Source organism: Panthera onca, chromosome B2, assembly GCF_046562875.1.
Source record: "Panthera onca isolate mPanOnc1 chromosome B2, mPanOnc1 haplotype 2, whole genome shotgun sequence".
In the NCBI taxonomy this organism is placed as follows: domain Eukaryota; kingdom Metazoa; phylum Chordata; class Mammalia; order Carnivora; family Felidae; genus Panthera; species Panthera onca.
Window position 1 is genome coordinate 82,563,570 of NC_138343.1, and position 144,179 is coordinate 82,707,748.

The following is a 144,179-nucleotide window of genomic DNA, read 5'->3' on the forward strand; positions in this document are numbered from 1 at the left end:
GGTAGACTCATACCCACCATTTTTGGAGGCTTTAGGCCTCTGATATCCCTCTTAACAAATAGCCATTATTTATACAAAACCAGACAAACAAACATGTACCTCAACATACCAGCAGTAACCAAAAGATGTCACTGCAGACTGGCCAAGAAAAGACTGTGTGCACCGCTAGGAATTCCTGCTGTGGACTAAATCAGCCAACTCCAAGCAGGGACACTACAGGCTGGAAATGGGGAGGGGACCAACCAGCAAACCCCAGTAAATGGGGATGGTGGACTGGAACTGGAGAAGTTATTCCAATGTGGAATTGCAGATTAAACCACAGGCTAAGGACTGGCAACCTCCAGTTGCCAGTTAGAACCTCCAGTCAGTCTAAACTAACCTGTTAACCCTGGACTAGAAGGCCAAGAAGATCAGTAGCTCAAATACAAAAGGAATGGAGCTCAAACCTAGAGTGACTTACCGATGGCCCTCAGAAATGGCAAGAAAGACAATGAACTCAGAAGAGTTCACAGGGTGCCACACCTGTTTCTTGTCCCCAAATGCTGTCAGAAGTTTACTTCAAATCTTACCACTGCCACCAAATCTGTTAAAAAACAAAATTCAAGTGATTTTGAAGATCTGATTGGCTTTATTAAGTGATTAATGAATCCAGCAGCACCCCATCTAGCAAGTAGAAGGGAGCCGTAGGGAGCTGTACAAAATGGAAACTTTTTCCAGGAAGAAGAGTAGGGCAGGAAAGTTATTAGCAGAAGAAAAGGATTATTCTAGACAAGGCCTCTTTCCTTTAAAGGGAAGAACAGATGATCTTTTCAGGCAGATTACTTCATCTTACTTTGGTAGAAGGAGAGGGCCCATGTGACAGATTACCTCACTGGTGCTGATCAGAAAATTCTTGACTGAAGAATTAAGACATATTTCTGGGGGTGGTTGAAACTGCAATTGCATTAAGGTGTTAAGCCCTGAGTTGGTGACTCAGCCTAAGTGATGTCATTTGGGGCCTGTGATTTTCAACAACTCAATCATTAATATAAGGAAAACAGTTATTATCTGAATCGCTGCTGTGTATCTGTACTACTTTCTATATTATCTTTAGTATAAAGCAAACGACATGTGATAAGTGTTGTAAAGTGATTAAATTTCTGACAGAAAGTGGCCCAAGGCTTTAATCTTCAGTTTTAAAAAAAAACATTCTTTGTGGGTGCCTGGGTGGTTCAGTTGGTTAAGCGTCCGACTTCGGCTCAGGTCATGATCATGCGGTTTGTGGGTTTGAGCCCTGCGTTGGGCTGTGTGCTGACAGCTCAGAGCCTGGAGCCCGCTTCGGATTCTGTGTCTCCATCTCTCTGCCCCTCCCCCACTTGCCCTCTGTCTCTCTCTCTCTCTCTATCAAAAATAAACATTAAAAAAAATAAAAAAACACATTCTTCAGCTTAGTCAATAATATCTGCTACCTAGAATTTAAAGGTTAAGCTTGATCACTCTAAATTGTAATGCATAGTATTGGCAATAGAAGTCAGAAAATTTTGAATTGCATAAACTTATTTTTAGTTTCACAAATCCTAAAAAATAGGAGAAATTTGCATTCAAGGAGATATTTCATCTTCAGTAGCATTTTGGTCTTTAAGCATTTAAATAATTTTAGCATAATGTGTCACATTTGTCCAAGTAGAAGGTAAGTCAAACCTTCATTATCTCATTTATCTCTGGGACAAAAATAAACAAAAATTTTAAATTAATCTTAAAAAGTTGATGGTACCACAGCTTCTATCAAAGTATTTCATTGGAAATTAATCATAGATGAACAGAAAGGGCATAAATAACTTTTCTAATTTATCCCTAATTTTTTGTATGGTTATTCATGTGCTCTGAAACATATACGTAAAACAAGTACAAAAGAATTATTAAGTGGTCATTTTTACTGACACAATTTAATAAGTTAACTGTTTTAGAGGAAAATATCAACTGTAGGCTTAATTAATATGGCTTAGGGTCAAATGTTAAGTTACGTCCTTTAATTTCATGACTTACGACAGTAACAAACTATGTATAAATGTTTAATATCAATGCTGACATTTTCCCTTACTGAGTGTTCTCTGTTGTTTTTGGCAGTCTGTGTCAGTCCCTAGTTTGATTGGTAGAGCATTAGTTTACTCCTTGTCATTAGGTTTCTCTACTTTAATTAGTCTTCAAATTAAATGGATTTTATTGCACCTGGAAATAAATAACAGCATATAGCAGTTTTGTCTTAAAATAGATCAAACTGAAGCTATGAACTAGAGACATGTCTTAGAGCCAAACATCTTCTGTTTTGATTGGTTAAATCTATCTGACTTTCTAAATTTGCATGAAATATGCATATGTGTGTGTATGTGTGTGTATATATATATCATAATTAAACTTTTTTTTCAAAATTTTAGTTCTCTTTGGGTGATATTAATAGATCCTTGCTGTATCTGGTAGTTTACTCTTATTTACATGAAACATTTTTCCATATTCATGGGACTAGAATGAAATTAAATTTTGTATTTAAGGGATAAAACAATTTATACACTATACAGCCTTTCAGATTTTCTCTTCATGCCCATTTTTTTCTTGAAGTAATTTTTAATTAATCATTAATGAAGATGTTATAAGAATAGGAATTGATGAAGGAAAAATTAAACAGACTTTAAAGACTATGAGACATTCATCTTTTAAAGGCTGTTACCAGTTCCTTTAATGTGTTGATTTCCTGCTGACCTACTTATTTTACTGTTTTAAATGCTTACATCATATGATAGTTGGTGTTTAACATGGTATTAAGTGTTTAATAATGTAAATGATGCTATGAATATAAAGTACAGCAAGGTAAAGTAATCGCATACTTTAATTGGTCAAGGAAGGAACAATGAAAATCACATTAGACTCTTCTTTTTCTGTACTCACTGTCATAACACAAAATGCATTATAGGAGAAAACAGAAGGATTGATTGATGTCATGTCGCTTACAAACCAGCTTCAAAATGGGTGGTTGATTTGTTTGTTGAAAACAACTTGAACATCTTCTTAGCATTTTAGCTGGGCAGGGGTCAGCATATTCACTAAAATCTGGTTTTTGTAGTCAGCAATTAGAATTGTTAATGATCTTAGCAAAGCAACTTTAGTGACTTGGAAACATGTTACCAGATTGTACCCAGTGAAAGAGAGATTTGGGAAATAAGGAAGGGGAGAAAGCTGAATAGCAATACTTAGAAGTGGCCTCAGAAGACTGGCAGGCATTTAAGCTTTATGTTTATCTAGGAAGAGACATATCAAAAGAGAACTTTTTTAATAGTTATGACAAAAAATTTGAGCACATTTATAAGCAGAAGAAACCACTAGTGACAAAACGGTTTTAGACAATGCAGAGAAAAGGATTATTAGCTAGAGCAAAGTCCCTGAGTATGTAAACCAGAGTGGAAGGGAGCGCACTGGGAGATCATTCGCTTCCAACAGGAGGAGGCAATGCTTCTTTTCACTTTAGAATAAGATTTTGTAAGTCATTTGTTTCCACATCCCTGAATCTACGGACAAGAACGGTTGAGGAAATGGAAAGTCACGACAGTAGGACTCCCCACTGGATAGATGAGAATTTCTTAAAATACATATTGTTTTCATTCTTTAAGAGGAGATTAATTATGTCATAACTGAACTATGCAGCCAGGACTCATAGAGCAAAATCTCCAAATATTTTATGGTTTAAGTTTATGACCTCTTCACACTTCGAATGAACACTTTATATTTTCTTTTGACTCCGTCCAAATGTTATCAAATCAGAATGGGAAAATGAGTTATTCCCTGACATATGAAATGCAAAGAAATTTTTCATATGTTTTTTCAGAAGTATTTTCCTAATACATGTGTTGTAAAATTTTAATTCTCGATGCCTTCCTTTTTAATTTAATTAAATGTTCCTGGAGATGAATGACCCTTTTTTCTTTCAGAAGTCATTTTTGCTCACTACGAAAGCACTCCAGTCTTCCCCCCCAGGCCAATTATGGTTTCAGTTTTTAATAGAATCTCAGCCTATATGGTCTGTATCTTCAGGTTTTAAAAACATTTGTTCATCTCTAATTTTATCTGAAGTGTGTAAGCATGCATGGTCCTATTGCTTGTTTGAAGAAACATTTTGAAGAAACATGAAGCGGCTCTTTAGACACGTTTAGTGCCTATTTTGTGCAATGAGGGAATGCACAGCTCAGACCAATTGCTTTCCATTTATGTTGGATGCAAGAAGAGAACAAGAGAAGTCATAAGAAAATTTTTCTAAGGCAAATTTTATTTCCCCCCTATGGGTTACTTACTAACACGTTCTGTCTGATAAGAACGATTTCGGTATGGGAATAAATAATTAAGTATTCAAGATAAACTCTCTGTGCAGTCAAATTAAAGTTTGTTTCTGATACTATGTAAATGCACTCTCTCTTCCTCCTCCTCCCCTTAGGACAGACAAGAGGATGGCGCAAAGGATATGTGTACCCAAGGATAAAGCATCTGGTCACTGCAGCCTACTCCCTCAGACATCAAGTGGTCTAGATGGTTTAATTGAAACACAAAACATTTGAGTTATTTGAATTTTTAAATACATTTAACCAGACCAAATGGGTTTTATTTTGTCTTAAAGACATTCAGAACAAAATGCAGGTGGGTGTGATTATCAACTTGGATTAAAATTCCAATGGTTTTTGCAGTTAGAACAAAGTATATGTTCTTTTTAACATTAAGTGAAAATTAGGAGATAACTGAGAATAATGAGCAAACTAAAAATTAAAAGAATAGTCTAATGGTAAATACCAACATTAGCATATTCCTCTGTTAGATTGAAAGGCCCAAATCAAATTTTAGATATGGAGTTTACTTCAATTAAAGTTAATATAGAATTAATGGAAAGCAAATTCGTTTGCCTGTTTCATTTTATTCATGGCAACTGTCAACATCTGAAATTTCTTCTTCATTCTATCTGCCTTTAAAATAGATTTTAAAAATCTAGTATGTTGGTGACTAATAATGGCTAATTAAATTAACAGGTGAAAAACTATTAACAGCGTTATTTTCAGAGGTAGATAATTAATGTTATTATTTATTGTGCACTTATTATGTGCCAAGAAATGTCTTAAGCATTCTATACGCATAAATTTATATATTTCTCACAATTACCCTCATGAGGTGAATACTATTATCATCCACATGTTATGGGAGATTTAACAAATGTAAAGAGAGAATAAGTAACTTGCCAAATGCCCCACACTACTAAGTGTGGAGAAAAATTGCATGCTACCTGGGTTTAGGGACCATAGGCGTTGTGATAATTTTGTCTCTCCTGATACAGGGTTGTTTTCTATGTTGCTATAAATATCTGCTGAGAAGGTAGTGTCAGTCTACGATTATTACATATTTTAATAGATGAGCAATAACATCTCATTCCTGGAAGTTTTCATTACGAAAAACATAGGAAAGTTGCTGAGAATAATATTTTATAAAGTTGTTGTTTACTTACCAAAATTTATTTAGATTTAATAGATTCTAAAATCTCTGAGATCCAAAAAAAGTAATAAAAAAAAATTCTGAGATCAGTTCTAGTACCAAGTTGGCATAAGATATCATTCAATGAAACTTTTAGAGTATTACTGGCAAAAGATTTTGAGGCCATATATTTTAATTCCAGCTCTGACAGTTATAATCCTTATTAGATTTGTATGAGCCAGAATCTTTTTCAGCATCTCTGAGATTCATTTTCTTGGTCTTTAAAATGGTTATAATGATGCTTAGGTTATGAAAATCAAAAGGGAAGTAAGCTAATGGAAGCTCAATAAGGTTAGATGTTGTGGCTTCCCTTAGATTCTATATAGTTGGAAAGAGTAAATGGGTTAAAACGCTTGAATATGTACAGTTTATCACATATATTTTCTGAACCTTTCAGTGTATTCAATCAATTGTTGAGCTGTACCACAAAACAGACACACAGTTGTGTACCGGGACATTATGTTGGCAGTATGGAACAAAATAGGCATGGCCTTTATCTTCATGGAGGTTACATTCTGATAGGGAAGAAAGACATTTAATAACTAATTGTAAAAATATATAATTACAGGTTGTGGTACAATTTCGAGGAAAAAAACTAGTTAAATTAGAGAAGACTGAGTTGATGAAACAGAACATTACCCTTCAGGAATAGCATGAAATTCAAATAGCGTTAAAGTCAACTAACTTAAAGAAAACTGGTGTGTCAGAGTGATAATGGCCCCGCAAGAGTGGCCATATTTGGGTTGGAGATCATCCAGGTTTGGCCTTACAGTTCAAGTTAAGGAGTTGAACTCCATTTAAAAGATAATAGGAAGCCAGTGAAGTCTTACACACAGAGTAATGCAAAACTTAATTTATATTTTTACAGTATCACTTGTCTATTCTGTGGATAATGGATTGGAAGAGGTCAAAAATAGAGTAAAGACTAGCTGCAGAAATTTGCAGAATTCCAATGTAAGAGAATATGGTGGCAGGGCTAAGGTAACAGTAATCATGAGGGAACAGTGGACCTATTACAAATATACTTTGGAGGTAGTCTCTGAGGCTTGGTTACAGATGAGCTATATAGGTGAGAGAATGGAAACTGTTAAGAATGCCTCTTCTTAACCTACTGCAAAACAAACAAACAAACAAACACCCTCCCCCCGCCCCAGGAAAAACTAGGTAGGTAGGAAAGCTATTTATGGAAAGAGGGGAGATTAAAGGAAGAACATAAATAAGGAAAGGGGAAAAATTGAACATGTTAATTTTGAGATGTTCAAGAGTAATCCAGATGGATGTCAAATATGTTTTATAAACCTGAAAGTTAGAAAGAATGAGCTGGAGGTAAAATTGTGGAAAATGTTTGGAAATTTTTGGAAAATACTAATTTATCTGTACAAAGTTAGTAAAGCCGTGGAAGTGAAGAGATCATCAAGAGCAGAAGATAGACTGAAAAGTGAAATAGGAACAGACTTGAGCCTTTCTCTGGTTTCTTCCAGAAATTGACTGAGTCAAAGATTTAAGTACAAGTAGTTTATTTGGGAAGAGCTAGGAACACTGGCAGAACAGCATGGAAAGGATACAGGGAAGAGAATGTAGCCAGTACAAGGTGCATTGTTTAAACCAGCTACCACTCTAGAGCTTAATCCCATGGTGCAATTCTTGGAAATTAAGAAAATCACACATTTAAAATTAACCTGTGGAAGGGGCACGAGAACTGGAATCTGTCATTGAGGATAGCTATTCCCACAAAGTGTTAATTACCTAACACTCTCTGTTCCAGATGAGTAAGGGGGCTTTCTTTGTTTCTAAGGAAGTTGGATAAGCAACAAAGGTATCACGAGTGCAGTTTTGGCTCCTGGTGGAAGAGGTATGGGAAATTAGGATTGCCAGATAAAATGCATGCAGTATTCGAAACATACTTTACTAAACATTATTTGTATATTTAACTCGTACTTTTTACTTTGCTTGCTATATCTTTCGACCCTAGTTGAAATGAGCTGAAGGGTTAATGGAAAATGAAAAATTAGTGATACATGAGGAGTCAATATTTGGTGTACATGGAAACAGAGATAGCAGGGGAAGGGACTCCAATTGTTTGTATTTTGGATAGGTCTTACTAAAGCATGTAAAAAATGATAAGGTCAAGAATGGGAAGTAAAAGAAGAGAGCAGGGAGAAAAATAGTATATAGGAAAAACTAGTTCTTTCCTTCATCTGTAGGGAAAGACCCAATTACTCACTACTCTAAGTGCTTCCCAGGTAAGTGTCTTAATATTCACATAGAACACTTCACTTTGGACAACTTCCAGCCACCAAATATATGGAGGCTTTTTTCCCCCCAGCAAGAATTCTCTGTGACAACAGCTGGGTGTCTTTCAATTTAACTCAATTCTGACACTACCTAACTGGACATAGTGTCAGATCCCACAGGTTAAGGGCTCAGCCTCACAAGACTGCCCTGCCCCCAATCCCCACTTCAGAAGCTAGTTGCAAGCCCAGTTTATCACCTGTACTTCTGACCAACTGGCTAAAGATCAGAGGTTCCAATGACCTCCTCCTTGGGTTTGACTAATTTGCTACACAGACTAGAACTTAGGGAAACACTATGTATCAGTTTATTAAAGGATATGATTAGGGTGCCTGTGTGACTCAGTAGGTTAAGCATCTGACTTTGGCTCAGGCCATGACCTTGCATTCGTGAGTTCGAGCTCTGCGTTGGGCTGTGTGCTGACAGCTCAGAGCCTGGAGCCTGCTTCGGATTCTATGTCTCCCTCTATCTCTGCCCTTTACATGCTCATGCTGTTTTTCTCTCTCTCAAAAATAAACTTTAAGAAAAAAAAAAGGATATGACAAAGGATACAGATGAACAGCCAGATGAAGAGACAAACATAAGAGCTTCTGACCCTGTACAGATGGATTGTGTCACCCTCCCCATGTGGATGTGTTCACCAACCTGGAAGCTCCCCAAACCCTACACTATCAGGATTTTATGGAGGCTTCCTCCAGTAGGCATGATTAGTTATTAACTCCATTTCTAGCCCTCTCCCCTCTCTGGAGAATGAGGGATGGAGCTTCTAACCTTGTCTTGGCTTTCAGGTGACTAGCCCCCATCAAGGAGCCATTCAGGAACCCAACCAGAGTCAATTTAACAGAACAAAAGATTCTCCTAGTACTCTTGTTCTCACTTAGGAATTTATAAGAGTTTTGGGAGTCGTGGATAGGTCAAGGACAAAAATTTGAGCAAGAGATGCTTCTAGGGCTCCTTTCACAAAGTAAATTACAAGGGTTTACAAGCTTTGTGCCAGGAACCAGAGGGGTGTGTGTGTGCGCGCAGATACATATATATACATAATATATATACATATATACATAATGTATACATATACATAATATATATACATATATACATAATGTATACATATACATACACATTTTTTGTCTGTATATCACAGGTAGGAAAGAATGGAGGGTATTTGATTCAGTGGATGAGGATGAATTGACTTTGATTGGAAGGGAGACACCTGCATGGTAACATGAAGCAGGAGACAGAAAATTCTTAAATGACGAAAAATATCTGGGGTTTTATTAAGTAAGGAGTCAAAATTTTGGCATAGTGGAAGTATTTTGGAGACAGGGCAGGAACAATGTGTGGTGCAGAGGGGGATGCAAGGCTGTGGGCACATGTCTGATCATCAGAAGGGCTTATACTGTGGGAGGGGAGTAGTTTAAGCAGAAATGGGAGACAGGATGGAGTCAGACTGGAGGGAGACTACAGACATGAGCCTAGTACAGCAGATATGTTTACTTCTAGAATAAAACTTTTGAATAATTATAATTAACAATTTTTCTATAATGGTCTCAATGTGTGTACATACAGACATGCACCCATACACTTGAAGATAGATTAGTTAGGCATAATTGAAATACTTCAGGTTTCTCAAAGTTAAATATTAAACTTGAAGAAAAAAGTGATTAAAATATTGGTAAATGAAATCATTTTTAAATACCTCAAAAATAAACCGTCTTTCTAGAAGTTTTTAAGCTACTGAATGTTTTAGCAATTGTGTGTCTATGCATTCTTCTAATGAGTATATAACTGTGATAGAATTAATTTCTGATTTTGAAATACAGAGCAATAGTTAACGTAAAGCAAGTTAATGGATATAGTTGTGTAATGACCAGTTGAGTAAACCTCTTTGGACACAAAAGAAGAGATCCTACTTACTACCTTGAAACTACAGAGGTATAATCATAGTACTGTGCTTTGGGGTATGATTAATGAGCTCTGTCTTCAGTTGTATTAAGAATTGAGTGAAAGTTTAACTACCAAAGAACACATACATCACTCCAAAAAGAAGCTGTGCTGTGTACAATTCCCTTGGAGATAGAGAATCTTAAGAAAAATAAGCACTGAAAAGTCAATAGTTGGTCCTTCTAGGTAAGTTAGTCAACTAACTATGTAATGAATCACTGAAATTGAAAACTTAGAAACAAATTACAAATATTTGAGTTTTACACATAAAAACAATTTAGTAACCAAATAGTGCACCTTAATCTGAATGCATAAATGGAAAAAAAAAATCCACCAGGAGTTATTCAGGATTTGTAAATATATGAAAGAGATAGACATATGAACATATTTTTTTTTCAAAAAACTAAAAAGAAAATAGAGAATACATGTTAGAACATATCAACCTGTGTTCTTCATTTATTTTTTGTATTTTGAAATATTCACTTCATATTAAGATGCATGATCTTTTAATGCATTTTTTGCCCAAATAGAATACTACTAACAAAAAGTAAAACATTAATCTGGACAAGTATCAAAGTACACTTAACCTAATATCCAGTCAGAATTTTTTTGTCCAGTAAATTGTTTGGAATGATTGATTTTTTTTTTTTTTTTTTACTGGTTCTTCCACCAGATACAACAGCAATAAAACCTATTCAACTGTAATTTTAGTGAATCAGCTCTCTGAAATCATTCTAACTCACAAAATATATAGTGACATCATTTTTTAAAACCTTTATTGTTTGTATACGCCATAAAGTTGTCAGGTGTCAGATACTGCCTCTTGTGATGCTTTCACGGGAAGGTGGCACCTCGTTTTTTCTGTCATTAGTCTTTTGACTTTCACATACCTTTCATCCTCAAAAGCAACTAGAAGCTATAAATAATAAAGGTAATAAAAACATCATATATGACAAATCAGTCTCTTAATTATGTGGCATTGAAACAAAGGTAAGTCATTGATTCATTAAACACACACAACCGAACGCTGATCCAGTTATTGATTCAACAGTGAAACCTTAAGTTTCTAGTTCATGTTGCAACTAAGGGGAAATTCACATGCCAGCTCAACCCTGCTTAGACTGCTATGTACAATCACAGAGTTAAGACTGCAGTACTCACTGTGACTCATTTGCTTTTCTAACTAAGGACTGTATTCATTAACGATTATTTCCTTGAAGTAGCTACATGATTTTTTTTCTATTTTAACTATTACGGTAATTTCAGTTTGGGAGATCCAGAGGATTAGAATGCCAATTACGCTTGGTAATAATTGGCAATAAACTGCCAATTTATTTATTTGCTTCTATAATTTATTTTTCCTCTGTGTTGTTCTCCCATCTTTGTTTTACTTACAGAATTAGGATATTGTAATGTGCTTACTTGAAAAATTTTTATTTGGTTAGATTTCATACAAAAAATAAACATTTGAAATGGGCTCATTTCATTTATTTACTATTAATCCAATGTAAAACCTGTCATAAGAGACATATGTATGGGGAGAGGCAGGTTGTTGACAATAAGGATAATATAGAGAAATTAAATGAACACGAGGAGAAAGGCTTTGTCTTAATGATCTTAGAGATATTTGGTTTAGCTGTGAAGAACTGAGATCAGGATGCTTTTCTGGTTTACAGGAATCACAGTCTTGGTGGGGAGCTTTCTTCAATCCTGAGATGTGGGTGCCATGGTACAAACTCAGTCCTGAAGACATATAGCCATATCAACAAAAATGTTAAAAAGCTCTTTCTCTTGGCACTTTGTGCTCACTTGTAAGTGCTGTCCCTGGCGTAGCTGCTTTTTCCCTGTGGAGTCCATTTCTGTGACTATAACCTGGGAAGTGTCCTCATGTGAGGAGATTTACAATAAGATTTTTGCCAGCTTTATTCTTATTTAGGATGTCATCCAGAAAGTGGTTAATTTTAAACTGTTAGACTCCAACCCAACAACATTTTTATAACATTAGATTTTAGTGCCATGAATTAAAACCATCAGGTGTGTGAAAAAGATTGTAAACATAATATTCAGGATTGAGTTTTGTGTATGTCCCTTTCAATACAATACAAGACGTTGCAGAGATCAAACGGTTGAAGGAATGGTGTTATGAGTAGAGCAGGCACAAAGCACTCAGTATGCTAAACAAATGCCTACACGATAAAATAGACCTATGGGTAGGAGGCTTTCTGGATCATCTGATAGTCGGTTGTGTTAACAGGAGACGCTTTGGTGCTGGGATGCTGATTAAGGCTTCCAGAAACATCATCATAAAGCAAACCATCTTTGCTGACTCAGTTGCTCTCCTACTGTTGGCTTGCAGGCCATGGTAACCCAAAGCCAGGGTCCGTTTATTTCATGGTGTTGGCCAGCACAATACTATAAATCTAAATTTGTTTCCAGCATACAAAAAGTCAGATTTCTTATAACTACCAGAATTCTTATCTTTCCTTGGGAAACCAGAAGCACAGCAACCCTAAGATCACTTTCTTAAATAAAATTATCAACTGGAGCAGATCGTTCAGAAGGAATATTTATTCTCCAGCTCAGCACAGCCTCTATCAAATCCCTGGGGTTTCCCCTACACTGAGGCTGTCAGTTACCTGTATGTATGTGTACTAAAGCCTGGCCCACTTCACTCATTTACATTACGGCTGGCTACCCTTGGCAACGAGATTGACCCCCTTACCATAGTTAGGCAAATCTAGGCTTGTCTGCTGTTACTAGGGCTGCATTCAGGGTTTTACTTCAAGGTCCCTTTTATCCGTCCAGACAAGAAAATGTTTGCTTGCTTTGTCCTGAGGGAATTTTTATGCCATTAGTTACCCTTTCTCCTCTGGGACTATTGTCCAAATGTTTTGTGTCTATCTTAATGTCTTTCATATAATAAAGAACAAGTGAAACAGATGTTTAAGATATATTTTAAATAATCTGAAAAAACTACCAAGCGTTGAGGTTAACATGCTGAGATTCTGAGCACTAGCACCATATGTATGTGAGTCTATGATGCCTGATCTTCATTTCTGTCAAGATCTTATTTTTGTGGCATATCTCAGTGTATTGGGCAACATATATATCAACCACTTCCACTCTTTTTACTGTTCCTCTTTCAAACCTCTTTATTATCTGCCTTAAAACACACACACACACACATACACACACACACACACACACACACACACACACACACACAATGGGTGCCTATGTGGCTCAGTTAAGCGGCCGACGTCAACTCAGGTCATGATCTCGCAGTCTGTGAGTTTGAGCCCCGCTCTGAGCTGCCAGCCTGGAGCCTGCTTCTGATTCTGTGTCTCCCTCTTTCTCTGTTCCTCCCCCACTTGCTCTCTCTCTCTCTCAAAATAATAAACATTAAAATTTCTTTTAAATAAAAAAATAAACACACACAAGGAGTGATGCAATGAACATTAATTTCTGAAAATCCAGAAATTACAAATATTAACATTTAGTCAGATTTAATTTATATTGAGGAATCATTTGATCCCAGTCCAGTCTGATTTCCCTCCCTCTCTCTGAAGAGTCACCAGTATTATTAATTTAATATGTGTCATTCCTTCATATCATGCATATTTTCCAACCACAGTGCTACGAAACTTGAGGTCAACCACAACAAAAAATTTGGAAAGACCACAAATACATTGTTAAAGAACATCCTACTGAAGTATGAATGGATTAAACAGAAAACTAAAGAAGAAATAAAAACTACATGGAAGCAAATGAAAATGAAATCACAACAGTCCAAAACTTTTGGGATGTAGCAAAGGTGGTCATAAGAGGGAAGTATGTAGCAATACAGGCCTACCTCAGGAAGCAAGAAAAATCTCACATGTACAACCTAACCTGACATCTGAATAAGTTAGAAAAGCAACAACAAACGAACCCTAAGCCCAGCAGCAGAAGGGAAATAAAGATTAGAGCAGAAATAAGGGATATAGAAACCAAAACAAATCCATTAGAACAGATCAATGAAACTAGGAACTGGTTCTTTGAAAGAATAAAATTTATAACCCCCTGGCCAGACTTATCAAAAAGAAAATAGCACCCAAATAAATAAAATCACAAATGAGAGAAGAGAGATCACAGCCAACACCACAGACAAGTATAGAGAATATTATGAAAAAATATATATGCCAACAAAATTGGGCAATCTAGAAGAAATGGATAAATTCCTAGAAACATACAAACTACCAAAACTGAAACAGAAAGAAATACAAAATTTGAACAGACCCATAACCAGCAAAGCAATCGGTAATAAGAAATGTCCCCAACAAACAAAAGTCCAGGGCTAGATGGCTTCCCCAGGGAATTCTACCAAACACTTAATGAAGAGTTAATACCTATTCTTCTCAAAGTGTTTCAAAATGAAACAAATTGAGGGAAAACTTCCAAACTCCTACAAGGCCAGCATAATCAAGTGGTATTTATTCCTGGGCTGCAAGTGTGATTCAATATTCACAAATCAATAAATGTGATACACCACCTTAATAAAAGAAAGGATAAGAACCATATGATCCTCTCAATAGATGCAGAAAAAGCACTTGACAAAGTACAGCATTCATTCTTGATAAAAACCAACAAAGTAGGGATAAATGGAACATACCTCAACATCATAAAGGCCATATGTGAGAGACTTACAGCTAATATTATCCTCAGTGGGGAACAACTCAGGTCTTTTACTCTAAGGTCAGGAATAAGACAGGATGTCCACTCTTACCATTGTTAATTAACATAGTAATGGAAGTTCTAACCTCACCAATCAGACAAAAAAATAAAAGGCATCCAATTTGGCAAGGAAGAATTCAGATTTTCACTATTCACAAACGACTTGATACTATAGAAAACCTGAAAGACTCCACTAAGAAAATTGCTAAAACTGATAAAGTCACGGGATATAAAATCAACACACAGAAATCTGTTGCATTTCTATACACCAATAATGAAGCAGCAAAAAGAGAAATAAAGGAATTAATCCCATTTACAATTGCACCAAAAGCCATAAGATACCTAGGAATAAACCTAGCCAACGAGGTAAAAGAGATGTACTCTGAAAACTATAGAACACATATGAAAGAAATTGAAGATAACACAAAGAAATGGGAAAACATCCCATGGTCATGGATCATGGATTGGAAGAACAAATTTTCTTAAAATGTCTATACTACTCAAAGCAATCTACGTATTTCACTCAGTCCCTATCAAAATACCACCAGCATTCTTCACAGAGCTAGAACAAACAATCCTAAAATTTGTATGGAACCGCAAAAGACCTGAACAGTCAAAGCAATCTTGACTAAAAAAAAAAAAAAAATGCTGGAGGCATCACAATTCTGGACTTAAAGCTATATTACAAAGCTATGGTCATCAAAACAGTATGGTACTGGTACAAAAACACACACATAGATTTATGGAACAAATTGAAAACCAGAAATGGACCCACAACTATATGGTCAACTCATCTTTGACAATGCAGGAAAGAATATCCAATAGAAAAAATCTTTTCAAAATATGGTGCTGGGAAAACTGGACAGCAATATGCAAATGAATGAAACTGGACCACTTTCTTACACCATACATGAAAATAAATTCAAAATGGATGAAAACCCTAAATGTGAGACAGGAAACCATAAAAACCTTAGCGGAAAACACAGGCAGCAACCTCTTTGACCTCGGCCTTAGCAACTTTTTACTAGACACATCTTTGGAAGCAAGGGAAATAAAAGCAAAAATGAACTATTGGGACTTCATCAAGTTAAAAAGCTTCTGCACAGTGAAGGAAGCAACCAACAAAACTAAAAGGCAACCTACAGAATAGGAGAAATATTTGCAAATGACATATCTGTGAAACAGTTATTATCCCAAATCTATAAAGAACTTATCAAACTCAACACCAAATAATAATAATAATAATAATAATAATTCAGTTAAAAAATAGAATACATGAATGGATATTTTTCCAAAGACATCCAGATGGCTAACAGACTCATGAAAAGATGATCAAAATCACTAATCATCAGGGAAATACAAATCAAAACTAATGAGATAACACCTCACACCTGTCAGAATGGCTAAAATTAACAACACAGGAAACAACAGATGTCAGAGGGGGTGCAGAGAAAGGGGAAAGCAAAATGGTGCAGCCACTCTTCTGGAAAACAGTATGGAAGTTCCCCAAGAAATTAAAAATAGAGCTGCCTTATAATCCAGCAATTGTGCTACTAGGTATTTACTCAAAGAATACAAAAACCAATATTACACTATATGTTAACTAATGGAAATTTAAATTAAAACTTGAATTATTAGAAAAAAAATGTATCTTTCTAGTGTTTTCAGTTTTTACTATAGAAAAATGTATCATACTGCTGATTTATCAATTTAAATGAATATAAATTTTATATCACATGCATAATTAAGAATTTTTTTCAGAGTCATATTTTCAATTATCCATATTAATATAGACTTGCTTTGTATGTTTATGTTCTGTATAATATCCCATTATATATATATATACACACACACACCTATATATACACACATACATCTACATATATATACACATATATACCCATACATGTACATATACATATACATATATATGTGTGTTTACCCTACTGATAGACTTACAATTTTTCTCAAATGTTGGCTATAACAGTTCTCCCTGGAAAAATATTCTTCCATTCCTTTGTTCCCAATGATTTTGGATCATTTTGAGTACATGCCTTATAAACAGAATGAAACTGAATTATATTTTTAGTGTAATTAGATACACTTTTCCTTAGTAGCTTATTTAAATGTCTTCATTTATTTTGATATCTAACATGTTAATTTCTATCTTCTATTTAGCATATTTGTTTTTCTTTGCCCTCTTTTTCTCCATTCCTAGCTTCGGTTTGATTAAGTATTCTTTTATTCTGTTTTCCCATGTATTGGTTTAAATGTTGTAGTCTTTTTCATTTACCATCAATTTTTTTAAGGTTCATACTTAACAATGAAGTAATCAATATCTTCCTTCTCTCAAATGCTGTAAATATCATTTTCAAATGCTCTCTGAGGTTCCTAACTCTGCCTTTCATATTGTTTCAGAAATTTCATATTTTTAATTCCCCCAACTTAGAACTCTTATAGTCAACATTTAGATAGGTTTATGAACATGATAATATTTGCTTCCTGGATTACTTTGTTTATCATTGTCTCACAGAGAGAAAGACAGAATTTAACATTAAAGACATTCCTGGAAGAACCATTATAGGAACTAATGCTTTTTGGAAAAAAAATAGGAAATAAGAAGTTGCAAGACGGGATGGTGAATGAAGAAATTGTTTAAGGTGGATTCATTTTTTAACTTAAAATTGTTGTTAAAATTTTACTTTTTATTTTATTGGGGTCTTTAGCAAATGTGTCCAGAGCATTTCCTGGCTTTTGAAATTTATTGGGATTGTTTGTGGCTTCTCTGCCACATATCTTGTCTTTCCAGATTCATTCTTAACCTCCTCCCTTCTACTTTCTGTCTCACATGTCTGGCCTTTATGGAATTGCATCAAGGGATTTCTTAGTTTCCTGGCTTCTAGTTGGTTTTGTCCAATGGGAAGCCACAGCAGGGGGATGGAGAAGGAGAGAAGAACAAAAGTGGGGTGTTTATTACCCAGTTACTCTTCTGAGTTTATAACATCTCTCCTCTGCTGTTCTCTTGTGCCTATTGTCTCCAGCCCTGGGTTACCGTGGCCTTCCTTCGGGTCCTACACCCACCTTTGTGAATAGTCACTTTGTAAATAAAGTCTCCTTAAATTATTATAATTTGAATGTGGTATTTACTTCTGTTGGGATAAACATCCAGTAATCCTTTTGGCAGCTTTTTTCAGGTGTGTGGATACAAAGAAAGTGTATTTGTGATAGAACACAAACATCAAAGATGTATAAATAACATTCAACCTTACTAAATTATTCAAATCTTTTGTATCTTTTTATCCATTTAATCTATTATGCTCAAAGACCAGTAGGTCTATGTTTAAATCTCTCTGTACATTTATGTATTTTTCCATTTCTCCTTGAATTTCCAACTGTCTTAAAAATAAACATTACTATGTTTAAATATACAGTCCATATTTATAAATCTTTGTTATGAATATTACTGTTTGACTTTCTCATTTTAATTTCCCATGGCTATGTTATTTATGTATTAATAGTTATATATATATATTTTTCTTCTTTTGACTCACATGCATTTTCCTCTTTAAAATTTAAATTTTAGTTAACATACAGCGCAATATTGGTTTCAGGAGTAGAATTCAGTAATTCATCATTTATATACAACACCCAGTGCTCATCTTAACAAGTGACCTCCTTAATACCTATCACCCAAACTATGGAGAATACCCAAATGTCCATCAACTGATGAATGGATAAAGAAGATATGATATTTTCCCTACCTCTTGACTTTTAAAATCTTGCTTAAATTTGTCTAAGTAACACACAATCTGATATCCTTTTCTTCTTTAACAGTAACAAAACAGACTCATACATATGGCTTCCGTGCTCTGGTACTGTTCTAAGGGTTTTTCTTATTTAAACTAACTGAATCACGGGGCACCTGAGTAGCTCAGTCAATTAAGCCTCTGACTTGTGATTTCAGCTCAGGTCATGATCTCTCAGTGTGTGAGTTCAAGCCCCACGATGGGCTCTGCGCTGACAGTGCAAAGCCTGCTTAGGATTCTCTCTCTCTACCCCTCCACCACTCACGTTGTCTCTGTCTCTCTCAAAATAAGTAAATAAAAACAATTTGTTTAACTAACTTAATCATCAGTATGGCCCTATGGGTTGGTATATTATAATCCCCCTTTTATACGTGAGGAAACTCAAGCCCAGAGTTCTGAAACACTGTCAAACAACAGCAAGGATGACGCTAGGTTTACAGTCTCAGATGATCTGTCTCCAGAGTCTGTGTTCTTAGCCCCATACTATACTGCTGCTCATAATAGCAAACTTAAATCATCTGGTAGCATATCTGACTTATACTAATAATATAGTCTTAGCTTTTTGTTTAGTGAATAAAGACAAAAAAATGATACAGTATTTTACTTCCTGTTATTTAAGATGAGGGATTTGGTGTGTTCTCTCTCTCTCTCTCTCTATCTCGACTATGTGAATTTAATGTGGGCTTATAGTAGCAGAGAATAATTATTATTAATAATATAATGTTAAATATAATATTTAAATATCTTTTTCCAGAGTATTTTGATTTTGCTTTCCTCAATTTTTTCAGTCACAGGTATTTCCTATTACAAAGTATCGATATTTACACTTTTTTAAGTTTATTTATTTATTTTGAGAAAGAGTGAAGACATGAGTGGGGGAGGAACAGAGAGAGAGAGAGGGAGACAGAGAATCCCAAGTAGGCTCTACACCATTGGCACAGAACTCACAAACCGAACTGAGACATCATGATCTGAGCTAAATTCAGGAGTCAGACGCTTAACCAACTGAGCCACCCAGGCACCCCAGATATTTACATATTTTTGATGCCTATCTCCCATATATTCTTTTAATAGGACTTTTCAGAATTCTTATTTCATCTTTCTTATAGCTTGATTATGTGTGTATGTAAATATGTCTATATTCATAGTCTGTATCCATACCTATATATTTACATCTAATACTATTGGAAAATATATTAATATAGATATACATATAGGAATATGTATATATATTCTTATCCCCTACATATTTAACAATGAATTCCCATTGACTGTCACATATAAACTATATGAGAATAAATATAGAATTCTCAGCTTATGAACACAAAACTCTTCATCAAACCAATATTTTCTTCCAGCATTCACAGTTGGAGGAGGAAAGTCTAACATAAATCAAGGTTTTGTTTTTTGTTTTGTTTTTTGTTTTTTGGGTTTGTTTTTTTTTTTTTGCATGCATTTTTATTTGGAAGATTTTATCCATGTAAAATTTTACTGTAATTTTTCAAGTACTAAAGAATTGTGGGTTTTATTATCTTAATTATGTTAGAAAAAAAAACTTTTCTGGATTAAAACCTCAGTTCCCTTTTCATATCAGGAGAGCTTTTGCATGCTTCTACTTAATTTTTTCTGAATTATCTTTTAAAGATCTTATTTTAAAGGCTTGTTTTTATATTTCTAATTTTCTTATAACCTTGCTTATTGATAACACACAAAGTTTTGTGTCTTTGTGTGTGTGTGCAACTTGTGTCCATATGTTTGTAAGTGAGCTGTGACCCTTGATCCAACCTTGGCTCCCTTGCATCTTAATAGGTTCAGTGAATCTGATACTATAAATGCACATGACATGAACATAGCAGATTGCAAATTCTGACAGTTTTGACTAGGTATGTCAACATATCCTTATTCAGAATGAATAGATAATAAAACTTGTGTACATAGAGACAGAAATCTCTACGATGGCCATTAACAAACTACCAGGCTAGACAAAGAATCAGTAGCTGTGAAAAACTTAAATTTTGCTCCAGTGTTTGAAATTACTTTTTCAGCTCCTGAAATATCATACAGAAGTTATTAATACCGAAGATGGCAGTCATAGATCACGATATAGGAAACCACTAACATAGCATGATTAATTGTCTTTAATATATACACTTACATTTCAATTTATACCAAGTTGCAAATGAAAGTCTGTAATAAATGCAGATCGTGGAGAAAATGCTGATTGAGCTCAGTAAGTAGCTTTTGTGCTTTTAATCTTGTTTACCATGTCATGCTAAATATATTGGAGCCATAAAAATGATTGGGTATGACATTACATAAAAGAGACTTAATCAAATACTAAACATTTAACTTAATTAATTTTATAATTTTCATATATATATATGCCTAAGAGACTAAATATAATCAAGTATACAAAATTTAGAGATTTTTTTTGTTGAGAAAATAATGTTGTCTCTACCTGAAAAATGCTATTATTTTACTAAAAAATGAATTGCTGTTCAATGTGTGCCCTGCCCAGTGGTCTCTGCTATAAATTTTTGTAACCTTTGAAACTGGTATATACAAAGATGAACGCTATACTTTCAAAGTATTCTTGGATTTTTTCCCCTCATCTTAAGTCCATGTACCTATATCCCTTAGACCTAAATTGGTATTTTAGTTACCCCATTTATACTTATCAGATTCTCCCTCCTACAAATGTCTTCCCAACCATCCAGTTTCTATACATTATGAAATTCTAGATCAAGCCACACTGCCTCCAGGAAGCTGCCCACCATTACTCAATGTCCTCTTTTACATCTGAACAATATCGCTCATCTATTCCACGTCATTTAGCATAAAATAACAGGCTGTGGTATTGCAGCAGTAATACATACAAAGTTATTTAACAAAATCTTGATTGATAATCTGTTATTTTTAGGCAAGACGTTGAGTGTTTGTGCAAAAGTGATTGTGATGATGAATCCAAGAACCCAATCTAGAGAAAGATAATTGATAATATTACTTATTAGAGTCAATGCATTTGAGTTCTAAATGAGGTAGAAAGATTATCACAGAGAGACACTGTTCAAATGAGCAAGAAGAATGAAAATGGATGGTCTTAATTTTTGGTTGGCACAATTCTTGGTTATACTGATATCCAGGATGGGACCATGGGGTGAGAGCCTGAGATAGAGTAACAGTGGTATATTAAGGTCAGAGTCCAAGATGGGTTACCCCTAAGGATGATCATGTTTTCAAGCACCGTACCTGATGGCCAAGAGGATAGGATCTGTTCTGATATTCTACTATACTCTTTCTATAGGTCATCTATGCTAGGATTTGGTTATGAAAAATGTGAATTTTTTTTCCCTTTGTGAGTGAGGTTTCCCCAATACACGTCTATAGAAAGTATTTTCTCTGTGCTATTTTCAAGAAACTATACCTTTTTGTGTTAAAACCATAATGGATGGGTGTTTCCTTAGTCTTGAACTGTTTTTAGCATGCTGAGCTCTTTCCTGTTGTTTTTGTACTATACTAATTCTGAAATGTATGTTCCACTCCCTCTTATAGGAAGAATTCTTGATCTAGTTACATTTTAAAAATGCATTTTCTCCATAGTATTAAGTCTTGACATATTCTGTGTTACCCCTTTTAATATTCCTTTGGCAGTAGTAGTTCACAGATTTTGCCATTTAATCACTGCATCCCATCTATCATGAGGATTAAACTTGCTCTACTGAATAGTCTCACTGTTTTCTCCAAGCGACACCAAAAATTGCACTGAATTATTCTGGTCAACAAGATCTCATCAAGTTACCAAAATTCTTTATCATTTTTTAGTATCATTACTTTCTGTAATACTGATGCTTTTTATGGCTTCAATTTGGGATAACTATCAGGAAACATATTTGATAAAACTAAGATAGTCAAAGACATAAGAAACAAAATGAAAAAAATCTTCTGAATTAAGAAGAAAATGATAGCTATACTTCCGGTAAGGAAATTAAATATAATGAAAATACAGCTCACTAAATTATACTTCTGAAAAACAAATCTGATTAAGTTACACCACTGATTTTAAAAAGTACAATTATTCAATTATTCCCTATTGCCTAGAGCAGTTCTGTGTGTGTGCATACATGCACGCACACATATATTTTTGTCACATATTTATATTAGTAAAACAATTTTTTGAGTTTATTTATTTTGAGAGGATGCATGGGGGGGGGAGGGAGAGAGAGAGAGAGAAAGAGAGTGAGAGAATCCCAAGCAGGCTCTGCACTATCAGTGCAGAACCATGAGATCGTGACCTGAGCTGAAATCAAGAGTCAGAAGCTCAACTGACTGAGCCAACTATGTGTCCCTAGTAAAACAATATTGAGGAAACATTTATATATGTATTTATAATTAAACCATAGTTCTTTTATTCTACAAATATATACAATAATGTACATATAGAACTGGAATTTTTAAAGAAAAAGAGACATACAAGTGAAAACCTCCTAAAAAAACAAAAAAACAAATGAAAACCATCTACTTTCCCTCACATTCTAGGGGTTCATTTTGCATAACCCTTGGCATAGAAACAGTCTCCTTGGGCAACCATGGACACAGAGCAGGGATCAGCAAACTATGGTTTGAAGTAAAAAACTCATCACCTGTTTTTGTAAATAAAGTTATATTGACAAACAGCCATGCCCGTTTGCTTACATATTGTCTGTGGCCACTTTCACACTACAATAGTTATACTTGTCATGAAATTATAGGTTCCACAAAGTCCTGACCTTACTTCTAAATAAAGGTTCTATTATTTTTTTGTTTTGTTAGCTCTGCCACTCAATTTTCAAATATCTATAGTTTTAGCCTTTGATTATTCCTGTTTTCATAGTAGATCCTATGTTTTTATACAACTTACAGCTTTAAGCATGTTTTTCCCTTTGCTTACAAGCCTTCATGAAGCTCTTTTTAACTCTTCATACCATTCCTTATTTTATAAAATGCCTTTTCCCTGTGCCTTTGTGGGGCTATCAATTACAAACAAACATTTGTCACTCTCATTGGATAGAAGACCTAACGTAGGCAAATGGGACTGCCTCTCAGGAATTTGAATCTCAAGTAGAAACTCAGAGAATGCAGTTGGGGTAGTTATTCAATAGCAATGTTTTAATGGGATAGTTCACAAAATCCCACTGCTTAGTTTTCTGCAAATGTCTTTATTTATATTAGTCACATAATCTGGTCTAAATGGACTGCCTTTGATTTTATAAGATATGTAATATCCTTCTAATACATTTATGTTTTGCTTAAACTAGTCCTGATGTAACATTATTTGTAAGTGTGATAAAGTCTATCCAGGATCCCACTTGCTCATTAGAAAGTATCCAAATTCTTGCAAGAAAAGTTATGAATATTAATAACCAAAAAACGGAAATTTTTTATAGTCTTTAAAAAGCTTATGCTGAAAACAGCATAGACCATGGGTTAGCAAACTTTCTCTGTAAAGGGGCAGATAGTAAATATTTTCAGTGTTGCAGGCTACACAGTGTTACAACTACTCAACTCTGCCCTTATAGCACAAAAGCATCCATAGTGTATAAATAAAAAAGCATAGCTGTATTCCAATAAACCTGTATTTACAAAACCAGGCAACATCTGATAGTTAGTGATCCCTCGTATAATCTATGGGCTTTATACATACCTATGGGCTTCTATACACACCTATGGGCTTCTATAGCTGAGGGAGCAACTGGCATGCATAGTTTTTTTTTTTTTTTTTAATGAACGTTTTATTTATTTTTGATAGACAGAGCATAAGTGGGGGAGGGGCAGAGAGAGAGGAAGACAAAGAATCAGAAGCAGATTCCAGGCTCTGAGCTGTCAGCACAGAGCCCCACGCAGGGCTCCAACTCCCGAACTGCAAGATTATGAACTAAGCCAAAGTCAGACACTTAACTGACAAAGCCACCCAGGTGCCCCAATAGTTTGAATATTATAGCTCATTTATTGATTGAACGCCTATTTTTGAGCCCCCATTCTGCATTCAGAAATGAATCCAAACTCTCAGCTTCCTATAATTAGTTCTAGAGGCAAAGCTCTATGTCCTGTAGCATTATCCAATTTAAAGTAATTTCTGAGTTGAGGCAGTGGAGAATTGGCTTTTAGATCCCAAATGTATATAATATATAACCCAATGGCAATAAAAATCTATGTTCTGGTTTCCAAGTGTGCATAACCGATGACATGATAACAGTAGAAATCTGTGTTCTGATTTCCCTTTGGAAGTTTGAATGTGCATGTCCCAGAATCTATGTTCAGATCCATTTGAACTAAGCCCAAGGCCACCTTCTCCTTTAATCTATCAGATGTTTACTTTGCTTGTGTTCTGGTTCATTTGTTGCCTTTTATATCTGCATATTCAAACCTAACACAATTTCTGTGTGGTATCATCTTGAAACGTACTGTTGTTAACTGTCAAGTTCTCATAGTTGACAGTCCTTTTTGAGCCAAGAAAACACCAGTTGCAATTGAGCCTTGAAATTTTATTAAGCCTTGTGATTTGCTAGTATACTTGGAGAACACTCCTATTACAGTTGGTTTTATGTTATAATCTTGCCATTCAAATTGTGAGTAAGAACAGACGCAGAGAAAGATATATTGAGGGTCAAAATGAGGGAAGGAGTAATTGCTTTCATCTCCATTTCAGAACCCTGTATCAGTAAGAATTGTAAACAAAGAGGTTTCAGCCTCTAGGAAGTCAGAATGAGAAGCTTCTGCTTTGGATGTGCGAATACAGTTCTTGCTTGCTTTAAAGACAAATAAATTAATAGCAACCACAACTGCAAAATTAAGTATATATTTTTGATGCTTTCTACCATCATCATTATCTTCTGACAAAAAAGTCCCCCAGTTCTGTTTATTTCTCTGTTGCTCCTTCGGGATTTGCTGTCTTTGGACAGCATACGTACAGATTACAAATTCTCCATTTATCATATTGTCCTGTTGGACTTACAGCTTTAATATTTTAAAGATAATCTTTGTTTCCAGCAGTTTGTGAGAGGAGTAGTTATACATGTGCACCACTGGATTCAAGCCAGTCACCTAAATGTTTATCTGTCTTCCTTGGGCATAGAGATCAGGGTCATTGCTAAAAGAAAAAAAATGATATGTCTTCTCTTGTGAAAAAGGCGATTAATTGCCCTCCAGAATTTCCTGTCAGGTGTAAATAAGAACAGGATCAACCCAGGAAAAATGAAAAATTTAAAGTAATGGCTCTCCTTCATTTTATAAATAACCAATTTATGCTTTGGTGTTCCCTAGTTGTTTTTTTCTTCATTATTTGTATTTAATATGTTTTTTTAACTTTGATATAAAAGAGCCACGATTGAAATAAAATTTTAGTATATTTTTAACATTCCTTTTTTTCCCCCACAAATAAGCTCTAAACAAAAAATCCCTATAAGCCAAAAGAGAAAGAACAAAGCCACTGCATTGCACCTGAAAGTAAATTACATAATTACAGTTAATTGCTCTAAAAAGTAAAGGAAGTGCTTAATTTGTTTAAAATAACATGTGTAGCCACATTCTAAGTGTCATTTCTTACAGGGGGCATTGAATTTAGTTATTATTGATACCGTAAGAATCAGTAATTAGAACTTAAGGAAAACCCCAGAATGGTTGTAGCCATGCTAACATAATACTGCAAACAGCCTTATAATTACATAGCTTACATTCAGGTTAATTGTGCTACAGACGTTGGCTTGGTTGCTCTACTGTGAAGTTGACACCTACAATAAACATTGCATGAATCAGGTTGTTACTTAATATGCACCATAGATTCAAAACTACTCCATACTGGTTTATTAAATGTTTCTTTAGTATGTTAAGCTTTGTTGTCATCAGGAAGAATTTTCCTTTTTCCTCACTTTAATGCAACTAATGTTTTCTATATGAAAGAGAGAAAGAGAGAGAGAGCGTGCACAATGGGGACGATGGGTAGAAGAGGAGAGAGAATCTCAATCAGGCTTTACACTGAGCATGGAGCCCAATGAGGGGCTCAGTCCCATGACCTTGGGATCATGACCTGAGCAGAAATCAAGAGCCGGATGCACAACTGACTGAGCCACCCAGGCGTCCCACTGTTGTTTTATTCTAAAAACACTAGTTTAAAAACCCAGTGTTTTTAGAATAAAAAATTATAGAACTTAAATAAAGTTTACTTAAATAAAAAATTATAGAACTATTACGCAAGATGGCGCACCTGGGTGGCTCAGTCGGTTGACCGTCCGGCTTCGGCTCAGGTCATGATCTCACGGTTTGTGAGTTTGAGCCCCACATCAGGCTCTGTGCTGACAGCTCAGACCCTGGAGCTTGCTTCAGATTCTGTGGTCTCCCTCCCTCTCTGCCCCTCCCCCATTCATGCTCATGAGCTCTCTCTCTCTCTCTCTCTCTCTCATAAATAAACATAAAAAAATATTACTCAAGAGATTTTTTTCAATGTTTATTATTGAGAGAAACATTGTGTGAGGAGGGGAGGAGCAGAGAGAGAGGAAGCTGTCAGCACAAAGCCCCATGCAGGGCTCGAACCCATGAACTGTTAGATCGTGACCTGTGCTTAAGTTGGACACTTAACCAACTGAGCCACCCAGGCACCCCAACAGATGTTTCATAAAGAGAAAAAAAAACTTGTGAGATGTTAGAAATCAAGATCTGATTGTTAAAAAGGTAAGTAGAAAGACTTACTGCAATCATTGGATCTGAAGGCTGTAAGTGGACCATTATACATTATAACAGGAAGGTCACTGAAGAGTTTCCTGGAATAAGAGAGGACTTTACTAGGAGATAGTAATGCTTACACAGTAGAAATGAAGTATATGACTACATTTGCTTGTGTGTGTTTATGTGTGTGTTTCAAAATGCTTTCTGAATTTTTTTTTTACATTTTATTTATTTTTGAGAGAAAGAGAGACAGAGCACAAGTTGGGGAGGGGCAGAGAGAGAGAGAGGGAGACACAGCATCCGAAAGAGGCTTCAGACTCTGAGCTGTCAGCACAGAGCCCAACGCGGGCTCAAACTCACAAACTGCGGGCTCAAACTCACAAACCTGAGCCAAAGTCGGTCGCTTAACTGACAGAGCCATCCAGGGGCCCTTCAAAATGCATTCTTTATCTGGGGAATTATAAAACTGGGCAAAAAAGAATTAGACCCATTAATTTCACAGAAGTAGTTGTATCTCAGACCAGTGAAGCAGCACATAAGAGTTGAGAACAATCTCTAATAAGGAAAGTATCTAAATAATACTGGTTAACTTTACTCCAGGACTGTAGGTTTTATTATTTGAAGAACTTATCGATTTAGAATGAAAAAAGCTATTACTATTTATTGGAGAAACATGTGTTTCTGTGTGTGTGTGTGTGTGTGTATACACACACACATATATATGCGCGCACGCGTGCACAGTCGAGTTGGCATAGACGTTTACTCGGCGATATTGGAAACTGAACTCTTCTTCATGGAATCATTAATGACATGTTTATACACATGAATATAGGTAATGCGTATATATTATTTTAACAATACTATAAAAACCTACTTGTCTAACCTTCATTGTTTGAAATACAAATAGACACCTCTTTGAGGATGTCCCTTGAGGCTGTTTTGGTTTTCAAATAATTCATAATTCAATAGTTACAATTCCATGTAGATCACAGGGTATCACAGCTCACTTGCTGTAATATGTGCATGTGAATTAAAGCGAGTATGAAAGGAAAGGTGTCTGAAAGAAGGAACATTCTGATGACATGCCCATGGTGACACAGCATGTAGGTAATTAACAAGTCAAATAGGAGAGAAACAATCATAGGTTATTGGATGTAAGATAAAATGTTAAATTTGAAAACACAATGACGAATTTCCATAATGTGATTTTTGTTTCTGTTATTTCAAACTCCCAGTGGAACCTCCATAGATTCTCCTTTTCCTTTAATGTGTACTCTTTGCCCATCTAAAATAAATCTTCTGTAAGTTTAATGGACTTATGCTTTAAATTTTTTTTCGTCTTTTACTGTAATATCTAATGCTGTCATAATGGAAATTTTATACATATTTCATATATGTATACATATGTATATACGCCATCTTTCTTAATTTTTATGGTGGGTAACAACAGTTTCCTTTATCTTTACTGACCAGAACTAGCTGTTCTGTGCACTTAACCAAGAAGAATCCTTAGTGAAATCTTTTGTCTCTTTATGACCGTTCAGGGGCTGGTGTGTGTGTGTGTGTGTGTGTGTGTGTGTGTTTACAGTGACCCAGTTGACAAAATTATAGAGCAAAGACAGACTTCACAAGATTTTTAACAACACCCCCCCAGATACTAACAAGTTCAGTAGAAGGAACATCACAGAGTTTAGAATTTACACCCAACTCTATAAGAACTATTTAAAGGTTAGGTGCTCTGTATTCCTCATGGAAAATGCATCAAAAGAAATTTTACACACTAATTCTCTTGAAATTTCTCTAGAGTAAGTTGAATTTATTCTTTGCATTAAGTAAAAAATAAATTGATAATTGGACTTTCTTTATAAAACATGATTTTTCCTATATGGCTGAACACAACAAAGGTTCTTTCAGTTATTCATAATATATTAGTTAATATTGCTAGAATTTTAAGGTTCTATCGATGGCTGTCTGGCTAGACAGGTAACTAAATACACTGATGGCTAGGCCATTGATTATTTCAAATCTATACACTGACAGTATCATAGCATGTCAGTTTCAGCTATGTAGAACTGCGTTTGTTCACAACTCTCTGAAACATGGTTGGCCAGCTATCTTTGGTTAACGACATTTTATTGCCGAGTTTCAAGGAGCAGGAGTTTGCCGTGTTTGTTTTCTAAGATTCTATTCAGATAGGAGTCACATAGAAGACCCACTTCTGTCAGTTACTGAGTAGATAACTGCACTATTGGTCCCAATTGTTTATTATTCCCTTTGTCCATGGCCTTTTGCATATGTATTTGCATGTATGTGCATCATGGCTGGGACATACTTCTCACTCCTTGATTTCTGGATGGTCTACATAGAGTGGACAGAAATGACCATCTTCCAGTTCTGAGTGAAGACGTTTTATATTTCTCTTTGCATACCTGTGCCTCTGCCGTTGCCAGAAAACAAACAAATGAAGGGGGGAAAAGCCTAGGTTAATTTGCTAATTTTAGGGAGAGGATGGACTTATGAAGTAGAGCCAATGTCCCAGCTCAGCCTAGCCAAGATTTGCTGACACCTTTCTCCAACCCCATGCCAATTCCTAGTTACAGGAGCAAGCCTACCCAAAATTATCAGTGCAACCAGGTGAGCCAACCGTTAGCCCAAGAGTAGCTCTAGGACAATAAAGTATTATTAATTTAATACTTTATGTTTTGGTGTAGTTTGTTACATAGTATTTTTGTGGCATGGCAAAACGGTGGTCTAAATAACAAATTGTCTATACCATCCATTTGTAAATCCATTTATTTTTTGATCTATTAACTATTCTATCTGTACAGAATGTAAGATTAATAAAGTATCTTTGTTTTGTTGTTGTCTTATGAATACTTAAGCATTGCACATAACATGTACATAATAAATATTTGTGGTATGGATATAACAGCATAAAAATAATTTTCCAATTTTAGAGGAACAAAAAGATAAGTGCCCTCCCGAGACTAACAAATAAGGCTAAAGACTTTTAAAAGCAGTTGAAATTGGGGCGCCTGGGTGGCGCAGTCGGTTAAGCGTCCGACTTCAGCCAGGTCACGATCTCGCGGTCCGTGAGTTCGAGCCCCGCGTCAGGCTCTGGGCTGATGGCTCGGAGCCTGGAGCCTGTTTCCGATTCTGTGTCTCCCTCTCTCTCTGCCCCTCCCCCGTTCATGCTCTGTCTCTCTCTGTCCCAAAAATAAATAAAAAACGTTGAAAAAAAAAAAAAAAAAAAAGCAGTTGAAATTTACCAGAATTAAAGTAGGAGGAAGTCAATATAAGAAATTTGGATGGAAATTTCGACAGTGGGTGCCTATTTTTGTTGATGCTGAGATATCTTACAACAGCGAAAAGCACTAGGAACAAAACAAACATGCTTCTTAAAAGTGAAGGGAACACGCCTAGATGCAAAAATGCACCTTTGTTTGCAGTTGCACATTGGAGCACTGCAGAGAGCGTGTTTCAGCAGAAGCCAGAGGACACAATTTGGTTTGAAAAAGAAACAGAAACAGAGTTCCAAGAAAACGTATAATGCCAAGGCACACAGGCAAGTGGAAGTCTATCATATACACCTGAGGGAAAAGATTGTGAGAACTAACTTGCCTCTGAATGTTGAACCACATTAACTATGTTCTATCAATTTAAACCTGTAAAGGTGGCAATTTCTTGTGGTTCAGCCTGATACATGGCCCTGTCTCCATTCTCTGCTCAAATTCATGGAGTGTGGTAAATTAAAAAAAGAAGGAGAAGGAGGAGGAGGAGGAGGAGGAGGAGAATTAGCACAGAATAACAAGATACTAGGAGAAGAAAATGGAGAAATGGAGGAGAAAAAAATTTTACTGAAAATTTAAGAATGGCCCTGTGTTAGATGTTTGCTATTTGCTCCTAATACATGATTCCTTCTTTCCTAATTTGCTAGGAATTCATGAAGGCTGATCTTTGCAAAGTTACTCAGCGGTTCTCTTTTGCTCCCTCAGATTGACTTCGGTCAGTGGGGTGGATGGGAGTACTGACAAGAGATCTATGGGTAAGCGATTAAGGTTAGGACATTTGTTCCCCAGCTTTCCTCCAGCCAGGACACTGGTGTGCTGTGTTTCTCCAATGAATGTTACATCTCCTGATAAGTAACCATCTCTTACAACTACTGTTGTTTCCTCTGACTTCCAGTAATTGTTTCTTCCCTTAAGGCCTCCATGAGATAATGTGTTTTCTTCCACTATTGTCAAGCTTTAGGTGCTTCACCATTTTTAGGCATTTGCTATAATAATCCTTTTATTAAACTTGCCTCATTAGTATTGTCTGCTTTCAGTAGATCATCTGTTTCTTACCAGCATTTTGATTACTACAATCACAAAGCAAGAAAGTGAAAACTCAGGAAAAGACAGAGAAGGTAATGACATAAAAATTGGGAGAAATCTTGCAAGCATATTAAAAAACAGAGACAAAATGGAAAAAGCCAAAGAAATAATTGACATTGTGGAAAACTTGGTGAAAGGAATGGTAGATATAAATGACAAAATTAATCAAAATTAATTTGAAAGAAAGTGTTAAGCTCTTAAATAGGAAATGATAAGATTTAGAGAATTTATCAAGGAGAAACTTATTTGCTTAGGTTTCATTCTGCCCACTCCCCCCATAATGAAATGGAGATAGAGTACTTAAAATTAGAAATCAAGAAAACTTCTCTGAAATCAAAACAGTCTTAAATTTACATATTGAAAGGATACACTGTACAACAAGGAAAATTGACACAGAATTGTCAATATCAAGGTATATCCTAAACATCAAAGATAAGGAAAGAATTCCTTGGGAAGCAAGGTCAAAAGATCAAGATTCTTTAATGAAGAAAAATAGAATTAGGCTGGCCTCAAAATTCTCAAAAACTTGTATACCAAAAGATACAGCAGCAAAATTACAAAACACTCAAGAGAAGAAAGTAGGACTATGGATTTCATATAGGGAAAACATACTTTTCAACTATAAAGCCTGAACTTACATAAAGCTTGAAAATATTTTTTCCCCAAGAGTACTTCTTAAGTAAACTATAAGAAGAACTTCAGTTAACTATGGAAAATCTCAAAAGATTATGTAAAGGATGAGGTTATGAGCATTAACTATATGAAACTGGAATAAAATCTAACATCTATCTCAGGTATAAGGTGAAGAAAAATGTAGAAGTGATAGGCTTCACAAAGCAGAAATGGTTAAAAGAAAATTTAAGCAAAAAATAGAGGAAGTAGAAGAAGTTCAATTGCTTCATCTAATATAGCTAAAAATTAAGTAATATCATTGAAAGAACTGTTGGAGATACAAAGCTAAATAATAAAAATTTTACTATTGACTAAAGCCAGATATAGTTAAGAGGGAAAAGAGAAAACAGTAGAGAAAATATAATAATATTATATTTTTTTTCATGACAGATAATAAAGGACTATGGTTTAATATTAAGATATTATCATAAATATGACCACCATAATAAAATGCAAAGCTTCCTAAATATCAGGGAAATCATCATATTAAAAACACTAAAGCAGGCACACAGCTAATGAAATCAATAAAATTAAAAAAAGAAATGTAATATCATATAAAATAACATGAAAACATAATTGGAAAAGCAAATAAGTATAAATGAGCTGAAATCATCCAGAGAAATAATTTCATATTAGTTTATAATGAAAAATTCTGTATCAAAAACATACCTAAAATCTATACAAAAAGCATACTTTGAATTGAAAAAATAAGCCAAATTACCCAAATGAATGAATACATGGAATTCTGGGGCTATATCAGAGAAAGTAAAAGTAAATAAAATCGACCAAAATAGAATCTTATAATAAATCAATCTTTCAACTATGAAAGGAGAAATAGAATCACACAGGTGTTGATTTTAATTCTTTCTTTGAGAAAATCCAAATGGAAAACAACAAACGATAATAATGCAGTGCTGATTTATATATGTATATAAATTAGTATGTATAGACTGATATAGTTGTATGTGTATATAAATATATGTATATATCTTGTGTAAATATAAAATTTTATATGTAATATATATAAAACATGTACTCAAAAATTTGATGTTATAATTTTTCTTCAGAGTATATTAATAAAAATTGATCATATATTTGGCCAAAGATAAAGCTTCATTATCTATCAAGAGAAAATAAGTATAAAAACTATACTGTGACCATAGCTCAATAAAAATGAAAATCATGCAACCAGAAAATAAAATGTTATACTAACTATAAATTTTAATACTATATTTTTGGATAAATCCTGGTTCATGGGGTTAATATAAAACATCCGTATATAGAAAATCTAGAAAGTAGTGATGATGAATGTAGAACACTAAGAATTTATGACATTTGTCTAAAGGAATGCTTAGAGGAAAATGGATAGCCTTTACTACTTTAGAGCAATGCACAAACAGAAAAGAATGAAAAATTATTTAATATTAATTCAAATATTTAAAAGTTTTAAGATAAGGAACAAAATTTTTTAAAAGTCACTGAAACAGGATTTGGTGACTATGACAACAGAAAAACTAAAGCAGATCCTTTGAGGCCCTGAGATAGTGGGGTGCCTTGTGTATTAGAGGAACAAAAAGAAAATCCATGAGACTGGAGCAGTGAGAACAAGAAGGAAATCACAAAAGATGAGGTCAGAGAACTAACAGGAGGTGCAGACCACATAGGGTCTTGCAAGGTAATAGCAAAGTCTGGTTGTAGAATTGAGTGTAGGCTTCAGGGAAAAAAAAACGAAGACCGGCACAAAAGTTAATGCGCTCATCCGGGGGAGAGGTGAGGTGGCTTTGACCAGTGTGGGTTGCCAATGGGAGATGGGGAGCAGCAGTTGACTTCTGGATATATTTTGAAGTAGAGCCAATAGTATTTATTGTTGGAACGGATGTGAGAAAGGAAAAAAGGCAAAGGTGACATCACTTGCCTGAACAGGTAGAATGGAGTTGTCAGTGACTGAGATGAAGAAAACGAGTGATAGAGCTGGTGTGGGGAGAGATCAGGAGTTCAGTCTTAGACAAGTTCATTTTGAGATACCTATTATAGATCCAAGTGCAGGTGCCAATTAGGCAGTTAAATATATGGGTCCAGAATTAAGTGGAGCCGTCTGGCCTCTAAAGGTGAACTTGGGAATTATCAGCTGAGATGTTAAATGCAAGAAGTAAAGGGGAAATGTTCAATTTTCACTTTGTGACTTTTTTCAGACTTCCATGTCTGAAATGAAAGAAATGAGGAAATTATTTTTGCCAAGGCAGTGCATGTTAATCCCTTGAATGGCAAGCTAATAGATGTGTATTTTATCTGCTAACCTATTGGATATGAATGTAAGGAAGTTCATGAACAAGGGAAGTACCACCACAATGAAGTTTGAAAGTGATTATTCTGGCAAATCTGAATACTATGTATGGATGAGGTGCAGAGAACACCAATAAGGCTTTGTACTAAGAATACGGGGTAGAAAGAAAATCCAGGTTTAAGATTAACGTAGTGGAAATGGAGATGAATAACTTTTTCTTTTTTCCCTGAAAGATTTAACTACACGTGGATTCAAATGTGACCAATTTAAATGTGTTCAGATAACCTTCTTAAGTGAAATGAAGCTGGTTTCATTTAAAAGAGCCAGAGGCAATATGCTTATATTTTCAACAATCACAATAACAAAACATTTTTCCAGTGGAGCCAAACTTTAAAGAATATTCTTTCTATAATAGATACTGCCCCTTTAAGTAGCAGAAAACAGCTTTAGAGGATAATAGTTGTTATTATGATTGTCAATCTATCTCAGATCTGCTATTCCGTATTTTGTCGCTTATAAAATAGTACTTTCAGCGTGAGAATTCTATTTATCTCAAGCCAGAGTGTCAAATCCCTGATGGATTGGAAAAGGATGATATCTGAGAAAGACAGAAATAGAGAGAGAGAAAGTGGGAGACAGAGACAGAGTTCAATGCCAAGAAAAAAAGAAAATTATGGTTATAGATCCCTTAAATCAATCCAATAGTATCTATCTTAAATTAATGTCCTAAGAAACCAATTAATAATTCTCTTTTATTTTTCATTAGGAAAAAAATTGTCAAACCAGTATATGCAGAGATATCACATCTTTGATTTATTTTGATTGTTTGTGTGTAATGTCTGATAACATGTAGTTGGCGTGAGACTATCACTCCAGGCTTACATGTGTATCTTTATTAATCTCTCATTAGATCTTTGAGTTAGGAACAGTTAAAAGAATCAAAAGCCTTTGTAATTTTGTGAGTACTTTATAGTTTATTTTTACTCCAGACATACATATAATTTCCTTGATTGGTTAATTCATCTGTTAGGTCTCTCCAAATTTACAAAATTATATTTGAGGATATTCAATCAACAAAAATGCCATGAAGCGCCACCCTAAATATTTCAGAAGTATAAAATTTCCATTAAAAAAAGGTCCACTTATTTTTCCTGTGGAGAAGTCAGCAGTTCATCTCAGTAAAATCTTTGTCCACTCATTGGCTTGTCATTCAATGAGGAAGATCAGTTATTGGGGTTGCTGGTATAATTCCTATACATTATCTAGGATGAGATTTTATTTTTATCACTTGGTGTCAACAAAATATTGCTCTGCAAGATGCTATTTCAAGAAATACAGAATAGTAAAATTTAATTACCTTTTCCAGTAAGGAGAGATTTATGCCATGGGGAAGGAGAACAAAATACTCCTCAGGAAGTAATATAAATGCCAAAGAATAGATCACTTTGATCAGAAGTTGGTAAGGGAAGTACATTTGGTGAATTGAAGAGCATGTTTGTGGCTGGAAGAAATAGGGGCTGGGAGATATTCCATAATTAACAATGAATTAAAGAGATTATGGAGGCTGTGGGAAGAGCTAGTCTAAAATAAGAATGGGCTTTGGAGTAAAACCACCTGAGAGAACCTTTGTGCCACTTTATTATCTATATTATTTGGAATAAGTTTAAAAATCTGACTCTCTTGGGGCACCTGGGTGGCTCAATCGGTTGAGCGACTTTGGCTCAGGTCATGATCTCTTGTTTCACTAGTTCGAGCCCCACATCAGTCTGTGCTGACAGCTCGGAGCCTGGAGCCTGCTAAGGAGTCTGTGTCTCCGTGTCTCTCTCTCTCTCCCTCCCTCTTTCTCGCTCTCCTCCCCACTCATACTCTCTCTCTCTCTCTGTCTGTCTCCTCCCCACTCATACTCTCTCTCTCTGTCTGTCTCCTCCCCACTCATACTCTCTCTCTCTCTCTCTCTCAAAAATAAACATTAAATTTTTTTTTAATCTCTCTTTTCTTCGTGACTGGGATCGTGGATGTCAGAGACTTCTTTAGGAGTTAAAAAAAAGCATAAAAGTATAAAACAAAGGACTGAACACAGTGTCCGGAACACTTAGCAGTTTACTAAAAGTTTATTTTCTTTCTCAGTATAGAAAAAGAAGCAAGTAACAGATTACAGCAAAAAAAAAGGCTTTTAAGTTTTGGCATATATATATATATATATATATATATATATATCAATCATATATATATGATACATATATATATTTTAAATATATGTATGCCTATATATATGACATATATATTTTAAAACAATACAGGAAGAATTTAACTGGCTTTGATATGAGTTATAGAAAATACAAATGGAATTCAACTACTCAGATACCATACAAAGACAAGAATAAAAACACTCAAATTGATGGACTTTTGGTACACTCCAAAAAGACACAGTTGATAGGAACAAAAATAAAAACAAAAGTTCAAAAATATTGGATACTGGTTCTAATTTACATAAGGATTATTATCATTGTAGATTTTTATTTTGTTCAGTAAGGAGCTTTACTGTTAGTTTCACCATGTTCTTTGTTATCAAAACTTTGTAATTATCACCACTTTTGGTGGGGAGATTATAGAAAGACTTACTCTGGGAAACTGAAGATTTGGATTCTAGTTAATTTTTTTTTTTTCCAGCAATCAGTGTATGATTTATTTTGTCTGGTCTTTGTTTCTAAATCCATAGAATTAACCATTTTTAACACTTCCAGTTCTAAAACCCTTTTTTGCTATAAGCAAATCTTAAGGCTGATTTTTAAAATTGGTTTTAATAACTATTTTCAGAGGGCTTTAAAATTTCCAGCTACCTTCTACTTCATCAGTCTCTTTCTAGTGTTTCTACTAATTAAAAATGGGCTGTGGCCCAGTGATTTAGTAGACACGCTCTTCAACAACATTTTTTCTTCAGAAGTGTGAATCTTTTTACATGTGACCGTGAGTCAGTGCCCATAGTAGGAGTATGTGTAGAAGATACACTACAGAGATAAATGTTTCAACTCTCTTCGACCCTGGAGCAAAATAAATGAGAGTAATAAAGTTCACCCCTTTGAGTTCTGCCTTGTTATCAAATATTCCCCAAATCATGAAGCCAATAAAAAAGAAATAGTCTGTCAGGGGAAAAACAACAACAAAAATCGTAGTTTTGCCCCTCAGGCATTTTCAGAAAACTTCAAGTCTAGATGTATGAATTAAATTACTTCTAAAAATTAGAAAATTCTATCAGCTCAGAAATATGTGACTATCTTAAGCAGAAAGTTAGACCTCTACCCTGAGAAAGATAGTTACTACATCATTGCATTTTTTTCTTCCTATTAAATGGGGAACAAATTTGACCTCATTTCTCATGTTTGAGTTTTTGAATTCAATTAGATTCACATAAGGAAAAAATAAATGAAAAATTAGAGTGACTCTTTGGGGGACTCCATGCTTCCCCTCACCAGGTGGAAAAAGACGAATGGCCATAGACCCGGTGAGTATGTTGTCTGGGATCAAAGGGCTAATGCTTAAGGAATATGGAAAGAATGGGGCGTCAGGGTGGCTCAGTGGGTTAAAATTCAGACTTGGCTCAGGTTCTGATCTCATGGCTTGTGGGTGGGGCATTGGGCTCTCTGCTGTCAGCACAGAGCCTGCTTTAGATGCTGAAATTTTTATTTTCTTGGGCCTCTCTTCTCCTACCACACTCGTCTCGTGTTTACTGGACGTGCTCCCAGACTCCCTGATGTTGTTCCAGAAATTTGAGTCCATGCAAATTCCCATCATATTCTATGCCCTTCGTCTTCACGTGGAAACTCCCCACCATCTCCCATTTACTCCTGCTCACAGTCTCCTGTCACCTTTCCAAACCCTTTCTTTTTTCAGTCCTCCTTATAAGGAAGAAAGAGGACTTCAACTTCCTTTCTACCTCATTTTCTCTGAGTCTATTAATCTACATCTGCAGATTATCAGAATCAACAGTGGTCTACTCACACCATGGCTTATTCTCTTCATGTCTCCCCAGCAAAAGGGCTCCATGACCAGTGCTCCCTTTCTTCCTCTTCCTCAGTCCCTCCCTTTCTTCCTCGGTCCCTCTCTCCTCTTGATCCATCCCCTCAGACTTCTATTGATCACCTAATTCCATTTCTTGAATATCTCCCTTGAGTTGGAACTTCCCCTGCTTCTTCTGGTTTTTCCTCAATGACCAACTGCCTGGTCTACTCATATATCTTAGCCTTTCTCTTTAGCTTTCAATGTCCTATGTGCAGGTGTCCTCAGACATATAACTTAAGGCCTGTTATATCTTTCTTTTAAAATCTCCTCCCTAAAAAACTTATCCAAAATTCATAGCTTTCATTATCTCTGCTTTGTGGATAATTCCCTTGTAAATTTATGTATTTAACTTTTGTTTCTATTTTGAGCCCTGTTGCCATATTCTCAAATAGCTACCTCATCAACTATGAATTCACAATTTTTTCAACTTTTATTTTTGTAAGTGGTGCCTTCAAACACCTCCCTCCCACATACATATACTTGTCATCCTAATCAAAAGATCACAGCTATTATTCCTCTTTCCAGTCCTTACCTCCAAAAAATTACCTAGTTTTGTCAGTTTTTTTTAAGTTTATTTATTTATTTATTTTGAAGGAGAGAGAGGGAGCATGAGCAGGGGAGGGGCAGAGAGAGGGAGAGAGAGAATCCCATGCAGGCTCCACATTGAGCTGGATACGGGGCTTGAATTCACAAACTATGAGATCATGAACGGAGTCAAAATCAAGAGTCAGAAACTTAACCGACTGAGCCACCCAGGTGCCCCAAGTTTTGTGAAGTCTGTCCTACTGCCATTATGTTACCGATCTTTTGGAGACCTGAGAGAAGAAAATAGAAGAGAAAGAATTATACAAATTAATTCGCAGTTCTTCCTTGTCTGGTAATATGCTTCTCCTGCCTCCCCTGAGCATGCATGGGATGCTTACACTCCTCCTTACATCAAAAACCAGGTAGCTCTTCCCAAGTAACTTAAAGAGAAATTTTACACTGATATTTCACTTGCAATTTAAATTCACACCTTTTATTTATTTTCTGAAGGTGCCTATTCCTTGGTCAAGTAGAAAATATGTCCTTTACTCCTATTCTTAGAAATGTCCCAAGACAATTTTTGTTGACTTCTGTGGGTTTTTTTCCCCTGACTACATCTAACTGTAAACTTCACTATTTTCTGAGTTCCTCCTAAAGTGAATATAATAAGTAGCATTACAATTCATTACAGTAAGCTCACCTATAAGGAAATAACCACTTTTCAATCTAGATTCTTGTTTTGATTTCAGCTTTCTAAAATTGATAGATTTTACTATCTATCTACTATCTATCTACTATCTATCAATTTAAGCTATCCAACTATGTACTTCAAATTATGGTGTTACCAAGATGAAAACCTTGCTTCAAAGCAAGACAGAAAGGTAACAACTGAAATTCTCCAGCATATGCACTTGTTTTGTTGTTATGTAAGAGCATCTTATAGCTAAGATTCTCAGTAATGATTATTACAGTGTACATCTTCACTTAAATTCATCTCAAAATTCTATATTAGCATCCAAGTACTCTGACGTTGAATGCTCCTGGAATGCCTTCTTTTAAGGATTCACCATTTGATCCTACCCTACAGTTTACTTACTGCCACAAAGTGGAAATTATATTCAATTGAATGACTCTTTTATTCAATTCCAAGATATTTGTATAGCCAGATGAGCAGAATATAATGTTGTGGGGTGATACATATTAAAAATCTGCCACATAATTTTAGTTGTAAAAGCAGATTTTTATCTTCATACTAATCAAAAGCATTTTCAAGGCCCCTAATCTCACCCAGCAGTTTTAAACAGTTCTCTGACCTCTGCAGAGGTCAGAGAAGAGTTTACCTATTTTAACATTATAGAGTGGTATTAAATAAATAGGATGAAAAGTTTCTCCCAATGAGGTATAAATATTTTACTTTTCTTCTTGTTTAGGATGCTAAGATGTTTTTCTTACAAAAAACTTATTTTTTTAAATTGTATCCTTTTCACTTAAAAATGGTCCCAGTGTACAGGAAGTGTACCAGGCTCTAAGCTAGCTCCCAAGAATGCAAGGATTTTACAGCCCACGGGTGTTCTTAATATTTATAGCTTATTTTGCGTAGGAGATCATCATGGACCTGTACAAGGATAACTGAATACTCATGTTACCTACTATGACTTAACGTTCTCAGTTCTTTGTCTGATTTTGTGAGCAATTTTCATTTCTTTCACATGATTTACACCCACCATTGTCTGCGGCTACCACAGCCATTGATCCTTAGTGTTGTAGACTCTATAAAAGAAATTCCTTCTCGGCACTCTGGATGAGAAGGTGAATAGGTTGTATTAGATACCTTACTTCATCATAGGTCTTAGTAAGATCTACCAGAAAGGTAGACCTCAGAACCACCTCCCACAGTTATAGAAGCGCAAGCCTCCATAAAATATATTTTATTTCAAGTGTCTCTGACTGGCCAGTTTCAGACCGCTTTTATGAGTGACTTTCTGAGTGTCGAAGCAGTAATCCGATAGCATGGCTGCATGGACATGTAGCATGCTTTAGACAGAATCACTTTATCTAGAATCAATAGGACTTACAACCCCTACCTGATCTGAACTCAGAAAAACCACCTGAATATCTATTCAAAAATTACATTCACTGACCATCTCTTTCTCCCTGTAGGGCTGATATATGAACTGTGAGCCTTAAGTAATCAATTGTTTTTATGTTTAGGAAGTATCGTCTAGACTAGATCATCCAGCAGACCTCCTCTTTTGCTTGCCAGGGCTGTTATGATCATCTAGAATGCAAATACATTCGTAAGGTTGCTCACTTTGTTGATCATTAAAGGTACAATTAGTTCTCTATATCAAAGTGCACTCAAATTTCACACACTCTGCTTATGTATATATTCTGCATTTCCCTGATTTAAAAGTCAAAATTTCTATGTAGACACATAGAATTTTTATTTTTTGAATACATTAACCGTTTAATTCTGACCCAGTTGGCATACTTCTCTCCTTAGTCAAAAGCACAAAAATGTGCCTACAGCATTTTCCATAGATTTCGCTACATTATATAGAGAGAGAAATGATTAATGTATTTTTTTTCAGAGTTTAATTTTTTTTTAACTCAGATGCTAAGCAGTTATGACTCTTTCCAGGTTTTCCCCATATTTCTCAGAAATTCGTATCTGTCAAACTCAACATTTGATCTTTAATTTCTTGAGGCTATTTAATACTGACATATGTGCTAACTGACTATCTTTAGTTCTTCAGAGTTTGGCTTCATTCATTCCATCAAGTATTTTAAGAAGCTTGAAATGCTCCCAGGATCACTTATCTAAAGGGATTTAAAGAAAGACAATACTAGTAGGATTTTATTATATACCATCTGAAAGGAAAATTAATTTTGCCTCAGGTTTCAAATGCAAATGAGAACTCCATCATATAAAGAAGGCTTGTCTGAATAACCTAACTGAATTAATGGAGGAGAAATACTCAGATACTTTATGCAAAAAGATGTACTTTTGTTCAAATGATTAAAATTTAACATCTAAACTTTCCCCAATGCACTAGTCTAACAATGTTTCACTTTTTGTTTATATATTTATGATGTATTTCTTATAACATCCTAATGAAAATGATAAAATGACCCCATATTATCTCAAGATTTGACAGTAGAGTACATAGATTTAAATGAAGAATGGCAAGAGGTGACTTGGAGATATGAGGCAAGATCAATCTTAGATAATTGGAAATTATATTGCTTTTTTGTCAGTCTTACAATAATTCTTCCAAAGAGCCTATTTTGTGGGATAAACTACTCTTCCCACTTAATAATGTGACTCTATTATACTATAAATACCAAAATCTCCCTTAGAGTAACTGCTGGCAGAAACCTTCGACTATGAATAGGCATATTTTCCCCATCATTTTTATGCACAAATGCCTAACATCTGGCCAACATCAAAATGTGTAGCTTCTGGCAGCTTTGTACACCAAATGCAGTCAGAATGTTTTCTGAGCAGGTTCACTATACATGATCTGGGACACATGTTTGATATTATCTGGGAAAACAAAAACAATGAGTCAATGACTTGAGCTCTCCTTGACACTAAAAAAAAGTTTGGCTCCATAAACTGTTTCTGAGAAGAATATTTCACTTTGAGCATAGCAGCTAAAGGTTCCGTTATTAATGTAAATAAATGAGAGGGAAGAGGGAAGCCTTGATGATTGGCACGGTAAAAAATTAAATAGTCCAGGGACTGTCGATCAGAGTTGACTTTAGTAACTGGCTGGGAATGCAGACATTTGATCCAGCATACATGATTACCAGAATTCACACTGACCAATGTCCTCTCCTATAAAGCAGTTGCACTCTGGGGAATTCGAGGTTTCCAATGACAGTTTTGGAATTTCCTAACTTTCTGGAAAGGGTTTTTGTAATAAATACTACCTGGATTTTAGAGTAAACTTAAGGCAGTTTCTTTTGTAAACACACACACACACACACACACACACACACACACAGACAATTTCCCCTTTTTTAGCTAATGTAGAGATGTAAGTAACTTAGAGTATGTCTGCTGATACCAGACTGCATATTCACCTTCATGCCAATATTTCAGGTCTCTGCAGAAACATGACAAATCTTCCTGAGCATAAGTTTTACTTAAGGGTAATAGCACATTAGTTTGAGCTTCAGAATAATTTCCCACAGGTGATTGGAAATGACATTTATCTACTAAAAATTTTTTTTATAAATGAGTAAAATTGTATTTTAAATCCTTTGGTTATTTTGATGTAAGTTTTTAGTAATAGTTCGCAAAAGATGATTTTCCAAAAGGAAAATGAGGATCATCTTTGCAAATTCCAGTCTAGATTAAGCTTCTAGACATGTTGCCACTAAGTGTCAGTTAATCAGAGCATGGACCAAGTGACACATGGGTGTTACCCTAACATTAATTTTGTTACTCATATGGAAACATATAAGAACAAACACAGATACACACACACACATACAAATTAATCATTCCTATTACTTCACCTGCCTGCTAGTGGACCAAATGTGGACCAAATCCACCTGCCTGCTAGTGGACCAAATCTAATGTTAGTTTGTTAAACTAAACCATGCCTCAAGATTTAAAAAACCTTAACCGTCCCCCAAATTAAAAAAAATAATTAAGTGGAGTGAAAATATGATAATCACTGGCAATGTCTGTTTCCTACTGTCTAAAATTATACACTCTTATTAATAATACTCCATTATAGTAAAAACAACTTATCACAATAAAGTGATTTGTAAGATTGTTTATTATTCTTCATGATTTTCAGTAAAATAATTTTTCTACATAAGGAGAAGAATGAATTCTGGCCAATTCGACCCAGAATGGAAGGAATTAATGGAAAATAAAAATCTGATGATTCAAACCCACTTTGTTGTTCATAAATTGCAAATGAAGACTACAATGAGTTATCGTTTTACGCCTGTTACACTGCAAAACAGTAAAAGCCTGACAACAAATGTCAGAAAGTATGCGAATCCATAGGATCTCTTCATTTTAGGATGAAGCAAACACACATAACCACACATAATTTTAGAAAAGTGAAGGGATTTTTGCTACCGAATGCCAGTGAGGTGACAAACGAGTAAGAGAGGTGGGAACATCTGCAAGATTTTCGTTTTTGTGTTTAATGGCGGTTTTATGAGTGTTTATATTATTATTAAAAACAAAAAGTGTAGGCAAATTTAAAAAGGACATTCATAAAAACGAGTCTGTTATTAATGAAAGACTCTTTTTAAGCTAATTCTGTGTATCTGAGTAAAACAAATATGTCAATCAATCATGCTGTAGCTCTGAGAAAACTTATGCCATATTCGTTTTCAATGGCATATAAATATATTGTGTGTCTTGTACCTGAATTTCATCTTGTTTGGCCTTGCTTTGTTTTCAGATTTTAATCACAAAGGAACAGATGATGGGGGAATAATTGAGTAAAATTCAGGAGAACTGTTCTAGTCTCTGCCTTAACAAATTAATTACCTTGCACTTCATTCCTCTAAGCTTTTGTTTCTTCATTTGGGATATTAATAAATCTAGAAAATAGTAAATTTCTTAAAGAAATATTTAAAAACTTTTTATGTGCCAGATATCATTTTAAGTAATAGACATACAGAGGTAACTATGTACCAAATTTCTGCACTCAAAATTTACAGTCTGGTGGAAGAAAAACCTCATTCCACATATCAAATACCTAATTATATGTAGCATTGCTTCTATGATCAGTGCTATGAAGGAGAAACAGAAGGAGCTGTGTTTATGATGTTATAGGATCACAGCACACTGGGGTGACTTGATATCATCCAGAAGATAAGGAAAGACTTCCTAGGAAGTGATGACCACATTGAGATTGCAAAGATGATGACAGGATTACCTAGGGAGGGAGAGAGAGAGGACTTCCTGCGAAGGAAATAGTGTAGGCAGGATGGACAGAAGGGCATGGCCCATCCCAGAGGGTGAGGCAAGCAGATATGGTTCTAACAGAGAGGGTGAGAGAGAGTAGGATATTAAAAGGGGCTGAAGAACAAAACAGGAATAGGCTGCAAAGGATTTATAAACTAAGCTAGAGTATTTTTATCTTAATCCCAAGTGGAATTCCATTTATGGTTGTAAGCAGAAGATGAAGGGCTTATACATATGCTTTCAACAGGGATGTCTGACCCAGGTGTAACAACTAGATTGGGGCTGGTCACGAATGCATGTGGGTGCAATCCCTATCAAAATACCAATAGCACTTTTCTCAAAACTATAATAAATAATACTAAAATCTATATGGAACCACAAGAGACCTTGTGTAGCCAAAGCAACCTTGAGAAAGAACAAAGCTGAAGGTATCACAATTCCAGGTTTGTATTATAAAGCTGTAATAACCCAAACAGTATGGTACAGGCACCAAAATACATATATAGATCAATGGAACAGAATAGCCCAGAAATTAATCCACACTTATGGTCAATTAATCTACAACAAGAATATACAATCGGGAAAAGACAGTATTTGCAAAAAATGATTATGAGAAAAGTGAACAGCTACATGTAAAAGCATAAAATTGGATCACTTTCTTACAGCCATACACAAAAAGTCAAAATATATTAAAGACCTAAATGTTAATACCTGAAACCTTAAAAATCCTAGAAGAAAACACAGACAGTAATTTCTCTGACATTGGCCATAGTAACATTTTTCTAGATAGATCTCCTAAGACAAGGGAAACAAAAGCAAAAATAAACTATTTGGACTACATCAAAATAAAAAGCTTTTACATGCAAAGGAAACCATCAACAAAACAAAAGTCCAACCTGCTGAAAGGGAGAATGTATCTGCAAATGATATATCCAAAAGGGGTCAATGTCCAAAATATTTAAAGAACTTATACAACTCGATACCAAAAACAAACAAAAAATCCAATGAAATAAGAGGGCAGAGGACCTAAATAGAAATGTTTTCAAAAACAACATACAGATGGCCAACAGACACATGAAGATACTCAATCTTGCTAATTATCATCAAGTTAGTACAAAGTGAAACCACAGAAAGATATTCCCTTACACCTGACAGAATGGCTAAAGTCAAAAAGACAAGAAATAACAAGTGTTGGTGAGAATGTGTAGTATAAGGAACCCATGGGTACTGTTGATGGGAATGTAAATTAGTACAGCCACTATGGAAAACAGTATAGAGATTCTTTAAAAAATTAAAATAGAAATGCCATATGATCCAATAATTCCACTACTGGGTATTTACCCAAAGAAAACAAAAATACGAATTTGAAAATATACACACTCCAGTGCTTATTGCAGCATTATTTACAATCGACAAAAGATGGAAGCAAACTAAGTGTCCATCAATAGACAAATGAATAAAGAAGATGTGGTATATACACCCAGGGGAATATTACACAGCCATAAAAAAGGAAGAGATCATGCCATTTATGACAGCATGGATGGACCTAGATGGTATTGCACTAAGTGAAATAAATCAGACTGAGAAAGAAAAATACCATATGGTTTTACTCATATGTGGAACCAAACACACACACACACACACACACACAGTGAACAAAAACCAGAATCAGATCTACAAATACAGAGAACAAACCGATGGTTGCCAGAAGGGAGGTGGAAGGGTCTGTGGACAAAATAGGTATAGGGGAGTGGGAGATACAGGCTTCCAGTTATGGCATGAATAAGTCACAGGGGTAAAAGGCACCACATATGGACTGCAGTCAATGGTATTGTAATCGTGTTGTATGGTGACAGATGGTAGCTGCCTTTGTGGTGAGGACAGCTTATTGTATAAAACTCACCAAATCACTATGTTATAGACCTGAAACTAAGGTAACAGTCTATATCAAAAAAATAAAAATTTAAAAAAAGAGTGGTTGAGGATAGTATGATAGAACATTTCCAAAATACATTTTAGACAGAAAATGATAGTTTGAAGTAGGATACTGGTGAAAAAAATGAACACAAAATGATGAAATGAGTAAACATAGCAATATGTAGGACTCAGTACCTAATTAGACATAAAGGAAAAGGAATAATGCAGGATCAAGGACAACACTTCTATAAATTGATACAATTATTCTGAAAAGTGTTTGGCATTATTTTGTCATTGTGGTGCCACTCACTGAGTTGAGAAAGAGTAGGAGAGCATCTGACTTGGAAGAAGGAAATACATATGTTTCATCATAGACAGGTTGAGTTTGAAGTGTTGAAATTCTCCAAAACTGACTGGCTTTGAGGTGTGACAAAGAAACATACACAATGTGCTCTAACATAAGTCTTGCAGAAGGTTGTTTCCTCATTGCTATCAAACCTGTATTTCCAGCATGTCATATTAAAGGATGTTAGGATAGCGGACACTGGAGAAGAAAGTTCTTCGAATCTTCTAATTTCCTCTCAGGTTATGTTTTCCCCTTGATGGTGATGATATTTTACCTGCTTTAGGTGACATCCTTCCAAGACATAGAATGTATTAAATAAGGCTTTAACAAGCTTCTTATATCACCAATCATATGATAGACCCAGACCTAACTACTTAGCTCTATGCACGTTTTCTAATTTTGTTTTGGTGCCAATTTGTCAACATCAACTTTAAACAATTTATCAACAGACTCGATGCATGCATATATGCATTGCGGTTATATACCGACGACCAGCTTACACCAGCACTATATCCTATGTTACAAAGAAGCTTAGTAGGCACTGAACACAGCAGGCCTACCCAAAGCCTGCTGTAGACACCATTATGACATCCATGAAAAAGTTTTCCGTAACCTGGAGATGTTGGGAGATAGATATTTTTAATCTTTGAGCATAAATGGCTATTAAAGCAATAGGCATAAAATTTTAGAGAATACAGAATGAAAAGAGAGCTTACAAAGTACTGTTAATAAAAATGAGGACAAAAGAAAAATGGAATTCTAACCCAAAGTATAAAATATCAATGGGTCCATATTGATATAAACAAATGATCTAATAAAGGACAAAAGAAAAATGTTCGGTGAAAATTCCAAATAATTTAGGTAGATACTCCACCCTCAAGAAGGTGGACAATAGCTCCCCATTCTATCTTTACATTAGAGAAAAACAACACTACCTTAGCCAGGTAATTAAGTTTGGCATCCTCAACAATAAGTCATATTGATAGTATGTACCCTTGATACGATGTGATGAGAATCGCACTTTACCTCTACGATCTTCGTCCCCCCAAACCCACAACGCTAATCTAATCATGAGAAAAATATCAAATACTAACTGAGGTATATTTTACAAAATACTTCACCAGTACTCCTCAAAAATGTCAACATAAACAAAAAGAATAAAAGGAACAAAAGAGACCTCATGTCATCTCTTAAGGTCACCTCATATTTTCTTTGGCTTTTTTTTTTCCCATACACCTATTTCACCCCCTAACCCTCTTCCTCAACCATCTTCCTTAGCTTAATTAAACATACTAAAAACTGTTACTGCTATCTAGTTTTCACGTCTGCATAACTTGGTAGCTCCTGAATTCACGGATACCTGGTATCTTCCCTCTGTATCTCTAAGTGTAAATCTCCAAAATGGATGATTTACCTGGCCAGCTTGTCTTTGGGACTAGTTTTTAGAGGTTATAAATTATTGGTTCATCTGTAAATGGGCTCCTTCTTCAGTTAGAGGCTCACCTCAGCTCCATTTAGTTGGGACCAATGGTAATGGGCACATTATTTGAGAAGGTGTGTGCTTAGGGTGGGCATCCCTAAAACGTTTCTACTGCAGCTGTGGTAAAAAGAACACAACACCTTAGACTAGCGTGGTGGGCAGTATAATGATCCCCCAGAGAAGTCCAGGCCCTGATATCCAGACACCGAATAATTGATGTTAAATGGCCAAGGAGTGGCACGGTTGCAGATGCAGGTAAGGTTGCTAATCAGCTCACTATAAAGTGGGGAGAGTGTCCTAAATTACCCACGTGGATCCAATGTAATCCATTACAAGCATCCTTAAAGGTGGAAGAGGGAGGCAGAAGAGTCACAATGGAGTCAGGCAATGTGAGAAAGACATAACTGGCCATTATTGTCTTAGTGGATAGAAGGGGTCCAGAAGCCAGTGAATGTGGGCAGTCTCTAGAGGCTGGAAAATGTGAGAAAAAGCATTCTCCTCTATATCTTCCAGCAGAGAATGAAGCTCTGCCAATACCTTGATTTTAGCCCAGTGAGACCATTTTTGGATGTGTGCCCTACAGATTGTACAAAAAGAGATTACTGTTGGGTTAAGCCAGTAAATTTGTGGTCGTTGATTACAGCAAAATTAGGAAACAAATGCAATTGGTTTTCAGAGAGTAGATGTATCCTAACCTATCCCTGAAGAGTATATCAGTGGAGTCAGTATATTTGTGGTAATTGTGGGTATCTCTGTACAGACTACACTTGATTTGCTGATTTTTCATACATAATTGGGGATCACTCATACATAGTACATAAATGATCTGGATAATTAATATAAGAGTAACCATCAACACAGGAGTTATTTTCTGACTACCCCTCCACATAATAAAATACACACGAATGGCTCTCATAAAATATCGTGCTTTGAGAGAATGCTGACTGAATATTGAGGCAATGAGATCTCTGCTTGTTTATATGTTGCCACGTGCTGTTTTCTTTCCTACATAGTCTAATTGTATTTGCCAGAGTCAAACGCTTAGGTATTTAACACAGTAGGCAATGCTATGGAAGGAAGCTGAAGGTTCAGGGATATCATTTGCTAATGTGTGCAGGTTCAGAGTATATGTTAAGGCCCATAACAAAAAATAAAATAAAGCTAAATGATACTGGAAAACCATTTGCTTCAACATTTTTAAAAGATATCCAAGAGTCTTCAGTTTAAGAAAAAAAGCTTCCAAATGCTTTTTCCTCATAAATATTGTAAAAGGAATGAATGGATGGATGGTGTTAATTTTGCTGTATTTAGAGAAAAAAATTCTCTTAATATGAGGATTGCTCTGTTTTTATAGCTGCATGATAACTAGAATTGCCTAACAGAGAAAAGTTCTGCATGTTTCTTTCTCAATCTTGTCTATAGTTCCCAGGTCTCAAGAAGGTTTTTCTAGGCATCAGACCTACTGAATTCCATCCCATTTATCACTGTATCTACATATAGAACAAAATAGTATCCTTAACCAGCAGCCACAATTAGATAATGGAGGTAATTTGGGGTCAGTGGCCAGCATCGGTCTGGATTTGGGTAAGTACCATTCTCTCCCAATTGCAATTCTGCCAAACTTAGACTTTCTCACATCATTTTAATGACTTTGATGTGACAGATGTACATGCCCTTATGCCCAGACTTTTTGTCTTGGAAGGGAGGACACCATCTCCCAGAGAGCAAAGGAAGAGAGCATTGGTTGCTAATGCTAAGTAGAAGTGCAAGAGCAGAAACAAAATATCGTAGCCACATTTTACAAATAGACATGTATTTCTAAGCACTTGGCAATCATTTCTGATCTGTGTCTAGAAATGGTACATCAGAAGGAATCATAGAAAAGGTGACATGAGCCTCTTGTCTACTGATATTATCAACTGCAGGAAGAATTATCCTCAAGGGGTCGATGCTAGCTGGCATCTGTAGTTCTAGGAACCAGAAACAAATGGCTCAGCCGAGAGGGAAGTAAGCAGACATCACATACGGACAAGGCCCATTGGTTTAAAAAATTTTTTTCATTGGGGCAGAATTCCTTAGAAAGCTAGAAATGATTTCCGTTTTCTTTGCCAATAAGCTATACTTTTTACTGATTTTTAATTCAATATCTAATGAGGTAATTAAATAAATACTTGAATATTTTAAAAATCAATTAAGCCAGTGAAAGGGAATATTTGAAAGAAATACAGTACAAATTTAAGATATAGTTTTAAATCGCCAAGTATTTACCTTAATGAATAAATAATATCACATATCCCAATGCAATTATATCTTGTGACATTTAGTCTATAGTTTTCAGCATAAAGATTTTTTACATCTTTGGTTAGGTTTATTCCTAGGTATTTAATAGTTCTTGGCGCAATTGTGAATGGTATCTTTATTTCTTTATTTCTCTTTCTGTTGCTTCATTATTGGTGTATAAAAATGCAACCAATTTCTGTACCTTAATTTTGTGCCCTGCGACTTTGCTGAATTCATGTATCAGTTCTAGCAGACTTTTGCTGGAGTCTGTCAGGTTTTCCATGTAGAGTATCATGCCGTCTGCGAAAAGTGAAAGTTTAACCTCATCTTTGCCAATTTTGATGCTTTTTATTTTGTTGTCTGATTGCTGTTGCTAGGACTTCCAACACTATATTAAACAACAGTGGTGAGAGTGGACATCCCTGTCATGTTCCTGATCTTAGGGGGGAAGCTCTCAGTCTTTCTCCATTGAGGATGTTATTAAGTATGTTCCTTCTATCCCGACTTTCTTGAGGCTTTTCATCAAGAAAGGATGGTGTATTTTGTTGTGACACTTAGTCTAAAGCTGGAAGCCAAGAAACGTGGTTTGAAGGAAAACAACTTCCCCAGCTTAGCCACTTTGCAAGGCCAAGAGCGCAAGCTCCATTTTGGTAGGATTTCCTGGTGTTTTCTACCGTGTACCTCTTCTGTGACCCCCAGTGCTCCTAAAACACGATCTGAGCAGCATTCACAGAGGACAATGATGGTTCTGTCACTGTACCTCTGCCTATCTTCCAGAGTTATCACCTAGCACAGCCTTAGGATAGAGAGAAGGGAAAGAAACAGGGTTCTTTTGCCATCTCCCATTTTGTTCTGCCCAGTTTGTTCTGTCTTCAGTTTTAACATTTATTTCAATCAGTTAAGATCCATTGAATTAAATTTTAAAAATATTCAGTTATTGCTTTTGGTCCAGGAAAGAGAAGTAAGTTATTTACTAGAGTAGGAGTCTATACCTGGTGATATATTTAAAAGAATTTGGGATAAACAACCTGTATGATAACATAAATTTGTATATAAAAACCAAAACCTTTCAAATGGTATTCTCTTTATCTTCTAAATAAAATGAAACTGTATTACCAAAAATTTTTTTATTAAAAATTTCCTTTTTAGTCTCATAGAAAAATGAAATCGTGAAAGCAATTGCCAGATAATCCAAAATTCTCTTTTTGAAGGCCAGTAGTGTATAGGATACCCCAGTCTCTTGTTTCTATTTGTTTCAACAGAACATATAGACAATGTCGTAAATCTCCATCACAAATACAAAGTGTTTATTCATTATAACACATGGTTATGTACTCAGCATCTATAGGATGCTCTCTCTAGCAACATCTCAAATAGAGAACTTGTGTTTAAGGCATACCTCATTACATTCTTCTCCCAACCTGTTCCTACTCTCTATTCCCCATCTTGGTGAATCACCATTCATCTATCTAACACACCCAAGCTAGAACTTTCCCTTCCCTTAATTTCTATCTATATAATTGCTTAGCATATCTTATCAAATCAACTTTTGAAATGACTCAGGATCCCACCCCTTCTCTTCATTCTTCAGCCCATGGGATAATTGAGGTCTTTGTTATTTTTTGCCTAGACTATCCTAGCAAACTTTCCTTACTTAGGTTTTCAACATTCTCATGCATGCAAAGCAGCCAGAACTATCATTCCAAATGTAAATTTGATCTTGCCATGTTCATAATTAAAACTATTCAGGGATTTTTTATTGCCTGTAGAATAAAGTACCATTTTGAGGCCAAAGTATATTCCCAGCCTTTATTCATTTAGCTCTCCATGTCCATACTCCCATATGCCAGCCATGCTAAATTATTTGCTCTGCCTTAAAAACCTCATCCATTTCAGGACCTCAGATTGTACATCCAGCTATCCTTGATCTTGCCTCCCTTCTTCCTTTTTCATCTGAACAAACTAAGTGTCCAAGCCAGGTAAAAATAATATTATCATACATCTGGGTTCCCCTAGGTGATTTCTGGTTCATGCCCATTGTTTCAGCATAATCATTAACAACACCCCCTTTTCACTTGCGAACATGGTTGCCTGGAGGTGAATTAGAAGATTCCCTTATTCAGAAAAGTCACCTTCTCTCTAAAGTTTTCCTTAAATTAATCTAAGAACTAGTAGTTGTTCTTGGGACACTGTAAATATTTCTACATAGTACAATTCACATAGTGGTCCCATAAATTATGTAACTAAATGTCCTGGCAAGTTAGGAGTTCTATAGCAGTTAGCTGTTATTCCTACTATTAGAGTGTGCTTAGTGTGTGTTAGTCCCAAACACCTTATGAGTAAGATTTCATTCATGCTTTACAACAATCCTGAAAGGAAAGCACTCTGCTTATCCCCATTTTGAAGACGAAGACACTGAGGCAAAACAAATTTAAGTAACTTGGTCAAGGTCACATGCCTGATAAGAGGCAAAAAACTGTGCTATCAGGTAAACCAAGGCAATGACTTCAAATTCCATACTATTATGAAGTACAATATACAGACTGATCTTTGTGGCCCTGTTGACTTAGATTAAGTATCTAAGAGTACAGTATAAATGGCTTTGTAAATGACTTTTTTTTTGAAAGAGAGAGAGCACATGCAAGGTGGGGAATGGACAGAGAGAGAGAGAGAGAGAGAGAGAGAGAGAGAGAGAGAGAGAGAATCTTAGGCAGGTGCCACAGTCAGCATAGGACCCAACTCAGGGCTCGATCCCACGACCCTGGGATGATGACCTGAGCCAAAATCAAGAGTCAGATGCTTGACTGATTGAGCCACCCAGGTGCCCCTGTAAATGAATCATTTTTTAAAAATATTTTTTAAATATTTTTTTTTGAGAGAGAGAGAGAGAGAGAGAGAGAGAGAGAGAATGTGTGTGAGTGGGGGAGGGGTAGAGAGAGAGAGAGAGGGAGACACAGAATCTGAAGCAGGCTCCAGGCTCTGAGCTGTCTGCACAGAGCCCAATATGAGGCTCCAACTCACGAAGCTGTGAGATCATGACCTGAGCCAAAGTCTGACACTTAATCGACTGAGCCACCCAGGTGCCCCTGAATCATTTTTAAAGAACAGAGAAATACCATTTCAAATGCCCTAGTGAAACATATAGCCTTAGGTGGCTGGTTTTGTCAAGATACTGTTTTTTTTTTTTTTAATGAAATAAAAATACTCTTTTTTATGAAATTCCTAGGATATTGATACGTTAACTCCTCTTCTCCCTCCTTCCCCTACAAATAGCCAAATGATTATATAAAATACTTCCTGAAAGCTACAACTACTAGCTTTTCTACCCTTTCTAAATTCAGAGCCCTTTTTTGCCAGTGTTTATTTTCACTTACTTACGTGTTTTAATAACAGTAGTAGTTGTGGTTGGCGTGATATTGGAAAAATCTTGAAACAAGACAAGACGGAGAAAATAAAATTTCCAAAATGTGTGTTTGCTTGGAAGTGAGGGGATTGCTAAAACCTTGGCATCAGTAGTGGAGGCAAATAACTAATCCCTTAAACATTTGACCTTCTACCTGGGAGAGAACCAGCCTCATCAGCTGATGGGTTCTCAAAGAGTTAAACAGAAAAACATGGCAATTCTTTATTTTTTTAAATATGATTAGATTTCCGTGTTAAGCTTAGAGAATACCTGTGAACACCGAAATTAAACACAGTTATTGATAATAGAAAAGATTTAAGACACTGTGCAAAACTGTATACATTTAAGAAGAATCTTTCCAGGGGTGCCTGGGTGGCTCAGTTGGTTAAGTGTCTGACTCTGGATCTCGACTCAGGTCATGATCTCAGGGTTCTGTGGGGGCTCTGAGCTGACACCTTAGAGCCTGCTTGGGATCCACTGCTTCTCTGTCTACCCCTTCCCAACACAAGCACGCGCTCTCTCTCAAAATAAATAAACAAACATTTAAAAAGAAGAAAGACTCTTCCTAAAGCATACCAACCTTCAATCTTTTCTAACTGGAGTCTAATTCCATAATGAATTATGTGTACACACACACACACACACACACACACACACACACACACACACATCTGTGTAAAGTTTTCCTTGGACCACACCACAGGAAAAAGAAACTGACATGCCTTGAGTAATAGGCAAGTCTGTCTTTAAGCAGACAGGGCCTCAGATCAATTAAACAAAATGAGCTTTATGAGAAAAACATTAAGCGGACTCCTTCCTGGATTATTTTTCTAAAAGAAAATTTCTGTTCTAATTGATGCCTTGAAGCTTGTTGCTGCAAATTGAAGTTTATGTCAAATATTTGGCAGTGCTTCAAGGAAAATGATTCTGTTCACCTTGATTCTCTAATTGAGATGTTTAAGGGTGCTTTCTTTCTTTTTCATCTGGATGTGCTGTAGTGACATTGTCTACACGGGATGCTTCAAGCCCGGGTTCTCACTTCTTTCCTTGCTGAGCGCTAAATTGTTTTTTAGTCTATCTGGCAATCTGTTATTTTTTTCCTCCCCCCACAGGGTTCAGTATTTGTCCTTGAAGAGTTGTCAACTACAAACGCAAAAGAAAATCATATATCCAATTAAAGTGAGGCAAAACACAACTGTCAAATAAAAGCCATTAACCCCTCGAGTATGAAATATGGGGGTATATCTGACAGGCTTGTCCTCGGTTCCTTCAACAGCAGTCATTCCCAATTCCCTTCTGTTCTTGTAAAAGATACTGCTCAGGGGACAGTTTTAGAGTCTATAGTATGTGATGTCAATAAAGTTTTGTCAAATCATAGTCCAAACATAAGTAGCATATTTACTAGACACATTTACCTAATGAAGTAATTTAGAAGAATAGTTAGTCCTCCTATTTTCTACTTTGATTTTATTTGCATTCAGTCTTTCATTCACTTAGAGTATATACTTAGTGCTTAGTACTTCTCAGGACCATGCTATCCACTGGGCAGACAACATTGAATAAGACAGGAAGGTTTCCTGCCCTTGTGAGTTTACAATCTAGTAAGACAAAGAAACAACTAATCAATTAGGACTTAAATACAGTTGTTATAAGTGACCTGGAAGAACAGGGACAGTGCCACGAGAACAAAAGATGTGACACAGCAGCCTTTGGCCACTCTGAAGGATAGAGAGAAAGGGATTGGGCCAGCAAGGGAAGACTTAAGGCAATTGCTTTCCCCGCAGGCCATACACTTTGTTTGTGAGGCTGAGGAGGAAATAAGAATATTGATATTGATGATCTTGAAGAGTGGGAGAATGAGGAGGAAGATAGCTAATGTTTATTGACGGCTTCCTTCTTAACAGTTACGTTGGTTTACAGCTATGTGTTAGAAAAAACAGTCATGCTAATTGGTTTTAAATATAATGAAAATCATGACATGTGGCCCCAAAATAAAGAGTTCCACATAGGTTAGGACCATCAACAACCCAGGCTTTTGAATCTCTCTGCCCATCCATGTCAGGGGGCGCCTTTGCCCTCAGGCTGGCTCTTATCATGGTTGCAAAATGGCAGCAGCAGTTCTAAGCATTATAACCAGACATGATCATATTCAAAGGTTGACACTTTTCAGGGTGCCTGGCTGGTTCAGTCAGTTGAGTGTCTGACTCTTGATTTTGGCTCTGATCATGATCTCACAGTCATGAGTCGGAGCCCTGCATCAGGCTAGGCTCCACACTGATTGTGCAGCCTGCTTAGGATTCCCTCTCTCTCTGCCCCTCCGTTCCCCTCCCCTCCCCTCCTCTTGCTCTATCTGTGTGTGTGTGTGTGTGTGTGTGTGTGTGTGTGTGTGAAAATAAAATAAAGTTAAAAACAAACAAGCAAAGGATGACACTTCCTCTGCTTACTCTCTCTGGGAGAGAGATATCCTTTCGAGGATGACCCAACCTGACTTTTTCTTACGTTTTATGAGGCAGAATTTGGACATGGTGTTCATTCACAAGTGAATCACCGAGAAGGGCAGTGAGTGGATGAGTGACAAGAAGAGATTGGGGATGGAAGTTAGTAAGTCAAGCCCAGGACCACTTCAGACACCCTGAAGCATCCTCCTGCCACTTCAATGCACATGTTGAAAACTCTAGGGATAGGTCTTCTCAAAGAAGGCTTACCAGTCAAAATAGATTTGCAATTTTCAAATCAATTTCTCATAATCATTTCCTAGCAATTAGCATATCTGTTTTTTAAGTTAGCGCACAGGAGATTTGAAAATATAGTAGTTCATGCATTTGCTGTTGAAATCTCTTCATGCAAACTATTCTAAACCTGAAGAAAACGGGGACAGATGCTGTTAGAAATGAGACATTTTATCTTCCTTGCCATTCACCGTGACAATGAACAATATGTCACATTGTCTTTACCAACATGAGAAATTAATCATAGGAGAAACTGAAAAAAAAAGAAAATTTGAAATATCACAAGGAAAATCTTTATACTGACTGTACTCGACTACCTTTTTATTATATTGATAGTATAATTATAATAATAGTTACTGTTCATTGAAGGATGAGTATCTAGTAGGTATTAGACATTCAGTATCTTAATTCTCATAACATCATATGTGCAATTTATTTTATTCCCATAATCTTGAAGTTCATAAATTTACATATGGCTAACAAGTGTGAATACTGTCAGCCTCTTCCACTAATCTGTCTGTCCTTCTCTAAAGCTACTGTTCTTATTATACAAATATTCTGCCTGTCATTGTCTTGACCCTGGGAATTTGCTCCAGGAATCAGAATATGGCTTTAACAATCAATGGACTTTTGAAATTCCATTATGAATTTGCACCTATGATTCATCTGTCAATACAACTCTAAGAAGTTTACATTTATTTCTGCTTTTCATTAATAGCACCCTAAGTAGATTTGCTATGATTACACTTTCATGGCAATTCACTCTAAAACCTTGCTATTTTAATTTCCCCAAGCTTAACTCTCTAAAGATTGAACAGGGCCTGAAAAGACACTTATTCTCCACAAGTTTCCATGCTTCATGTTTTGGCCTAAGCAGAGTCAACTTTTCATTCGGGAAAGTTAAAGATATTTCTGTCTTTGAGTAGAGCACACTTCTCTTCCTATTTTACTGCTTTGATATTTTTTTTTCCGCAATTTTTTTTACATGCTTACCAAGGTACTTTTATAGGAGATCTCTTTTATTTTGCCGTTAGGTAGAAATAGCAATACTATTCTAAGAATAACTTCAAGTGAACTAAACACATTCTAATGAGAAGACTCTTTTCTAGCTTATTTTCTGTTTTGGTTCAAGCTGTTGCTTTTCCTGTTTTGCACCTTCTCTGCCGTGGGTTTATGGAAAACGTGACTGTGCTGACTGAGTCCCACTGCTACTTCCAAAAATACGTAAAAAGTATTTTAAGATACAGTGAAGAGAGTCAAGCAGATAGTTCTTAGGATAGATTAGCTGTATGGAAAATACTGGACTGTACTTCCCTCACCCAGGGCTAGGCTCTCCTGACATCGAACTTATATTTCAGAGAAACCAACTGTATATAGCCCTTCACTCTCATGCCTCACAACAAGGATGATTTAATAAAAAATGAGGCACCAGTTAATTTTAAATGTCACCTACTCAATGAATTTTTTTTTTTTGTTTTGATGTAGGTATGTATGTTCCCTACAACAGGTGAAACGTGAAGAAGGACCATTGAGGGCCAGGGCAATAGAGGCTTCTATCATGCGCCACCTCAGGGCCAGAACCAATCTTTAAAATTCACGCCTGTCAGAGTTTCTGGCATATAGTGAGGATTCAAATGTTGGGTGGTGTTGATACAATAAGGCGTCAAAGGTAAGAAAAAAATGAGGGAAAACAAGTGTTTACTTGATAAATGTCAGTTGAACTGAATGAAAGTTCTCAGATTCAGCTTCTGTCCTATTACTTGAGGCCAATATTACTTATTTATACTATCAGGAAGCAGGAACTAACAAAAGATACAGCTGTACCTAAAACCTCTGGCCTGTGACCCCCACATCAGACAGAGTCCATGCTGTCAAATGCATGACGCATCCTACCTAATGTTGGCACAAAAGGACTAACAGAGTTATCAAGGATGGTTCAAAAAGTGGATTCCTTCTTGTGCCAACTAAAACATTTTCTATTGCCTACTCCCTTAACTAATTTTTAAGGAATATTATAAAAGCAATCACTTAGTAGCAAAAAAATAAATCATTTGACTAAGCGCCTAACTGGCAGGCACTAACTTCAGGAGAATACCTACTCTAACTTTAACAAAAGCAGAGGATTTCTCTTCTTCTTCTTCAGTTTTCTTTGCAAACCTTAAAGAAATCTATACTGACAATATCATTAAATGTTGTGACAGTTCATTTTTTTCTATGTGGAATTCAGAATCAGGGCTGAATAGTTCATGCATTTTGCTTATGTGACGTGTTTTGATTTGTATCTTTTAAGATGTAGAACCAGAATCAAACTGACTCATGATGTTTCCTAGTCATCCATAGCTCCTGTCACTATCCCTGTTATAACATGTGACATCTCATAGACAGTTAGTTCATAAGTATGGACAAAAATACCCTAAATATATCTGCAACAGTAGAGACAGCTGTAGGTTATGGCTGACTAAAACTCACACGTTCTTTTCATAACAATCTGTGATATTTGTCTGAACTAATAACCACACGCAGTTTGAACTTTGAACCTCGGAAACTTGTCAGAGCTTATAAAATGAACAGATGACCAATGATGTCTGAATATTTGTGGGGGAAACATGTTCACAATTTTTGAGTCCTAAACATTTTCTCAGTTACATTTTCTAAGGGTAACATTTGCCTTTTATCAGGAAAGAATAGTTTAAATTATTTCCCCAAACCATTATTTATAACATTTTAATGTACTGCTAATAAGCAATAAAAATATAAAGCTATAATACTTAAAAAGATAATTGAGGTAGAGTCAGTGGAAATTATGGTGCTTTTAGGATATGGTAAATAATAGACAAGGTCAGACAACTCCAGAAAAAAAAAAAAAAAAAAAAAAAAGTCCAGAAACCTTTTCTCTAAGCCTGTTTGCCCATCTATACAATGGGAGAACTGACCTATTAAATATCACTTACCAGGTCCATAATCTACAATCCTAAAAGCAATATTGTTGATTGAATAACTTCAACTAGTTTTGACAGTTTTATGTAATTAGTATTGATAGATTTGAAAAACTAATTTGGTGTTCTATTTTAGTGTTCTGTTCCTTTATTAAAATAAAGTTGACATACAATGTCATAGTAGTTTTAAGTGTATGATATCTTGATTCAACAATTCCATACATCACTCAGTGCTCACCACAATAAATGTAATTGCTATCTGTCATCATACCACATTATAGTAGTGTTGACAAGATTCGTATTGTTGCACTTTTCATCCATGACTTATTTTATAACTAGAGGTTTGTGCCTCTTAATAAGATCTCTTATCTATTTTACTGATTCCCCCACTACTGGCAGCCACCATTGTTTTCCTCTGTATTAAAGAGTCTGTTTTTTGCTCGTTCATTTGTTTTGCTTCTTAAATTTCACATGTAAGTAAAATCACAAGTAACAAATATTGGCAAGGATGCGGAGAGAGGGAAATCACTTGCACTGTTGGTGGAAATGTAAAAAAGTTCAACTGGTGTGGAAAAATACATGAGGGTTACTCAAAAAACAATAGAAATATACAATCCAGTAATTCCACTACTATTTACCCAAAGAGATCAAAAACACTATTTCAAAAAGATATGTGCATTCCCATGTTTATTGCAGCATTATTTATAATAGCCAAGATATGGAAGTAACCAAAGTGTCCACTGATAGATGAATGAAGAAATGGCATTATACACACACACACACACACACACACACACACACACACACTGGAATGGAGTATTACTCAGCCATTAAAAACGTACCATGCTCTTTTAAATAAGGTGCTTCTAAAGCTGGAACAACTATGGGAATAATTAGTCTCCATGAAATCTGGGTTGTTATTCTTTCATTATGAAAACATTTTAAATGAACAGCACAAATATTTAGGTGTGGGGAAGCTCTGGTGCAAACTTCTTCAACCTTTCAATATATGATATTGCCCAAAGGTTTTGGATATCTCCAACTAAGTGTGAAAAATATAATTTAAACTACTGAAGAGCTAGGTACTATTTCACTCAGAAAGGAGTCTCCTTACAGATAAAGATAGGTAAAAGGCAAAACCAACATTTTTAATCCTAAAATTCTACTGAATCATACAGTAACAGTAAAATAACATTTCTTCCCTTGTTACTTAACTGGAGACAGTTTAAAAAATTAACATAATTACAAAAATAAAAATATGGTATGAAATAAAGTTAAGGGGCATGAAAAATATATAGTCTCCAGTATACAACTAATCAACCCATGTGATACTCTGGGCTTTGTCTTATTCTTGGCACATAGTAGGATTGCATACCTCATGATTTGAGGTTAGTTCCCCTCAAGAGCTTGCTTTGAGAATTGAAAAGTGAACAGAAATAGCATAAGTCACTTCAGGAAGAAGCATTTAGAGTATGTACTTTGCCATGTTTCTTTATCTTCTACCATAGGCAACAATAATGTTCTAGAAGAGAGAGTCCAGTCATCAGCCTATATTCTCAAGAACACAGTAAAGCAGAGCTTATAGCTTAGATACTATTCAGAGTAGCATGTGTAAAATATCAAAGGTTGTTTTAAGTAACTGAATTTAATATAACATTATGCACAGACTCATGTAGACAAAAATAAACCCCAATTTTCACTTTATATAAGAAACAAAATCTGGTGGCTTGAGGTACAATTAAAAGATACAGAAAAATAAAGATTAGATGTCTAATTAGAAGGCAGACTAATGGGTATAATAATAGCAAATGGCATAGAATTAAGAGGAAATGCAGTATTTAGATAAAGATGATCAATTAAAAATTAAATATTTGATTTACCAGGAGTATACAACAAATATAAACTTGTATTCACCTCATAATATAACCTTGAAAATATAACAAAAGTTAGATGATAAGACATTGGCAAATATTTATTATACTAGAAGATGTCAAAATAAATTCCTTGGCACTTGTTAGACTAGTAAAAAGTAGAAGATTTGAGCAACAAAATCAAAGTTTATCTAACAGGCATATGTAGAATGAAAAACACCTTATTTTCAAACCCTTCGCACATTATAAAATTTGATCATGTAAGTCATTCATAAGCAAAATCTCAATAAATTTTAAGGAACTGATATATATAAGATATTTTCATATTCTCTAAGCTAAAGGCAATAAAGTCAGGAAAGAGCAAGAAAGATAATGTTAAAATGCATAAACAGACATTTAAATGTACTTGAAATCTTAAGTCAAGGAAGAAACATAATACAAATTTTAAAATTTAAACTTAGAATACTAATGAAAATATGCCATCTAAACTTCATGGGAAACAGCTAAAGAAGCAATTTAAAGGCTATCAATCTATAGACATATTTCTATTTGAAAGGAATAAATGTTTACTATTGAGAAGCCCAACGTCCAAAAGTAGAACATAATAGGAATTCATAAAAAAAAAAAAAAACAAAAAAACAAAGAAATAGAATATCAGAAATAAATGAAATGGAAAACAGAGATATCCATTAGAGAATTAACAAAGTTGTTTCTTTAACAAGATTGTTAAAATATATAAATATTTTTAAGAAAGGCTGACATCACTAAATACAACACATAATCAATATCTACTTAGAAAATGCTACAAAGAGCTGTATGTTGGTACATTTGAAATTTTAAAAGGAAATTTAAAGTCCCCTCAAGTCTTTGGCCTAGCACTAATTTGCTCTAATGTGAGAGGAAATTACTCAAGTCCTGGGAAAAAGAAACTGGACATGAATAGTCAAAACATGTTCTGGCATTCACACAGGTCTTGGAAGAGATTATGTCCCCAACAGCCAGAAGGAAAAGACCTTGTAGTATACAGAGCATTAGGTAGAATGCGCAGAAATGTAGCATTGACGTGTTGGATAAATTAGTCTTGCATAAAACACTGCTTTGAACTTACCCTAAATAACTTAACTGCATGGCAGACAAGAAGCCCAAAAGCAGTATTCATAAGAATGTGGAAAAATGCATTAATCAACAACATAAAATGCATAGGTATCTGGCACATGTGGAATCCAACAGAAAATTACAAAACGTGCACAGAAGCAGGAAAATAGGACCCATAACCAGGAGCAATGTTCATCAATAGAAAGAGACCCTGATGATGGAACTAGCAGATAAAGATGTTGGGGGTGGGGAGCCATGGAATGTTCTGTATGTTCAAGAACGGAGAAGATAAAATAGAGTAAGGATAAAAAAAGGAATATGTTAAGAGATAAAAAGCAAAAAGGTAATCCGTGTTAACAATTAACTTATTGAAAATAGCACAGTAGACACTACAGAAGAAAATATCAGTCATGACGGATAAAAATTATACAAAACGAATCACAGAGGAAAAACAACACCACACCACACATACACACACACACACACACACACACACACACACGTATAATGGAATTTTTCTAGACACGTGTAATTGTAGCCCCAGAAAGAGAAGGAAGGGGTAGTTTGAAGAAATAAAGGTTTAACAGTTTCCAGAATTGATAAAAACAATAAACCTACAGGTGCAAAAATCTCAATGAATCCCCATAAGAATTAACATAAAAAATATCTCAAGGGTCATCATAATCAATTTACTGAAATCCAGTAATTAAAAAGACAATTAGAAAAGCAGTCTGACAAAAAAAGACACTTTATTTTTCAGGGAAGGGAATTTAAGATTTATAGTAGACTTATCAGAGAGTGTGCAAAACAAAATATTAAGCAATATTGTTCAAGTGCATAAAAAAATTAACTGTCAATCTAGAATTTTTACCTAATAAAAAAAATGTAACAATAAGAAATAAAATCTTTCTCATACAAACAACACCTGTGAGAATTCATTTTCAGCAGATTGCACTATAAGAAATGATAAAGGAACTTCTCCAAGCAGATGAAAAATTTTAATAGAAATTTGTATCCAAAAGGAATATGTAGTCAAAAAAAAAAAAAAAAAAAAAAAGCTTTTTTTTTATAATTGTACTTCATTTAAAAAATAACTTTCAGTCTCTTTAACAAATGGTGCTGGGAGAACTGGACAGCAACATGCAGAAGGTTGAAACTAGACCACTTTCTCACACCATTCACAAAAATAAACTCAAAATGGATAAAGGACCTGAATGTGAGATAGGAAACCATCAAAACCCTAGAGGAGAAAGCAGGAAAAGACCTCTCTGACCTCAGCCGCAGCAATTTCTTACTTGACACATCCCCAAAGTCAAGGGAATTAAAAGCAAAAATGAACTACTGGGACCTCATGAAGATAAAAAGCTTCTGCACAGCAAAGGAAACAACCAACAAAACTAAAAGGCAACCAACGGAATGGGAAAAGACATTTGCAAATGACATATTGGACCAAGGGCTAGTATCCAAAATCTATAAAGAGCTCACCAAACTCCACACCCGAAAAACAAGTAACCCAGTGAAGAAATGGGCAGAAAACATGAATAGACACTTCTCTAAAGAAGACATCCAGATGGCCAACAGGCACATGAAAAGATGCTCAACGTCGCTTCTCATCAGGAAAATACAAATCAAAACCACACTCAGATATCACCTCACGCCAGTCAGAGTGGCCAAAATGAACCAATCAGGAGAATATAGATGCTGGAAAGGATGTGGAGAAACGGGAACCCTCTTGCACTGTTGGTGGAAATGCAAATTGGCGCAGCCGCTCTGGAAAGCAGTGTGGAGGTTCCTCAGAAAATTAAAAATAGACCTACCCTATGACCCAGCAATAGCATTGCTAGGAATTTACCCAAGGGATACAGGAGTACTGATGCATAGGGGCACTTGTACCCCAATGTTTATAGCAGCACTCTCAACAATAGCCAAATTATGGAAAGAGCCTAAATGTCCATCAACTGATGAATGGATAAAGAAATTGTGGTTTATATACACAATGGGGTACTACGTGGCAATGAGAAAGAACGAAATATGGCCCTTTGTAGCAACGTGGATGGAACTGGAGAGTGTGATGCTAAGTGAAATAAGACATACAGAGAAAGACAGATACCATATGTTTTCACTCTTACGTGGATCCTGAGAAACTTAACAGAAACCCATGGGGGAGGGGAAGGAAAAAAAAAAAAAAAAAAAAAGAGGTTAGAGTGGGAGAGAGCCAAAGCATAAGAGACTCTTAAAAACTGAGAACAAACTGAGGGTTGATGGGGGGTGGGAGGGAGGGGAGGGTGGGTGATGGGTATTGAGGAGGGCACCTTTTGGGATGAGCACTGGGTGTTGTATGGAAACCAATTTGACAATAAATTTCAAAAAAAAATAACTGTTTCAAGCAGAAATAAAATTTATGGCAACAGAAAGGACAGAAGAAAATAACGAAAGACACAGTCATAAAATCTTTCATTACGTATGAATTGGCTTAATATTATTTGAAGATAAACTGTCCTAAACGTATATCTTGTAAATTCCAAAGCAATCATTTAAAAAGTTAAACACAAAACAATGCCAATAGAGAAGATAAAATTATAGAACTCTCAAATCCAACAGAAAGATTGAAAAATATCTAAGAATATTAAATGAGTAGAAAATTACAAGATTAATAAATGTTACACTTAAAAGGTGTAAACACCTTAGTTATAAAGACATACTTATTTGATTAAAAACAAAGACCCAGCTTTATACTATCTGCAAAAAGCTCGTTAAAATATAATGCTACAGATGCATAAAGTAAATGATAAAACAAAGGATGCAATGCAAATATTAATCAAAAGCAAGCTAGAGTCTTATATTAATGTGAGACAAAGCAGACGTGAAAACAGGGAATATTACCAGAAATTTTACAATGATAAATAGATGAAGTCATCAAGAAGACATAACAATCCTAAATGTGTATGCTACTGATAATGAGCTTGAAAATACATGAAGCAAAGTGAATAGAAATGAAATAGGAGATAGTACCACATGCCTCTCTCAGTAATTGATAGAACACATTTTACAAAGACTACAGAAGACTTGAACAATGCTCTCAACCAACTTGACCTAATATTTATAGAATGCTTCAACAACGCAGAACATACATTCAATATTCTCCAGGATACATTATATTCTAAGCCATAAAACAGCTAATAAATTTAAGAATACTCAAATCATGCAAGTATGTATTCTGACAAAAATACGGAATTAAGCTAGAAATCAACAAAAAAGATCTTTTTAAAAAATCCCTGAATATTTAGAAATTAAACCCACTTCTAAGTAACCCGTAGGAAATCACATAGGAAATTAGAAAATGTCTGGAACTGAATTAAAATTAAACTACAACATAATAACATTTGTTCAATGGACTTAAAGCATCCTCTATGTGCCTCTATGAGCAAAGAGAAAGACCAAGTCAATCATTTCAGTATCTATTTTACTACGAAAAATAAGAGTAGTGGCCTGTCACACACAAAGAGTGTCGGGACGTCAAGGCTTTTCTTTCCAGGAAGCAGCTTTATTTGTTCCAGCATAGGCTCAGCTGGCTAAGACCCCAAAAGGCTGAGCCCTGAGCACAGTGGAGGGTTGCTTTTTATCCAATTTTTGCTCCTTTGTCTCTCATATATGGTAACATACAGTCTGAATGGGCAGTCTGTGTTACAGAGTCAAGAGGAAGGTCGCACACATAGCCAGGTTGCCTTCCTTTGTCTTGAGGTTTCCCCCACATTTCTTAGGGAGGGGCTCTACCACAAGAGCACCCAAAATAAACAAATTGAAATCAGGAATCAATGATGTCCAGAACAATGACAGGGAACATCAATGAAACCAAAAACTAATACTTTGAGGAGTTCAATAAAAATGATAAGCTTCTAATCAGACTGAACAGGAAAAAAAGTCACCAATTCCCACTGATGAACCACTCTATGCTAGTACATTCTACAACCTGGGTGACATGGGCAAATTGTTTAAAAGAGAGAAATATTCAAAGCTAATTGATAACCTAAATAGCTCTGTATTTAAAGTACATCAGTCTGTAGGATAAGAATTTCCCACAAAAGAAAGAACAACAGCAACAACAATTCTAGGTCCAAGTAGCTTCACTGATGAATTCCATCTACTAAAACTTCAGGTAAAAAAACAATACCAACTATGTAACTCTGTTTTTTTGTTTGTTTTGTTTTGTTCTGTTTTTTAGAAAGAAAAGCTGAGGGAACCCAATCATTCATTTTATGAAACGAGTCTTTCTGTGATGACATTACAAGATGAGATCTTAGAAAATTGCAAACAAATATCCCTCATGAATACAGTCACACAAATTCTCAACAAAATTTCAGCAAATAAAAACCAATGTATATATAAAAAAAAAGATAATACATCATGACCAAAGGAATTTATACCAGAAATGAAAGTTTTGGTAACATCCAAAAATCAAACAATGGGACTTCTGATTTCTTGTCCTACACTCGGGGGCTTTTGAAAATCACCAGGTCATCCTAACAGCAAGTAAAAAGCTGAAACAGATTGAAAAACCAACGACTCATCTAGGATCCATTAGACCAGTGAGGACACAGGCAAACCAGGATTGGAGAGAGAGACGGGCAAATATAGCAAATGGCAGCAGAGACTCACCAGTGGAAACTGTCTGGGGAAGCAGTCCTTGGGTAGGGAAACTTGAACCGTAGCTAACAAATTGCCAGAGGCTCAGTGTGGACAACCCTGAAAGTTAAAATCTCTATGGGGACACAGGCATAGGAGGGTCCCCAAAATTTTGTGAGACTTACCTCTAGGAGCTCCCAGTCGGTAGCAGAAGAAAAATCCCCTCAGACTTCCAGCAGGCAGAGGGGAAAAGGAACTTTGTGAAATACTCCAAAGCCCTTTGCTCTTAAATCAGGCCTGCCCTCAGGAGGAACTAAGAGGCTAAGAGTCGATAGACCACATCTGTTGAGGTATTATCAGAGCCCAACTGATGGTATTGAGGATGATTTTTTTTTTTTTTTTTTTTTTCCCATCAGTACACTCAGGTAGGCATATTTAGTCCGGGTTGAGCTCAGTTCCACAGGATAAAACAGTTCACAGGTGTTCTAACTTGGCTGCGTACTCATTGAAAAACTAGCCAGGTGAGAGGCATTGCAACAGGATATGATCCAGCTGCAAATAATAGATTTGGATGTAGGTGAGAGACAGCCTGAGGGGCAATATCCTCAGCAGAGAAGAGATTTTAAGAGAAATCACTCTATGGGACAAAGTGAGAAAAATGGCCCATTTATAGGGTTGTTTGGTGCAAGATGAGATTTGGTTGATGAGAAGGACATTGAGTTACCAGAACCAGTGCTAAGCACTGCATACTAATCAACTTACTTTCACAGCATGGGGAATAAGGATGCAGTTTTTTGTTTTGTTTTTGTTTTTGTTTTTTTGTGTTTGTTTTTAAGTAGACATTGATTCCCTCATATCAGCACAGAGAACAAGAGTCTGTCTCAAGTGGAATAAGTTATAAATTACAGTAATAAGGTATTAAATTGTGGTATAATATAGGGAAAGATAGAATTTAGTAGACAGAGAGGGAAAAATTAGTATGATAGGAAAGTATAGGATAAAATAGGCAGAGAGGGAAAGGTTAAGACCTGAGATCCCTGGGTGGGGAAAAAGACATATTTTGGAACACTGCTGGCAATGTCTGACCACAACAAGCTCCCTTGGCATAAGGTTCCTCTTAAAAATGTAACAGACATCACCTACCTGCCCCCCTCAGGTTTCCCTCAGGAATTTGACAAAAGACCTGACTAAAAACAAGTAGACAGTAAGACCTTATGACCCACAAGGAATGGTATGGCCATAGGCCATCCCTCATACAATGGAAACGAGCCAATCAGGAATGAATTGCACCTAGAGTTATCCAGCCAATAATAGTAAAACTTAAAAAAGGAACAAAGGGTAAGGAAAGGGGAGGGGGTGACCAGAATCTTATAAAACAAGGACCTTTGCCTACAGTCCTTGGACATTCACTTTCAAATGTCCCCTGTCTGCAAAGAGAGCTTTCATACTATTCTTCCTAATCTTATACTCTAATAAACTTTTGCCTGCCGCTCATTTTGTGTCCACCTCTTCATTCTTCAAAGCAGCAAGACCTCGAATCCTGGGCATTGTGGTGAAAAATCCTGTAACATTTCTTTGGAGGCTCGTCCTGGGATATCAATGTCTTCTAACCCTAAGTAGAGAGCAGCCAGCAGCCCTTCTTTTCTTTCAATCCTAAACAAAATCCCCAAACCCAACAATGGGCACCCGTCAGAGTGAATAGCATGGCTGCCACTCTCAAGTCTCAGGTTACAGGCTCCTTGGGCCTCCTCCCAGCTGATCCCCCAACCTAGTTGGGAATGTCAGTGTGGTGGAGTCCCAATTTCCTTTTGAGAAAAACTTGCGGATGCATAGGACTCAGGGGCGGCCGAACAGCAACTGATGGGTCCTGACTAAGGCTACTCTTTGGTGGATGCCTAAATCTCTTGGCAGAACCTGATCCCTGACTGCCCATTTGGGTATCTGGTACAATTCTCTTCTTTCTGTCTTGGCCAGTCTTTCTCTTTGGAAAATAGTGGAAAAGCCCAGGGCTGATCCCTTGGAGATACTCCTAGGAGTGATCCAGGTGACTCCCAAAGTTTCCCAACTACAGTGGAAGGTGGCCCTCGGCTTGCTTCCATTTCTGACACTCTGGCATGGCTCATCTCCCAGGTCCCCACTTTTTCGACCTTTCATTTTCAAACCTCTCTTGGGGAGTGGAGAGCAGGACTTACTTCAACGCCTTCTGGGATCACCACCCTCCTCCTGCCCCTGATGTCCATGGGGGGATGGGAGAGAAGACATTTGGCAGGTTCCCACAAGACGCAGATGAAAAGTAGAGCCAAGTGCCTTTGTCTACCCTGGGATAGGGACTTTAAGGAATATTCTCAAGCAGCTGATGAAACTCCTTTTGTTTCAAGGAACTTCCCTATCTTCTTTGGTGGGACATGGCCTGATCATTTCCACTTGTCTGTGGAAAAATATCCACAGACATGATAGGCTTTGGGACAAGGAGACCTCTTTTTCTGCCCTCTAGGCTTTTATCTGCCTCCAGGCTTCTTAGATGAAACTCACATCTTCAGCCTTCCCCTCCCTCCTCTTGTTTCTGTACCACCTTGGGTGCAGCATACATAACTGATTTCTCTACAATCCTCAGTGCTTCAAGCACCATGGACTCCTCCTCCCACCCTCATGTCCAGGAGCGAAGAGCACCCCTTTTGGACCACCCACTTCAGATTTCTCCACTGGTGCCCTAGATAAAAATTGACAAGGGGGAACAAGCTTTAAGACTTTTAAATGGACACCGATGGAAAATAATTGGTATTTAAACAAATTTAGGTATGTTGGTTTAATTAAGATAGACATGTCTCTAGAGTTATCAGTATGAAATGTATAAAACTTCTTATAGGTTTACTGAAGTTTCAAATAAGCTCTTGTTATCTCTGTTGCAATTTGTCAGCAAAAAGGTGACTGAAAATGACAGTTAATTTTGTCTGTCTCAAAGTCTTCATGGGTAGTTAATTGTTAAGATAGCTTTCAGGGTCTTTGATGACCTGAAACTTTAAACTTTTGCTTGGATGATAAACTAGATTAAATTTGTTGGACATTTAGGCCTTTTCCAAATTGGACGGAATGCTAAAGCATTTCTTACTAAACATAGGTTTGTGCTTTGGGCTTATTGCAGAGAAACTAAGGATATTTGGATTTGTTGGAAAAATATGCTTTGTGCTTGATTAATTCATAAATATGCCATCTAAAAATTCTGGTGTAACAGTTTACAATTAGTTACCATAGTTTTCACTGAAGACTAAGGTTTCTAAGAGTTAAATTCCTGCTAAATGTAGTTAAAACTGATGGAAATAAGGAAAGGAACTCTGTAGAAAACTAGATGTGTAAGAAAGATATAAGGAATGGAAATCCATTTTTGTTAAAGGTAAAAGAAAGTAATTTTGTCCTAAATGAGACTGGTTATTCGGAGAAAAATGGCTTGGGACAAAATCTGAATGCAAAAGAAAGTTATAGAAGGTTCACGAAGGGAAATCTTTGGAAAGGAATTTTATGTGTGGTCAGGACAGACTTTGGCTAAAATGAATGGATTTTAAAAGTACACTGGTATAAGATTAAAATTCCCCCTCCTTTGATTCAAAGACTGGGGGAAAAATAGCAATGTCCTTGCTGCCAGCCTTCAAATTCTCTACATTTGTGTTGTTTCTGTCTAGCAGAGGAATGGATGCCTGTGTCATCTGAGGGATGAATGATATATAAAGTGTTTTTACTGGGATACATGGGAGCCATTTTGCTAAACTTAGCTTAGCATCTGCCCAAAATGGACATCCACATGGCTGGAACACATTTATGTGGGAATTGCTGAAAAAGGCAGGGGAATAGACCTTGACTTTGGCCCTTTTAACCCCCTCCTCCATCAATGGATGATGATCAATATGTAAATTACTGTTGGGCCAAAATAAAATGAGTGCATCCTTCTACAACCAGGGGAGTCTTGCTTGGTCACAGTTAATATCCCCAAGGTCCTGCAGGCAGGAAACAGAGGGGTAGGAGAAATCAGGGAAGATGGGTCAGCTCTGGAAGGTAAGGTCAGGCCTGTGTAAGAGCAAATACTACCACCACCTCGTGAGACTGGGCTTTTGGCTGCCAGTCGCGTAGTCAGCCAAAACACGGACCAACAATCTGGGTCAGGAGGTAAGCTTTCTTCTAACCAGCTGGAAGAAATTGAAATGAGGGACTCCCTTTCCTCCTGTTTCCTACAGGTGGGCAATTCCCCAACCGAGGCCAATACTCCTTTGGGATGCATTCTGAAAACTTGGGATGATTTTGACCCACAAACTCTGAAGAAACAGCGACTCATTTTCTTTTGCCCCAAGGCTTGGTCCTTATACAAATTAGAGGAGGAAACCTGGCTGTCAGAGTTAAGTATCAATTATAATACTATCCTACAATCGGACTTGTTTTGTAAATGTGAGGGGAAATGGGGAGAAGTCCCCTATGATCAATGTTTTTGGGATTTAAGAGAAAATTGGGACATGTGTCTGCAATGCAAGGTCAACCCTGGCTTATTGGCAGCTCTTTTCAAGGTCCAGCAATCAAGGAGGGGAAACAATTAAGGGCCTCTTGCTTTTACCCAAAGCAGACCTGAGAAGGAAGAAGGGAATCTTCTACCTCAACTTTCTCCTCCTCAGGTCCTCGATCTATATATCCAGACTTAGGAATGTGCACGTATGCTCCCTGCTGCCCACGTTTTCCAGGCCCTCCCCTTAATGAAACAGGTGTGTTTCCTCTACAAGAAGAGTGAGGGAAGGAGAAACACAGGGAGGCACCACCATGATAATATTACAAATAACTTTTTCATTGCAAGATTTAATAGATAAAAGGATATCTAGGTTAATTTTTTTGATAATCTGAATAAGTATATAGAGGCTTTTCAGAACATTACATACGTTTTTGAGTTGGAAAGATATAATGCTTTTGTTGAATCAGACTCTTAATGAGACAGAGAAACATGGGGTTCTGGAAGCAACCAAGAGATATGGGGGTGAACAACTCATTACTATGGGACTGGAGGTCCTATAGAGAACTTCCAGTTTCCTACTGGTGTTTAGGCAGTTCTGCCCCAATATCCTAATTGGGACCCTGACCATCCCATTGGGGAATGATGTCGCTGCCACTTCCAAGGTTGTGTTTTGGAGAAATTAAGGAGGTCTAAGGTTAAACCTTTAAATTATGCTAAATTAGCCACTATCTTACAGACACAGGATGAAACCTGGTGGCCTTCCTGGAAAGGTAAAGGGAGACTCTCCTTAAATATATGGATATCTCCCTTGATGCCCCCAAAGCTGAGATGATTCTCAGAAAGGCCAATCTGTCACTCAGTTGGCCCCAGATAAAATTGGCTTGTTGGCCAGGAAGGGACACTGGAGGAGCTCTTCTGAGCTGCCAATCAGATATATTACAATCAAGATCAAGAGGAGAGCAAGGAACAGGAAAGGAGGCTTAAGAAAAAATCTGAGGCCTTAGTAGGGGCCTTATGTACTATTTCAGACCAGACTTTCCAAGATCCTGGCACCAAGTGCCATTTATGTGGCCATTCAGGGCACTGGAAATGAGAAGTCCTCAGAGGGGACAACCAAAGTCAAAACCCAGTAAGCCATGCCCCTCAGGTGGAGACAATCACTGAAAAATCTGAATGCCCTCAGGGACTTCAATCTGGGAAGGTTCAGATAACCAGTGTCCTTAAAAGGGCCTAGGGCCCTTTATGGTGGCTCCACTAAAACAACTATCAGAAACACAGAGCCTCACCTCAGGTAACTCTAGATATAGAAGGAAAACCCGATCATTTCCTTCTTCACACTGGAACCACCTTTTCTGTCCTTTCTACTCCTGGCCAACTATCCAAACACAGTATAATAATTAGAGGCATCTCCAGAAAACTAAATTTTTCTCAGCTACCAGGGTGCACATGGGGACACTTGATTCTTTCGCATTCTTTTTTGATAATGCCAGAGAGCCACACTCCCATGCTAGGAAGGGACATTATGACTGAATTAGGGACCATAGGGCTACTAGCTCCAGGACAGATAAACAGTTGGCTAAACTTATAGTAATCTAGATATCGAAGATCAATCTTTCCTTGAGGTAAAATTAAATACTCCTCATGGAGTTATTCCTATGGAAACTGGATGGCCAAAGGAGAAATTGAGGATTGAGGACCATAAACTAGTTCACGTGCTTAATTATTCTAATCAACAATACCACAAGATCCAAAAAAGTATGGAAGAGAGAGAAAAAAACTATAGTTAATACATGTACATATAACCAGACATGTCAGAGATTTTTTGATGGCTACAATGAGTCTTTCCTTCCTATGGTGTGAACTCCTCCCTAGGAGGCATTGCATTTGGAATATTAATGCTGTTGGTCTAATATTCTTTTTGTATGTCATTTGTAGAAGCAATTGCATATGCCAGAAAAATAAGACCTCCAAGAAAATTTTGATCCCCCAGATGTTCCAAACACCCTCCCATTATATTGGACCTCTGAACCTGCCCTGACTGCCATTCTGCTGTCTTGCCCTCCCCCCCCACCCCCTTCAGCAGGAAGCATTTAAGATCAGTCATAGTCCCAATTTCAGTAGCAGTTAGGAGTCACGTGTTCAGAGGGGAAAATATAATAGGGAAAGATAGGATTCAATAGTCAGAGAGGGAAAAATTAGGACCTGAAGTCCCTGGGTAGGGAAAAACACGTATTTTGGAACAATGCTGGGCAAATGCCCTCAGGCAAAAGGTCCCTCTTAAGAATGTAACAGACACCACCTACTCCCCATCAGGTTCCCCTCAGGAATTTGATAATCAAAATACCTAGATAAACCATAAAACTTATGTTATATATGGGACAGTATGACCAGTCTGACTCCTTACACAAGGGAAACGAGCCAATCAGGAATGGACAAGCACCTACAGTTATCCAGCCAACAAGGGTAGGACCTGAGAAGGAAGGGTGGAAGGGGGAAGGGTGGGGGGCAGTGATCAGAACCTTGTAAAACAAAGACCCTTGCCTATGTCGCGGGCATTCACTTTCAAATGTCCTCTCTCTTTAAAGAGAGCTTTCCTACTATCCTTCCTTTTGGATCTTCTACTCATTTTGTGTCCACCTTTTCATTCTTCTCTGCGGGCGAACCAAGGAATCCCAGGTATTGTGTAATAGGTCAACTTGTAAGATATTAGAAAGCTTATTGTATATAAGTTCGCCTGAAACTCACCTTTCATGAATAGTTGAGATAAAAGGTTTATGTAGTTCCCTATTAGGGTTATCAGTGATTACTAACCACCCTATCTCACTTCTGTGACCTTGCCTGCTTACTAAACAGATAACTTAGGATACAAAATGCTCCCCCACCCCCTCTACCAAGATCTGGCCTAGGCAAGACCAACATGTAAAAAGTCACGTAGTCACTGCCCTACAGCATCTCAGGTGTCTAACTATGGTCATTTTAAACCCTCTTAGGACAAAGACCTTCAAAATTTATAGGTTCCCACCAAAACTAACGTCTTTATGTCACAATATAATTGGCTACCATGAAATGCTGAAGATTGTAATTGGTTAACCAAATAATGATGTATTCTGACTTGCTAAAATCCATATAAGCCCACTGCTGCTTTTGTTCGGGGTCATTCTCTGCACTTTTCTCCTTAAGATCAGGAGATCAGGTTTGGCCAGGCCATGAATAAATCTTGCCTCCCTTCTATTCGGCATCTGGTGTTTTTTTTTTTTTTTTTTGATATCACCCTGTTTCAATTGTGGTAAATAATCCTGCAACAGTGAGATTCCTTTTCAAGTTCATTTGTTCAGGGATTGTCTTTCATCTCCAACATAGAATGCTTAGGCAAACATTTAAAATAATATTCCATAAGTAGTAGAAACAAAGCTTATTTCAGGAAACCTGGTGATCACCACAGTGGTGGTTTCAAATGATAGTCCCAATATTCTTTAATACTTCTGTCATTTATGTCTATGCCACTCCCTTAATTCCACGCTCTGTCACTGTTTGGCCAATAGTATATGGTGGTAAGATATAATGCCAGTTTTTGTGTCCAGTCCTTATGAAACTGATAGTTTCCACTTCTATTTCTTGGATATTTGCTTTTGAAAACCAGTCCCCACACCTGGGGGAAGAAGCCCAAAATAGATGATGCTCCATGGAGAAACTCAAAAACTAGAACATCAGATGGCATCATGAGATGGGGATTTTACAAGCAGATCTTGTAGCCTAGATGAATTGTTCCAGCCGACACCATGTTGAATAGAGATGAGTGGACTCCACCAAGTTCTACCAAAATTGTACATTTGTAGGCAAAATAAATTATTGCTTTTTTGCAATACCCTGAACTTGAAGGTAGGTAGTTGCAAAGCTATGAATAACTGGAATGGTTGCACTCTTGGTGGCTAGACAAGTTCTAGAGAGATATCAGATGCCTGGGGAAATTTTCACTTTATGCTAAAAGTTCTAACCAAAATAGCATCCCTCTTTCTCAAGTTACTGCAAAGTCTTTGTTGAAATCAGCAGCTTGCTATTATCCTTTTTAGAAAACAATTTGATAGAAGGCTTTATCATAGAGTTGAAAAACTGATGACAAGACATTCAAGTAAATTCTTCCAAATCACACGAATAATAGCAGAAACCAACCTGTTTCTTTGGTCATGATTTTTTATATAGTTGCCTTTACTCCCCGAAGTCTGTCTTCCTTAGAATCCCAAAAGATCTCATAAAGAATCATTAGGCCATCTTTGAATGAATCACCTGAAGCTGGATTACAAGTGCTATATTTATTACCATTATTTTTTTTAGAGATTTCCAAAATTTCATCAGTTTCTCAAAGGAGTCTGGAACTCTCCCAGCTTTGTTAGTTCTGCCCAGTTGTCATAGATAACTCCTGTTTTTGTTAATTCTTTAAAAACAATAACTGTAAAATTATGGAAGAATAAACTCAAGTATCGTCTGCATCTTAGTAAAGATGTGGCACATGCTGCAGACTGATGTTCAGATTTATAAGACCTATTGAATCCCCATCACTTCACTCATCAAGTTATTAGCAAAGATACGATTATATTCCAGGCACTCAGAAATGAATGAGGATGCTCCTGAGCTGAGTCTTCTGATTCGGCATTTTCTCTTATCTTCTCATGCCTTCTGATCTCAAGGCTAGAGATTGGTAACATAATCTGAACAATTGAATATCTGCTTCACTAATTGCTTATTTGGTTTTTCCACCTTCTCCCGACTTCTGAGTATTCAGTAAAAGCTCTTTTTGATCATTTGTCTTTAGAACTCAAGTAGTTCCCTAACCAAGTGTTTCCTAGCTTGCTTATCTCAGCAGGTGACAACAGTTTTGACAAGCTCTCAGTTGCACTGATCCCCTGAGCTAAAATAATAATAATCATAATAATAATCATCATCATAAATACTAACATCTTTCTTTCCATTTCAAATAAGAGTTCTTTGTAATCCTCTTCCCTTCCAGATCAGAAAAACAGGAATAAAATCTTAAAAAGGACATTTCTCAATTGAGAATCTATTCATATTTATTCCCCTAGGTTTCATATTTTAGAACAAACAAAAGGAAGTAATTTTTAGTTTCCAGATTTTGGAAGAGAACTAAAAACAGCCACTCTTTTTTGTTTTTCAGGTTAGTATGTTAACTAAATGTATTTTACTTTTTTCCCTCTACATTTTAGCAAAGGTGAGCACATAGCAATGGAATAATCTTCACTGAAGAGTACATCAAAAATTGTTTTGTGAAAAAAAAAATAGGTTGTCATTCTCACAGGACACTTGGGTATGTTATGTGCCTACAATTCCATTTGCTTTTCAACAGTCAGTAAAAATGTTGAAAGTTCACATTGGGTTCATTTAGCCATTTAGGTAAATAAATTCTGCTAGGGAAGTAGTGCCACATAATATAACTTGTGGTCTCTAGAGAAATTGGAAGCTTCTTTACCCAAGCACATGGCTTTCCCTTGGAGGTGTAGATCTTCCATGAAGAGTGGTGGATGCATACACTTGGGGCTGACCAGAATGGCACCATGTTTCTTTTGTTCTGTCAGGCGCTGCCAGCCATAGGACCTAAGGCTGACCATAAAATTCATTGTTTCAACCAAGATATCTTGGAGAGTGAAAGAAGAGGTTTTTAATAATCATAGGATAATGGGCATAAACAGTTAAAACTGGGCTGTTGTCTACCACGTTGGGATTTGTGGTCATCCATCACAAGTAATGGCATGTGACTAAAGCTTACTTTTTGGGGTTTTTTCCTAAATTCTAGCTAAGCAAGGAGACCCTTTTCCTCTCTAGATTCAGAGCTCTAAGCTAGTGAACTTGAAGTTGTCTTAGATTTTGTCGCTCACTGATGTGTGGAATTTAATCTGAGCAATTAAGGGATAACATAAATAAAAGGGAACATAAAAAATAAAAAGAAAGAATTCTGGTGTTGTTTTTGTTTCTGATTCTTATTGTCCAGAGAAACTTCCTGCCCTCACTTGTTGGTTATGCAAGCTAACGAACCCCTTTTATGCTTAAACTTACTCAACTCTGGCTTGTTATTTGCAAAGAGAAATATCCTAATACACATGCATAAATGTTAAGGATATTCATTAATATAGGAACTTTCTCTAGAAAGAGAAAAAACATAAATTTTTAGTTTGGGGGACATAAATCTTTTTTGACCCTCTTTTCCTTGGCCCTTTTGAAATTCACTCTCTCTCTGACTTGCTTATTTGGGTAATATGAATCTGGTTTTTATAGAAATGATCATTGTGCTAGAAAAAAAGGCAGCTGTAGATTTATCTTTACTGCATTAAAAAATAATCCTCATAGCTTCATGTGAGCTGACTTAGTTCACCAGGAAACTTAATTAACTTTTATGGAAAACTCTTTTTAGTAATAACAATTAAATTTGCCCAGAGTAGTTTCCTGCATATCTATCAATAACAAGCCAACAAACATTTCCTGCTTATAAAAATTTCTGAATTCCCTAGGTTTCTCTCTGTTCCAAGACTGTTTCTTCAACTTTCTCTTCAATCTTGTGTGGTCCCCATATTCTTCCAGTAAGCTTCTTTTACATTAGACAAAGGAAGTTGGTATGTGTTATACCAAAAAAAAAAAAAAAAAAACAAAAACAAAAAAAACAAAAAAAACAAAGCAAAACAACAGCAAAAATTACACAGGAAATAGAACCAGAATGTGCATTGCCACCCAAAAGACTCAGAGAAATGTAGGATATTGGGAATTGATAATTTAGTCAACTGCCTCATATTCCAAAATGGGAACCTTGATGCCCATAGAATGCAGTGTGGAATGCCTAAATGATTACCCAGTATTGATGAGGTTTTGGGGATGGTGGTGGGGTTCAGAGCTGACAGCCAAGAAAGAATTCTTGAAGACGTCTTTGGTACCAAAAAGGTGATTTTATTAAAGCACTGAGGATAGGACCCATGGGCAGAAAGGGCTCCACTTGGCTTGTGAAGAAAGACTGGTTATATACTACAGAGTTGGGGAGCTAAGGTCAAAAGGGAGACCTCCAGAAGGACTTTGATATGCTAAAGAGGACTCCTAAAACACCTGAGGCCTTGCTATTGTCAAGCTAATGTTGTTTTTCCTCTTGTAAGGTGTTAACAATAGAATGTTAGAGTGTTCCTGGAGAAATGTCATATTCTGTATTTGCCTCAAGTATTTGTCAATGGGCTGCAGGTTATAAGGTTACCTGCTATTTCCTACTTGCCTTTGTTCCTCATATCACTATGGAGGGGAGGGTGATATTAAGGGCTCCAGGAAATCATAGGTTTCTGGAGATTAGGCTATTGATTTTACTAAGATATTTGTAAACTGATGGAGACTCATGTACTGCATGACTGATCTCTATCAGCAACCATTTGTTGTTTTTGTTTGTTTGTTTATTTGTTTCCTTTCCTTTGTTTTGGGGAAGCCAGGAGTGCCTGAGGAATAGCACACTTATACCACCTGGGAGGTGGGGTGGTAGTGGTGTAGCTTGTGCTTCACCCTCAGTTTGCCTTAAGCTCCCTCACCAGTATCACTAGAACCACAGTCCTATTGAGGGTAAGACTCTGTCGGATTATGAGAGTACTGGGAAAAGAAATGAAGAAATGAGAAATTACAGGACACAAGAGATTGCTTCTGAGGTCTTAGATCATTTAAAGAATGGCAAGGTTGAATTCCTGTCTTCTCGTCTTGAGGCACAGAATGACGCTGACGTCTTGGATTGTAAAAGAATCTCTTATTTCTTTATCTTCTGAGCTGAGTGCGTACAAACCAAAGTCCAGAATGTTTCTACATGTTTCTGAATTATAAGTTCTGCTGAATTCACAGTCTCGACATAAATCTTGTGTAAAAGTAGGTCATTAGCCGTAAGAATGGAACCAAAGAAAGAGGGGACATTTGAGAGAAATGGAAAGACACACGGGACCTGCAAATCTTCCAGTGCATCCCCAATTAATGATTCCAGAGAAGACAGCACCCTCTCCCTTATCTACAGAAGCTATTCCCTGTTTCTCCTTGCTTAAGTGGGCTATTATCCTCCTACAGACAGATCACACTTCCAGGAGAGAAGCAACAATGCCCCTTTCGCCTCCCTCCTCATTACTGCTAAATTGTATCACTGAACTAGTAACTACCCTCATATAAAAAACTTTGAAAAGTGTTTTTGAAACTGTTTTTGAAACTTTTGTTAAATGTTTATTTATATTTGAGAGAGAGAGAATGACCGGAGGAGGGTCAGATAGAGAGTGAGACACAGAATCCGAAGCAGGTTCCATCCAGGCTCCAGGCTTAATAGCAGAGCCCAACGTGGGGCTGGAACTCACGAACTGCGAGATGGTGACCTGAGTCACCCAGGCGCCCCTTGAAACTTTTTATATGCAGAAACGAATTATAGACCTGAACTGTAACTTATTGGGTGAGTTGACTTTTTCAAGTGTTGAGTTGTTAACAGGAATCCGCCAACCAGTGATTCTGAATGCAGTCGATAGCCCTTCTGTAACTAGCGGTTCCTCCTGATTTCCTGGGTTTAGTACTGAAAACCTGACCTCACAGGTAGGCAAGAATGCTGGAGGGGCAGAAATCATCTGATGAAATACAGAAGAAAAATTTAACGTCAAGAACTTAAACTGCTGGACAAAATTTTCTGTGTGAACCATCATCCCAACCCCTACATATGTTTCACAGGAGAATCCAGAAAACAACTGTATTAGTTGCCAAGGGCTGTCATAATAAAGTACCACAAACTAAGCAAATGAAACAAGAGAAATCTTTCTCATCGTTCTGGAGGCTAGAAGCAGGAGATCGAAGTGTCAGCAGGATTGGCTCCTTCTGAACCCTTTGAGGAAGAAGCTGTTCTATGCCTCTCTGCTAGCTTCTGAGTTCCCCGCCCCCACTTCACCCACAGCAATCTTTGGTATTCCTTGACTTGTAGATGCCATTCATAGTGTGACACACCCAGAGTGCCTGCTATCCTGTGTCCAAATTTTCCTTTTCCATATGTCACAATAAGTCACCAGTCACATTGGATTAGGGTCCACCTTATCACCTCATTTTACTTGATCACCTACAAAGACCCTTTTCTCAAATGATGAGGGACATAAGGCAAGCTGAGGGCCAAACACAACTAGCACAACCCCCATCTCCACAGGTGGGATGTGTGTGATATTCTTCAGGCATTTCTGGCTGCCCAAGAACAAAGGAAAGGACAGAAAACAAATGGTTAAATTGATAGTCTCCATAAGTTTACAGATATCTTAGTAATATTACAAGAAAAAAGGCAATCTTATCAATAGCCTAATCTCCAGGAACTCTCTACTATCTCAATGATGATGCTTTACTAGAGGGAAAAACAACTTTTGCTTGACAATAGTTAGGCCTCCAGTAATCTGTAAATTCTCTTTAGGAGACAAAAATCCCTTTAAGGAACTTCCTCTTGACTTTTCCTCCCCCAACTCCACAGTATATAAGCAGTCGCCCTGCACAATCCGTGCAGCTCTTTCCACCCCGGAGTCCTGTCCCGGTGCTTTAATAAACTCACCTTTCTGTACCAAAGGCATCTTCAAGAATTCTTTCTTGGCCATCGGCTCTGAACCCCCCACCCACACCCCCAAATCCCATCACCAGATAAAGTCATATTCACAGGCACTGGGTTTGGACCTCAGTTAGGAGTACACTATTCAATCCATCACAACAACCAAAGATGTGAAAGATATTTTGGTACGTGAAGCATCAGCATATTTCTACACCACACTACCGGCTAATCTTTGTGCCTAGATATTTATGCCATGAGGCTGAGTATGCAAAGATGAAAGACTGTTCAATTTCACTTCAGGGCAGATTTAGGTGAGATGCTCTATGTCCAGGTCTATAAACTCTCTTCCATTAGCTAGAGCGGAGATTTGTTTCTTTTAAAATAAAAATAAGTAAATAAATGAATAAATGCAAATTGATGTGTAGTGAATTTTCCTCCTAAAACTAATTCTGGATATGGAAGGGACAATGGGTTTTGGTAGGAAAATATATGGTGGGGAGAGATGAACATCAGAAATGGAATAGTGACTAGTGATACAGGTATGAAAGATGTACTACAAAAAAAAAAAAAAAAAAAAAGAAAGAGGGTCGTTGATAGGGAAGGGTAGGTGGGAGTATTCCCAACATAAAGATGCTTAGTATACTGGAAAAATAATTTGTTTTGAAATTAATATGAAGACTAATGGGAAAATATGACATATTTTTCCACTACTACACCATTTTATATATATGATTTATATCTACAAAGTAGACAATCAGACAGTATTTACTGAATGAAGAAATTAATTAAATTTTCAGTGGAGTACAAAATAGTAAATCTATTATTGGCTGGTATCTTAAAACATAATATAAATAACCAAAAGAGTATATGTAGAGAACTATGGAGGGGTAAATACTGCTAAACAATAATTACTCAAACTGAGGATGACATTGATGGAAACTCAGATGGGAGTGTGGGAGTCTGGATGCCACAGTGATCATCAATATTATCTAAATAAGGGGATTTCTCAGTTTTAGAAACCCAAGAGAAATCAACTGTAAAATAGACATATTTATAATAAATAATAATAATTAAATTTTATCATGCTAATGAACAATGATTCATAAAAACACCAACGTTCTTCCTGAAGCTTGATATTTGGTATTATCACATCATTAATCAAATAAATCAGAATACCATGAATAGCAATATGAAACAGACGTGGGATGTTTGCCATAAAACTCTGATGCAGATATATTTAGGAAGAATATTATATTCCATTCTCTGTATTTCAACATTGTAATGACAATCAGTACGAGCAGCAACACAAAGCCAAACAAAACAAATTAAAACAAAATTAATCACGATAATGGTCAACATTAGCACAACTTCTAAGAGTTATGTGTTCCAGTTATTGCCATTACCTTTACATATTTTAATACATTTTCTTTACAGCAATAGTTTGGTACCTGTACAAGGCAGATAATATTCTTAGTTATTGGCACTTGTGTTCTTTATTGGCTACCGCCCCCAATGACATTGTGAAATTCTCCCTTCAGTTAGCCTTTTGCACGTATCTAGTGAATTTGCTTTTACTCCGCGTGTGTCTATGAAATGGAACTCTGTAACAAAGTACCAAGATAGTGACTTTGCTTCAGGTGCTAAATTCCACAGGCAGAATTAATGATGTGCCTCAAGCACCTGAGCTTAATTAAATCTAAACTAATAGCGGATGAGGAACAAGCAGTGCGGGACTTCAACAAGTTGCGAAAGTTAGTATCATGCGTGTTCCTGAAAAGTTTCAGTTACCGTCACAATAGCTGAATAAATAACCTAAGAAAAAAGAAGCTTCATTTACCAGTTAGTTCTGCTGAGTCATCCTCAGGATGAGGGAGGGATCACTGGAACTTCCTCACCTGAGCAGAGCAGCTGCGCATGTCCCAGCAGTGAGCGATGTGGCCAACTGGGCCCAGGCGGAAATTTCGGAAATAATTTGCTGTAGTTAGTCGGTTTACAGAAAATAAAAATGTTAGCTGTCCTTAATTTATCTCCTGCTTAAGTGTTTGCATTTCATTTTTTTTCAAAATTTTCAAATATGTAGAAATTATGAAAGTACTGAATAATTTCTTCAGTAAGGATGAATTTTGGATCATTGTCTCCTGGTTTTTCTTTCTTTACATTGTTTAAATGTTTTATTTATTCTTGAGAGAGAGAGAGAGAGACAGAGCATGAGTGGGGGAGGGGCAGAGAGAGAGAGAGAGAGACATAGAATCTGAAGCAGGCTCCAGGCTCTGAGCTGTCAGCACAGAGCCTGACATGGGGCTCAAACTCACAAACCACAAGATCATGACCTGAGCCAAAGTCAGATGCTTAACTGACTGAGCCACCCAGGTGCCCCCATTGTTTCCTGTTTTTAAGGAAAAATAAATAAAATACACTTTTTATATACATAAGCAGAAAGCTGAAAGAAAATCTTTTGAAACACTAGTGATTCCATGTTTCTCTACCAGCCTATACAAATAGTGTTCTAGGAAAAGACAAACACACAAATAAAACAACAAAATGAACACAGACCATCTGTTTATTTTGAGCCTCTTTGACATAATAAATATATGTAGTACACTTCTTCAATGTCAATATATAACATCCTGTTCCTCACTTTCTTCAAAATATATATGGTATAGACTACATTTACATATAAAATTTAAAATATTGCTATTGGCATAAGAGTTATGGTTGTCTAGTTCTTTAATAAACCCACCAATACTTCAAAGGGTTGCATATGTCACAGGGATAAAAGGCACAGCATAGGGAATACAGTCAATGGCATTGTAATAGCGTATGGTGACAGATGGTGGCTAAGCTTGTGTGGAGCATAGCATAGGTATTGCCAAATCTCCATGTTGTACCCCTGAAACTATGCAACATTGTGCGTCAATTGCACTTCAATTAAAATAATAAGGGGAACCAAAACTAAAGAAAAAATGATTTTTTCCAATAGTACCTACAAATTATGTATGTAACATTTTTTCAGTTACGTATTCTTAGAGCATGTTCATTATTGCTTTGATTTTCTTCTTTTATTTCATCAATTCCATCTCATTCGATTTGTTTCTTGTTAAAAGGTCATCGTGTATGTATTGGGGGGACTGTGGCATCATTTTCATGTGCTGTTTTTTCCTTTTATTGTTTTTTAAAGATGCCTCATATGTAATAGTTTTTGATAGGTAATTTTATACGTATTTTCAGTTTCATAAAATGCTGCTCTTAGCCAGATCAGTCACTGTCTGTTACTACAAATTTCATCACTGTTACCAAATATTTGCATATCACATCATTCTCAAGTTATTGACTTTTTTTCCAAAAAATAAAATTTCAAATTAGCAATACATTAATAAATCAACATGTACTAAGCAATTCACCTAAAAATGTGTGCTTAGTACTCAGGGATTATTGAACATGTTAATAATATCTTCTGGACCTTAGACATATAGTAGTCAGTACATTCATGTATACCTCCAGATGAAATTATGCGTAGCTACTAATTATACCTAAAAACATAGATATACAGGCTAAAAATATAGTTCATCAATAAAATTTAGATAAGTATTAATAATTTGAATAAACTAAGATGAAAAGATTTAAGAATAAAAGCTTTATTTTGATGATTGAAAAAATGTATTCTCTATCATCTTAAATTTGAAAGACTGTAGTATCAATTTTGCATACATGCCTTGATTTGTTATTGCATTCATTTATTCAACATATATGCATTAAGCATATTTTATAAGTAGACCTATAATAGCACCAAGAATGACTTAAGTGTGGTGTCAAAGAGTGTTTGAAAATGTATTTCACACTTATTTTGATACAGCAAGTTCACACTTATTTTGATCTGTTGGAATCCATTTTTGATATTTGAAAGGTTGCATCTTAGTAAGTAGTATTTTTAAATATGAGATGGATAGCTGAGAATAGAAAATGGATGGTTTTACTACTAAAAAACATATAGATAACCATAACCATTTTGGGAGGGTGGGGAAAAATATATTGACAAATCTTAATCCTAACCAAGGTTAAGTTCTATATAAAAAGAGTTAACTAAAGCTTTACTATGAAGGTCAGATACTAAGAGTTCAGTTGACCAAATTAATTTCCTGATAAATCTTAAATTAAACTCAATATAAATAAAGCTTCAGAAAAATGTCAGTAATGATACTTTATTTCTCTTCTAAAAGTACCCTTTTGTATTTAGGATAAACTTCACAGTTTATGGTAGTGGCTTTAAGGAAGCAGGTTCCATTGAAAAGCCTGAGCATTTGTGACAAATAATACATGTGTGCATGCAGTTAATATATTTGAATAATAAAATAAAAGTAATCCATAATTTTTGGGTCCATTAATTTTATGGCATATTTATATGGAGTTATACATGTAATAAAAAAGAAACTAGATAATTAAAGAACACTGCAATATCTCCACATTTATTGTATATAAGAAAATCTATAAAGTTGAAACTTAAAAATTATCAGGAGAAATTATTAGAATCATTAATCTTTGAAAGACCAAGAAAGCAAACATAAAATAAGAATATAGAAAATGAGAATAAAATAACTAGTCAGATTGCTTAAAAACACATTGAACCTTATGTACTATTAAAAGTTGAATATTTAGGGGCGCCTGGGTGGCGCAGTCGGTTAAGCGTCCAACTTTAGCCAGGTCACGATCTTGCGGTCGGGTCCGTGAGTTCCAGCCCCGCGTCAGGCTCTGGGCTGATGGCTCGGAGCCTGGAGCCTGTTTCCGATTCTGTGTCTCCCTCTCTCTCTGCCCCTCCCCCGTTCATGCTCTGTCTCTCTCTGTCCCAAAAATAAATAAAAAACGTTGAAAAAAAATTTAATAAAAAAAAAGTTGAATATTTAATATTGATACTAATTAATAATTATTCATATATTAACAAAAGTGTTAATCATATATTAGGTGACAAAATACCTTTATTTCTCAAAAGGGATAATTCTACTGACTACTTTTTAAAAAATGTTTATTTATTTATTTTTGAGAGAAAGAGAGAGAGAGAGAGCATAAGTAGGGGAGGGGAGAGAGGGAGAGAGAGAATCCCAAGCAGGCTCCATGCTGTCAGTGCAGAATCTGACACAGGGCTCGAGCTCATGAACCATGAGATCATGACCTGAACTGAAATCAAGAGTCCAAGGCTTTAGTGACTGAGACACCCAGGTGCATCTGGACTACTCTTTTTTTTTTTTTTTTTTTTTTTAATCAGAATCCAGTAAGACTGAAAGTGCATATCAATATTCTAAATAAAATTACCCAAACTTAGCCATTTCAACATGCATACATATATGTATATACATACATACACACACACACATATTTATATATAATCTCTAAATAATGAAAATGCCTTGTAACGATGAGACTAATGCATTGTTGTGATATAACTAAAACCTGCATTTAAGGAAATGTGTCATTATTAAATATAGAAGCATTAAAGCAAATTTATTTCATATACAACTTGAGAACTTAGAAAATACAAACATAGGGGCGCCTGGGTGGCGCAGTCGGTTAAGCGTCCGACTTCAGCCAGGTCACGATCTCGCGGTCCGTGAGTTCGAGCCCCGCGTCAGGCTCTGGGCTGATGGCTCGGAGCCTGGAGCCTGTTTCTGATTCTGTGTCTCCCTCTCTCTCTGCCCCTCCCCGGTTCATGCTCTGTCTCTCTCTGTCCCAAAAATAAATAAAAAAAAGTTGAAAAAAAAAAAAAAAATTAAAAAAAAAAAAAAAAGAAAATACAAACATAAACCTAAGCATAACTGAATAAATTAATTTAAAACATGAAAATTTAAAAACATAGCAGAAAAAATTAAGTATTAATAAGAAAGCCTTTAATCAAAAGAAAACTGACTCAGCTGATGTGATCAATGAAAACAAAATATTACTTTATAAACAGAAAGTCCAAACATAGAGCTGCTCCATGTATAGTACAGTAAGGGCTCCAGTGATGGTTTTCACTAGCATTCTCTGTATGTTGGATATCATCAAAGGCCAGCACAGCACTATTTATGCATACAACATGGCTATAACATTCTTAGAAGTCCCTACCAGGCATGAGGGCATCTAAATGTGTATTCTTTGTGTCTGTTTTATTAATTAATTAATTAATTTATTTATTTATTTATTTTAGTGTTTATTTTTGAGAGAGAGAGAGGATGAGGGAGGGAGGGCTCCCACCCACCAACCATGAGATCATGACCTGAGCTGAAGTCAGACAGTCAATCGACTGAGCCACCCAGGTGCCCCCTTTCATGTCTGTTTTAAAGTATAGGAAAACCGATCCGAGAAACTTACTAATAGACTTCCCTTGTATCTTTCAAGCATAATTATATCCCTTGGTTTTGCCTAAACCAATCAATGGAAAAAGGAATGGAATAAAAATGACTCGCTTAGACCAATCAGAATTCAAGTCTATGGACTAAGTCAGAAGTGTCTCATCTCAAACACAGAGCTATTCAAAAGAGGCTGGATTTTTGAACCACATACAGACCGTGTCTGCCAATATAAAACAAATTAATGACTATCACTCAATTTACTTATTTGAAAAAACCTGAATATACACATTTAGATGCATATATTAAGTTTAATCAGATAAAATATTCAAAGTGTATAGTATGGATGAATTTATAATACAGAAGAGCTAAAGCATTAGAGTGACACATAGGAAATAAACTGGATGAAATGGATAATTTAAAAAAATACTAATGCTAAATAACACAAGGAAAAGGAGAACATTTAAGCAAACAGACAAACAAAAAAACCATCCAAAAGTATTCCTAAAACTGTTCTTGACCATTACAGGTAAATACTTAATTTGCTTCAGAATTAAGGAAAAGATTGAGAACACCCTGATTACTTTTCAAAATTAGCATATCTTATATCAAACACATTGCATAGATTTTTAAAAAGTAGAAATTGTAAACCAATGACTATGGATGAACCTAATTTACTAGGATCAGGTTCAGGAGAAGCAGCAGCAAATGCAAAATTAAAGTCATTTAAGATAGAAGTTAATTTTTCATATAAATGAAGTCCAAATATAGGCAGGTTGGGACTGGTATGCCAGATGCAGAAACATCAGGGATCCAGGTTCCTGGTACCTTTCTCTCCCACTCTCCCAGTGTGAGACCTCCGTGTCAGATCATAGTCTGAAATGGTTGCTGGATATTTAACTAGAATATAAAAATTCAAGGATGAGGGGTGCCTGGGTGGCTCAGTCGGTTAAGCGTCCGACTTCAGCTCAGGTCACGATCTCGCGGTCCGTGAGTTCGAGCCCCACGTCGGGCTCTGGGCTGATGGCTCAGAGCCTGGAGCCTGCTTCCGATTCTGTGTCTCCCTCTCTCTCTGCCCCTCCCCCGTTCATGCTCTGTCTCTCTCTGTCTCAAAAATAAATAAACGTTAAAAAAAAAAAAAAAAAAATTTAAAAATTCAAGGATGAAAAAGGAGAAAGGAAGAACCAAAGGTTACATAGCCTAGCTAAGTGAGATCCTTTCAAGAAGACTTGGGAGAAGTAAGAGACCACACTTCTGTTTGTAATGAACAAGCAGAACTTTGTTACATGGCCATAGCTGGATTCAGGCTGAGCAGTGTAATCATTTAGAAGAGCACATTGCTGGTTAAAGAAATCAAGGCTCTGTAACAAAGAACGGAAGGGAGTTTCTGCCACGTGTGCAAAAATTCTTAACAGAAAATTAACAAATCTAATACAAATGTATTAAAAGAAAATTAAAACATGATCACATTGACTTTATCCCCCAATGCAAGAAGAGTTTAATATTCTAAAGTCTATTTGTAGCATTCATTCCATCACTAAATCAGGGGAAAAGATGATCTCAATAGTATGCAAAAGACGATTTGGCAAAATTAAACCTCAGTTCCTGAAGACAAAAATTTCAAGTTAAAGTGACTATTTAACACGATAAATAAAAGCTCTACACAAAAATAACCAGTGCCATACTTAAAGGGAGAAAAAAAAAAGAATCATTTCATATACGTCCTAAACAATTGAAAGATGCCTACTTTCACTAATACTATTTATCACTCTTCTTATAGTGCTTTTTATTTAATATTTCCACAATCTTTTCTTATTCTCAACACAAATAGGGGAATTATTTAGGGGCTTATGTGATTAGAAAAAAGCCTGTCATGGCTCTCTTCCTTATTTCTCCCTGCACTGTAAAGGATTTATTTACCCCTCCAACTGAGAATAACTACTCAAGATAGTTTAAAAAAAAAAAAAAAAAAAAAAAAAAGGTGAGGGGGAAGGAAACCACAGTCATCATTATCTTGAAAAAATATCTTTCCTTAGCAAAATTAAAAAGACAAAACTGAAAAAAAGGAAAAAAAACCTAAAACTAATAACGGTATATAAAGTGGACTCTTATCATCAGTATTTTTCTTACATCCACAATGAAAATAAAGTGGAAAACAATTTCATGCCAAATAACAATATGAAACATAAAATCTCTAGAATAAACCTACCTAAAAGCATACAGACCTTCTATCAAGAAAACTATACATTTTAATGAAAGACATTGAGGAATACTTGAATACAAGGTATAAGATAGCACTTTCTTTTTGGGAAGGATTGCCTAATTTACTCACTTAACAATTATTTATTGATCTTCTATTATTTTCCTGATACTACCCTAAGCTCTGGGGACACAATAGGGAACATATTTGCTGTGGTCTGAATGTTTTTGTCTCTGCAGAATTCATATTTTGAAAACTAATACCCAAAGTGATAGTGTTAGGAGGTGGCTACTTTGGGAAATGATTAATCCATGAGGCCAAGTCCTCAGGAATGAGATTAGTGACCTTATAGAAAAACACCCAGAGAGCTAGTTTGTCCCTTCTGCTGTATGAGGACACAACAGTTTGAAACCCATAAGAGGGCCCTCACCAACAACCTAGGCTGACACTCTGATCTCAGACTTCAGTCTCCAGATTGTGACAAATAAATAGCTGTTGTTTATAGATCCAAATGGACTAAGACAATATTTAACATTGTGTTCCCTTGGAAGCATATTATGAGGCAATATTATAATATTAAGGAGCCGTAATTAAAATGTTTAAATAATAAGGTAATAACAGTAAATAACAAAAATACCTCCTGGGCAATTTTAATTGAATGATCAGCAAAATTCTGCCTGAGGAGACATTCCAGCTGAGACCAAGGAAGCAGATATGCTAATATCTGGTTTAAGAACATTCCAGCAGAAGAAATTTCAAGTACCAAAATCCTCCTTCAAAATAAGTTGAGTTCAAAGAAAGAAGGATTATTTTTTCTTATAGGAGTGTACAAGAGGGAAAGTTTTGTGGAATCATGAAAATTAAAAAGCAAGATAATAAAAAGACATGGTCAAGAGAACAAGTGATCGACAGAATCACATTTAGATATGAAGCAGATATTGGGGTTATCAGACACTTTAAAATAAGTATGACTAATATGCTAAATGATCCAGTGGGAAAGGTGGAAAACATTTATGAACAAATGTGGAAATTGAGCAGAAAAATAGAAACATTGAGAACCAAATGAAAGGGCTAGAAATAAAAACCAGCAACACAGTATTAGAGATGAGTAATTCCTTTAATTGGCTCATCAGTAAACTCAACACAGCTGAGCAGCAATCAATTGCAACAAAATCCAAGCAGGATTTTACATATAAATCAATAGGCTGATTCTAAAAATACATGGAATGCCTAAGAAAATAGGGTAGCCAAACTATTTTTAGAAAATAGGAATAAAGTTAGAGACCTTGCAGGGCCTGATTTGAGGAGTTAGCATAAAGGTATCATAATCAAAATCATCAAAATATGCTATATTCATAAAATGATAGTCCTATTAGCTCATAGAACAGAATAGAGAGCCCAGAAATACATAGCCATGTGATAAAAATGCATTTTTGACAAAAGTGCACAACTAATTCAATGAAGGAGGATAGTCTTGTTAACATATAGAGCTGATACATTCACACATCTGTATACAAAAATGAACTTTAATCCACACTTACACCATATACAAAATTAACTCATATGCACCATAGAACTTCTGCAGAAACTGTAGGAGAAAAATGTTCATGGTAGAAAAAAAATGTTCATTACCATGTGTTAGACAAAGATTTCTTAGCTAGAATGCCATTCACATGAACCATAAAAGAAAAAAAAATCCAAATTGGACTTTATCAAAACTAACAACTTCTCTTCAAAAGGTACTAGAAAGAGAATAAAAGGACAATTCAATGTCTGGGAGAAAATATTTGCAAATTATATATTTTAAAGTACTTTTATCCAAAAGGCATTAAAAAAAAAACCTTGAAACTCAACAATAAGAAGACAAAAAGCACAATTTAAAAGAGAAAAGGGAGTGAAGATTTTGAAAGAATACTTCATCAAGAAACAAGATGTGAGTGACAAAAAAATACATGAAAAGATGCTCAGCATCATTAGTTTTCAGTAAATGGAAATTAAAGCTACAAGGAGATTCTATAACACACCTATTCGAATGGCTAAAAATAGAAACATGGACAATACCAAGTGTTGATGATAACCTGGAATAACTGGGCTATTCATAAATTGCAGATGGGAAGGTTAAATTGTACTGCCACTTTGAGAAACAGAATGTTAGTCCCTTACATAAAGCTATATATACACCTACCATACATGCACTGGACAATATACCATCACAGTCCTGGGAGCTTAACCAAGAAACTTATGTTCACACAAAGACCTGTGCAATACTGTTCATAGCAGCTTTATTTGTTATAGCTCAAAACTGGGAAGAATCCAAATATCCATCCTCTGGTGTAAATAACCAATTATGGCATATTCATATAGTGCAACACTCAATATGGGATCAACCTAAAACATGCTAAAAATAAAAGCCTGGTACAAAACGTTAGAGCATGATTCCATTTACATAACAGTCTTTGTTTGTTAACCATTCTACACAGAGGATTTTTTTTTTTAGTTGTATTTATTTTGAGAGAGAAAGAGAGAGTGCGCCCGTGTGCACGCACATGCTAGTGGGGGAGGGGCAGAGAGCGAGAAGGAGGGAGAGAGAATCCCAAACAGGCTCTGCACTGTCAGAGCAGAGCCTGATGCTGGGCTCAGAACCATGAACCAGAACCCGAAGATCATGACCTGAGCCGAAGTCAAATGCATAACTGACTGAGCCACCCAGATGTCCCCATTCTTAAACAGACAAGCGGTAGAAATAGAAACCAGATCAGTAGTTTTCAGGGGCTGGGTGTTGGGGAAAGAGCGTGACAATGAAGTGACACAGTAAAACTTTCAGAGTGATGGAATTCTGTATCTTCATTGCAGTGATGGCTATATAACTGTTTATATTCATCAAAACTCATGGAACTGAACTTCAAAAAAGTGTATATTACTCTATTTATATTATACCTCATATATTTGACCCAAAAAGGACCTCAGAAAAATGTAGTGTTGTGTTTATTCTAAATGTACTTACGTCTTCTGGGCAAAGGTGGCCCTAAATGCCACGCTAACCTCTCTGGATGTCCACAGTCTTCATTTTGGCCCGCTCTCTTCTCTTTATCTTGCGTATGCTTTCACAAAGTTGTTGTACATATTTAGTTCCAGTTTTTAGTTGTCTGCAGCTACCATTATTGGAGGCTAATGTCTTAACATGAGTTCTTAATTTAACATAAATTCTACATTCTCACAATAAACTGAAAAACTATTTTAGGCACATCCAAAGCAATGCCATTAGCCAAACCGAATTATATAGAAAGAAGCTGCCTACAAGACCTGGGGAATTGTCTATAGACATGAAGTTTTCCTCAGCCATATTTTTGGCTTGTTGTATATGATTAAAATGAAACCATTTTATTGCTCTCTCCGAAGGGGTCTGATGGGATCTATCTGCTAATCTGCCCGGAATGTTATTAAGACTTCAGAAATAAGTGCACCTGCAAATCAATTAGTGGTGGCAGATTCATTATCAGAAGCAGGATTCCATGTACAGCAAAGAATGCATCTGTACTTTGATCTGTTGATTTTGCCACTTGATTAGAATGTTACATGATATTTTGTCATAAATGCCAAGCATATGAAAAAGAAGTGAGTACGAAGAGGTAACATTCATTTCTGTAATCCAGTCTCTATTTGTATTGTATTTTTTCTCATAAATACATAATTGCTATCCTCTGTATATTCATAAATAATACAAAATATTCATGAAATCCTCTCTGTGTCATAAAGTATGGTGGACACTAGAAATAAAAATATTTTATAAAAAGGAAAGGGTTTCTGCCCCCAGGAAGCTTTAAAAAAAATCCAGTGAGGAAACTTCCATGCATCCAAATAATTCTAAAACACGAACAATGATGACAGAGATGAGACAAATATACTACAAGAGCTTTGCTTAAAATCCAGAAACAAAATAAAAGTCTTCCCTGAAACATTCACTAGGAATACTTTTTCCTGGCCTAGAATTAGCCTTAGTCATCCCCTGAAGGATTTACACAGGAGAGACCCATATCCTCAAGGGATCACCTAGGATAAAACAAAACAAAACAAAAAAATAACAGTGCTTCAAGGACAGCAAGGTGTCCTTCCTACCTATTCAACAAAAATATTACTAAATGCTCAGATTCCACCAAACCCAACATTTACATGCTAGGCTTAAAAATATTTTCTAATATTGACACTTAGCACCCAAGACAAATTACTCTTTGGGCTGTGGTCCATCTGAACAGAGATTGCAAATGACAACTTGCAGTCAAGTCTGCAACACTGTTGAATAAACACACACACACACACACACACACACACACACACACACACATACACACACGCAAACACGCCCTGCTGTCTTTTGTTTATTTATTTTTTGGTCTGTGGGCGTAAATACTGACTCAGAAGAGTGGCCACTTAGAGCTGGGTGGCACCAGCCTGTGAAGGCTGATTGTACATTTCTCCTCCTGCTCTGTGTTCAGTGATATTGTGCTGCCAACACAGAAAAGGAGACGTTCTAGAAAGACAAAAGCTGAAAAAAGTTGCAAGATCATCAGGAATGTTTAAAATACTGAACTTTCTTCAGCAATATATAATCTATGTAAAGGCAGACTGACCATTATGAAAACGTACACTGAAAGAACTTAAAGATAGTTCTTCTGAATTACATACAATATTTTCCTGGAAACCTTCAAACTGCACTTATAGAGGCCATATGGAAAAAAATAGGCAGCTTATCCTGTGGCACGCAAAGCACTTTGAACTCTGAAATGAGATGAGTTAACGCTACGAAAATAAGAATCTACAAGTCAATGTTATAGCTCCTATAGCTATCTCTTTATATGTTTTAAATGTATTTTATATGTCAATGTATATACACATAAGTATATAGAATTCGAATGATCACTATGTATAGTAAACTTTGAGTGAGTGTTATCTTGGAACAACTAGGAGACAAGGACACATACAGAATTCTCTGCAGGAAAGTTCTACAGACCAGAAGCCCTTGACCCAAACCTGGCCTATGGACTGCTTCTGTGCAGCTTCCAAATATGAATTTTGAAATATTTTAAGGGATTATAAAAGGGAAAAAAAAAGGGAGGAAAAAGGGGGAATACGTGACAGAGACCACACATGACTTGTAAAGCCTAAGATATTCACTATCTGGCCCTTTGTAAAAAAAAAAAAAAATGTTGTCACTCCCTGCTTCAGGGCAAGCAAAGTAAAAGGCAGACAATTACTTATGCAAGGAGGGAAGACCGGAAACCTTTTTTTTCCAGTAATATGAAGGACTTCAGAATACAATTGAACCATTACAGAATTGTTTGGTAAGGAGGTAAATTTACTTACTCAAAACTAGCCCTTTGCTGAGAAGTAATCTTTTTGCAGATTTACTAAATCAATTAGCTTTAGGTCAGTTACTAGGGCTTTGCTTTTCTCATATCTAAAAGGTAAACAATCAATTTAACTTATACCATCAATTCAAAGGAAAACTTATCTATTAACCTAAACAGAACTGAAAATAGATAGCTGTTATGTATTTGCATAATGTACTTTCCAGAAATTTGTAAAATATTAGTTCCCTAAAACTGTTTCATAAATCCTTTCTGCAAGAAATGAAGCAGGCTAGCTAAAGCAGCCAGGGTTTGAGCTCTGTTTTATCATCTACTGGTTGTATGACCTTGAGCAACACAGTAGATAGTCTGTCTTTCAGTACTTTTCCTCATCTATATAAAATGGGACAAAATAAAATCTGCAGTATTGGGCTATATTCATACTTAAGTAAAATGATGGTAACCCAGTGAGAGATTAAGTGTTCACTAACTATTTGCCATGATTGCAAATAAAAGTATCTCTAAAGCAGGTTTTCCATGTGTAGTTATTGATACATTTTATCATTTCTCAATCTATTAATCTAGGTTACTAGCTAGCTATATATATGTTCCTGAATCAAGAATGTTTTTCTTCCTCTAGTTGCAATTTAATTTTTTTTAGCAATTCAGAATGTGGCTATTTTTAATGTTGAGCTAAATGACATATATAACTTTTAGAAGTGGCACTTGAAATGGTTAAGTTATACACTTTAGGAATCAACCCTAAAAACGATTCCTGCCTTTGAAGGGCTAAGAAGGGACGAAGCGTTTCAGGCTTCATTCCGTGTCAGAAATTGTGATATTCACCCACCGCTTAATGGGTTTTGTTTGCCCTCTCTGCGATGTTTGGGTATTCATGGTTTCCTTTTGCGATATGGCTAAATGTTTAAATTGTTTGACTTTAACTCTCTCTAAAGCCTCTGACAATGCATGGAAACCAGAGACTAAGACACAGTTATCTTTTCAGAGCTCTCCAAATAACATGATGTCTAAGAGAATTAGATTGGGAAAATAAATCAGTCTGAAGAAGTCTGTTTATCTCAGATACTGTACCTCAGTATGACTCATTCAGGAGAGAATTTAATAAGTCCCACGTACTAAAGACAATGTCACCTTGTAACAAATGACCATAATGAAAGCTTCAAGAAAGCTTCCTAAAGAAGCTTGCCCTTTCTTGGCCTAATTCTGCAACTGAAGGAAAACGGGAGTACAAGGCCCTTTGTGTATCCAAGTAGAGTAAATATCATCACTCCAGAATAAAGGGTCATAGATCCTGCATTTCTGTGGTGTTGTGATCATTTGAAATGAGAAATCTGTCAGGTGATATTGAGTATTCTGAATTTCAAACTCTATCTGATTTCCAGGGAGTGCAGTAATAAGTAGTTTTAAGTTCAGCAGTGCAAGGCGGTGCCACGTGGCTTGGATTCTGTTCACATAAGAGTGATCTGGTTAGATGGAATGCTCCCTGGGATGAAATTTTAGTTTTCCCTTTTGGAGTTGAAAATAAAAATAATGCCATTTTTTCTCTCACTGAGGTGCTCTTTTGTAGGCTCTTTCTGGTGAAGTTACAATAAACCCATATGGATGAAATAAACAAGTTTCCCATTCAGATCCCCTGTGTATAATCCACATCAACCTAATGTTTCCAATTGACTTAAAATAAAATTCAGATGCTTGAAATCTATAACCATGGGAAGAAGGGAAATGGGAAAAGCTTACGGAATTCATAGAAGACACAAGAAAGCATATAAAATCGCATACTGCCTTTTCACACTTTATGACAACCTATGGTCAAAAAATATCTTAATTCTGTACATTGAAATCTGGTGGTTAAAGCAATATGACTTAGGCTGCATGTATTTCTGGGGGGAAATAAACAATATTTGATTAAATATCTAGCCATGGTTTTTCCAGAAATAATAGAGATCCAAAGATAGTATCATAAGAAACAGAGTTTGAGGACAGGAAGGGAGTAAAAGATTTTCTACTGTGACTGCAGTTTATTACAATAGAGAGGTCAAGGCAGGGAGCCCTAAGTGATCCTGGTTTGCCCAAAGTTCATTTGTAAGATCTTTTACTTTTCAAACAAACTTGTTTTAACAAAAGTGCAGGTATTTGCATTTTGTTTTAAAATAATTTATTTTATAATTTTGGCTTAACTTAAAATGCAGTGCATGAACTTTCTACTATTTTGCATTTACTTACTTTGTAGCACTTAAATAGAATTCATTGACATGGATGACCCTATTACTATTTTTTTTAGTTTATTTATTTTGAGAGAGAGAGAGAGAGAGAGAGTTAGCTCACGTGAGAGGGCCAGACAGAGAGAGAGAGAGAGAGAGAGAGAGAGAGGAAGAATCCCAAGCTGGCTCTGAGCTGTCAGTGCAGAGCCCAAAGTGGGGCTAGATCTCACAAACCCTGAGATCATGTCATGACCTGAACAGAAATCAACAGTCAGATGCTTAACTGACTAAGCTTCCCAGGTACCCTGGGAAGTTGTTTCTTATCAGCTTATATACCAGGAAAATTGTGCTATATTATCATTTTTTGTTTGTTTGTTTATTTGTTTGGTACCGTTTGTTTGGTACCATTTGGTACACAGTGTGTAAATTCTGGAAATACATAAATTGTTGTTACATAAAACAAGTTAGTAGCATTGGTATTTGTCATTTTGTTGAATCTTAACTGTAAAATCCAACTTTGTAGGAAAAACTGGCTCTCCCTTTAAAATAAGTACATTGAAGGGGCGCCTGGGTGGCATAGTCGGTTAAGCGTCCGACTTCAGCCAGGTCACGATCTCGCGGTCCGTGAGTTCGAGCCCCGCGTCGGGCTCTGGGCTGATGGCTCGGAGCCTGGAGCCTGTTTCGGATTCTGTGTCTCCCTCTCTCTCTGCCCCTCCCCCGTTCATGCTCTGTCTCTCTCTGTCCAAAAATAAATAAAAAACGTTGAAAAAAAAATTTAAAAAAAAAAAAAAAAAAAAATAAGTACATTGAAAACATATACTCTGTATTACACTAGAATACTCTTAATTAAACCAGTGCTTCTTGAAAATATTTGTCAACTCTAGGACAAAAGAAGTCTCCAATAATTGATAAGCTGGACTTCATTAAAATTGAAGACTTCTGCTCTGAAGAAGACAATGACAAGAGAATGAAAACAGCAGCCACAGACTGGGAGAAAATTTGCTCGCCACGCATTTGATAAAGAACTATTATCTACAATATTTAAAGAACTCTTACAGCTCAACAAGAAGAAAACAACCAATTTGTAAAATATATATATATATATATATAAATATATATATATATAAATATATATATAAATATATAAAAATATATATATATATATATATATGCCAAAGACCTTAACATATACCTCAGCAAAGAAAATACACAGATGGCAAATAATCATATGAAAAGATGCTCTGTTTCATATGTCACAAGAGAAATGCAAAGTAAGACAATGAGATAACACTACACGCCTATTACAATGGCTAAAATCCAACAAGCTGACAACACCAAATGTAGGTGAGGATGTGAAGCAACTGGAATGATCATTCATTGCTGGTGCAAATGCAAAATAGTGCAGATACTTCAGAAGACAGTTTAGTGGTTAATTACAAAAGTAAACACACTCTAACCATATAATCTAACAATTGTGCCCTTAGTATTTACTCAGTGAAGTTAAAACCTTATGTCTGAACAAAAATTGCACATGGATGTTTATAGCAGATTTATTCATAATTGTCAAAACTTGGAAGCAACCAAGATATCCTTCCATGGGTGAATGAATAAACTGTGGCACATTCAGATAATAGAATATTATTCAGTGCTGAAATGAAATGAGCTATCAAAGCCATGAAAACACATAGAGAAAACTTAAATGCACATTACCAAGTGAAAGCTGGCAAACTGAAAAAGCTATGTACTGTATGATTGCAACTCTATGACTTTCTACAAAAGGAAAAGCTATGAAAAAAAAGGAAAAACTATGGGGACAATAAGAAGATTAACGGCTTCCAGAGTTGGAGTAGGGGGAGGGATTAATAAGCAGAGCACAGAGGATTTCTAGGGCAGCAAAAATATTCTGTATGATACCATAACGATGGATACATGTCATTGTACATTTGTCTAATTGCATAGAATATACAACATCAAGAATTAACCCTAAGTAAATAATAGATTTTGGGTGATAATGATGTGTCAATAGAAGTTCAACTGTAATGTATCACTCTGGTAAGGATGTTGATAATGAGGAAGGCTATGCATGGTTGGGGGCCAGGTGCTTATGGGAAATCACTGTACCTTTCACTTAATTTTGCTATGACCCTAAAACTGCTTTGAAAAAGTAAAGCCTTCATTAGAAAGAAAAAAATGGGTGCCTGGGTGGCTCAGTTGGTTAAATGTCTGACTTTGGCAGAGGTTATGATCTCACGGATGGTGGGTTTGAGCCCCACCTGGGGCTCTCTGCTGTAAAACACAGAGCCTGTTTCAGATCCTCTGTTTCTGTCCCTCTCCCACTTACGTTCTCTCTCTCAAAAATAAGTAAACAGTAAACAAAACTATCCTTACAAAAAAATTAAAAAAAACCATTTTATAAATTTTTCAGTTTTTTTTCCAAACAATGTTTTTGTTTCAGACAATGAAGGGATAGTCTGAAATCTTTTCAAAGCTGGAAAAAAAATGTATATATATAATATTTACTGTTAGTAATTGAAAGGCTAAAGCACAAAAATTATTTCTCATTTCATTCTCTACCATAAGTATTCACAAGGTAAAATAAGAGATTATATTCTTGGGATATTGACATGAAGTACCTGCTGGAGTATTTAGGTCACTATCTCTTTCTGACAAATACATAAATCATTTAAATTAGTATTTAGAGGTCAAGTTTACAGATCAAGGATAACACAGGTAGTTTAACATTCAGAGAAGTCTGAGATCGAGTAAATTAGGGATAGCAATGACCTTTCTGTTTTCCATAGAAGTTTTATGATATTTTCCCTACTTCAAGGTATAGAGGAGAATATGTATTCTCTTGTCAAAATGGATATACCAGCACATGGGGTGGGGGGGGGGGGGGAGGCAGAATGATTAATTCTTACTGTAATTCCAGTGTGAAGAACCTAAGATTTTAGAACCATAGAGTCAAAGATTTATATAATATACCACGTGAGGGTGTTATGGTAACAGATGATTTCATTTTTCTTGCTTTCAAAGTTTTCAAAATTTACTCAGATTTTCGTAGCACAATTTTCAAGGTGATTTTCTTTGTTTAATATTGACTATTGCCTGCCAATGTTTATGTCAGCATTATTCAAGCAGTCAAAAAGCGGAAACAACCAAAAACTCCAACTGATTACTAAATAAAGAAAATGCACTAAATCCATATGACGGAATATGATTTGGCCATGAGAAAGAATAAAATAGTGCTCCATGCTACAACATGATGAACCTTGAAAATATTATAATATATGAAGGAAACCAGTCACAAAATATTTTTGGGTCTGATTTTTTAAATTATTTTTAATGTTTATTTATTTTTGAGACAAAGTACAAGCCAGGGAGGGACAGAAAGAGAGGAAGCACAGAATCTGAAGCAGGCTCCAGGCTCAGAGCTGTCAGCACAGAGCCTGACCAGGGGCTCCAACTCACGTGAGATCATGACCTGGCCCGAAGTCAGAGGCTTAACCCACTGAGCTGCCCAGGCGCCCTGTGTCTGATTTTTTTTTTATATGTATATTTACAGTAGACAGAAAGTAGACTATTACTTCCCTGCAGGTAGTGGTGGGGATAGGGAATTATTGCTAATGGGTATGAGGTTTCTTTGGGGGGGAATGATAAAAATGTTCTAGAATCAGATATTGGTTATAGTTGCATAACTGTGAATATACTAAATTCTGTTGTATTAATACTTTAAAAGGAATTATATGGCATGTAGAGTACATCTCAATGCAGTTTTAAAAGATGACAATTGATTTAATTCAATTGCAATGAATTTGATTTGCTAAACTTGATCTACTAAATATCAATACTGATACTTAGCCTTCTAATGGTTGTTTTTTTTTTTTAACTTCACATACTTGTTAAAACTAGTTTAATAACATTATAAATAGCCAATTTCCCCTTTTTGCATGAAAGCAGCTGTCTATGTCTGTTCTTACATGTAAAGTAGATCAGTTTTAGTGAGATGAACTGCTGAATATTCCAGGGAAGAACACAATGTAGCACAGCACCCTCCTTAACACTTGTCAGGAAAAACATAATCTATATGCTATAGGAAATCTCATTTTTGGCAAAAAATTTAATTTCTTTCATGTAAGAAAATGGATGAGTAAAAATTGTCTTCTGTATGTCTTTTCCTTCATCTACATTGTAGCAGAAATATTAAAACGTAGAAAAAAGAACTTCTTCCACACCCAGGACCCTTTACATAGTAGATTTACCTCATAAGAGTATAATAAATAAAAGATGGGACTTATAATTTGTAGTAGACTAAATCGTGGCCCCAAGATATTAGGCCCTCATACCCGGAACCTGTAAATGTTATCTCACTTAGAAAAGGTCTTGCAGTTGTGATTAACTTAATAATGTTAAGATGGGAAGATCTCCCTGGATTGTCTGAGTGGGCCCTAAATGTAATCACAAGTGTCCTTATCAGGGGGAGGCTGAGGGGTTTTGGCAAAGATGGAAGAGGGGTAAGCATGTGATCAAGGAGGCAAAGACTGGATGAAGCAGCCACAAAGCAGAGAATACCAGCAGCCACCAGAAGCTGGATGAAATAAAGAATGAATTCTCCCCTAAAGCTTACAAACAGAATGCAGTCCTGTTGCTTCTTTGACTTTGGACTTCTGGCCTTCAGCACTTTGAGATAATTTATTTGTTATCTTAAGTCACCAAGTTTGTGTCCATTTTTTACAGCACCCACAGAAAACGAACATACTATTCACAACTAATCATTCCTGGAATGATAAGTGTTTTGGATATCTTGCTTAGAGACAGTAATTCAAATAGATGACTTTTAAAAAAGTTTCTTAGACTCGTAAGCTTAGGATATAAAGACATTCCCAGAGCCACAGAGTACCAAATTTTTACCCACTCTGGATTTGTCTTTGTCCTAGACTTTCAACTTAAATATCTCCACCAACAAAGAACTCATGGCTTCAGCCACCTTTGGGTAGTCTCTCTCTATAATTAAGTTAAACTTTTTTTTTCTTCAATATAAGCTGAAATATTCTTGATAGTTTTTCATGAATTAGTTAATCCTTAAAAGACATATCTAGCATGTTCAGTCCTTTTCCCAGTTAGTGGCCCTGTAAATTTTTAATTTTTTTTTAACATTTATTCAGTTTTGAGAGACAAAGAGTATAGGCAGGGGAGGGGCAGAGAGAGAGAGGGGAGACACCAAATCCAAGTAGGCTCCAAGCTCTAAGTTGTCAGCTCAGAGCCCAATGTGGCCCAAACTCCTGAACCATGAGATCTGAGCTAAAGTCGGCCACTTAACCAACTGAGACACCCAGGCACCCCTTTGTGGCCTTGTAGATACTGAAAACAGCTCCACAAATCTTCCTTTTTTGAGACTGATTGTTTGCATTTAATTATCAATTTATCATTTGATATGAACCTTTAATCCAGTCATTCTTCAAGTGTCTCTCCTAGACCTGCAATACCAGCATCACATGATATGCATTAGAAAAGGAAATTCTTAGGCCCCACCTCCGAACCTACTGAATCAGAAACTGGTGGGTGGGACCCAGCAACCTGTTTTAACAAGATCTCTAGTTGATTCTGATACTTGCTAAAGTTTAGAGCCATTACTTTTATGGATCCTACAATAACTGAAAATCCTGAAATAACTGGAGTTAGAATTATTTTTCTGAGTAAGATTAAGTAATGGTGAAGCCCTGTGACACATTTTAGAGATTAATTTTAAAGGAAATGTAAAACCTTAAAACGTCTTCACCAAAATCTTCAGTCTAACTCATCTCCATTAAACTTCAATCAACTTTCACTATGTGAAAATTTTAGAGCATACTTAAATGTGTGCAATTCTCTGTCCAGGAAAACATCACCGTCTGTTCATAAAGGTAATGATCAAGTCAATTAGCAACACAGAAAGGGGTACTTTTAAATTTGTAGTATGGGTAGCAGGTGTACCAATAATATCACATTGATATTAACTTAGACACTTAGTGGGTTAATGAACTGACAGCTGTGAAATTTGTAGTGATAATCTGATCATACTCAAGTCAGAAGAGAACATGCTACGTGGAGGAAAAGTCAACTCATCCAGGAACAAAAAGGTTTCAGTGTGTGTGTGTGTGTGTGTGTGTGTGTGTGTGTGTGTGTGCGCGCGCGCGCACGTGCGCGCGTGTATGTATAAAATAGAACCATATTCCATTGTTGAATCCCATCAACAAATATTCATTGAATTCCAACTGTATTCCAGACTTGCAGGCACCAGTAATAAGGAAAAAAAATAACATGGACAAAAATTCCTGCCCTCACAAATTATGTGTTCTAATGGAAAGAATATACTTACATTTATTAAGCACATACTATGTGTCAGACATTGTTCTAAGCACCTTACAACCTATGAACAGAGTACTATTACTCCCTTTAACAGATCAAGTAACAGGTGCAAAATGATAAACTAAATTTCCCAGCTAGTAATAGATGAAACCGTGAATGAAATCCACCAGGAGTATGGAGATCATATTCTTAGTTACTGTACTTCATTGCTTGATAATTTTCTTTGAATTTTATAATTTAAGAAACGATCGTGGTTACATAAAAGAACATATGACGGTTCCAGAATTGTGAACAGTTGAAAGGGAAAGTATTAATGAAATTAGTCATTATTAATGACCAAAAACTACCTCATTTTTCATAGCAACCATCCAGTGTGGATCACTTTCCAGTAGAAAATCTTAAAATAACGAGCTACCAAAATTCATAAACCTTTTGACTGAAAGTTGAATGAACTCTGCCTTTCAAGTAGGCATGGAAGACACAAGAATGAAGAATTCTACCAAACCCTGGGTTGGTAGTCAAATGATACCAAGAAGCCTATCTTAGCAAATATGCCTTTAAGTCTTTCCTATATATTAAAATTACGCACTTTCTCATTGGAAAAACACTAATATGTCCAAAAGACATAATAGCTTTTTTTTTGTTTTTAACAAGAGATCTAGTAAAAAAGCTCTTTGAATAGCTTCTTATTATTTGGAGGGGGGTGGAGAACTTTGTACATAAAAAGAGAATGACCTAATTGACCAAGTAAGTCATAAAAGCAAATTATTCCAAAGGAGTACCTCGATGCCTCTTGAACCTGATCTGATTGAACAAACCCTAGTTTTTAGTAACAAATCACATTTAAGATAATGATTAATGGCTAATGAGTCTCAGGGGAAAGATGGGAGATTAAGAGGGTAGAGAAAAGAGAGAAGTTATAGTTTGCAAAAGCCCACGCTTAATGCTATACACCCTCCTGGGGGCCTCTGATGCTGAGGCCAGTTCTCTCTTACATCCTTAGTTGACTCAACAATGTCAGTATTGAGTTTCAAAGTTAAAGGAGATATTTTGTCCTCCTGCGATGACCAGATTGAGGTAGAGAGAGCAAGGAAAAAACAAAACAAAACAAACAAAAAAAGATGGTGGAAATTCCCAGAAGCATATAAGGCTGATATAGAGAAGTGGGCAGATAAGGATAAATTCTTAAATATTAAATAAAATATTCAGGCAGAAAAAAATGAAAACATTGAGCGCCTTACTCCAATCCTTCAGTAGTTGTTGCTGGTCTCACGATAACACTAAAAGTACACAGAAGCCACAACTCAAGCCGCGTGTATCTCGAAGGTCTTTGTTTATTTGGGGCCCCCAAGTTGCTAACATTGATATCTTGAGCTCTGTCTTCCAAAGGAAATATGGACTAAATTGCAGCTTTGCTCACTCTGTGTTAAACATTTCATTCATCCTGCCTCCAGTAGCCTTCCTAATATCATCACTCGAAGCAACAGCCCCCCTTCTCTACTTCTTATACAACTTATCTCTGTGACGCAGTACATCAGAGCAGAGCAGCTTATCTCTTAAGCACAGTGTCATACATACATGTCTCCTCGTTCATTCTCTGCTCCTGACCTTATCCCTTTTTTCTCACTATGTCATATACTAGCCCCACACATCTTATCTTCCCCTGACAACTACCATGATTTTCTGTTCATCAATGCTCCCTCATTCACATAATCCTTAAACTAGCCTTCCCGGGAAGCCTCACGCTCCAGCTTTGCTTTCCCCACTGTACTTCCCTAGCACGGTGCTGTAAAATTGCCTGCCACAAAATAAATATTTATTAAATAAGTGAACAAATGAACACCTCATCTACCTATACCTACTGAGAAAAACTGGAAGGCATTTAGAGACCGAGAAAGCAAATGTGGGTGAAGAGCCTTGTTATGGCAGCCCCCTCAAAGAGGAAACACTCGGCAACCTGATCAGGTACACTCAGTTTTGCTTCACGTGTATCCATATTAGCTTCATTCCTTTCACAGTTTTCTATAGGTCACCAGAAGAAAAGCCATGAGAACACTGAGCCTCTAAGAAAATAGGAAGCCAAAGGTAATCCTTCCCTATTTCACATCCTTATGGGAGCTTGACCTGTTTTTAAGTTAAAGTTGTTTGGTCCTTAGCATCCACGGGGGGAAGGGAGGGACTATTTCTAAGACAAAACACTAAGAGACTTCAGCAAGCCTCAATGTCCCTAAATGAAAAGAAAAGAAAAGAAAAGAAAAGAAAAGCTGAAGTTCAAAATAGTTCTTTAAAATCTATACTTTGGGATAGATTTTAAATGCTTAATTCAAAGTATTTATGTAGGTCTTAATCCCCTTTCAGTGGATTTACATATAATCTATCAGTTGTAACTATTCTATACTAGGCACCTGGTTAACTAAGTTCAATGGCGCTGACATTAATAAACCAAACTTTCTTTTAAAACCCATGATGCTCTTGCTTATTTTCAAAGCATTTTTAGGTTGCAATACAAATGTAAGTAGTAACACAATTAAAGTTCTATTGTTTCCTGAACACCTTTCAAGTTATAATTTATTTATAGTTGCATTTTGTAGACAAAAATAATGTTAAAAATCTGTCTCAAATCACTGAAAATGCTTTGAAAAACTCCCAGATTTGGCACTAATGATATACCGAGCTGGATAATTCTTTGCTGTGGTCAACTGTCTTATGCAGCATAAGATATTTAGCAAAATCCCTGGCCTCCACCCACTAGATTCCAGTAACATCCTTCCAGTTGTAGGAATGAAAAATGTCTTAAGACATTGACAAGTTCCCCTGATTGAGAATCACTGGGCTGTGGGAATGGAGGGAGGGAAATTAGGGGCTGTCCTATGGCCCTAAGAAGCTAAGGAGATAGGGAAGCCTAGAGCCTGTATGTCTCTAGGTCTAGGAGGAGTTTGATTTTCTATGACTCAGAACCATCCTGCACTTCATTTCTTCTACATATTCCTCCAGATGTGGGAGATTAAGGAGAAAACACTGTGCCTGATAGAGAAACCATTACCTGACAATAGGACTTTGTTGACCAGAGAACATGTTACAAATGACAAACTAAATTGAATAAAAACATTAAAGGAGAAAATGTTAGCAATACTTCATTCTTTGTTGAACATCTTACTTTGTTACTTGTCTCAAATTTCTACTTGGATTAGATTACATGGCATTGATTTTGATGGTTCAGATTGAGCTTGATCATTAGTTGGACTACGATACTTTTAATGTATTGTAAGACCTGAAACTATAAAACACCCAGAAGAAAAGATAGGCAGTAAACTCCTTGATATTGTTCATGCCAATGACTTTGACACAGAAAGTGAAAGCAACAAAAGTAAAAATAAACAAGTGAGACAATTGCAAAGCTTCTGCACAACAAAAGAAATTATCAACAAAACAAAAAGGCAACCTACAGGATAGGTTTGCAAAAATATTTGCAATTCATATATCTGATAAAAGGTTAATATCCAAAATCTATGAAGAATTCATATAACTCAATAGCAAAAATCAAATAATACAACTTAAAAAATGGATAGAAAATCTGAGTAGATATTTTTCCAAAGAGGACAACAGATACATGAAAAGATGCTCAACATCATTAAGCATCATCAAAATGCAAATTAAAACCACAAGGAAATACCACCTCACACCTCTTAGAATGGTTATTACCAAAAAGACAAGAAATACCAAGTGTTGGTGAGGATGTGGAGAAAAGGGAATCCTTGTGTGCTGTTGGTGGGAATGGAAATTGGTGCAGGCACTGTGGAAAGCAGTATGGAGGTTCCTCAAAAACTTAACCATACAATCCATCAATCCACTTCTGAGCATTTATTCAATGAAAAGGAAAACACTAACTCAAAAAGATATATGCATCCCTACTTTCACTGCAGCATTATTTACAACAGCCAAGATATGGAACAATCTAAACGTCCTTGGATGGGTAAATAGATAAAGAAGATGTGGTATATATACACAATGGAATATTATTCAGCCACAACAAGAAATGAAATCCTGTCAGTTGTGATAACATGGATAAACTTCAAGGGCATTATGCTAAGTGAAATAAGTCAGACAGAAAAAGACAAATACCATATGGTCGCTCTTGTATGTGGAATCTTAAAAAGCAATGAATAGATATAGAGAACAGATTGGTGGTATGGAGACACCACCAAGGGGGTTGAAGTGAGAGAAGACTAAATTGATTAAATAAATTAAATAACATTACTTTACATCAAAAGAAAGATTCTTCAGAATTTGAGGTACTTATCACTTTTCATTTGTAATATCAAATGGAAACTTTGAAAGGGATAAAAAGAAGTAAATAAGGGGTGCCTGGGTGGCTTAGTCGGTTAAGCATCCAACTTTGGCTCAGGTCATCATCTCAGTTTGTGAGTTTGAGCCCTGTATCGGGGCCCATGCTGACAACACAGAGCCTGGAGCCTGCTTCGCATTCTGTCTCCCTCTTTCTCTATCCCTCCCCCACTCACACTCTCAAAAATAAATAAACATTAATTTTTTTTTTAAAAAAAGAAGTAAATAAATGAATTAGATAAGTAGCAAAGCCACAACAGATGATGGGGGGACATCTAGAAATGCATTAACCATTCAAAAATACTTTATAAAGCATTACTTGGAAATGAGTAGGCAGAAAAGCATGAAATACTTAAAACTTGTTGTATGGCTGATGTGGTAAAGACATTCCTGCTCTTTGATGCCTTGACATAGACTGGTATCATTTTAGTTTTCAGTGTTTTCTTTGGATAATCTAGTCTTTATTATGAAGGTGCAATGAGTAATGTAGCCAAGAGAGGGAAAGTATAGGTGAGGCATGTGGCTAAGATGATATGGAAGGATGATGTCTTATTCTCATGGCCATTCTGCTCCATTTTGCATGGTGTTTCCTCTGCACTGTCTTAAAGGGGGTAGGAAGAGAGTGGGAGGAGAAAATGCCTTGCCCTTTTAGTACCAGGGCTCTCTAGATATTCTCAACATTGTTCACCTCTGGCACTGTTCCACCTCCCACTGATTTTGCTTTGATGAATTAACTTCAGACACTCTACACATCTTGAAAACAATTATAAGTGATTAGTTGAAATAATGGTACATGAAAAGGGCAGATGGTACAACAATAATGGAGGCAATTACTGTTCAAATACTTCATATTGGCTTGTGCATTATGTACCATACTTTGCAAAAAAATTTGGAGAGGCAGGACAATGATCACAGACAGCAAAATTCTCCTCACCTTATACAAGAATGAAGATATATGCTCATAGATTTATGTAAATTCCATAATGTCTCTTCAGCCATATTCTGACTTTCATTACCCAAGACAAATCCCATTATCTTCAACAAGATAGACATGCAAGTATTTAAGGGCAGAATATGTTTCTAAATGAATAAACTGTGAGCAACTGTAAGAAGAAAATGCTCTATTTTATTGAGGTTTTCGGGTTAGCATAAACTACAAAGAGTAGCTCATATGGCTCGCACATGGCTTTGGAGCCCCAGATAAGCTTACTGAAATCAGCCCATTCTGCTCATATTTGTGATTCAAGTAAATGGACCCTGAAAACCATAAGATAAGTAATAAAACTAATAGTGTATTCATCAGTTACAGCTACCTAAACTGTTCCTAAATATACAAACATTTAAGTTTTAACTTGAAGTCTGTTTGTTGTACTATTTTTAAAAAGTTATTATTTTGAAGACATTTTATTATTGTCAGTTGTCACTAAAATAATTCTGCTTCAGCATTTTACCTTGGTGTTATTTATATCTGTAATCTCTAGAAGAGCCCCCAAACCTCAATATCTAGGGTTGTAGAAAAACCAGATGCTTGTTGGGTAACGGTAACTCATTCCAGAAACTTCTGTGTGCCCCACCAGTCATTGTCATAATAATGTTGTCTCCTCTAGAGACTCGTTACATTGACAAGAGTGATGTAAAGTATCCACCAAAAGAGATTTTCATTCAGATGGTCTGGAAAAGAGCCCAAGATGCCACATTTTAAAATAAATGCCTCAAAAGATTTTGGTGGAAATAAGTCACAGATTTGTATAAACATAGGTCAATTGACTTATTTAAAATATGAACAAGACTTCCCACAAGTCAACACCAATTCTATATGAGAGCATCAACATGTCTGCTGGAGTAGATAAATGCCTGATCAGAACACAGAAAAAAAATGTTTCTTTCACATCTTAGAATAGCCCTGTATTATTTTACATCTCTGTGCGTGCATGTGTATGTATGTGTGTGTGTGTGTATGTGTGTGTAAGAAACTTGTGAATGCTTTTTATAGATTTGTGAGGCTGATGATCTCTGTTTCATGAGATCAAAAGTGTCAACATCATCATGTTGAATTAAGGATATATTATTTATACAAAGGGCATTTTTTGGTATATTTTAAAAATGGGTTCTTGTGGCTTCTGAATTTCTGTAGTCAAATATTGGGGGGTGGGTTGTAGTTGGGATTAGCCTGTGGAATTTTTCCCAAATAAGGGGTTATAGGTTAAGATATGCTGGGCTAAGAATAAAAGTAAGTTAGATACTCCCTTTACATTTTTAATATAAGGAATGGACAGAAATTAAAAATTTATACAATGAGTCGTGTTCCCTAAAATATAATTATCCTTTCTTCTCCAACTAAAACACTTTCCCTAGGTCCTGTTATCTCCAAACCCATTATGCTGTCTCTTTTCTTCCCTCAAACACCAGCATTTATAAAAGATCATTCTTAACTCTACTTTTCTCACCTACTTTATTGAATAAAATGTTTTCTAGATCTCTAGCTTTCCTGAAACTCTTCTGGCAATGAAAAAACAAGACAAAACAAAAAAAAAAAACAAAACACATTAATGATCAGATCCAATAATATCCTTTTAGTGTCCAAACGATGTAACCTTTCTTCATTATTTATAACTCTTCATAGTCCACTTTATTTGTAAGCCCCCTACTTTATTCTCATGCAAAAACCATTTTCTTCTAGTTCTCCTGTGTTGAGACGGCATTTTTCTTGCCTTCTTTCTAAATTGTTTTTCTTTGGGTCTTTTTACACACTCTGCATGCTCCACGTGTGAAATCAAAATGCTTCTCTTGGCTCCCACCCCACTATATGCCGTGCTTCTGAAATCTAAGGTTCCATCCAGCATCTCTCCTGAAATCCAGGTCTATATTTGTAAAGCTACATTCTTCCACCTAGATGCCACACTATGTCATTCAGAATCTTGGCAGGAAGCAGAAGTGGCACTGACATGTGATTCTAAAGAGAAATTGATGATCTGTGGGTAAAGCTGCAGAAAGAAAGAAATGTTAAGATGTGGAGAGACCAGCTAGAGCTGGAGGATATCACCACCACTCCTGAGGAGACAGAGAGAAACAGTGTACAGAACTTGAACCAGAGCTGGAGCCCTAGATGAGACGCTGAGGAGCCAGGGAGGAAGAGGAGACAGAAGTTGACAAAGATAGTCAACATTGTTGTGAGTGACATAAGAATTGTTGTATCTCCACATAAAAAGTGGGTTTTGCAGACACAGCCCTAGCCTGATACTAAGAAAAATTAATCCCGGCCAATTACCTTTCTTTCTGCCAGATAAATTCAAACTGTGCATAGTAAGAAATATTAAATTCTGAATTTATCTCAAGGCAATTTATCTGGCATTTTATATTTGGCTTTCCAAAGATAATGGCAGATGAGCTATGATAATCATTTTTCTACAAAGTATGCCTGTTACCTTTAAATAGATAACATCGGTACTATCATCAAATTTTCTTAATCAAAAAATATTTTCCTAAAGGAAGCTTCATATTGAATATTATGAAAATATTCTTTAAAATTTTAAATAAACATCAGAAACTTTATACAATATAAAAATGTCTGTGAATATTATAGAATTGCTAAAATTCTCTGTATGTTCAACTGCAAGGATAATTTTGTATTTAATACTGTAAAACAAATTAAAATATATTAATATCTTGCTTAGGGCCTTGAAGGTAGTTTTACGGTATGTGAGACAAATATCTGGTAACTTCCCTTCTCATTACTTTCAGTCAATCTGGAAAATGTAGGAAATATTCTGCATCTGTATTGAATTTGAATATTAATGACAGTGATTGCTGCTTAAAATAAATTAAATCCATCTTTCTTTTTTGCATGTAACATATATTGTACATTCTTAGCAAATGAAATTTTGTTATGTCCTTGCCCTTGTTAAACACCCACAAAAATGTTTTTACTATTATTATCCTTCATACTACATCCGTATTTACAGAATCTTTCTTCATTTTTTTTAGCATTTATGAATTTTTAAAAACATAGCATAGAATGCACTTACAGAATACTTGATTGTAAGGATAATTCTTCCTCAGAATTTACCACCCTTAGAGCACAGAAAAGGAACCCTCATTTCTCTGTTTTTTCATTAAAAAGAAAGAAAAATGGGATCCTCGTTTCATAAAAAAGTAAATTATAAAAAGTATGTTTTTATTCAAATTCACGCAGAATCATAACAGTGAGCAAAGAGATCATGGCTGTCCAAATAAATTGTTTTATACAGCTGGCTTTTTTTTTTTCTTTTTTTCCTTCCTTTGGGTTTAACTCTGTTTGAGATCATTCAGCCTGGAAAATGTGGTAATAGCACTTAAAATATCTTACTTGATAAAAACAAATGTACAATTCTGCAGCTGCCTGCAGAACAACATCATCATTACCTCTCTGCTTAGTTGGTGGATTTAGTTGGCATTGCCTCTGCTTCCAGAGGCGGAGGGATTGCATGTTTCTCATTAAAATGGAACTATGAAGAATTAAAAGTCAAACATGAGACACAATTTATTTTCCTATGTTACATTACAATGTTTAGTCAGGAGAACTTTTACTCAAAACACTATATGGTGTGTAATACCCATGGGTTAGCCAAATGGGTGGCCCAGGGCACACAAGAAAAAACATATTCATTTGAATTCCATAGAATTTTTAAATTGCATGTGTTTTTCCAGATGTAGAATCTAATCACGGAGAAGTTAACTGACTTGCCCGTGTTATCACATAGTTGTTTATTGGAACAACTGGGAGTAGAAATCATGTGTTCTGGCTGCTCCGTGTAAAATAGAACACGTCATTTCCCATTTGTTTCCCAATATGCTAGTGTTTTCCCAACATGCATGTGAGGTAGAATGTATGTTGAATGACGTCAGAATTTCCAAAGACACCATCATATCATTTTTAGTGACAGAAGACTGTTAATTACGGTTCTTTACGCTGCTCAGCTGCTGAACATGTTTTCCTTTCTGAGACTGAAATATTTGGGTGCAAGTATTTCCCAAGTCTTGGAAGTCACTAATGATAATACAATCAGGCACCTTCTGATTTATGTAGTATTTTATGGTTCACAAACATTTCATTTGCCTGAGTTCAACCATTCTCAAAATCTCAACAGAATCACCCTTTGTTATGTAAAATAAATGTAAATATAACCCTTGTATGTTACTATCAGTGGATTTAAAAAAAAAATAAGTTACAGGGGTGCCTGAGTGGCTGTCGGTTGAGCATCTGACTTTGGCTTAGTCATGATCTTGTGGTCTGTGAGTTTGAGCTCCGCATCGGGCTCTGTGCTGACAGCTCAGAGCCTGGAGCATGCTTTGGATTCTGTGTCTCCCTTTCTCTCTGCCCTCCCCCACCTTGTGTTCTGTCTCTGTCTCTGTCTCTCTCTCAAAAATAAACATTTAAAAAAAATTAAAAATAAAAAAAATAAGTTACAAATTATAAACAATTTTACATATATTTTTGTTTAATGAATGACAGTGGTATGAATATTCTTAAACTTTAAAAATTATGGCATATTGATAATATCATTTATTCGATCTATAGGGAATTCCTTGTTGATTTACAGATTTATAGATTCCCTATAACATGTCTGAATCTATCTGGAATTCACCACCAGTAATTTGAGAACTGTTGCCTAATTTATTCTGAACTTGCTGATTAGGGTGTTGTTATCTTCGCTTTTTACATTTTGTAATGGGTGTATAATTAAGATGTAATTCAGTGCACAAATAGTAAAAGTTCAAGTCAATAAATTTTAACAGCTGTATAGGCTTCTATAACCAATGCCCAAAACAGGACACAGGGCATTTCCATCAGCAGACCATTTCTTTACATTTCTAACCTCTCACCCTACCTCCTACTCAGTGGTAACCACCTATCCGACTCTTCTGACTCTTCTCATTACACATTAGGATTGCCTGTTATCCCAATTTCAAATAAATGGATAATACAGTATATACACCTCCCCCCTCCCCCGGCCCCTTTTACTTAGCATACTGTTTCTGAGATATATCCATGTTGTCTCAGGTATCAGTAGTATATACCTCTTTTGTTTCTTTTTTTTTTTTTTTTAATGTTTACTTTTGAGAGAGAGAGAGAGAGAGAGACAGAGCGCAAGCAGGACAGGGGCAGAGAAAGAGGGAGACACAGACTTCGAAGCAGGCTCCAGGCTCTGAGCCACCAGCACAGAGCCTGGCGTGGGACTCGAACTTACCAACCATGAGATGATGACCTGAGCTGAAGTTGGACGCTTAACCGACTAAGCCACCCAGGTGCCCCTTTACCTTTCTTGTTTCTGAGTAACATTGTTCCACGTATATTCATCCCACAATTTGTTAATTCATTTTCATTTGATAGACATGCAGGTTATTGATGGTTCTGAGTTCCAGGTCGTCTGTGGAAATTTAAGTACAAGTCTGTTTACATTTTCATTTCTTTTGAGAAAATACATAGAATTGAAGCGTTTGGTTGTAGATGTGCTTTGCTTTATAATACATTTTCAAAATATTTTCTAGAGTGGATATAATACTTTACACTTGGAGTAGTGGTATAAGAGCATTCCACTTCCTCAAAATCTTGTCAGCAGCTGAATATGCCTGTTGTTTTCATTTCAGCCATTTCAGTAGATGAGAAATGGTATCTCATTTTACTTTTAGTTTGTATTTCTTCAGTGACTATTGATACTGAGCAACCTTTTCAGGTTCTTAACCATTTGTATATCTTTTGTGATATGCCGATTCAAGTCTATAGCCCCTTTTTAATTTGGTTGCTTGCCTTGGTTATTACTGAGTTGTTGAGTTCAGTTATGTCCTTGAAGATTTTCTCTGTAAGATCTGTCCATTTCTGATAGAGGGTTGTTGAAATCTCCAACTACGCTAGTGAATTCATCTGTTTCTCTCTGCAATTCTATTTGATTTTACCTCACGTGGTTTAACGCTCGGTTGTAAAGCTCATATACATTAAGGATTGTTATGTTTTCTTGAAGAACTGACTCCTTTATCACTATGTGATGCCCTTCCTTATCTCTGATAATTTTCCTTGCCTTGAAGCCTGTTTTAGCTGAAATTAATATACCTATTTCTGCTTTCTTTTGATTATGTTAGCATGGTATATTTTTCTCCATCCCCTTACTTGCAATTTATATGTTTCTTTGTACTTAAAGTGGGTTTCTCACAGGCAATATGTAGTTGGGTTTTGTTTTTTGATCCTCTCTGAAAATATGTCTTTTAATTGGTGAAGACTATTGGTGTTCAAAGTGATTATTGTTGTAGTTGAATATCTACCGTATTTGTTACCGTTTTCTATCTGCTGTCCTTTGTAACCAGTTTTGTCTTCCACTCTTTTTCTGCCTTTTGTGGATTTAATTGAGCATTTTATATTATACCACTTTCTCCGCTTTCTTAGCATATCAGAAATTTTTTTTTCTTTTTTTTTTTTAATTGGCCGCCCTAGAGTATGCAACATATATTTACGGCTAATCCAAGTCTTCTTTCAAATAACACTTTAGCACTTCATGGGGAGGGAGTGTGAGTGTCATATGGGTTTTGTTGTTTGTTTTATTTTATTTTGTTTTGTTTTGTTTTTGCATTTATCCTACTTGGTCTTCTCTGACCTTTCTGGATCTGTGATCTAACATTAATGTGGGGGGATATTCTCAGTCATTGTTGTATCAAATATTTTCTTCTCTCCTTTGTTTCTCCCTCTGGTATTTCCATTGTACGTATGCTACACCTTTTTCCGTTATCCCGAAGTCCTTGGATATTATGCTGTTGTCATTGTTTTCGGTCTTCGTAGTCTTTGCTTTTCAATTTTGGGGAATCCTATTGATATATCCTTGATCTCAGAGATTCTTTCCTCAGTTGTGTCCAGTCTACTAGTAAACCCATCAAAGTCATTCTTCATTTCTGTTACAGTGTTTTCAATCTCTAGCATTTCTTTTGGGTCTTTCTTAGGATTCCCATCTCTCTGCTTATATCGCCCATCTGTTCTTGTATACTGTCTACTTTATCCGTTAGAGCCCCTAGCATATTAATCATAGTTGTTTTAAATCCCTGGTCAGATATTTCCAACATTCATGCCATGTCTGCTTCTGATGCTTGCTCTGTTTCTTCAAATTGTGTTTTTTGCTTTTTGGTATGCCTTGTATTGTTTTTTGCTTTTTGGTACACGTTGTATGTTTTTTTTTTTTGTTTTTTTTTTGATAGTTGCACATGAGACACTGAGTAAAAGGAACTGCTGTAAATGTGACTTTAGTCATGTGGTAATAAGGGTGAGGGTGGGGAATATTCTATTGTCCTGCAGTTAGATCTCAGTCCTGTGCCTCTGGATTATGAATTTCACAAGTGTTTCTCAGGTTTCCCGCCCTCCCATAGGTGGGACAGAATAACCAGATGGCTGGAATTGGGTGTTTTCCTTCAGCCAGGTCAGTTAGACCCAGATAATATTCCAGAAGGTTAGGATCTGGTTAACTAGTTTCTTCTGAAGGCAAGCCCAGCTAAAAATTATTATTAAATTGTAAAAGTTATTTTTATATTCTGAATAAAAGTCCTTTTCTGAAATATATACTGCAAACATTTTTCCTAACATTTGAGGTGACTATTCATTTTCAAGTCAGTGTCTTTTGATGAGTATACATTTTCAACTTTAACAAAGTAACATTAAAAATTTGGATTTAACTCCTTGAGAGTCATGAAGGTATTCTCTTATATTTTCTTCTAGAAGTTTCATTACTTTAATTTTTTTTAAAGTTTATTTGAGAGAGAGAGAGAGAGAGACAGGGAGAGAGAGAGAGACAGGGAGAGAGAGACAGGGAGAGTGTACAGGTACGTGAAAGGGAAGGGCAGAGAGAGGGGGAGACAGAATCCCAAGCAGGGCTCACACTATCAGCGCAGAGCTCAGTGTGGGGCTTGAACTCATGAATGCTGAGATCAAGCTGAGCGCCAGTTGGATGCATAACCAACTGAGCACCCAGGTACCCCTCTTGTAGAAGTTTTATTGATCTAGCTTTTGAATTTAAGTCTATAATTTACCTTGATTTGGACATTTGTGTATGGAGCAAAGTAGGTTAATGAAGTGAGGTTTATTTTTTCTGCACAGATACCTGGTTGTTCCAACATCGAAACTTTTGCATTGTTACCTAGGAAGAAAATCACATTGCCACTTAAGTGTGGGTCTATTCCTGGCTTTCTATTTTGCTCCAGCGATTTGTTTGTCTGTTGTTATACTAATACAACACTATATTGATTACTTTAGTGTAATAAGGAGTCTGGAAGTAAGATAGTGCAAATCACCCATCTTTGTTCTTTGTAAGATTGTATTTGTAATTTTACATAATTTGTATTCCATGTAAATTTTAATATCAGCTTGGCAACCTAACAAAGCCTGCTGAAATATTGATAAAGATTACTTTGAATTTTTGATCAATTTGGGGAGATATATTAACAATACTCTCCTAATCCATGAATGTGATATATCTTTACACTTATTTGTGTCTTTTTATATTTATCTCAGCAATATTGTGTAGTTTAGAATATAGAATCATTGTAGACATTTGTTAGATTCATTCCTAAGTATTTGAGCTCTTATTATAAATAAATTTAAATTTTTACTTACCATTGTTCATTATAGAAAGGCCATTAACTTTTTGTACATTAACCTTGTATACATGCAACCTTGCTAAATTTATTTTTATTGGGGGTTTTCTTTTTGTAGATTCCATAGGATTTTCTATGTGTACCATTATGTCATTCATTTAAAAGTTCTTATGTCTTTATTTGACTTTATTTTTTAATGTTTTTATTTATTTTTGAGAGCAAGAGAGCATGAGCAGGGGAGGGGCAAAGAGAGAGAGGGAGGCATAGGATCCAAAGTGACCTCTGCGCTGACCGCAGAGAGCCCAAAGCGGGGCTTGAACTCACAAACTGACCTGAGCTGAAGTCGGATGCTTAACCTGCCGAGCTACCCAGGCACCCCAATAATGCCATTCATTTAAAAATTACAGCATAATGTTTGCTTTATGATCTCAATGATTTTTATTTCTTTTCCTTACCTCATTGTACTGATTGGGTCCTCTGCTACAATGTTGAATAGAAGTGACAAAAGCCAACATCCATGCCTTGTTCCCAATTCTAAGGGAAAAGAGTTTAATGTTCTACCATTAGTTATTACCCGTCATTCCAAATCCAATTTTATTTCCCCTCCGATTTCTTCTTTGACCAACAGGTTATCTAGGATGTGTTCGTTCATTTCTACATATTTTCTAAATTTTTAGATGTCTTATTTTATTAACTTCCAATTTAAAACCATTAATCAGACAAAATATTCTCAACTAATTTAAACTTATAATATGTATTGAGGCTTGTGTTATGGTCCAAACTGTGTTCACATGTAAGGGTATTTATTTTCCCACAGCTGTTTTATGTAATATTTTATTAATGTAAATAAGTTTAAATAAGTTGACAAAGCCAGTCAAATCTTCTATATCATTAGAATTTTGCTTTGTAGTTTCCTTTTTGTTCTATCAACCGGTAAGAGAGTAGTGTAAAAATCTCCAGCAGTGGTTATACTGAGGTCTAACATATTCTGTTTCTTATGTTTTAAAGTTCTGTTATTAGATGTTTACACATTTAAGATTAACTTTTATAAATGGATTTTTTTTCAGTCAGAGCTTACTATTTGTATTAATGTGGTGAAAATCTGTGGCCAGTGAGGTATACAGAGTGATAAAGAGTGACAGGTATCTCTAAGTCATGTCTAAAATTTACAACTTGTCTTCCACTGACAACATCTAGAAAAAGTAGTAACCAAGGGTAAAAATCACTATTTTTAATTCTGGCTGGTATGTTCCCTTGTTAAAAAGACATGAAGAAAGATTAGCCATCCAGAATCACACATTAGGAAACTCAAGATCCAAATTATACGATTCCGTTTAATTAAGTTTCTGAAACAAAAACTAGTCATTTTGGGTATTTCTCTGTTGTCTTCCTGTCTGTTGGCTTCTGCCACCTCCAAATAAAACAATCAAGGACATTTTGTTTTATTAGTGTTACAAGGTTTCCTTGACTAACGTCTTCATGGCTTTGGAAGCAGCATTTCAGAGGGAAAGTAAATTTTGCAGGGTCCTCGAGTGGTAGGGCAACTGGGGGCAGGCTTTATCAGGACCGTGAGGAGCAGCAGTCAAGTAAGTTCTCACAGAATTATGCCAAGCATCCAAATCAAGTCACACAAAGTAGATATGTATTAAAACATCAGAATAAACTGAAGTAATTGTGCTGGCTATTATTACATTTTATTTCTATTTAATTGTTTGTTTACTTGCTTGTTTATGCATGTTATTACTCTCCCACAACTTGGGAGTTCCTTCCTGGTCATTACCTGAATCGTCGCTAATAAGAAGACAGCTATTATTTTTACTTTAGAATAATATATATTTTTTTCCTTTCAAAAAAAAAAGAACTCAGCTAATGAGCTAGTGAGCTAGATTTGTCCTTTCTTGCTAAGGGAGAAGTCTATGTATGCTTACTTTACCTTTTCAAATCCATCTGGAATCAAAAGTAAATGATATTTCACTGCTTTGCAGTTGTGTTTGACTTACAAATACTAGAAGAACAGAAATATCCATAGTCCGTTTTTTTTTTTGAGGGAGAGAGAGTGTGTGAGCAGAGGGGAAGGAGACAGAGAGAGTGAGAGAGCGAGTGAGCCAGAGTGAGACAGAGAGAATCTTAAGCAGACTCCACACCCAGTGAAGATCATGATGTGGGGCTTGATCCCATTATGCTGGAATCATGACCTGACCTGCAACCAAAAGTCAGATTCTCAATGAACTGAGCCACCCAGGCACCCCAAATATCCATTGCCTTATTGTGACCTATTGTCTCTTTAACTAACAGTTTAAAGAAAGTTTGTAGAGAATTCTGGCAAAATTGTCACGGCCAGAGTGAATCTCTTTAAAAAAAAAACAACAACAAACTAACTTCCCTCTATTCCTTGCAAGACAATGCCTTTTTTCAGGGGTGAATTTTTCTAAGTATAGGTGAAGTTACTATTTTCAGAATAGATCAACATGTAGATTCGGGAATGCATCTCTTTTCAATAGCCTCCTACAATAAACACTGTGTCTCTGTACACGTCCAAATCTCTTGCTTCTTCCATGAAACCAAATGTGTTCTAAAGAGTGTTTATAGGAGTACCTGGGTGGCTCAGTCGGTTGAGTGTCCGACATCGGCCCAGGTCATGATCTCATGGCCTGTGGGTTCGAGTGGGTCCTGTCCTCTGTGCTGACAGCTCAGAGCCTGAAGCCTGCTTCAGATTCTGAGTCTCCTTCTCTCTCTCTGCCCCTCCCCGACTCATGCTCGCTTGCGCGCTCTCTCTCTCTGTCAAAAATAAATAAATATTTAAAAAATTAAAAAAAGAAGTCTATATTTAGGGATCAGACCAAGAATAAGAAAAAAAACCATTATTTTAAAACATTTTAATGACTAAATGATCACATATTTGTATCTGTAAGAATGAGTATCTTTTAATCAAATATCTAATTTCTGCAATAAAATATAAACCTTATTTCTCACAAATATGAATTTATTTTGCTTTTACCATTTGTTGCATGTGTAAAAATACCTATTTTACTAAGAAGAAATATCATGAGAAATTAGATTTCAGTTTAATTTTACAACTGAGCTCTCTTTATTCAAAATAATTACTTATTTTGTTTGCTTCAGGATATTATAGATAACTCAAGATGATAGTTCTTGACTATATTAGTAATACCCACTTAATATCAGCACCTGGGAAGAAGTTAAAATGGTTTCAGAAGAGTTTATAAAGTCCTTCCTTTTTAAGAACTGTTAATTTGTATTTTTGAATATTCTTTTTAGGATTGCTAATTACCAGGATGTTTGGAAGACATCGCTACCTGTTTTAGAAGGAACTTAAAAATCAGTATTATTTCCTTAGGGACTTATTAGTGTTTGAAATATTAATTATTGGTGATCACTATATTTCTAAATGTTATAGGATGCCTAGAGGACACACAGTCTCTGTTCTCACCAGAGATATTTCCAAGAGGTTAAACGATATGATGCATAGATTTAAAAACTTTTGCAAGTATTTGGGTGGTTCTTTAATATGGTTCATTGTTATGAGGTTATGGTACATTGAGTATATAATGAATTAAATATAAATAAATAAAAATGGTGACATATTTTTGCAAAATACAATTAATGACTTTAAATTTGAAAGAACTATGTGGTTCACAACTGTAAAAAATTAGGCAGTAATCAAGGAATACTACAAACTAATGTTAAAATCCACTTCAGTGTTGTGAAATTTTTTCACTGTGCTAATAGTAACTCTTCTATTATTTCTGAACAATTCCTTTCCAGTTAGTTTTCTTGTGGATATTACAAGTTCAACTTTATAATGTAGGTAGGATTCTTGGTCACTCCATTCCTTCTGGTGAATTTGGTTCAATCTCAAGGGCCAATTGCAAATTTTACCTTTACATGATATATTCCTTAAGTTCCCCAGCTCTTATGAACCTCTATTTTTCCAGATGCTACAGTCTTAACAATTAAATATCTCCCTTTAGCATAAATTTTATGCCATTCAGGTGTGGAGTTTGGTGAGCTCTTTATAGATTTTGGATACTAGCCCTTTGTCTGATATGTCATTTGCAAATATCTTTTCCCATTCCGTTGGTTGCCTTTTAATTTTGTTGATTGTTTCCTTTGCAGTGCAGAAGCTATTTATCTTCATGAGGTCCCAATAGTTCATTTTTGCTTTTAATTCCCTTGCCTTCGGGGATGAGGTTAGAGAGGGAGTGCGCCAAAATATAAGAGACTCTTAAAAACTGAGAACAAACTGAGGGTTGATGGGGGGGGGGGAGGGAGGGGTGGGGTGGGTGGGTGATGGGTATTGAGGAGGGCACCTGCTGGGATGAGCACTGGGTGTTGTATGGAAACCAATTTGACAATAAATTTCATATTTAAAAAAATTTTATGCCATTCATTGCTAGATGAAAAAATGTAATACTTTATAACTCAGTTTGCACTTTGCTTGAAGACAAATATCCCCAACACAGAATTTGGTAGTCTACATTTCCCAGTACAATGTTGCAACATCCCTAGTTTGAGGAGAAGCAACATTACTGTTATGGTAACCTAGGCAATATTCTCAAATTCAGCAGTTGCAAGTATTATTCATTATATAAGTGAGAATTTGTATCCTTATGACTTCTGGATTCTGAAAAAGTATAGAATAAATCTTATCCCTCTTTTAAATAGCAATCTTTCCAATCTATAAAAATAGCTATGGGGTCATTTCTAGGCTATCTTCTAAGAAATACATCTTTGTCTCTTTAGATTCTGTCTTCTGATTGTTAGACCAGCATCCTTCTCCAGCTATATTTTGCTTTTTTCAATTCTCTTATAAGATATGTCTGGGAGAATTGAACATATATTCTAAATGTGGTTGACAAGAACTGTGAAGGGTGAGGTTTCATCCTCATTACAAACTAACAAGTTAGCCTGCCATAGTTTCATGGAAACTGACAGATGACATGAGATCCCTACATCAGAGACAATGGACTTTATTACATAGCAGACAGAATGAACTTTATGTTTTCCTCAACCCACCTTACTCTCAAAGTCAAACAAGGTTGGCAGAGAGCAGCAAACGTGGATGCCAAGTAAGCAGTGGGTTTTTGTGATCTGAGGATCACCAAACCTAGGAAGGCCAATCTTTATACTGAGGTGCTTGCAACGTTACTTTGTGGGAGATGTTATCTTTGTTATGCTGAACAGAGAAGATACTTGCTCTGTGCTCCAGAGAAAAACACTCTTTCTATCTAACAGGGTGATGCAAACTATGTTTGCTATGTTTTCTATGTAAACATCCTTGAAAATATGAACAAGAGATCAAAAGCTGTTAGTTACACTGTTATCAAGACATGTACACATGGGTATTGTCTTTCAACAGTGGACTCATTAATTTAGAGCACAAGGAAATTGTGGATATCTTCTAAAACACAAATTAAGTAATGGTAATTCAGACAAAAAATATGCTCCCACATATTTGTACAACAAAGTACTCAAATATGATTCTGTATTAAGGCCCCTTGCTCTTCCATACACAGGGCAATGTTACTGTATGCAAACACAACAGTATTTTTACTAAGCTTTGGTTGCCAAAAGAGAAATTCAATAGTGCAATTGTATAGAGACCCAATGGGACGGTTTCCCTTCAGATCATGCAGTCGTAAAGCCGTGTTACACAGTCCAAGTTTTCCAAGAATACATTTCTTAGCTAGAGTAGAGGTGGAGAGAAATTGTATTCCAGCATATATCAAATCAGTCAAGAGATCACCAAATATCTAACTAACGCTGTAGCAATGAGTAAAATGGTGTGTGTTATCTGACCAGGAACACTCCATGATACTACAGTAGGGCATTTGATTCATTATGTGAGAAGGATTTTATTTTTCAATTTTTTTCACAATGGTTGCAGATGATGATGATGATGATGATGGTGACTTTGCATTATCGTGACACCTTGAGAATGCTGGCAGGACAAAGAATATTTTAAGACTTAATAACAATGAATTATATGTATAATCATTTTCCATTTAAGCTCTTAAGTCAACACATAGGTTAATAGAAGTCTCCTAGAATGGAAAACACGTAACTCTAGGGTGTTAAACAGCCTGTTCAAAACAGGGCTATTTCTAGTTTGGAATATTTAAAGCAATGTGTTAAGACTCCAAAACTTTCACAGTATGCTTAGGACTTGATTGCTTTGTCAAATGTCTCCAATCTTGTGAAAATATTCCCTGATATTTAATTAACTGAAACCTTCTTCTCTTCAGATGTAACCTCAATTGTAATTAGAAATGCATGTGTCAACATTTCTAATTAGTGGTGGTAATTAATATTTATTGAGGGTGCACAGGGCAGGTGGTGATGTTCTAGACCCTTGAGTAGCATGAGCAGAATTTCAGAGAAAAAATATTATGGCTGTGTATACATGGCAAAGTACACTCACAGGGTTTGGAAATGAAAGGATGAGGAGTCAGTTTAGTGATTGTCATGTCACTCCAATATGTCATAATTGCCAATAGAGAAGCAGGTCAGGATAAAAATGATCTAAGCTGCCTGATTTCTGCTCTCCCCCCTACCTCAAATCTGTACTTCACTTCACAGTTTGATTATCTAAGGCTGGAACTAATTAAGATTTATAACAAACTCATTGAGGCAGCTGTTTGGAAAGGAAAATTATAATTTTAGAAAAACAACAAATCCCAAAATATTATTTGCTTAAAAAATCAACAATAACTACAGATATAGAAAATGCACAATTTAGTAAGCTAGAATGACAAGTATAGATTCAATATGGTATGTTTATACTGAATTTTAATTTTCTATGATCATTACCTGACATTTCACCCTGGAATGTTTATGACATTAAGTACTTTGAGGTTTCTTTCATGAAGAAGTACTCTGACGCCGCACAGTTTTATTTATAATGTGGATGGAAAACAGAACAAAACAGAGCTAAGAACCATGATTATTAATATAAACCACAGAATCCATATTCAAAACAAAATTAGATTATAATATAGCACTAAATCCAACAAGACAAGTTAGATAGAGTGAGGCACAATGTTGTATTTAAATCCAAAGATCAAAATACAATATTGTGTATCAAAACAAATTTGTTCAATTATTTAAGGGTATATTTTAAAAGCTTAAAGGTACTAAAAATATGAGAAAATTGTTTTATATAATTTATAAACAGAAAGAATGGAAATATAAAGGGTGATTTTTAAATGGCACCAAAATCAGTAGAAGTTAAGAAAAAATGACAATCTTGACCATCTTAGCGCAAAAAGATATGCAAAGTATATGGAAGACCATGGGTTTTCCTTGGTCAATACAAAATACTATTGTTTATTTAAAAAAAAAAAGACAAAACACTGAGGGGCACTTAGGTGGCTCAGTCAGTTAAGCCTCTGACTTCGGCTCAGGTCATGACCTCGCGGTTTGTGAGTTCGAGCCCCGCGTGGGGCTCTGTGCTGATGGCTCAGAGCCTGGAGCCTGCTTCCGGTTCTGTGTCTCCTTCTCTCTCTGACCCTCCCCCACTTGTGCTCTGTGTCTCTCTATAAAAATAAATAAAAGTAAAAAAAAATTTTTTAAATAACACTGAAATAGGAAAAAAGTGAACAAAAGTCACGTGTAATTCAAAAATGAAAAAGGCAAATGGACAATATGCATACAAAAATGCACTTTCAGGAATATAAAATTCAAGAAATACAAAATCCAAACTAAAATAATGAGTTTTTAACCTATTAGATTAATGTAGGTTAAAATGTTTGAAATATTGTTCTCAGGTGTCCAAAATCTGACATGCTCATGTGTTATTGCTGGGAGCATGAAAACTGGCTGTATCTTCTGGATGAATATTGACTGTATGTATCAATTTCACCTCTATGGATTTGTCTGAGGAGATAATGAGCTAAAGATGAATTGACAGAGACTGTAATAATTAGTGTTTTCAGTAGCAAAAAAACTAAAAACAGTCAAAATGTTAGTTGATAGCAAATTTAACAATTATGAAATGTCCATTCACTGAATAATATGCAACCATATTAAATGTTGAGAAAACGATGCATGGGTATGAAAATGACATCAACCCTATATTGTCTAAAAAGCAGGTTACAGAAGAATATGATCTAAGCGTTGTTTTTCAAAGTGTGTTAATGGAATATTAGTTCCACAAAAAGAGCTATGTGATCCGCATAATCAAATTGTTTGGGAAATGATGCATATTTTATTCATTTTTATTTGAGATTTTTAAGGCACATGAGTGTATTGTAGGTTCTGAAAAATCTGTCCACAAAATAACTTTGTTTAGTCCAAATTACTTGCTAAATTATTTGATTTTTTTTGTGTGTGTATAATTCCTTGGAACATCTCCAGTCTAGTATTGTGTTTCATTTTAGAAAATGTTGTTGTGCATGCATAGGAATAAAAATTTGCCAAGAAAGTTACCAAATTAACAATGGCCATCCTGGAGAATTGGAGATGTAGAAATTTTAATATTTTATGTTATACATTTTGCACGTTATGTAATACTTGATTTTTCTTAACTTGAGTAGCCAGAAAAATAAAAGTTTTTAGAAAATGTGAGAGAAAAAAGCGAGCACAGGAGCAGACTTCTGGTTTAAATAACATCTTTAACACAGCCTTTTAGACTTCTCACCTAAATGGCTAATAGATTTTTGAAAAATTACCAATTCACAGAACAGGTGAAATTATACCTTACATACAAATTATAAGCAGAACTTTTGGGGAATTCACCTTAACTATCAAGTCAGTGGCCCTGAATGGAGAAAATGTATTTTTCATTTTCTAAAGTGTCAGTTTCCAAAAATGTATACATTTTGTTTCTTTCCCTCACACACTTTCTTTCCCTCAGTCCTAGCGTCAATAGCAGACCAAACTCTGCCATTTTCCAGAGCATGCTTTCTGAGCTGCCAGAGCAGTGATCTCAAACTGCGCCCATCTCCCACATTTTAAAAATCCATTTGGGCATTGCAAATTCCTGGAAACAAAGGTGGGAAATGAATTTCTCCACTGGTGCTTGCATTTTGTCTAAGATGTTTTTTCTACAAGTAAAATGTGGAGGTTCAAAGGGAGACCTGGACATTGTGTAAATTAAAGATTATCATGAGTGCCATGAGTCCAGAGAATCCAAGAACCAGATAGTGGGGACAGTAGAAAAGACCAGCTCTGTTTCGTAGAGGCACAAAAGAAACTGCAAACTGAGCTGATTGCTATAGAACTCCACCATGACTCATTTCTCCTACTTGTATTTAACCTATAGAGAGAGATACTGAATAAGGTAAAAGACTAGGCATACCTGTTTAATTAACCAAATGTGGGGCCCATGAGTAGGAAAACAAGCACCGCATCTTTGAAAAGGGAAAAAAGAACTTCATCCTTCTATTCTCCTTATTTACTCTTTAGCATGGTGTAGGAACTGGAAGAAAATTTGACAAATATTTGGTGTCATGAGGTAAAGAAAGTCAACCATAATGAGGGAATAGGGATGTGGTAAACATGTCAAAATGTCTGTCCCAACTACCGGAAGGTAAATTAAAATGGATGAAAATGAAGCGGGTGTAAGATGATGTAGAATTTACAGGAAGTTGAAATTGCAAGAATCAGGGGCAATGCTGGATGTGTGGTAAAGGGTACACCTAATCCTGCATAAATTCATTCATTAAACATATATATCTTGACTCTAATACATGCAAGGCCTTATTCAATGCTGAGGACACTAGGGTCAACAAGATGAAATCTGTCTAAATCTATGATATTGAGAATATGAAGATATTCTAAAATGAAGATGAAAATCACAGAGGTGAAAACTCAAAGGGATCTATATATGTGTGTGTATATATATGTGTGTATATATATATATATATACACACATATATATACGCATATATATACACACATATATATACATATATACACACATGTATATATATAATCTCCAGAGCGTGTCAAGTTTGGACTCTCTTATTGCTATTTTCAATAAGGTATGGAATAGAAATAAGAGAGATCACAACTGAAAGGAATTTGTGAAGTAGTATTATTTATAAATACATAAAGTATTTTATCCTTAGGAAAAGGAGAATCAACTTAAAAACAACAATTAATAGGGACACAAATAGAGTGGCTAGTTAATAACTATACGCTACTTTAGTTATCTTACAAACCAGCAATAGTTTGTAATAATTTTTTTTTGGTAAAGGCTATATTCCCAATAATATCAATACTTATTATAATTTTGGTCCCTTTGGTTTATTAATATTTATCAGAAATATCGACCAATAGTAAAATGTTTGAATTAATGCACAAGAAACATTGGTGAACCACAAATTCCAATTTTTTTTTTAATGTTTTATTTATTTTTGAGACAGAGAGAGACAGAGCATGAGCAGGAGAGGGACAGAGAGAGAGGGGGACACAGAATATGAAGCAGGCTCCAGGCTCCATGCTGTCAGCACAGAGCCCGACACGGGGCTTGAACTCACAAACTGTGAGATCATGACCTGAGCCAAAGTCAGACGCTTAACCAACTGAGCCACCCAGGCACCCCATAAATTCCAATTTTTTAAATGTTTCTTTACTTTGGGGGCATCTGGATGGCTTAGTCGGTTAAGTGCCTGACTCTGGCTCAGGTCATGATTTTGCAGTCCGTGAATTTGAATCCTGCGTCGGGCTGTGTGGTGACAGCTCAGAGCCTGGAGCCTGTTTCCGATTCTGTATCTCCCTCTCTCTCTGCCCCTCCCCTGCTTGCACCCTGTTTGTCTCTCTCTCAAAAATAAATAAACATTAACAAATTAAAATTAAAAAAAAATGTTTGTTTTTGAGAGAGAGAGAGAGAGAGAGAGTGCAGTGGGGGAGAGGGGAAAGGGGGAGAGAGAGAGAGAGAGAGGGAGACAGAAGATACCAAGCAGGCTCTGCGCTGACAGCAGAGAGCCTGAGGTAGGGCTCGAACCCACGAACTGTGAGATCAGGATCTGAGCTGAAATCAAGAGCTGGAGGCTTAACTGATTGAGCCATCCAGGTATCCGTACAAATATCCATTTTTGAAAGACATATAGCAACACGTTATCACAACATTAAGGGAAAAACCAGAAAATATATATATATAGTTCTTTTATATAAATTTTATACAAATATGTAAAACTTATGTTCATAAAAATATAAACTTTACTGTCTTGGGGGATGAGGTTATAAGCCATTTTAGATATTCCTTAGCATTAATCATATTCTACTTTGGAATAAAATGTGTTATTTTCAAAGATAAGGCACAGAACTCTAAGGATGGGAGAAATGGGGCTGGGGGTGAAGTTGTTCACACTAGCCAACAATCAGCCAGTAGCTAACAGTCAGTTGCAGCTTTTTGAAAACTAACATAATGTTAGAACATATTAATAGGGAAATACTTGTAATCATAAAAAGTCATGACTGCACTACCTTTGCTCTGGTTGCCATGCTGTGCAGTACAACAGTCTGCATATCAAAGGATAAGAGTCCTTTCGACAGGTGAATGAACGCTCACTGAAGGCATAGATGGATGATAAGCATATGGAAATGCTGTTCTTGAAGGAATAACTAAAGAGGCTGCGTGCAATATTTTAAGAGAGAGAGACAGAGACAGACAGAGGGAGAGGTTTCAGTATATATCTAAGTACCAGTTTGTAAAATTTAGAAAATAAAAAATCAGGAAAAGGGAATTAATTTCATTTAGTTTGTATTTTCTTTTTTGGTAATTAATCTTTATTTTGCCTTGACTTGCTTAATCTTCCTCCAGACCTAGCTAAAACAATGATTCAGAGAAGAATAGCAGAATTTAAAACCAAGTTTCGGAGCCATAAAATTAGAACTATAGAGATAGCAACAATCTACATTCTACCACAATTTGTAAGACATAAGAAAAACTGGAGTAGAGGGGCGCCTGGGTGGCGCAGTCAGTTAAGCGTCTGACTTCAGCCAGGTCACGATCTCGCGGTCTGTGAGTTCGAGCCCCGCGTCGGGCTCTGGGCTGATGGCTCGGAGCCTGGAGCCTGTTTCCGATTCTGTGTCTCCCTCTCTCTCTGCCTCTCCCCCGTTCATGCTCTGTCTCTCTCTGTCCCAAAAATAAATAAAAAAAAAAAAAAAAAAAAAAGGTGAAAAAAAAAGAAAAACTGGAGTAGAAAACTATCCTGTTCTTGATCTGTACCATAATGACGTGTCTGTATGTAATTATTTTATTATATGCTAAATAATGCCAGACTTAGGCATAAATCCCTTCAAGTTTAATTCAGCTGTTTGGGTATCCTTAAACAAATCAAAATCTCCTATCTAAATGTCATACTAAGAAGCAATATCAAATCTAGGTTATTTGTGCTAGGATGGGATGGTATTATGTGGGTTTAGCTTAATAACACATACACCCCTATGTATACATTCAACTCCCTATCCCTATTTCCACTTCTTTCTTATGTATCTTAATATCTTTTCATCTTTTGTATGTCATTAGGGGTAGATTGAAATCTTTTCTTTTAAGAACTATGCAATAAAAGCTAATCCACCTAAGGTGTTCTCCAGTCTATAGCCATGAGGGTATTAAATTTGCTAAAAATTTTAGGCCTTTTATTCATGAAATATATAACTTGTTTAGTGGACCATTCAATACAAAATGACTTTCTGAACCTATAAAGAATTCATAAATTAGAAACATATAAATTCCTTCCCCCCCAAAAAAAAAAACCTATATTCTGTGACAAAAAGACATGTAAACCTACCAATTACTTAAAATCCATATGTGCAAATTGCGTTACTTATGAAATATAGCATTACATTTGATTCCTCTTTATTAATCCTACATTTTAGGAAGATTTTTGTAAACTCTATTATAGCTAAAATGATGTTCTCAAAGTCAAAATTATTAATATTTTTGATTACTATAAAGATAAATATTCCTTATTAAGAAAACCAAAGAGCAATCAATTTTAGCTATATTTGCCCTTGAGGATTTACAGAAATAGTCTTAGATAATTCACCCCATGGGGTCTGTGACGACAACGTGATAGAACATATTCATTAAATTCTGGTTTACCTTAAGTATTTCAACTGATTTGCCTTTCATAATTTTTCATACATATTCTATATTAAACTAAATTCAAATAAGAATTTGAATTTGAATTTAATACATATTTCAAGTGAGAGTAGTAAATAGAGGTTGTGAGCAGAAACAGGCATGGAGAGGAAGCATACGAGGTATGAATGCCCAAATGGCTACAGCTCAGGGAGGAGTTCAACATCAAAATGTCTTACAGGGGTGCCTGGACTGCTCAGTCGGTTAAAGGTCCGACGTTGGCTCAGGTCATGATCTCATGGTTTGTTAGTTTGAGCCCCATGTCGGGCTCTGTGCTGACAGCTTGGAGCCTGCTTTGGATTGTGTCTCCCTCTCTCTCTGCCCCGCCCCGGCTCATGGTCACTCATGCTCTCTCTCTTTCAAAAATAAATAAACATTAAATTTAAAAAAATAATTAAAAAGGTCTTGTAATTTGGATATTGTTGAACCTCTACCATTCTCTCTCTCTCTCTTTTTTTTTTTTTTTGCCTTTATTGTTTGGCCTGCATTTTCAACAAAACATTGTGATAGAATCACTTTTTCTTTGAGTTGATCTGCATTGTTTCTGTAAAGATACAGTAACTCCTTGTTACCCTAGAAGAAAAAAGGAATTCAACAGGACCATTGTTAAATCTAAAATAAATGGCTTTGTAAACTTAATACATAAATGGATTTTTTAGATGGAACTGTAGTAAATTTGTGAAGAGAAGTAAGAACATAAATAAAAATTAACAAATTATTTTAGCTTAGGTATAAATATCATTGATGAATGAGAACAAATGTATGGCAGCTTTTAGCCAACTATACACAGGCTACGATGACTGGTTGTCTTGGCAGCAAAGGGGTGAAATAAGATGTACATTTTTTGCAAAGTAATAATTTCATTGATCAAAAGGAATATAAATCAAAAATTTAAATTCCTATTCTCCTATTCTCCACCCCTGCTATTCTTATAATGCAACCAGAAAAATGCACTGTGCCATCACTGTTTCCTCTAACTCAGTTAGAAATGCCTACATCTCAGACAAAACCAGCCTTACTGTTTGCCTGGTTTTCTACAACCTTGCTACTCAAAATACTGTCTCTAGATGAGCAACTTAGAAATGCAGAATCCCAGTCCCAGAGATCTGAATTTTAACAGGATCCACAAGTGGTTCATACGCACATTAACTTGAGAAGAACTCAGTTTGGAAAGTGTTCAGGGACACACTAATTCAATTTTTTATAGCAAGTCTGAAACACCTAAATCATGTCACTTTTTTTCATTGCATTCAAAATGTTTTTCCCCCCTAACGAAACTAACCTTTCTCCTGTAGTAGGGAGAAATGTAACTGTGAAGACGTCTACCCTTTACATTTCAGTGCCCACAAATGAAGGTCCCTGCCATTGGTTCTTTCCTTTCCCTTCCTATATTTGGCTCTGTTCTGCTACCTGAGGGCTGTTTACATGTGTCTGTGGGTTCCTTAGTCTGAATATCTAAGCTGCATGCACCCACTCCGACAAATAACCACTGAATGGCCACCATCAAATGGATGCACACTCCAATGGCAGTGTCAGGCAGTAGAGAATAGCTCTACTTGAGGATATCTCGGGTTGCTCTTTCTAGACTCAGAGCATGCTTCCAGACAGTTAAAGGAGGACCAGACAAGGACTTGGAAAATACGGTAACTTAGAAAAAACTCTTAAATTCACGTTCGTTTCAGTCTGTTTCATTTTCCACAAACACCCTGTTTATAATGTATTTCACATTTATATCATCAGATACCCCTCATTCCTTAGCAGACCATGCATGAATACACTTCTAATCTTAAGTTTGTAGTTAAACACTGAACTGTAAGAATCAGGGATGAGATCAGTAGGGGAAATAAATCATGTTTCATAAAAGAACAATAACAGGACACCAGAAACCTCTTCTCTCTTAAATAGGCTATTTTAATTCTGAGCTCAACATTCATCATTTCTTTCATAGACGTTTAGGAAAAAAAAAACATACACATCTAGATCTGAATATTAACATTCAGTAAATATTTAAATTAGTGCTGAAGAGAGGGTATTCTGCAAGCCCCATAGATTGTGCTCATTCATTCATAACTTCTTTCAGCTCTTTGCTTTGTGTCTTACGTCTAAACACTGATTTCTATAACTCTTAATATATTTACAATAAATGAAAAAGCCTGGTTAAATAATTTTCTTTTTCTACAGAACAGAAATTAATTTCAGTTTGCCATGAGGAATGCAAAAGTGTTGTGGACTTTTTTGAAAAAGCGTGCAAAGCATAATGCTAATCAAAATTTTAACTGAATCAAAACACAAAACAGCTACTTTTATAATGTATTCAATCCCTAATTGAAATTCAACATCATTAAAAAATTAAAAATTTTAGAAGCCATAATTGCTTAAATAACCTTGTGTGCATTATATGTTCAATATTTGCCTGCATTAAAAAACATTTAACCGCTTAGCATTAAATCTCTTAGACACGCTCTCAGCAAATAGCTTCATAAACCAAAGAAGACAATGTTGCAAATATTGTGCCAGCAAAACAAAACCAAAACCAAAACCAAAACCAAACCAAATAAAAAAATCATGGTTTTTTTGCAGGCCTCATCATCCACCCACTTCAAAAGTCAGTACCTAACATACTTTGATGTTTTCAATTCTCCCTACCTGTCCCCTTCAAGAACTGGGTTCTTGTTACAAGCCTCCCCGTACCTTCAAAACCTTTAATCTAAGGAGTATTTGCCATTGAATCACTTTAACTGTGCCCTCTCTGCCTTCTGATTTATGCTGTAAATGAATGCACCATGCTGTCTTTGGAACTAGGTCATGGCCTTGAGTCCTCAAGAATCAAGTTGATGACTGCCAGTAGTTCCTTGCAAGTGTTTTAGCCATATTGATATGGGATTATAAGAGGCTCCTTTCACAGTGTTATGTTACACATTCATTCTGAGTATGTTATTTTTTAATAAACTATCTTTAGAACGCTTCAGATTTACAGACAAATTATAAAACTATTACAGAGTTTCTATGTAGCTTACACCCAATTTCCTCTATTTTTATTATCTTACATTACTGCAGTCCATATATTTTAATTAATGAAGCAGTTTTGACACATTATTAAAGTCAATACTTTGTTCGGTGTTTACCTTTTTCCTACTCCAGGAGTTCATCCAGGAACTACATTGTATTATGCAGTCATGTCTCCTCAGGTTGTGAGAATTTCTCAGTCTTGGCTTATTTTTGATGTCTTTCCCTAATTTGAGAAGTAATGGTCAAGTATTTTGTCGAATGTCTCAACTGGGATTTGTATTGTGGTTTTCTCCTGGTTAGACTGGGATTATGAGTTTGGGGGAATAAAGACTACAGAGGTAAAATGTTATTTTTACCACATTACATCAAAGATACATACTATGAAAATGATTTATCACTGCTTATGTTGCCCTTGCTCATTTGGTTTAGAAAGTGTTGTCCACTGGAAAGTTACTCTCCCCTTTCCCTCCTATTTTTATACTATACTCTTGAAATAAAGTCATTATGCGTAGCTTACACTTAAGAAGTAGAGGTTTATGCTCCATCTCCTTGAGGGCACAACACATACACACACACACACACACACACTATATATATATATAAATATATATAAATATTTATTTATTTTATTTATTTATTTATAAATATATATAAATATAAATTTATTTATATATATAAATATATTTATATATAAATAATTTATTTATTTATATATAAATATATTTATATATATAAATAAATTTATATTTATATATATAAATTATTTATATATATAAATATAAATTTATTTATATTTATATATATAAATAATTTATATATAAATATAAATTTATTTATATTTATATATATAAAATATTTATATATATAAATATATATATATATATATATATATATATATATATATATATGACTTCTGCACAGACTTCTGTTTTATCCACGATTCAATTATATGGAATGTGGACACATGGATATATCACTGATATCAATATGGACTCATGGATCTATCTTTTAAACTTTGGCTTATAATTTGATACTGCTTTATTTTATTGTTCTGATTGTCTAGTTACAGTGGTTGGGAACTCTTTCTGTTGGATCCTGTGTCACTTTCACATATCCTCACCAATGTGTTGTTTGTCGTTTGAACACTTCCTTACTTTCTGGCTCAACACTATACTCCAGGCCTACTGGCTCGACACTATGTATATATTCTACCTCATCTGAGTATCAGCTACCTCTCCCAGGAGCCCTGGTTCCCTTTATGGGAGCGTGGTACAAACTTAAAATCCAGGAGCTAGGCATACTCATTGCTACTGGAGTATGTATCATTGCTTCTATGCCTTCTCAGCTGATGCAGCAAGGAAATATATACCCATCTATACACACATGACTAGAAATATTTCATTATGTAACCATTTGCATCTATATTCAACTACACCTGAATTCGAAACGGTGTTTGCATCTCTAATCCATTACCACCTGGATAATTTTAGCCTCATTCTTTTGCTTATATGTACTCTTCCTCCATCACAGGAGAAACCTGGTCCTCATCATTGGCCATGCATTTATTTAATTGCTCAATTTGAGCATATATGATTAGCAGTATTAGAATTTTTAACCTCTGCCCTGTGGGAAACAACTTTACAGTTTCCCAAAACTGGAGTATGGTGTTTATAAGCGGTTCATTTTCTTCTTTTGCCCTGCGACCTCAGTTCTCTGATTAGCCCAAGAAAAGTCATTAATGTTTAGATCGTTCAGGTTTTTCTTCTTTTAAAGAAGAGAATCATGACTTCTAAGATCTTTCCATTTTGGAGCTGAAAGGCCATGTGATTTTTTTATACTTATATTTAACTTCATATCGTCATAATTTTATGAAGAATAAAGGATTTTAAGGGAAATTCCCACTCTTGCGTTACAGTATGTGCATTTAGCATTTGTTCCAAGGTAAAGAGAATGACACTACAGTGTGTAATTTGAGGCACACACAAGTTGCTAGCAGGAGTTTTGAGTAGACTACAGTAAGCCGAGATATCATTTCTTTTAACTTGTGCCTAGGTAGTAGACCAAAAGTTTTGGAACATATTAATTCAATTATTCATCAATTAATTATTCATTACATATTCAGGCACTTAGTTACTGACCTAAACTATTAAACCAAGATAATATAGCTTTCTTGTGAATTTGTTTCTCTAGTTTTCCTCTATTGAAGAAGGTTATTTGAAAAGATGTTCCTGTTTGCTTATCATTGGACACAGTTTTCATAGAAACATTCCCCTTTAAAATATATATATATAATATATTATTTATATTATATTATATTATATTATATTATATTATATTATATTATATACATTACTATATATAATATAATATACACATAATATACATAATATATATACATAATATACATATATGTATACATATATATGTATATATATACATAATATACATAATAATATATAATATAATATATATATTTATTGACAAAATAATATATTATTATAATATATATTAAATATATATTAAATATATATTATTTGTATATAATATATATTATATATATATATTATATATATATATAATATATATATATAATATATATGTTTTATGACATGATGGTCTGGGGTTAAAGGCAGAAAAACTTAGGCTTCCAGACCTTGAAAGAAGATAAAAACAAAACAAAACAAAACAAAATACCAAAACCCAAAAAACCTTGTTTCAACTAATTCTTGTTTAAATCATTCAAAGCAATTAGCCATAGAACATATAAAGGGTAAAATACACTTTCAGTAAAACCACACTGCAAAATACAGAAATTATCAATGAAGATAGGGCTTTTAGAATATTTCTTATTACATAACGAGTGCTTCTAGATGCATGCAGGCATGTGCATGCGTGTGTCTCTAATTAAGTTAAATTGTGTACCTCAAATTTAAGATAATATAGAGTGATTTTTAACATGGGCCATTTTCATATTATGCCAGCACTTCTGGTTCATAAGCAGGAGAAGACACCTTCCAGTGCCACATTGTTGATGAGTGGGTGGTTACTGAGTTCTGACCGGTAAAGCAAAATTCGTAAGATCTAAAGTACTTCATAGCCTCATCCATCACGGCCAGTCCCAAAACTTCACGAATATTAGCAAAGCCTAACCTCCATACTCTTGTTGCTTGTTTTACAAGAGTCTTAAAGAATGAAAACAGTCTGAATGTCAGGAACATTTCAGTCCAATTGATTCTGCCATGGTCAGGTACACAAACCAATGACTGTGGAACACTCCAAAAGAGCTTGGAGGGAATGCGATGACCTATTTTCTCCTGCTGATGTGGTGTTAGGTTTTTACTCTCCTTCACTCTTCCTCAGTCTCTACGCACTAGTCTTTCAAGTGATCGTGATGAGAACACCAGGCATTTTATTATTATTGCAAGAGTGTTGGAGGTGAAGTGTAATTGAGTTGAATGTTTTAAAAATATTTAATAAAATTAAATGTGTTTTTAAAGATTAGGAAAGGTCTAGTGGAGTTCAAAGGTTACACTTTGGTGATAGAATATACTGCTTCAAAGTGAAAGTAATAGGCTTTTCATTTATGGAGGTATTAGAGGTTTCATTCTTTTCAACATATTTCTATTTAATTTAGAAAAGTAGGAAACAGAGGGAGTCAGGGATATAGGTGAAAGTTTCCTCATAATATAACAAGAAATTTGGTCTTTAGTGTAGTTTATGAAAAAGTTGAGAGATTTTGTCCCTTTTTTTTTTTTTTTTTTTTTTTTTGGTAACTTCAGGGAATTTAGCTTTAAGTTAAAAGCCTTTTTCACTGGTGAAATTGATTTTTTTCTTAATCTAGAGGAAACGGAATATGTGTAGCCCAGCAGAGGAGGGAGAGGAGGTCAAGGGGTAAACAGTTTGATGCGGCACATCTTGAGCTCAATCCTGGGCATGTGATCTCGAGCACTTCTGTCCTCCCAACAGGGAGAATCCAGCGGTGGCTTAGGCTTAAAATGCTTGAGAAAAACTTCAAACAAATGTCTGAGAGAGTCCCTAGAACATTTAGACTTTTCTGTCACAGTCTTTGCTGTTCAATTATTTTTCTTTTTAACAGGACAGAAAGATACCCGCACCAGAGCGGCAATTTCCTTTAAGGTAGCTCTTTCTTTGCGGAGCTAGCGGTCTTTAATTAAGCTCTGTATGTGATCAAGTCACACTTTTGCATTTAAGAGGACATCAAATGCCAAGTGGAGAAAACTTCTCTTTCATGTATTTTATTCTTGTTCAGAGATTAAAATGAGCACCATGTTCTCTCAGCCCTACAGCCCTTCATAGCTAAGAGTTCATATTTTAAACTGGTTGCTTTGAGATTCCATACACATGGTGGAAGAAGAGAGTCTTTCTCCACCATTTCCATATTGAGAAATGAATTATAGGCACCATCGGTAGGCTTTAGAATTTTAAAATAGGCTGAATATTTGTGCCCTCTGTTTTTCTCCGATATGTTGCTATCCTAGTGCTGTGTCTGGAGGTACCTCAAATTAGGCATAATTCTGAAACTGAGGAGACAGTATGCCTCATTAGAAATGTTACGACATTTTGTTAAAATAGTCATATTTTTCATTTAGAAATGCACGTCCAAAGAGCCAGCTATTTTATCAGCAAAAAGAGTTTATTGGGAATAGGAGGGGATTTGCAATTGGGGGCAAACTATGGTGAACAATAGGCAAGTCTGGAGAACAAAGGGGAGGAGCTTGCTTTTATACAGGGAAGGAGAAACCTGGAGGGACTATTTTGCTGAGTTCTCATTGGCTGGACTGTTGCGAGGCAAGGAGAAATTCTTTCTTCCTTGGTTGGCCTATGGGCTGGGGTAGGTAAACTAAGCTTCTTCCTGTTAGGGAAAGTGAGTTTTGCTTCTTACAGCAAGTAGTGTTGCAGGAGAGCTCTCCCGCTTTAAGGCTTCCCACCTCCATTGTAAGTGAGGCTTCCTTTGCAGGCACGCTTTGAATATGTTTCAGGTTTGCTTCTAGACCACAGAAATAAAGTGAGTCAAATTTTTTTGTTTAGTTTCCTAGTGCATATGAAAATTATGTTTATCCTATTCTGCAGTCTATTAAGCATGCAGTAGCATTATGTCTAAAAAAACCCTAACATATATACCTTATTTAAAAAAATAATTTATTGTGGGGTGCCTCAGTCAGTTAAGCATCCGACTTCAGCTCAGGTCACGGTCTCACACTTCATGAGTTCCAGCCCCCGTCGGGATCTGTGCTGACAGCTCAGAGCTGAGCCTGCTTCGGATTCTGTGTGTGTCTCTCTCTCTCTCTGCCCCTCCCCTGCTTGTGCTCTCTCTCTCTCTCAAAAATAAACATTAAAAATTAAAAAAAAATAATTTATTGCTAAAAATTGCTAACCTTCATCTGACCTTTCAGTGAGTTATCCTCTTTCTTTTCTGGTGGAGGGTCGTGCGTCCACGTTGTGTCTGCTGAGACGGATCAGAGCAGTGGTTGCTGAAGGTGGGAGTGGCTGTGGCAATCTTTTAAAGGAGACAAAAATTAAGTTTGCCACATTGATTGACTGTTGCTTTCACAAATGATTTCTCTATAGCATGTGATGCTGTTGGACAGCATTTTATTCACAGCAGAACGTCTTTCAAAACTGGAGTCAATACTCTGAAACTCTGCCACAGTCTTAGCAAATAAGTTGTAACATATGCTAAGTCCATTACCATTTCAACAACCTTCACGGCATTTTCACCAGGAATCTATTCCATCTCAAGAAAACACTTTCTTTGCACACCCATAAGCAGCAGCTTCTCATCTAAGTTTTATCAGGAGATTGCAATTATTCAGTCACATCTCCAGTCTCCACTTCTGAATCTAGTTCTCTTCCTGTTTCTGCCCATCTGCAGTTACTTCCCCCCCTGAAATCTTCAACTCCTCAAAGCCATCCATGAGGACTGGAATCAACTTCTCCAAACTCCCATTGACGCTATTTTTTTTTTTTTTTACCTCTTTCCATGGATCATGAATGTTCTTTTTTAAAATTTTTTTAACGTTTTTATTTACTTTTGAGACAGAGAGAGACAGAGCATGAACGTGGGAGGGTCAGAGAGAGAGGAGACACGGAATCTGAAACTGGCTCCAGGCTCTGAGCTGTCAGCATAGAGCCCGACGCAGGGCTCGAACTCACGGATCGTGAGAACATGACCTGAACTGAAGTCGGACACTTAACCAACTGAGCCACCCAGGTGCCCCATGAATGTTCTTAATGGTATCTGTGATGGTAAGTCCTTTCCAAAAGGTTCTCAATTTACTTCGCCAAGACCCAGCAGAGGATTGCTATTTGTGATGGTTATAGCATTATGAAATGTATTTTTTTTTAAATAATAAGACTTAAAAGTTGAGCTTATTCCTTGATCCATGGGCTGAAGAATAGATGTTGTGTTAGCAGGCGTGTAAGCAGCACAAATCTCATTATCCATCTGCATCAGAGCTCTTGGGACCAGGTGCATTATCAATGAACAGCAATATTGTGAAAGGGTTTTTTTTCCCCCCTTTTTTTTTTCCTTTTTTCCCCACCCCTGAGCAGTAGGTCCCAACAGTGGCTTAAAATATTCAGTAAACCATGTTGTAAACAGATGTACTATCATCCAGACTTTGTTGTTCCATTCATAGAGCACAGGCAGAGGACATCTAACATCATTCTTAAGGGCCCTAGGATTTTTGGAATGGGAAAGAAGCCTTGGCTTCAACTTAAAGTCCTCAGTTGCATTAGCCCCTAACATGAGAGCCAGCCTGTCCTTTGGACCTTTGAAGCCAGGCATTGACTCCTCCTTTCGAGCTATGAAATTGCTAGATAGCATCTTCTTCTGAGATAAGACTGTTTCCTCCACATTGCAAATCTGTCATTTCTTGTAGCCACCTTCATAAATTATCTGAGCGAGGTTTTCCGAACCACTTGCTTCAGCTTCTACACGAGCACATGCTGCTTTGCCTCGTGCTTTGATGTCACAGAGATGGCTCCTTCCTTTAAACCTCATGAACCAACCTTTGCTAACGTTTCTTCTGCAGCTTCCTCACCGCTCTCAGCCTTCATAGAATTGAAGAGAGTTAGGGCCTCGTTATGGGTTAGGCTTTGGCTTGAGGGAATGCTGTGGTTGTTTTGATCATCTATCCAGACCACTAAAACTTTTCCCTTTTCAACAATGAGGCTGCTTTGCTTTCTAACCCTCAGTGCACTCACTGGAGTAGCACTTTTAATTTCCTTCAGGAGCTTTTCATTTGCATTCACTACTTGCCTAACTGTTTGGCCCAAGACACCTAGCTTTTGGCCTGTCTCAGCTTTTGACATGCCTTCCTCACACTGCTTGCTCATTTCTAGCTTTCAATTTCAAGTGAGATGTGTAACTTTTCCTTTCACTTGAACACTTAGAGGCCACTGTAAGGTTATTAATTGGCCTAATTTCAATATTGTTGTATCTAGCGGAATTAGGGAGGCCTGAAGACAGGAATAGAGACAGAGGAATGGCTGGTCTCTGGACTGGTCAGAACATGCACACAACATGACATCACAGGTCAGCATCAAAAAAATGGAATGATAGTGAAAAATTTTGAAATAATGTGAGCATTATCAACATGTGGCACAGATGTGACATGAGTAAATGCTTGTGGAAAAGTGCACCTGCAGCGTTGTTCGAAGCAGGGTTGCCACAAACCTTCAACTGAAAAAAAGAGCACAGGGTTTGATAAGGGCAATAAATGTAAAGTGTAATAAAGGGAAGTATGCCTGTATTTATTTTCCCGGTGACAGCCATCCTCTGGATCTTCTACAATACTAGGTTGTCAGAAGAATCGGGACAATTTTCATCCCGATGTTTTGTACCCTTTTGTCCATAGCTGTGGTTTACTTAGAAGCATAATCTATTAGCATTTCCTACCAAATATAGCTCCCTGAAACTTCAAGCAGGAAACTGCCATAAACACTTTCATCAACAAGCCCCTTGACGTAAGATGATGTAAAGTATTTGATCAAAAGAGACTCATTCACCAAAATGCATCTTGGGTTTGTCTTTGTAAGTTATTTTTTTAAGTTTTTTTTTTTTTTTTTTTTTTTTAATGTACTTTGAGAGAGAGGGAGGGAGGGGCAGAGAGAGAGGAAGAGAGAGAATCCCAGGCAGGTTCTGCCCTGTCAGCATGGAGCTGGATGTGGTGCTTGAACTCACAAACCACAATATCACGACCTGAGCCGAAATCAAGAGTCTGATGCTCAACTGATTGAGCTACCCAGGCACCCTTGTCTTTGTAAATTATTTTAGGTCGACATAGGTTCATCCACCGTTTTTCAGTCTTGCTTTTATTTTTTTCCCTTAAGTCTATGAATTAGCATATTAATGGTTAAAACTATTCATGAAGAGTGTCTTGTTTTCTCTCTCAAACCATTATTTTCCCAGTATATTCCCTTTTGACTTTTCTCATCTCTTTTCACATTTTTAATAACTTCTCTACTAAGTGACATTAGTGTTTCCAAGATCGAGTCTTTCACAATTTTATAGAATTAAAGTTTATTTTATAAAAATCACATAATGCAGAGGTGTTAAATAGAAATGCAAATGGCCAATATGTTCCAGTTTGCATCAATAGTGCCTCCATGTAGCCTAGGTATCAGCTGGCTCACAGTCTCATTGATGTTTCCTTATTACTAATCCAAGGAATTATAACACTATTCTCCTTACCCCCTCTACTATCTTGGTATTTGGGGGTCTAGGAGTGCAGATGGAAAATGAATGTAAAAGGATTCCATAAAGCATAAATATTCATTATTGTTCCCAATGCACTGCTTATTTTTCAGATCCTGCTGGGTCCTGCCAGAAAAACAGAGGGTGTTCACTGAGGGAGCGCACTTAATGGAAAATTCGTTGCATTTTTCCTAATGCTCAAATTGGCAGTCTGCGTGTCATATGCTGAACACATAGAATTTCATATACATGCATGGGGCAGTTCAACACAATCTGGGAAATGTCCATAAATTTGATTTTCATATGTATTTAATATCTGATAGGAAAGAACAAAGAGAATACATCTTTTTATAAATAATTAGATCCAGTATGATTAATGATGTGTGCATGGTACATATTTATGTGTACACACACATGCATATGTATTTATGTATTGTACGAATATATTCCATTTGTTTAACAGGACTTATTTACTTAAAATCTAAAAATAAGAAGAAGCCAATCTTAATAGCCAAACATATTTTAAAGATTTCTACTCAACACATAATTAGATTTTAAACAGACAAAGTATGTTTGAGCAACCTCCTGTTCTCATAATACAGCTTTGACTATTGTTCTCTATTAATGATAATAACTATCAGAAACATTTTACTTCCCCTTTATAATTGGCCCCAATTATGCTGAACTGAATTCAAACTATCTTACAAAATGAAAGGATGAATCATTTATAAAAAAAGAAAAGTGTTACTTCTTTCTGGGAAAATTAGTGTTATTATTATAGAATTAGGAACTAAAATAATGCTACCAATAATATGAATTCAGCTTCATTCCATATCATTGCTAAATGTGTATTTCATGTCTTTAATTATTTTTCAAAAATACATTTTATTATATACATTATTCCATTTACTGAAAGACAGAAATGAGTAAGCTAAATGGTTACTTTATTCTGAATACCTCATTTTTTAGTAGTGTTGACTAGTCAGTAATCAAGCATGTATGAAAGTCTCAATTCAGAGTTTCTTCGTGAATTTCATCTTAGGTAAAGATGTGTAAAGTGTGTTAAAAAATACAGGATTATAACAGAAAAAAATACCTTAAATACAAAAAAAAAGGTGATATTTGAAAGAAGGAGTGGGAAACCTGGGTGGCTCAGTTAGTTGAGCTTCAGACTGATCGCACGATCCAAGCTCAGGTCATGATCTCATGGTTTGTGGGATCAAGTCCTGCATCAGGCTCTGTGCTGACAGTGGGGAACCTGCTTGGGATTCCCTCCTTCTCTCTCTCTCTCTCCTTCTCAGTCTTTCTCTCTCTCTCTCTCTCTCTCAAAATAAGTAAATAAGTAAATAAATAAATAAACCTTAAAATATT